Here is a 123,624-nt window from a genome sequence, read left to right on the forward strand (position 1 = left end):
CAAGGCAGAAAATCTTCCATATTCAAACAATTACAAGCTGCTCAGGACAAATTGTTTAGCAGTCTTGAGCCTTGGTTGCCTCAAAAATGCAATGGGAATATTCATACCTACTCACAGAGTGGAGAGAACCTTATCAGGTAATGGATGTGAAATGGCTCTCTAAGTATAAAGAACATTCACGAACATTAGTTAATGCTATCGTATGACCACCTATCAGTTCCTCACCAATGGCTGCAGATTCACCCGCACCTTTACCGCCTTCTTCCCCATTCTGGTTAGTCCGCTAGGTAGAGTATGGAAGAATTTGATCTTTTCTGTTAACTTTGTCAAATTGAAACTATTGGCTGTCTCATATTTACCATTTAAAATGTACCTAAAGTCAGGCTTACCATTGTTGAAGATACTTGTTGATAAATTAATCAGGGAAAAGAATAGATGAAAGTCAGGAATGTAGATTAAAATGCTGCAGATTTTTGGTTCTTTCTATTTAGGAAGAAATATGACATAGCAAAAAAAAAAGTACATTAATCAAAGAAGGAAGGAGCTATGTTCACAACAATATTCATTGCAATATTATTTATAATGGTGGAAATGATGACTTTCCTATTCAGCAGTAGAGGCACTCCTAAAGCCACTCCTATCCTTGAATCTCAGGCCTTCCCTTTGGTAAAACAGAAGAATTTATTTAATGAAAGTTCTCGAACCAAATCTATTGGTTCAAAAATACTGAAAGTAGACTCAAGGCCTAGAAATTTGCATTGAACACTAATGGCTAAAGCAATGACTGTGGTATAATCATTTAATGGACATTTTTAAAAGATAATGTCGAAACATGGAAAAATATTATAATTATTAAGTTTATAAAAACAGAAACAAAATTGCAAAACCATGGAAAAGATCTATATTCAAGTAGACAAGAAATGTATGGGATGTATGTTTTAAAACAGTTTGAGTTATTAATCTAGAATACTGAGAGTCAATTACCTTCCTTTATTTTTTGGACTAAATGTTATAATGTTGCTTAGATGATTTTGAAATCTGTATTCATTCAGACCAATCAATAGGTGAATTTGGGATTTTATGCATACTTTAGAAAAAAGGAACAGCCAATGGTTGTAGTTTCTGTCCCTCCTATAATTTATTTAATGTTAGTAAATATTAATACTTGGCTTTACAGAAATACCTTATATTGTTCAATAGACACGGAGGTGAGACACAATTCAGAATCATAATTTACCTCTGTCAGATAAAAACAAACCAACAACTATAGCAACTGCTACCACAAATTTAGAACCCAGAAATGTTCACACCATGGCAATTTAGGGTGCAGACATTATAGCCAAATACATAAAATACCACTGTGGCTCGCTTAGAACCATCCAAAAGATTAAAGAGCATTGACACCTATTGAAAGTAGGTATTTCTAGATTAAAGGTTTAGGTATCTGTTAATCCCTTAATACCTTTAGCTGAAATGCATTCTCTGGCATCACATAGGAAAAAAATGAGTCAAGAAGCTTGCTAACCTATAAAATAGTGACTAGTAATGGTCTGCTGGCAGGCAAATTTTTTTTTTTTTTTTTTTTTTTTTAGACAAAATCTCACTACATTGCCCAGACTGGCCTCAAATTCCTGGGTTCAAGGGATGCGCCAGCCTCAGCCTCTCAAGTAGCTGGGATTACAGGTGAACGCCACCATGGCCAGCAAAAGCCACATAGTAATAGTTATTTTCAGGCAATTAAAGCATTTAAGGAGTGAGCACCTCTTCCCCATGCCTCATTCTTTTCCCTGAGAAACTCTGTAATGCTCATATTTCTCACTAAAGTGGATGGCAGATGCTAGAATCACTACCAGGTTAAGTTAAAACAATTGTTACTTAAGAGATTCAGGTCAAAATGAATCTTCTTCTTTTTTGTAGATAACTGTCTCTAATTCCTGCTTTGTCTAAAACAAACATAGCCATAGAATGCCTTAGATATAGTGGAGCACAGAAATAGAAATAGCTTTCTTCTCAGTGTAATATAAAGTAATACTGTAGTAACTCCATTACCTTTGGTATCTAGGAACATAATGCAAAGTCCTGGCCATGATCAGCCATCACAGTAGAGGCTACAGAGAAAGTCTCATCAAAGACACTACTTAACCAGGGTAGGATGTAGGAATTTAGATGGTTTTAAAAGTATACATACCTCATCCCAGACCAGCAGCAATGCTATAGAGGTGTGAGTGCAGGAACAGACTTTTGAAAATTACTAGAGTGGTGAGGCCAAGACACAATCTTGGGCCTTAAAGGGCTCTTTAAAAAGAACTAAGCTACACTAAATTAATCAAAACCTGTAAGAAATGTAAATATCTAAATAGATAAATGATAGATCAATCAAGATAACTAAAACTTATTTGATGCAAACTTTTCAGCACTTCCTGTGCTCCTGATTTCATTTGCGCAGAGAACACCCCAGCACTATTTTGTAGAGTATTAAACTCATATTTTCATTTTTCTCCAGTGAACATTTTCCCCCTGATATTCCCCGAGTAAGAGCTGGTTTCAGCCCACTCAAGTGAAATTTTAATTCTGAAGAGGCATAAGTCATTCTGACCATAAGCCATCCTTATTCTGGGTAGGCCTGAAGAGCTGGAGTGTTTCCTAAACTGTAGGAGGATTGTACAGATGTTTAGAAGCCAGGATCAAGGGTCCAATGTGGCTCAAACCTCTGAGAACTCACAAGACAAACCCTGTAACAGTTCTGGGTCATGTGTCACATTGGCTTCCCTGAGCATCAGACTAAGTTGAACAATCAAATTTTTCTCCAATTATTGTCCATTTATCTTCTCCCACAGCCTTTTGGTCCCTGGACACGGAGCACATTTCTGAGTTTGGGTCAGTACTTGCCTTGCTGCCGAGTGGTTGAAAATCTCACAAATAGCAGGACAATGTTGAACACACAGATAATCATTCTCCAAGGGCAACATTCTTAAGATAGTTAACGGTGCAGTTTTGGAGGAGTTGAGGTAACAGGCAGTCATAATGGATAATCCTTCAAACAGTTTTATGTGAAATAGAAAATATGTCACTGGCAGAAAATCTCCCAAAAGCTAGGGTTTCTCTGCAAGATCTAGAACAGACAGGACACATCACCATGAAAATGCTGAAGAAATCTTGTGCTTGTGATTAACCGTAACTGACAACTTATCTGTACCTCTCAGCTCAGATTAAAGGGCCCTTTCTCACATGCTAATGCATTTGATCCCACAACAAATAAGGGACATCGCACTGGGCTTATTGCCAAGTTATCCCATTACAGCAGAGAAAACATTATCTCTAGAAGGTTTTTATTGCAGCCACAAGGAAAGCCCTTCCCAGATTAAATTCCTTCCCACCAGGTCTTTCCACATCTGCCTTTTTATACATGACATATTTTACCAAATCCTCCATTCGTGGGTTTATCATTATCTTCTGCTTTCTTGCTCTCCTACATGCAGCCTTCCTGGTGCCACAGACATTAGCAAAAAACTTCATCACAGAAATTCACTCACCCTCTCCCAGAGTTCCCCATTGTCTAACCCAGTAATGCCAATAGATACACAATGAGAAGGCCAGGCGCGGTGGCTCACTCCTGTAATTCCAGCACTTTGGGAGACTGAGGCAGGCCGATCAGTTGAGCTCAAGAGTTTGAGACCACCCTGAACAACATGACAAAAGCCTGTCTCTACCAAAAATACAAAAATTAGCCAGACATGGTGGCATAGCCCTGTAGTACCAACTACTTGGGAGGCTGAGGCAAGAAAATTGCTTGAACCTGGGAGGTAGAGGTTGCAGTGAGCCAAGATCATGCCATTGCACTCTAGCCTGGGTGACAGAGTGAGACTCCATCAAGAGAGAAAGAAAATAAAGAGAGAGAGGGAGGGAGGGAGGGAGAGAAAGAGAGAGGGAAGGAAGGAAAGAAGGGAGGAAGGGAGGGAGAGGGGGAGTGGGAGAGAGGGAGGGAGAGTGAAAGAAGGAAGGAAGGAAGGGAGAGAAAAAGTGAGAAAATACAATGAGAGGACCATATTATGTATCTGTTTATTCATTTTTGCAGTGGTACTGTATTTGACAATCAGCAGTTAGTTCTCATCCATATTGACTGTCTACAGATTTTATAAAGATGGTGACAGGTACATACCTACCAACATACAGAGCTTATGTGGTGATTCTTCATCCTCATTACCTTTTTGCAGACAACTGCACATGGATGTGGTATGGACATTCCGTAGTCTTCTGGCCCAGACAGCTTTGTGGAGCCTGGTATGTACATCTGGAGTTCTCACCTCCTTCACGGCAAATTTCGAGATTTATCTGAGTTGCTGGAGGTGCATGCTTTTTGAAGGTGCCCTTGTGAATGTTGATGATGTATTCTTGGGTCACCACCTCATTGATGGTAGAATAACGCTGCTTCTTCTTGCTACCTATCAGGCCCAAGGTGGAAAGTCACATATGTAATTTAAATTTTGCACCATCTGAAGCAATGGCCCAAGCTGTACCTTGACAGTGGCTGTAGTTTTCAAAAATAAAAAGAAATAACTAATTTAAAAATTTGTTCATTGTGGTAAAATGTATATAACATAACATTTACCATTTTAACCATTTAAAAATGTATGATTCAGTGGACAAAGTACATTCACAATGTTATGCAATTATCACTACAATTCATTTCCAGAACTTTATCATCATCCAAACAGAAATTCTATACTCATTAAACAATAACTACCCATTCCCTCCCACCTCCAGCCCCTGGTAACCACTATGCTTTCTGGCTCTACAAATTTGCTTATCTAGGTACTTCATATAAGTGGAATCACAATACCTGATCTTTTGTATCTGGCTTATTTAACTTAACAATGTTTTCAAGTTTCATCCATGTTGTAGCATGTGGCAGAATTTCATTTCTTTTTAAAGCTGAATAATATTCCATTGTATATTTATCCACTGCTATGGTTTGGCTCTGTGATTCCACCCAAATCTCATCTCGAATCCCCATGTGTCAGGGTAGGGACCTGGTGGGAGGTGACTGGATCATGAGGGTTGTTCCCTCTGTGCTGTTCTTGTGATAGTGAGTGAGTTCTCATGAGAGCTGATAGGTTAAAAGTGTGGCAGTTCCCCCTTTACTCTCTCTCTTTCTCTTGCTCCTGATGCCATGTAAGATGTGCCTTGCTTTCTATTCATCTTTTGCCATGATTTTAAGTTTCCTGAGGCCTCCCCCTCCATGTGGAACTATGAGTCAGTTAAGCCTCTTGCTTTATAAATTACCCAGTCTCGGGCAGTTCTTTATAGCAGTATGAGAATGGACTAATACAGAAAAATTGTGTGTGGAGTCAGGTGCTACTATAAAGGTATCTCAAAATGATGTGGGAGTGACTTTGGAGCTGGGTAATGGTCAGAGGTTGGGAAAGTTTGGAGGGCTTAGAAGAAAACAGGAAGATGAAGGAAAGTTTGAAACTTTCTAGAGACTTGTTCAATGGCTTTTGACCAAAATGCCGATAGTGATATGAACAATGAAGTCCAGGCTAAGGTGGTCTCAGATGGAGATGAGGAAGTTATTGGGAACTGGATTAAAGATCTCTCTTGCTAGGCTTTAGCAAAGAGACTGGTAGCATTTTACCCCTGTCCTAGAGATCTGTGAAACTTTGAACTTGAGAGAGATGATTTAGAATATCCGGTAGAAGAAATTTTTAAGCAACAAAGCATTCAAGAGGTGAACTAGCTGATTCTGAAAGCATCCCGTCATACACATTTACAGAAAGACTGTTTGAAACCGAAACTTATGTTTAAAAGGGAAGCAGAGCGGCCAGGCGCAGTGGCTCATGCCTGTAATCCCAGCACTTTGGGAGGCTGAGGTGGGTGGATCAGGAGGTCAAAAGATCGAGACCATCCTGGCCAACATGGTGAAACCCTGTCTCTACTAAAAATACAAAAATTAGCTGGGCATGGTGGTGTGCACCTGTAGTCCCAGCTACTTGGGAGGCTGAGGCAGGAGAATTGCTTGAACCTGGGAGGCAGAGGTTGCAGTGAGCTGAGATTGTGCTGCTGCACTCCAGCCTGGTGCCTGGTGACAGAGTGAAACTCTGTCTCAAAAAAACAAAAGGGAAGCAGAGCATAAAAGTTTGAAAATTTGCAGCCTGACAATGAGGTAGAAAAGAAAAACCCATTTTCTGGGGAGAAATTCAAATGAGCTACATAAATTTACATAAGTAACAAGGAGCTGAATGTGAATAGCCAAGACAATGGGGAAAATGTTTCCAAGGTATGTCAGAAATCTTTGCAGCAGCCTCTCCCATCACAGGCCCAGAGGCCTAGGAGGGGAAAATGGTTTCATGGACCAAGTCCAGGGCCCTGTTGCTCTGTACAGCCTCAGGACTTGGTGCCCTGCATCCCAGCCACTCCAGCTCTAGCAGTGGCTAAAAGAGGCCTGTGTACAGCTTGGGCCATTGCTTCAGAGGCTGCAAACCCCAAGACTTGGTAGTTGGGCCTGCTGGTGTGCAGAAGATAAGAATTGAGCTTTAAGGGCCTCCACTTAGATTTCAGAGGATGTATGAAAATGCCTGGATGTCTAGGCAGAAGTCTGTTGCAGGGGCAGAGCCCTCATGCAGAACCTCTATTAGGGTCATGCAGAAAGGAAGTGTGGGGTTGGAGACCCCACGCAGAGTTCTTACTGGTGCACGGCCTAGTGGAGCTGTGAGAAGAGGGCCACTGCCTCCAGACCCCAGAACAGTAGATCCACCAGCAGCCTGCACCGTGTGCTTGTAAAAGCCACAGGCACTCAATGCCGGCTGGTGAGAGCGGCCAAAAGAGGGGCTGTACCCTGCAGAGCCACAGAAGTGGAGTTGCCCAAGGCCTTGGGAGCCCACGCCTTGCATCAGCATGCCCTGGATGTAAGACATGGAGTCAAAATAGATTATTTTGGAGCTTTAAGATTTAATGGATGCTCTGCTTGGTTTCAGACTTGTATGGGGCCCATGGCCCATTTGTTTTTGCCAATTTTTCCAATTTGGAGTGGGAACATTTACCCAATGCCTGTATGCCCATTCTATATTGGAAGTAACTAACTTGCTTTTAATTTTACAGGCTTATAAGCAGAAGCGACTTGTCTTGTCTCAGGTGAGACTTTGGACTTGGACTTTTGAGTTAATGCTGGAATTAGTTAAGACTTTGGGGGGCTGTTGAGAAGGTATAACTGGTTTTGAAATGTAAAAGTACATGAGATTTGGGAGGGACCAGGGGTAGAATAATATGGTTTGGCTCTGTGTCTCCACTCAAATCTCATCTCAAATTGCAATCCCCACATGTCAAGGGAGGGACCTGATGGAAAGTGATTATATCATGGGGGCAGTTTCTCCCATGCTGTTCTCATGATATTGAGTTTTCATGAGATCTGATGGTTTAAAAGTGTGGCACTTCCCCTCTTTTGCTCTCTCTCTCTCCTGCTGCCATGTGAGACGTGCCTTGCTTCTCCTTTGCCTTCTGTGAGGCAATTAAACCTGCTTCCTTTATAAGTTACTCTGTCTCAGGCAGTTCTTTACAGCAGTGTGAAAATGGACTAATACATCTATTCAGCTGTTAATGGTCATTTGAGTATTACCACCTTTGGGCTATTATGAAAAATGCTGCTATGTATATTGCTGTACCAGTATTTGTTTGAGTTCCTGCTTTTAATTCTTTTGGGCATATACCTAGAATAAGTAAAATAATCTAAAAACATTGTACTTAACCCAATATAGCCAAACTATTATCATGTCAACATATAATTAATAGAAACAATTACAGGATGTTTTACATTTTTTTGTCTAAGGTCTCAAATTCCAATGCATTTATAGTACTTCTCAATTCAGACACTAAATTTTCACCAGAAACACTTGATCTGTATATAGATTTCATAAAATTATACTTGAAAAAGTAGATTGACATACCTGTTAGAACATGTAAATTAATTAAAATTAAATAAAATGTAAAATTCCATTCATCAGTCCTTAGCTACATTTCATGTGCTCAGTAGCTGCATGCGGGGCTAGTGGCTTCTGTGTGAACAGCACAGGTCTAACCAATTGGGTAGAAAATCCTGTCTGAGCCGGGTATGGTGGCTTACACCTGTAATCCCAGCCCTTTGACAGGCTGAGGCAGGAGGACATTTTGAGCCCAAACATTTGAGATTAGCCTATGCAACATGATGAGACCCCGTACCCATTAAAAAAAAAAAAAAAAAGGGAATAGAAAAAGAAAAGCTTCTGCCTGGCCCCTCGCAATCTGCCTCCATCCTACTTTACCCAGCCTGTTCCCCACTATTCTAAAACATGTGTCCTAGACCAAATGCTCTGGAACATTAATTTGACAAATATTTATTAAGCATTGACCATATGTCAAGCATTGTGCTAAACACTGGATATCATGAGAAATGAAACAATGTCTGCACAGAGCCTAAAAACAGGTTAGGCCAGCAGACAGATACATGATAACTGCACAAATAAATATATATTATAAATTGTTATATGATCTATGGGGAAAGAGTGTCATTATGGAACAGGCAGATTTAAAGAGGTAATCAGTAATCACACACATAACAGTATCTTACAAATTTCGATTAGTACATGGGAAAAAAAGTACAGGATATGATGACAGTGGACCTTATTTTGAAGGGAAGCTTCTCAGAAGAAGTAGTTTGAAACCAAGACACAAAGACAGATGAGCTAGATGAAGGGGTACAAAAGTGGGGCAGGGTGGTAAAGTGACTGGGCAGTGTAAACGACCCAGATGAAAAACTCACAAGGAGAGGAATAGTATGGCACACGTGTACAGAGTGGTGCCAGGGAGGCTGGGCAGGTAAGCAAGGACCCAGCTCAGGCCAGTCTTTAGGTCACAGTAATGATTTGGGATTTTGTACCAAATGCAATGGAAAAGCTATTAAAGGTTGTTTCAGGATATTGCATTGGCATTTCTTTTTAAAGACCACTCTGGCAGCTTAATGCAGAGAAGCTCTCACTCCTCAACTTGCAGCCTCAAGGGGTCTCCTTTCTTTGCTCTGGATTTTGACTTCAATTGCTCTGTCGAAACTCATTGCATCCACTATAATTCTTGCTTTGTACTTCCCTATTGTTACTTTATGTGCTGCTTTCCTTTCCTAGTTATTCATAGACTTGACTCACTGATGCACCCTACCCCAACTGTAACCTTTTCCTGCGGGCAGAAAAGATTTCTGTCATCATTGTATGCCCACAGCACGGAGCATGGAGCAGATACAGTTGGCCAATCTGTTAAACCAGATTGAGCTAAAAGTCCCATCATAGTTTACTGCTTTACCCCCATAAAAAAAAAAGCATTCTGTGACCTAATTAACTCTGTCTTTAATCCAACTGCTCTATACTCTACTTGCCACAAAGACTGAAGTCCCTGAACAAGACCTGGGCAGCCCTCCAGCATCCTAGCAGGCAATACCTAGCAACCAAAAGAGGTCTTGTTTTGTTTCAGGTCAGCCTCGTGTTATAAAAGTCATCAACTTGTGTGATCTGGCACTTCAGAATCTCAAGGACTCTCCTTCTACCTTTCATAATATCAGCATGAAAACTATGTACTTTAACAGAATTCCCAAAAAGCACAACTTATCTCCAAGAGGTGCTTGTACTTGGCTAGCTGCACAGTCCTTAGCTAAGGACTCCAGAATTATTAGATTCCTTTTCACCTTCCATTTATTGTGGGTTGAAATTTCATGATATACGGGAAAGAAGTATGGAAAGGGCCTGAGGCAGGAGACAGGGAACCTAAAGCTGTTTCACACAGAATTCCTAGAACTAAATTGAAAGGAAAACCCTAACTTTCCACTCTTAAGTGACAAAGGAAGAGACTACTTTCTTTGACCTTAGGGCAGATGGAAAATTGGGGCAACAAATCAGACAGATTTCTGGTCTAGTCTTCCTCTGCAACTTTGTAACTTCACTCCAGCCTCTGGAATGGTTATTGTCACAGCCAATCAGACTGATTGCCGGCCATCCCTTCATTTACATAAGGTGAGCATGAAGTGGTCAATGGGAAAACTCTAGGGAGTACTTGAACCCAAGAAGATCTGTATCCAGGCCCTTGAGCCGCTGCCCGGGTAGCTCCCACGCTGTGGATTGTACTTTCGTTTTCAATAAATCCCTGCTTTCGTTCTTTCGTTGATTCCTTTGCTTTGCTGGGCGTCTTGTCCAGTTCTTTGTTCAAAACGTCAAGAACCTGGACAACTTGCAGTCATGACCTCTACCGGTGACAGGCCCATATTTTGTTACTTACAAACTATGACCTTGGCCAGATGAATGTCAGCCTGTTTCAACATCTGCAACTGGTGGTAATACCCATCTATTCCTACAGACTGGCTAAAAGGATTATGAGAAGCAAAAATATCTAGCTAGCCTTTACGATCAAACCAAACTGCTTTCTGTACCTTTAAGGTTTTTTCTTTTTCCTTTTTTTTGATGAGGAAGAGGGAGAGGGAGTAACCTTTGGCATCAACAGAAAAGCCACTAGGTTTCCTCTTGTTACCTTCCCTGGTGGGTAAGTGATACTTTTTGGCAAATATCTCAGAATTTTTTTAAAAGCTCATTTATTAAAAATAGCAAACATTTTCAATATCATGAAACTTATGAGGATACAAAAAGCAGATATAATTTAAATCACAACAGCAGCAGTCTTTGTTTTACCCTCACTCTCGGGCATCCTGGACACGCATTAACCGTCTACAACGGAGGGCTCATTCACGATTATAAACGACTATGAAAGATGAGTAACGCTTTAAGGCTTCTCTCCAGAGGCCCTTCCCCAGCTCCAGGCTTAGACTGAACTGCCCACGGAGACCGTTTTCTTGCAGCCCATCTCCGTCTCGTCTCTCGCCCCGCGCAAATCCACCCACCCGCGCGTCTCGGGACTTGGAACGTCCTGGACTCCAGCCTGGACGCTCTGGGCTCTGGATCTTAAGGGCGTGGGAGCGCCAGAAGTCAAGGCCGCCTTCCATTCTTCCCTCAAGGCCTCGACCACCCTCCGACGCCAGGGCTGCACGGTCCGGGCCGCACAACTCTCCTCTCCCTGGCTCAGCGCCTCCTCCGACCCCACCCGATGTCCCCAGGCTGGGTCAGCGCGGGGACAAGGTCCGGTCATTGCCCAGGAATGACCCGGCCCGGGCGCGAGCTCAAGGCGGGGAGGGGGCGAGCGCGCGCCTCGCGAGGCCCCGCCCCATCGCCAGATGCGGCGCTGTTGGTGCGCGGTGATTGGTGGGTGCGGCCGCGGGATGAATGGGGTGACCGCCGCGGGGGAGCGGGGCGGGGCCGCCGAGGGCGCGCCGGGCGGGAGGGAGGAGCCGAGTGCCGCGGGGATGGCGGCGGCACCGCCCTGAGCCTCGGGCAGTTAACGGTCCCCACGCCTCGCGAGTGGAGGAGGGGCCCCCAGGCCTGGCGCAAGTGTGCCCGCCGCGTTCTGGGACCCAGACGTTGATGGTGGCCCCCAACGGCCTACGGTCCAGATTGGGGGGGCGGGAGGGTGCAAGGGAAAGCCACGCCGGCCCCTCCAGCGGCGACAAAGGGCGTCCCCGCCCCTGTGGATCCCTCTCGGGTTCTCGGAGCGCGACTTGCCAAGAAGGCCCGGCTCTTTTGATTGGAATTCGTGTCTGGACCCCCAGTTTTTTCCTGTTCCTACACCAGTACCCCTTTGTGACTCCGGATTTTAGATTCAGTCACTCACGTCCCTGATCCCAGCGCTTTAGGAGACCAAGGAAGAGGATCGCTTGAGCCCAGGACTTCGAGGCTGCAGTAAGTGGCGATCGTGCCACTGCGCTCCAGCCTTGGCGACCCAGCGACCTGTCTCTAAAAACGGGGGGGGGGGGGGAATGTGTGCACACTTTATGCCTGGCACACCCCAGTGAACAAGGCAAACTTATTTCTGCCATCCTGAAGGGTAATAGGGAAAGTAAGAGGAAAAAATAAGTAAGCAAACCCCGTCTCTACTAAAAATACAAAAATTAGCTGGGCATGGTGGCGCACGCCTGTAATCCCAGCTACTCAGGAGGCTGAGGCAGGAGAATTGCCCGAACCCAGGAGGCGGAGGTTGCGGTGAGCCGAGATCGCGCCATTGCACTCCAGCCTGGGTAACAAGAGCGAAACTCCATCTCAAAAAAAAAAAAAAAAAAAAAAGTAAGCAAAACAATTACAGACTGTGCTAAGTACTGTGAACAAAGTACAGTCGTGGTCAAGGAAGAGGAAATAGAAAGAGGAGAAAGTGATTTTAGACAGGTATGGGAAAGACCTATCTAAAAAGATGACATCTAAATTGAGGCCTGGGAAGGGGAGAGGTGAGCAGTTTTAAAGAGAGGGTAGACAGTCTTTGCAAAGGCCCCACTGTCACAGTGCTTTTTCCTCATCCTCTTTGACATCGGGATTCCCATAGCACTTTTTTTGGACTTCCTAAGGCACATCACCTTTTACCACATATTGGTAAAAAGTTTTATCCCCTCAATTCCTGGCACGTACTGTGTCCCCAAAGAGCAGTCAATACATGTACTTAACATCCACTGATTTCCAGATTTCTTGCTGTGTGCAAAGGATAATTTAACAAGTGAATCCATTCATGAATGAATGCTTTCTGAAAAGTAATTCTGTCCTTTTATGCCTGTTCCGTACTGTGCCCCGCTTTATCTTTATCCCTACTTTTTGGGAATTTTTCTTAACCACAGCACAACTTTCCAGGCTTTCAGACTTTCAGAGTCTAGTTGCTCCTTGCTAGGCCGATCTGATAAACTAATTGGGTCTACCCATTAGTGAATGAAAGTTCAATGCATTATCCTCCCCATATAATGTCTGTGTTTTGGTTTGCGTTATAGTAAGCTGCAATGCCTTAATTCAAAATAATAGATGAAGTGAGAAATTGAGGCACTTGACTGTCCCCGAGTTGAGAAAATGTTTACTGATATTTGGGGGACATGGGTTGAGGAATGAGGATTCCTTACCAATAAGTTCCCTAACCAATGAAAAAGCAGCTTAATTTGTTTACAAAGTGGCCTGCCTTGACCTCTGCTTTTTAAAATTGAGTAAACTATACCCATATGTGTATGTGCTTTTCATGATATGAGGAAACCATTTTGGGAAAAGTAAATTCTTGTGACTGGTATATTGACATAGTTATCAAATACTAGGCATAACTTGATTGTTTTGATAAGTAAAGTAAATAAACTTTATTTCAATTCTTCTGTGTCTGATTCTGTTTTAAAAAGTATTATCGCCGGGCGCGGTGGCTCAAGCCTGTAATCCCAGCACTTTGGGAGGCCGAGGTGGGTGGATCACGAGGTCAAGAGATCAAGACCATCCTGGTCAACATGGTGAAACCCTGTCTCTGCTAAAAATACAAAACATTAGCTGGGCATGGTGGCGCGTGTCTGTAATCCCAGCTACTCAGGAGGTTGAGGCAGGAGAATTGCCTGAACCCAGGAGGCTGAGGTTGCGTGAGCTGAGATCGCGCCATTGCACTCCAGCCTGGGTAACAAGAGCGAAACTCCGTCTCAAAAAAAAAAAAAAAAAAGTATTGTCTATTTCTACATTACAGATTATCTCAAAATCTAGTGGTTTGGAACAACATTTTTTTGCCTCAAAATTTCTGCAGATGAGGAATTGGGGCATTGTTTACCTTAGCAGCTTTCTCTACCTCAGAGTTTCTCACAGACTGCAGTCAAGATATCCACTGAGCCCAGAGTAATCTCCTCTTTTCCGGGGAAGGATCCACTTCCAAGTTCACTCATGTGGTGATTGGCAGTATTTAGTTTCTGAAGGGTTGTTAGTTTTAGAACCTCAGTTCCCAGCTCCCTGTGGACTAGAGACCAACCTTAATTCCTTGACATATAGTACCTCCATAGTACCTTCCTTCATCAAAGTACGCAAAGCCAAGAAGTTACAGAGGGAGCGCCAATAAGATACAGGTTACACCTTCTTTTCTAACAATCTAGGAGGTGACATTCCATCATTTTTGCCATATTCTATCTCTTAGGAACAAGTTACTAGGTCCAACCCACCAGCATAAATATCAGGTGGCAAAGATCATTGGGAGTCATGTCAGAAGCTGCCTACCTTGTCATAAAGTACAATATGATATGAAGTGGGTGCTTCAACATTTTTTTATTACACGTTCTGAAACAGCCTGTGTCTTACTTGGCTATCTTTATCATGAGGAAAATAAATTGTCTTCTGAGAGTCTAGCTCAATAAACATTTATTGAATGCCTGCTATGTAATGGGAACAGCACGTTAGAGGCAAGATGAATGACACATATTCGTCACTTGACTTGGGGAAGAGAGGTATAAGCAAACAATTGCAACATTAATATTATAAATGATAAAAGCCTGCATGGAGTGCATTGGTCATGGGGAAAGAAGGAAGGAACATTTTGTTCTAGGTCACGTTCAGGGAAGTAAAAGGGGTTCAGGGAAGTGAAGAGAAAAATGAAAAGATTATGGTTAGATTAAGACTCAGTAAACGCTGGGCCGGGGTGGCTTATGCCTGTAATACCAGCACTTTTAGAGGCTGAGATGGGTAGATTACCTGAGGTCAGGAGTTCGAGACCAGCCTGGCCAACATGGTGAAACCCCATCTCTACTAAAAATACAAAAATTAGGAAGGCACGGTGGGTCACACCTGTAGTCCCAGCTAGTCGGAAGGGTGAGGCATGAGAATCACTCAAACCTGGGAGGTGGATGTTCCAGTGAACTGAGATCACGCCATGGAACTCCAGCCTGGGCAACAAAGTGAGACTCAGTCTCAAAAAAAAAAAAAAAAAAAAAAAGACTCAGTAGAAGTTGACCAGGCATCATAGCTTAGGCCTGTAATTCCAGCACTTAGAAGGGCAAGGTGGATGGATTCCTTGACTTTAGGAGTTTGAGACCAGCCTCACCAACAGTTTCTACTGAAAATAAAAAAAAAAAAAAAAAAAAAAAAAACACACACACACACAACACACACACACACAAATAGTTGGGCTTAGTGGAGTACACCTGTGGTCCCAGCTATTTAGGAGGCTGAGGTAGGAGAATCCCTGGAGGGCAGAGGCTACAGTGAACCAAGATGGTGCCACTGCACCATAGTCTGGGTAACAGAGAGATACCATGCCTCAAAAAAAGTATGAACAAATAGGATTCTATATTTTCTAGACTGTAAACCATCTAAAATTGTCCCAGTATTATGCTGCTAGGGTATTTGAAAACTTTTACATTTTATACCTTGTAACAGTCTTCTCTATCAGATGTATTTCAATAGAATGCTATTTAACCCAACAGAGAATGGACTAAGGGATATATGAATTTGGGAAGAAAAAAGTGCTTTACAATCAAAGGCCAAGAAATAGTTTTCAAAAAGAATTAAACTGCAACACAAACTTGTAGAATTTCACTTGAGTCTTAACATGCCACATTCACTCTTTGCAAAAGTGAACTTGCGACTGTGAAAAATCAGTTGCACTACCAGTTTTTGACATGCAAGATCACGTCTAATATTGCAGGTGCACAAAAGCAAGGCCTTTAATGACACATTATACTAATAACTAAAACATCCCATAACTTAGAATAACTAATTCACTTATGGATAAGTTTTTAGAGATGTGTTTTTCAAATGACAGAATTAGCACAAAGCATAGTCTGTACTGTATCACCAGCTCCAAAAAATCTCATAAAGCACTTTCAAAACTTACTACTTAACCAGAACATACTCCTTAAGAATAGGAACCACATTGCTGTTCTTTGTCAGTTGTGCACAGCTAGTTATTTGGCTAAAAGTTTATCTTATGCTTTTGTCTACTTTTATTAAAGAGCTAAAAGATTTCCAGCTAAAAGATTTCCTTTATATTTGTGTATTATCCCCCTAACTCCATAAGCTCATTGAGGACAGAGACTTTGGTCTGTTCACCACTGTTTCGCCAGCACTTAGAACACTGCCTGGCACTTTTAACTCTTTATTAAAGAGCTAAAAGACCTGGAAATCTTCTAGCTCTTTAATATGTTTCAGAATGAAATAAATCAATTATGAAATGTATCTTTGAATAACCAGCAAAGTAAAGACACCTTGACCATCTGTCTTAAAATCTTATCTTCAGCATATCTTAGCATATGAAGAAGGTGAGAACTGCAATTTTAAATTTTAATTCTGCATTAACTGGCTTTGTATACTTGGTCATGTCACTTAACTCTTCTGTGGCTCAATTTGCTTGTCTTATTATAATCTTGAAAGCATAAAATGAGTTGGTTGAGAAAGGCCATAGAAATGCATAAGCAATAAAAAGGGAAAGAATTGTTACCAAATTGGATTCATCATTGAAATAAATATAACAGTTTCTATTTCAAGAGAAAGTGCTTGATATTCAAGATAACTGACGCATGCATAGAAAGGGTAAGATATCCCAAATTCATAGCAATTTAAGACAAATAATGTTTCTTTTTCATTAAAAACTATAGTTGCAGTCTTCTTTCTGTATAGCACTTTAAAATGTTAAATATTCCTTCAGAGCATATTAATTTTTCAGATTTTAAAATTTCAGAAAGGCAAAAGGAGAAATTTATTATCTCTACTGTAACAGGGAACAGAAAAATTATACTCACGTATAGTATTTTAAAACGATTGCAGATAGTATTTTCTTTCTCTTTGACTTAATTTTTGACCAAATGATACCTAGTAAAAACATATATTATTGACTTGCATTTCAATTTTACATCAATTCATTTGTTCCTTTATCAATTCAATAAATATTTATTGAGCTTCTACCAAAGTGCCAGGCAGTGTTCTAAGTCTGGGGAAACAGTGGTGAACAGAACAAAGTCTCTGTCCTCAATGAGCTTATGGAGTTGGGGGGATAATACACAAATATTAAAAAGTAAATCTACAGTTTGTTAGAATGTTAAGTGTTAAGGAGAAACATAAAGCAGAATCAAAGTGTTCCAGAGTGTCGGAGGCAGGGAGGGAGGTGTTGCAGATTTAAAGAGAACGATCCAGGGGAACTTCCTGAGAAAATGACAGTGATATAGCAACCAGCATGAAGCAAGGATGTTTAAGTCTTGGAAATTTCTGGATTAGATCATTCTAGGCATGAGGGAAAGAGTAAATGCAAAGGCCCTGAGGCAGTCTAGTGCTTGGTGTGTTCAAGAAATAAGTAGGCCATTGTGGGTGGAAGACAGAGTAGCTATTGAAGGTCAGAGAAATGGCAAGGTGCAAAATCGTGAAGGATCCTATAGGCCATTGTAAAGATTTTGACTATCACTCTCAAAAAGATGAGAAGTTGCTAGATGACACTGAGCAGACATGTGACATGATTTGGCTTTTGTTTTAAAAGAGTAACTCTGGCACCTGGTTTGGGAATAGACTGTAGGTGGCAAAGGCATAAATAGAGGTCTGGTTATGAGGCCATTAAAACATTAGGCAATTGTTAATGTAACTTAAACCAGGTGGTCATGATAGGGATGGCGAAAAGCAAATAGATTCTGCATATGTTTCAAAGGTCAAGTAGTAGAGTGTTGCTGATGCACTGGATGCAGTAGGCTAGAAAAAGGAGGAGCTAAAGGTAATTCTAAGGTGTCTGATCTGAGAAACTGGGTCCACAGAATTGTCCTTTACAAATCTAGGGACTATTGTGGGAAGATAAGGTTTGAGGGCCAATTAAGAGTTCATTTTTGGTTATGCTTTGTTGGATGTCTTTTGGATATCTCATTTATGAATGTATCTCATTTAGAGAAGTCATAGCAATTTAAGACAAATAATGTTTCTTTTTCATTAAAACTACAGTTGCAGTCTTCTTTCTGTATAGCACTTTAAAATGTTAAATATTCCTTCAGAGCATATTAATTTTTCAGATTTTAAAATTTCAGAAAGGCAAAAGGAGAAATTTATTATCTCTACTGTAACAGGGAACAGAAAAATTATACTCACATATAGTATTTTAAAATGATTGCAGATAGCATTTTCTTTCTCTTTGACTTAATTTTTGACCAAATGATACCTAGTAAAAACATATATTATTGACTTGCATTTCAATTTTACATCAATTCATTTGTTCCTTTATCAATTCAACAAATATTTATTGAGCTTCTACCAAAGTGCCAGGCAGTGTTCTAAGTCTGGGGAAACAGTGGTGAACAGAACAAAGTCTCTGTCCTCAATGAGCTTATGGAGTTGGGGGGATAATACACAAATATTAAAAAGTAAATCTACAGTGTGTTAGAATGTTAAGTGTTAAGGAGAAACATAAAGCAGAATCAAAGTGTTCCAGAGTGTCGGAGGCAGGGAGGGAGGTGTTGCAAATTTAAAGAGAACGATCCAGGGGAACTTCCTGAGAAAATGACAGTGATATAGCAACCAGCATGAAGCAAGGATGTTTAAGTCTTGGAAATTTCTGGATTAGATCATTCTAGGCATGAGGGAAAGAGTAAATGCAAAGGCCCTGAGGCAGTCTAGTGCTTGGTGCGTTCAAGAAATAAGTAGGCCATTGTGGGTGGAAGACAGAGTAGCTATTGAAGGTCAGAGAAATGGCAAGGTGCAAAATCGTGAAGGATCCTATAGGCCATTGTAAAGATTTTGACTTTCACTCAAAAAGATGAGAAGTTGCTAGATGACATTGAGCAGACATGTGACATGATTTGGCTTTTGTTTTAAAAGAGTAACTCTGGCACCTGGTTTGGGAATAGACTGTAGGTGGCAAAGGCATAAGTAGAGGTCTGGTTATGAGGCCATTAAAACATTAGGCAATTGTTAATGTACCTTAAACCGGGTGGTCATGATAGGGATGGCGAAAAGCAAATAGATTCTGCATATGTTTTAAAGGTCAAGTAGTAGAGTGTTGCTGATGCACTGGATGCAGTAGGTTAGAAAAAAGAGGAGCTAAAGGTAATTCTAAGGTGTCTGATCTGAGAAACTGGGTCCACAGAATTGTCCTTTACAAATCTAGGGACTATTGTGGGAAGATAAGGTTTGAGGGCCAATTAAGAGTTCATTTTTGGTTATGCTTTGTTGGAGATGTCTTTTGGATATCTCATTTATGAATGTATCTCATTTAGAGAAGTCATTAATAGTCAAATAATGTAAGTCTGGAATTCAGGGAAAACATATGGGCTGGAGAAATACATTTGGGAGTCATCAGACTAAAGATGAAATCCAAACTCATGAAAGGGGATGATATGACCTACAAAGCAAATGTGGATAGAGAAGCCTGAGGATGCAGACTTCTTTCCTTGCCCAGACACTCCTTGGAGAGAGTACTAAAGAGTACAAAAGGAAGTAGAAAGGAAAAAGCTACAGAATCCAGAAATTGTACAAATTGTTGATTCACTAATAAAATATGAACATTTGCGATTTGCCAGAAATTCTGCTAGCCATTAAGAAAATAACATGGCAGGCCAGGCATAGGCAGGGTCTTCAAGTAGTTGATGTTAATCAAGATGAACACTCAAGGACAAGGATAGAGATAAACTACAGTGCCTATTGTTGAACAGCAGTGAAGAGAAGGAGTAGCAAAGTTAACAATGGAAGTATGGAACTGACTCCAAGGTCTGAGGAGAACAAGAAACTGCCTTTAATCTGTGTCTGCCTCCGACAAAGACAAGCCAGGCCTGTGGGAATTCTGGGCAGCAAGATAATAGAAAACACAAATCAGAACAGAAGAAAAAAAGATGACAGGGGAAAATAGAAAGGTAGGAACCAACAGAGACTGCAGTGCCATCTTTAGCATAAAATAGCTGCTACTTGGCCTATATTTTAGTCAACTTTGACACGTCCAGAGGCAAACACTGGCTTATATCTTTTCTGAAAAGATGTGTTTCATGATGTCGTGCAAATACTTCCCAATGAAACAACAGTTTCACTAATCAGAATTGTATTCTAATGAAACTTCCAATTGTATTTTTTAATTCAACTGCAGCTGCTATAACAATAAAACAAATTGCCCAGGATATTAAATACTTTCCTTTTCAAAGCAATACTGAAGCAACCTTCTAACCTTCTAATACACTTAGAAGTGTGTGGTTGGAGGAGATTTGGGCTGAAAGATGACAACTAAGAGCAAAAGGAAAAATGTTACCAGAGTTTAAAAATAAATAGAAGGCTGGGCGCAGTGGCTCACGCCTGTAATCCCACAACTTTGGGAGGCCAAGGTGGGTGGATCACCTGAGGTCAGGAGTTCAAGACCAGCCTGGCCAATATGGTAAAACTCCATCTCTACTAAAAAAAAGCAAAAATATTAGCTGGGTGTGGTGGTGGGCACTTGTACTTTCAGCTACTTGGGAGGCTAAGGCAAGAGAATGGGTTGAACCTGGGAGGCGGAGGCTGCAGTGAGTTGAGATCGTGCCATTACACTCCAGTCTGGGCAACAAGAGAGAAAATCAGTCTCAAAGATAAATAAATAAATTAAATTAAATTAAAATAAATAGAAGGAGAAGGAAGAAAATATTAATAGTTAGCTATTGAATGAAGATAATTCAACAATCATTTCTTGGGAGACTACCATGTGGATGCTATAAATAATCAGGTAATAGTTACAAGATTTTGTACCTTATCTGGGTTCATATTGTGGATAGGTGGGTTCAAAGGGCAAGGATGGTTTCAGCACAGTCTCCAGAACCCAGCTGGCCAGGAATCTGATTCTGATGCTGCCTAAAACAGGTTTCCTTGAACCCTGTTATTTAGTAAGCCTGGCATTGAATCCTAGGTATTCTTTTGATTTATTTGGAAAAAAATTCTATAGTTAAGTTGGGGAGTCGTTTCGGCTCCACCGTTTTTCTTTTCTTGCAGCTTTATTCATGAGTGCAATGATGCAGAAATATGAAGTAATTGTTAGGGTGGGCGGAAGCTTCTCCCAGAGATATATGACACACGATAAGCATTACATTGTGATATGTAAAATAATACATTTGCGTGTGTGTGCGTGTGTGTGTGTGTGTGTGTGTGTGTGTGTGTGTGTACTGGGAACTCTAAGTCTCTGGCTGGAGAAATAATGAGAACATGACCTTTCTAACATGTTTGAGAGGAGTTAATAATCCTGGGATATGACTACCTGACAGAGGATTGGAACTCTGGAGCTGAAAAGTGATGGTGATCGTGAGGGGGAATAAGAGTTCACACATTCACTTATCTAAAATATATTTATTGAGCTCTTACTATACACCAGGGATTGTACTAAGATCTACAGCTCAATAAAGAGCAAAATTCAACGTGTTTTCCCCTTCAACAGAGTTTACGACCTAAAGCAGTAGTCTTTAAAGTGGGATCTATATACCCCAGGGATTGAGTGAGATGATGCCATCAGAAAGTAACTACAATACAGGGTGGTGATGCTATAATAAAAACCAAAATACACACAATCAACGAAGAACTGTATAAAAAGGCAGCTTTTGGGAAATGGGAAGAAAATATTAAAACTTCATATTTAATCATACAATAAGAAAAAATCACTTGATGTTTAATGCAGAGCTTGACAGTTATGTAAGTCTGAATTTAAAATCAACATATTTGGTTGAATGGGCTTAAAACATTTTATTGACAGGTAAGCATAATACAAACAAGTGTGGCGGAAATCTTAAGATTTTTGGAATCTCAAGTTAAATTAGAAACTTTTAACACCTGGAAAAGCAAAACTTAGATGAGATGACAGAGATGAGCCCTGGCCTTGGGCTACTGGCAGAAGAGTGAAGAATCAAGGAGATACCTCACCCAAATTGTCTGTGCCACCAGCATATGCTTTTCATATGACCTTCCATGTTGATAGCAACATTTACCACTTGGCATTGTGGTTGCTTAATGACTGCATGATTTTACTGCCCCAGGAAGTCTTTGAAGGTTTTAAATTTCGAATGCCTAACATAGTATCCAGCAAATTGAAGTCATTCAGTGTTTGTGGAGCTGAATAATTGACTGCCAGAATCTCGATTATTAGTATATGTTTAATTTGCTTAATTTGTACATCATTTGTATACTTGCATACAATGTAAATATGTAACTATAAATTTGGTGGCTGGGCTCCGTGGCTCATGCCTGTAATCCCAGCACTTTGGGAATCCGAGGTGGGTGGATTACCTGAGGTCAGGAGTTCGAGACCAGATTGGCCAACATGGTGAAATCTCATCTTTACTAAAAATACAAAAAATAGCCAAGTGGTGGCTATAATCCCAGCTGCTTGGGAGGCTGAGACAGGAGAATAGCTTGAATCCAGGAGGCAGAAGGTTGCAGTGAGATCGTGCCACTGGCATTCCAGCCTGGGAAACAGAGCAAGACTCCGTCTCAAAAAAAAAAAAAAAAAAAAAAAAAAAAAAACAAAAAAAAAACTACATTAAATAGTCGACTGTTAGGTGAACGGACATGAAGAGTAAGCATACAACAAGAGGAGAACAAATGAAGGCTAAATCTCTGGGGTTTGAATGAAGGAACAGTAGGATACAAGGCTAATGAAGGTCTTTAATTATCCAAATATCAGTGAAAAACAGCAAGGATCTTCCGTCTATGCTATGAATCCCTTTTATCTTCAGTGCTTAAATTTGCTTAGCTTAAAAGACACTTATTCCATCTTTCCTCATTTAACAATCCTTTAAAATAATTTCTAGAGGAGGAATGGAGTTGATAGTGACCTCCAAAGAAAAACCAGAATCCCTAAGAAAAATACACGGTAAATTCTTTGCAAGGGAGTTAAGGTTACAACAGTTTTGAGTGGTTTTGTTCTCTCGTTGCTTCATCTCGTTCAACTGCAGACCTTCCATCCGGCGGTCTCCGTAGGCATTTAACCCTTTCAGCTTAAACCAAGGAGCAGATCCCCTTCAGACGGTAGAAGTCACAGAGGACCCCGTAGCGATGGTGGGCTTCGGTCACCCAAACGCGGCCACAGACTGACTCCTGCCATGCCTGGCAGTAAAAGAACCCGAGTTCAGGGCATCGGGAACTTCACCGAGGCTATTGCGCAGGCTCTGCGATCCACGCAGGCTTATTAGGCAGAAAGGGGAAAACAGTGCCCAGAGACACGTGAACTCGAGGGGGGCCAGCCCCGGCGTAGGCTCCCGGCCGCCTCGGATTCTGGAATTTACAATCACGAAAGTTCTATTGTCCCGCGATTGGCTCCGGGGCCCCATGACATCATAGCGCTTGATTCCTGTCTCGAGTCCCGATTGGCTGGCCGCGCCATTGTGACGTCACGGTCAGCCCACGTTCTGATTGTAGACAGCCGGCGCCTTCCTCTTCCCACCGCGGCGGGTCCTCGCGCCGGTGCCTCCTCCGACATCCTCCTCGGCTCCGGCCGCCAGCCGCGCTCTCGCCGCCGCCGCCGCCGCGCTGCTCCGAGCTGCTGCCGCCCCTCGGGCCAAGAGGTAAAGCCGTCAGCTCCGAGAAACTTCGCCGGGGGCCGCCGCTCGGCCATGACACCCGCGCGAGCGCGCGGCCGGGACGCGGGCAGGGAGCTGCCGTTAGGTCTCGGACTGGTGCCGGGGAAGAGCTGCCGGGGCGGCCCGCGCTCCACCCGCGGCCGCCAGCCTCGTCGGCCCCGGGGGACAGCGTGGCTACTGGGGCGCGGGGAGAGGGGTGCGGGCGCGGGCGGGCGCCCCTCGCCGGGGCAGAGGCGGGGCGATCGGGAGCGGCCTCGGGGCTGCGGTCGCACCTGTGCGCGCTGACAGGCGCCGCGGGGCACTACCCTGTGCCCGGACCGGACGCGGGAGGGATGGGTCTGTGCGCTGGGGTCCTCCAGCCCTGCCGGCCGGAGCGCGCGGCGGGAGATCCGGGGGAGCGCTCTTGGAGGGAGCGCGCTTTCTTTGGAGGCGACGAAACCCGGGTGAGTTCGAAGAGCCTGAGCGGGTCCGCGGGCACCGGGCGCCGCTGTGGGGACCCTCCGGCCTTTTCTTTTTCTCCCCTTCTCACCGCCTCCGTTAGCTTTTCGGACCTTCCCTCCGCCCCTCAATGGGAAGCCTGTTAGCTCGCGACCACTTCAGTTTTTATTAAAACCAGACAACGGCAGCCCTCGGTACTCAGGGAGGGATGAGGCTGGTGGTAAAGCGAGAGGGCGGGGACTCAGGGGCCACCGGGGCGGCCCTTGGAGGGAGCCTGATCGCTGGAGAGGCGGGAGCGGTCGGTGGCGGGGGGAGGCGCGCAGCGCGCGGGCGGCCCTGCCCTGGGCCAGGGGAACTGGAGTGTGTGTTGTGTTGCCAGTTGTAAGGAAGAGTGCCTTTGTACTGTTTCCACGCCACTCTCCCACACCGCCACCTCGGGTGGAGGGAGTAATGCCTAGGACAAGAGTAGTTCTTGCTGAACTGCGTCTTGCTCTTGCACTTAGCAGCCCCCCCCCCCGCCCCCGCCCAACCTACCTCCTGCCCCATCCACAATTGTGAATTAAGCTCCTTGATTGCAACATTTGGCCAAGTTAGGCAAAGTCAGGGTTGGTGGGGGGTTGGTGGGGGTGGGGGGGGCGGGGATCTCTTTCGGAAGAATCCGGTGCATGGTTTATTAGTTGGACTGAGGAACCGAGAGGTGCTGGAGGGGATTTGTGGGGAGCGAGCAGCCTTATTTGTTTTAAATAGCGGACCCATGGCAGGAAGTGCTTTACAGAATTGTACGGAATAGCTGATGTTGCTTGTCAGATTTTGTAACTCGTTCTCCTAACCACTTGGCAGATAACCTGTTGGTCTGCACTTGTTTTGCTTGCACGTCTCAGTCAACAGCATTTGGTGCAGAATCTACAGAGACAGGCGGTTTTGCATTAGATGGCCGTGGACAGACGTTTTAGCCTTCCATTTGTGGTTGGGGACAAGTGAGATTACTTTTCTAGTAGCTCAGACACTGCCTGGGATTCTCCAGGAAAGCTCTGCACTTGAAAGGGACGTGTTACTCCTTTTCCTTTTAGATTTTTACCTAGATTCTATCTTCTTATTGCCAGAAACTTTTTCTGTAACTGTTTCTCTTTTTGCATTTTCGTTTCTAACAGAAGACAAAGGGGACATTTTTATCGATGGTTACAGATAGGTAATGTTACAGAATGTAGTAAAGAACTTTGCTAAAAAGTGACAGTAGAAAGTCTAATAAAATTTGATACTTTTTCAAGAAAAATATCTTGTAACTTCAAACATTGACCTTACCTTTTTGACTCAGTTTCCTTGGCTATATATGGGGGTTTTATGTGGCAGAATTTTTTTTTTTTTTTTTTTTTTTTTTTTGAGGCGGAGTTTCGCTCTCGTTACCCAGGCTGGAGTGCAATGGCGCGATCTCGGCTCACCGCAACCTCCGCCTCCTGGGTTCAGGCAATTCTCCTGCCTCAGCCTCCTGAGTAGCTGGGATTACAGGCACACGCCACCATGCCCAGCTGATTTTTTGTATTTTTAGTAGAGACGGGGTTTCACCATGTCGACCAGGATGGTCTCGAACTCTCGACCTCGTGATCCACCCGCCTCGGCCTCCCAAAGTGCTGGGATTACAGGCTTGAGCCACCGCGCCCGGCTATGTGGCAGAATTATTACGAATTTCAAGAGATAATACAAGCGAGAGCCCAGCATTGGGTCTGCCAAATGGTGATTTGAAAATGTTTCCTTCTCAGTCCCTCAGATCGGAGTTTCTTCTTGGTTACAGACCTTAATTTTTGGATGTTCAGTGTTTGCAAGAATCTTTTTTACACCATCTCCTGTTTTGCTCCCTGCATAATTGTTGCTTGTCTTTCCGCTTCTAGAGGTGAGCATCCATCCTTGGGTGTCTTATTTCCAGCTTGAATTATACAAATCAAAGCCAAACTGTTTACTTTTCTTTAGGGTAACTTTGGTGCCTAGGTAGGTAGTAGAAAGTGTGAAGAGAGAGTTTCACCTCTTTTTTTTCCGGTCCACGTTCCTCTCTTAAAACATTTTGTAATTTTTTTTTTTTTTTTTTAATGATTCTTCCTCATTGTCTGCCAACTCTTCTGTAGTCAAAAGGATAATCCTCTCATTAGTTACCCATAAATAAATCTTTTCTTTGAATGCTTTCTGTCTCAGGTACTTATGATATCCACATATATCGAAACGGTTGTTTTCCACATGTAATTCTTATAACATTCCTGTGAGGGTTTTTTCCCCCCCATTTTTTTTTTTTTTTTTAAGAATTGAGGACTACTATAAAGACACATGCACGTGTATGTTTATTGCAGCACTATTTACAATAGCAAGGATTTGTAACCAACCCAAATGCCCGTCAGTGGTAGACTGGATAAAGAAAATGTGGCACATATGCACCATGGAATAAATGGAGCCATAAAAAACGTGAGTTCATGTCCTTTGCAGGGACATGAATGAAGCTGGAAACCATCATCCTCAGCAAACTAACACAGGAACAGAAAACCAAAGACTGCATGTTCTCACTCGTAAGTGGGTGTTGAACAATGAGAACATGTGGACACAGGGAGGGGAACGTCACACTCCTGTTGGGGGTGGGGTGGTGGGAGGCAAGGGGAAGGAGAACATTAGGACAAATATCTAATACGTGCAGGGCTTAAAACCTAGATGATGGCTTGACAGGCAGAGGAAACCACTGTGGCACGTGTATACTATGTGACAACCCTGCACATTCAGCACATGTATCCCAGAACTTAAAAAAAATAAAAATAAAAATAAGACTTGAGGAAATAAGGCCTAAGGTCTAGAGATGACAAGTGACTTGTCCAAATTTCCTGTAGCTCTGTCTCCTGCAGCATCACTGCTCCTTCATATATCACTGTGCTGCCAGGATCATTTGTCCAGTGAGCTCTGTGCCATTATGTAACATTGTTACTCTGTAACTTTAAAATGTAACCTTTGAACGTTCCTCTTAATTTATCCAAGTCTAACAGTTTATTGTCTCTTAAATCTGCCTGAAATCTGTTCCCTTCCTTGTATCCCACACTTGATTCATTTTTAAAATTAATCAACTGACTTCTCAGTTACTGACTATAGGTGCAAGGGGCTGGATACAAAGATGAAGGACAGCAGTTCCTGATTCCAGAGAGTTTCCTGATTTGGTATATACTTTAAGCCCTGTATACACATACTTAATCTATACCTTGGAGCAAAAGAGAGTCAGAAGCAGATTTCTGGGAAATTGTATTTTTATAGCTAAGAAAGCTTTATGGCAGAGATATCCATGTTAGATGTATCAGGGCCTAGCACTGCTGAATTGGTCAGGATGCTTTTGGTGCCAGAAACAGAACACCCAACTCAGACTTAACTGTGCATCTGACCTGAAAAGTCCTTAGGGCAGGACTTCTCCATTTTGCTGAAGTCCCCTCAGATGTCTGTTATATCCCAGGCTGATTTTCCAAGATGACTGACAGCAACTGCCACCATAGTCTCACAAGGGGACTTCCCAACTTCCACCCTCCAAAGAGTCGTTTACCTTAAGGTGATTGACTTAGGCCTTGGTTACTTGAAGCAATAACTGGAACAGTGGACGTTTGATAAGCTGGGGGCCCATCCCAGAACCAGGGAAGTGGAGTTACATTTCCTCAAGAAGGGCCTGCAGATCACAGGAAGTCAGCTACAGTGTCTGTTATAAGGACTGAAAGAACTGAACAGATGATTGGGTTAAACTAAATGGACTAGAATTAGAATTTAGCCTTACAATTCATAAAGGACTTTTAGGCAGGAATAGGAGGACATGCGTTCTAGGCAAGAAGGAGTTTGGAGAGTAAGTAAGTGTGGAATCATTGGGCAAAAAGCAAATAGCACGATTGGCAGAAGCTGGTTGAGAAGGCAGGTGTGGAAGAAAAGGTGAGAAAGGCAAGTTATTGATGTAGTAATAATGGCTTTTACTGAGCTGTTGTATGTCAGACCCTGCATTGAGCCCCTCCCGATAACTTGTTTCTATTATTAATGGGTGCTAGAGCATTCCCATTTTACGGGTGGAGAAATAGAGGCCCAGAGTTTAGACACTTGATTGAGGTCACAAAGCATTCCAGCTGAGATCATCTTGACTCCCTGGCCTGCTCCCTCTCCTGAGGTGTTTGGTAGAATACCACCAGTAAGCTTTTGAATGAGAACATTATGAGTTCTGTGCTCCAGAAAGACAGTCTTGTCAGAGTGTAGGGTGGATTGGTGTGGGACTGTTAAGAGATAGCCAGGGCAGTGCAATTGAGCACAGACTACAGAGAGGTAATTGTGGGAGACTGTGTCCAGGACAGGACCTGAAGACCAACTGGATTTGAGGGCCAACAAGAGGAAGGTTACTCTTCTAAAGAGGAGAGGGAGCTTTGTGATCCGATAGAAATAGCCCCACAGCCTACATAGATATCTAGACCAGCCATTTCTTCCAATTCCTCCTCTTCACGGCCAACCTTTGATCCATTTTTTTGGTTGCCTTTCTGCAAGTACATGTTTCTACCACAGTTCATCCATTGTCAGCTTTTCACATTTCACATCTGGGTAGAGATGCAGCTTATAATCAGTGGCATCTTAAAATCGCTGCAGGTAACTTTCCACATTTTAATATTACAGAATTGGGATGCTTCCTACACTTGTCCCTGGTGAGAAAAGGAAAGCTCCAATATTACCAAAGGTCACGCAGCCAGATGCTGGCAGAGCCAGGCTTTTGGGCTTCTTTTACCTAGCCAGGTTACCTCCACTCACATAATAGATCTTAAAACACATGTAACTTCATGTTATAGGTTTATAGTAAAGGACATACGTTTTTGTCTGTTTATTAAAACTGAAGTAATTTGAGAAGATTGGAAGGCATGATTGTTTAAGTAGAGTGTCTCATTCTTGTACAGAACCTGGTTGCGTTGGTTTCTTGTCCTAACTTGCCACCAGCCATAAGAAAATCAGCTCTGAGCATTGGTCTCTTTTCATTTAAAATGAAATACTAAATTTTGTTTTCATTTTTGCCTAGAGAAAATTTTTGTTTGTTGTTGTTGTTGTTGTTTGGCCAGGGATAGAGAATAAAAGTGAGATCATTTCGATCTTAGAAAGATAGATGTCAGCTGGGCACAGTGGCTCACACCTGTAATCCCAGCCCTTTGGGAAGCCACGGTGGGCAGATCACTTGAGGTCAGGAGCTTGCGACCACCCTGGGCAACATGGTGAGACCCCATTTATACAAAAATTAGCTGGGTGTGGTGCATGTGCCTGTAGTCCTAGCTCCTTGGGAAGCTCAGGTGGGAGGATGACTTGAGCCCAGGAGGTGGAGGTTACAGTGAGCCATGATTGCATGTACCACTGCACTCCAGCCTGGGTGACAGAGCCAGACCCTGTCCCAAAATAAGAAAGAAAAGAAGGTAAATGTCAGAATTGGTGATGGAGATTGCAACAGCAACAGCAGCAGCAGCAGCAGCAGCAGCAGCAGCAGCCTGCCGCTGACTTTCTCTTTATGAGATTAAAACATAACTGCTGGAAATGTTCTGGCCTAGCAAAGTGAATTGTTCAGGAAACTAACGTGACCTGATTTTGAGTTTCGGCAATAGGAATCCTCACCCCGACCCCAATTTCAGCCCATAAATGTTATTACCGGCCTTTTTGGTTCCCACTGGCTTGTTTCCTCCATGGTAACATTTTTAGTTGACTTGAAGGCATTCACTTCAGAATTGTGTGGTCCCCAAATTTAAAATATTCATACTTGGTGACCTTTTCAAAAGACTAAATTCCCACTTTGCTCCTCTATCCAGTTCTGCCTGTTCTGTGTCAAGTACAATTGTAATTGCATTCAAGCAAGAGTATGTCTTAGTATTCCTTGATACTAAGTTGGACTTTATACCTTTTATTTGATGTCTATTTGCTGACTTGAATTTAGGGAAAAGTTTCTTACTTTAAGATTTTATTGCTGATACTGGCATGATTTCTGTAATTGGGAGAGTAACGATTTTATTGAAATAGACCTGTGATTTTAAACTATAATCTTTTATATTAGGTAGGTACCCTCTTGCTAGCACATGTTGATTATAGGTTCCATCTCTGTTAAGTTCCACATTTACCCATCCTTTTCCTCATGTCAACAGTTTCATCCTGTGAGAATTAATTTCTTATAAGCCCATGCTGAACAGAGCTATTTAAAGCCATGCTGGCAAATTGGTCACTCTGGTGTGTGCTTTATGAGTTTCTGAACCCCAGAGTTCTTGTTTCTTTATGATCTTGGCGTAGCAAATGCTACAACAAAGTGAATGTTATGAATTTCTGCTTCCCCAAAGAATAGTTCTCATGATACCAAATTCAGTAATTATTCATTTGCTTTCCTGAGAGTTTGAAAATGCGATGTATCTCCCTAGGGGTGGTATTCAGGGTACTTCTGCTTCAGTCTTTGGGAGAAGAAATAATACTTCAGTATTTACAGAAGTCCTTGACACCTCCATCAGCCTATGTTATTTGATAAGTATCTCTGTGAAAATTTGAGTTGGTTCTGCCTGAGCTTCTGCATATTTATCTCTGTTATGGATCTGGGGTGCACTGAGAAGAGTACCTCCTATATTTCTTTTAAGTAAGGAAAGCTGTAGAAAGCAGATTGACTTGGCAGCGATGCACCTTTGTGGGATTCCACCTTTGCCACTTAACGGCTGTGAGGGATTCAGCAGGTAAGTCAGTCTACCTCCTTGAGACTCTAGGATCTATCTCGAACTTGGAAGGTGATAGTCCTGTATCTACTTTGGAGGGTGTTAAAACCATCAGTACTCTCCTTGAAAGTTAGGTGGGGCACTGACTTGATTTGATTAGCACAGTAAAAACATCTCTCTTTTGTATAGGATGTTTATTAAAGCATTGTTTGTAATAGCTAAAGTTTGGAAGACTTAGTAGAAGGAAATGTCCTTGAGAAGAATAAATTGTGCTACAGCTGGGCAACGGAATACTCTGGAAATTTTAAAGAGAATGAAGCTGTTTTTTGGGTGCTCAATACCACATACTAGGCACTTTACTGAAGTGCTCAACGTATATTAATTAATTGTGGCTTCACAAAAGCCCATGAGGTAGAGACCGCAATTTTACAGATGAGGAAACTAAGATAAAGGTTAAGTCAGTTGTCCAAATATCCACAGCTAGTAGGTGGCAGAGCCAGGATTCAAACTCAGGCAGACTGGCTTAAAGACTCTGATCTTGGCCACCCTGCTATGCTGTACACTTGTCAGACCTAAGTAGTGATCTTTGCATTTGCAGCTGTAGACGCATGAGAGGAAACAAGGTTGAGTTTCTTATTTGTTGTTACATTGTGGAACGTTGACGGTATGATCAACATATGACTTCTGTTGATAGTAACTAAAGGTTTAGACAAAGCTAATAGGTATTTATGATCACTACTTGAAAGGGTGACCTTTTGTTTCTTTTATTACTCCTTATTTTAGATATTTTGAACTTAAACCTCTTTTGGAGAGATAATCAGAAGTGTAAACAGAATAGCTTTATAATTGTTGGTGTGAGAAATCAGTGTTCAAAAGCCCAGTTGAATCAATGTTCACTAGCCTGACTGGTCTAGTGTGACTGGTCAAGGGCATCCAGCATTGGTTTCTTTACCTGGTCCTAGCCCCATCAGGGTTTGATTTACAAGGTATACAAACCTGGAGAAATGTGGACTAGGAGGGAAGGACACCCATATTCCCTATGGAGCCTCCATCTCTAGATCATCTGATTTCCCTTGGGTAAAAATGTAAATCAGGTATATAAGTCATACAAGTTATGCATAGCTTGACAATGGGAATACTTTTTGAGAAATGTATCCTTAGGCAATTTTGTTGTGTGGTCATCATAGAGTGTTCTTACACAAACCTAGATGGTATAGCCTACCACATACATAGGGCATATGATAATACCATGTTGTTCCTAGGCTACAAACCTGTACAGCAAGTTCCTGTACTGAATACTGTAGTCATCTGTAACACAATGGCGAGTATCTCTATATCTAAACAAAGAAAAGATTCAGTAAAAGTACAATATAAAAGATAAAAGATGGTACAACTATACAGGGCACTTACCATGAACGAATGGAGCTTGTAGGACTGGAAGTTGCTCTGGGTAAGTCAGTGAGTGGTAAGTGAATGTGAAGGCCTAGGACTTTACTGTACACTCTAGACTTTATAAATACTGTACACGTAGGCAACATTAGGTTTATAAAAAAAACATTTTTCAATTAGGCGTGGTGGTTTATGTCTGTAATCTTAGCACTTTGTGAGGCTAAGGTGGGACCAGGCAATTAAGACCAGCCTGGGCAACAGCACAAGACCCCATCTCTACTTATTTATAATAAAAGTTAAAAAAATATATATATATATGCATAGATACAATTTTAATATATGTTTCTTAATACATAAACTGTAGCTTGTAACATTTTTATTTTATAAACTTAAAATTTTTAAAACTTTTTGACTCTTTTGTAATACTTAAAACATAGGCTATATAGCTGCATAAAAAATATTTTCTTTCTTTGTATCCTTATTCTTCAACCTTTTTTCTCCTTTCAAAGTTTTAAAAACTTTTTTGTTAAAAACTAAAATAAACATACACATTAGCCTAGGCCTATACAGGACAGGATCATCAAGGTCACCATCTTCCACCTCCACATCTTGTCCCACTGGAAGGTCTGTAGGGACAGTAACATGCATGGAGCTGTCATCTCCTATGGCAACAATGCCTTCTTCTGGATGACCTCCTGAAGAACCTATCTGAAGCTGTTTCATAGTTAACTTTTAAAAATACATAATTAGAAGGCATACACTCTAAGTTAATGATAAAAAGTATTGTATAGTAAATATGTAAACTGATAACATAGCTGCTTATCATCAGCATCAAGTATTATGTACTGTACATAATTTTATGTATGATACTATTACAAGTCTAGCTATGTGGTGGGTTTATTTACACCAGCATCACCACAAATGTCAGTTATTGTGCTATGATGTCACTAGGCAATAGGAATTTTTCAGCTCTGTTATAATCTTAAATGGGACTATCATTTTATATGTGATCCATTGTTGATTTAAAGGTCATTATGCGATGATGACTGTATTTTGAAAACATACTGATACAGGCCCCATTAAGGGTCGCTGTGCTGGGCCACGGTGTTCAGGCTAAAAAGACAAGTTTTCCGCCACCTTCAGTTCTCTTAGGATTCTTAGACCCTTTGAGTACTGAGTTTTCTTTCTGGGTGTGGGACACTAGGTTTGACAACATTATAATGACTATGAGTATCAGCATTCCTACAATAAGAGAATCACAAAATTCATGGGGTAGCTTATATTTCACATGGAATCTGAACAAGTAATAAAACAACTGTTAGTTTCAGAGACACTCTATAGAGGAGATGAATACACAATTACTAGACTGTGTCCCTTTTAAAAATGCTGTATTGTAGTAGGCTTCTTTTTTTCTCCTATTTTTTACACATTTAACTCTGCTTCTGCCTCTCCTCACTCACCCGCACACTCAAAGTACAGTTATAAAATGTGGGCGTGTAGATTGAGTTTTAAAAAAGAAATGTGTTTTTGTGTTACTTGCCTTATTTATGTTACACAGGCTTGAATTAAAATCTTTTAAGACATTTTCTTTTGAGGGGTTGCATAGCTAATCTTTATTATGTTTCTCCACCATCTTTTAATTTCAGCTGAGGGCATCACTGCCTTTGTATATTTTGCGCACATTAGTTTGGAGAACTCAAGTGATAATTTCCTCAAATGATAATTTATTTTGAATATTTCAAGCAATCACATCAGTTAAGAGACTGCAATCAGATAAGAATCATCAGCAGTTGCCTGTAGCAGAAAATGTTGCTGAAACGCCTTTGAATGTTTGTCTCCCAGTTACTGCAATTTCAGTCCTTTGGTTTAGATGTTCAGAATATGATTGAAGTAGAGCCCAGACTGCTTAAGCCCAGGCCTTAAGGGAACCCCTGGAGGCATGTATCTGTTAATCTCCCTTGGCCGTTGATTGTCTTCTCAAGCATCCTTCAAGGATGCTTCATCCAAGAAGGAAGTCGCCCTTTGAAACAGTGGGAGTTTGTCCAGAGAGCCCCATAGAGACATTATCCCAGGACCTCATGTTCCTAGGAGAATCCTATAAACACTGGAGTGGTTTCATTTTCAGAGCAGCTCCTTTTTGTTCCCTTTGCAAGGAGTAGTAGGGCTTGGAATGTGCTCAGTGTGACCCAAAGAGAAGTGATAGTGACAGTAAGGTAAGTACTTTTCGCTGACCCCCTGGTACAGAGTTCAGGCTTGGACTTAACCATCTTTTTAAGAAATCAGACTGACATATTTTTAAATACCTCCTAACATTCAAAATGTAGGTGGACGGTTGCAAAGTACTGTCAGAAGACCAAATCTCACTGCATGATCTACTTGCCCCATGGGTTCAAGTACTCATCCACCCACCCACTATCTACCCTTAGATATTTATTTCTAGCCCATCTTTTTCTTCTGAGCTCCAGACTCAACTTTTCATCATTGGATGGTCCACATACCTCTCCTTTTGGCCAATGTAATCTCCACCAATTTGCCCAAGTCATTCAGCTGGAAGCAATGCTTATGTTCTTCTCTCTCATCAACCATGCTCTTAACCAACTTTGCTCAACTATCAGTCACCATGTATTACCCATTCAGGCTCCTCTCTGTCCTTCTAAGCTTATTCCCCTTCCCCACATTGCCCCAGCCTTCCATAACACATCAGATCCTTCCTGGAAGACTACATTTCTCCTTGGCTCCTTGGCTCCCTTTTCTTGATTCCTAAAAATTAGATGAGGCAGTACCTGTGTAGTGCTTTGCATGGTGTCTGGCATGTTTATCTGGCATGTAGTGTCAGTATCTAGCAATTATTTGCCTGAATGTTTCTCTAAATACATATGTACCTTTCAAATATTACCAGGCCTATAATCTGTGTCAATGGCTGTGTGGAAGCTGAGTATGCCTTGATAGCCTGAGACTATATAACGCTTCACAAATGAAGACCCTACCTGGGCAGGAGACTTTGGAAGGCCAGTTGCCTTGCTTCCAGCCTGAAGGAATAGAATACCAACAGTTCACAGACCATACAAATTGCTAGACACCTTTTCTGGTTGTGGCGTGGTGCAATGAGGAGCTCTTACCTATGCCTGGAGACATGCCGTCTAAGGGCTCGCTGGCTGCAGTCTTGTGTAGATCTTCAGATACAAGGAGATGGTCACACCTGCGGTGCTCTGCAGATGTGGCAGTGGCTTCATCAAGGTGAACGAGGGGCCCCTGGAGATGATCAAGCTGCTCACACTCCAAGCTGCTGGAATTAGGTCTGCTTCTGGATAAGGAACAGTTTGCTGGAATGGACATCCCATGTTCGTGTGATCGGTAGTGGTCATATGGTCCAGATTTTCGCTCTCCTTCAGTACATCTCCAAAGTCCTGGTGCCTTGTTACCCAAAATATGTAGATAAGGCTTCCAAGGAGATCAAAGATACCCTTACTGGACATTGCTGGAAGTTGACCCCTGTTGCTATGAATCCAAGAAATTTGGAGGCCCTGGTGCCCATGTTCTCTACCAGAAATCCTACCAGTAAGCCCATCACAAACATGAGAGTTTACTTTTATAGTAAAAATAGTTGAAGGTCTTTAAGGTTAAAAAAAAAAATGCTAGCCATCCCACCTGCCCGAGAAGCAGAGGTGACACGTGCTATTATTTTAAAGGCCTTGCTTACCTGCATATTACCTGTTAGGGCTTTCAGGGGGAATATGCCAATGATAGACCAGTCTGGTGGCACTGTTCCCAAGGACAGTTTAGAGTGAACTTTGCTGTCTAGGCACTCAGATACTCCATAATAAAATGATAATGGAAACCGGCACTCTTTTTTGTTGTTGTTGTGGAGACAGGGTCTCACTTCCATTGCTCAGCCTGGGGTGCAGTGGCACTGTCTCAGCTCATTGCAGCCTCAAATTCCCAGGCTCAGGTGGTCTGCCTACCTCAGCCTCCCAAATAGCTGGGACTGCAGGCATGCATCACCATGCCCAGCTAATTTCTTATATTTTTAGTAGAGACAGGGTTTCACCATATTGCCCAGGTTGGTCTTGAATTCCTGGCCTCAGGCAGTCTGCCTGCCTTAGCCTCCCAAAATGCAGGGATTACAGGTGTGGGCCATTGTTCCTGGCCTGGCGCTGTGATTTAACCTTGTTTTGGTTGGCAGCAACATGGAGCCCAAGCTAAAGTAGACCATACATGTCGGACGGTGCTTATCTGCTTCAGTAGCTAGTTGATCAGTATTTGTTGGTTACTCAGACCCACTCACTGTTGATCATTTGTCTGTGTTAGCCTCTGCTAAGGGATGTGGACGCTGCAGAGACACATGCCAATACAGTTTCCAGTAAAAAGACCCAATGGGAATTATGAGGTATATACTAGGATGAACAGGTGATTTAATGTTATGCTGTGAATGTGGCTATGTATGTTGCAGTTAGGTTCAGCTGCAGTGATGGGCATGACAAAATAATAGTGGTTCCAATAACAGGATCCCAAAACAAAGTAGAAGTATGTATCTACTATGAAAGGCTGCACAGATTGTTCAGGCTAGTATGACCCTCCATAAATTCCTTGCTCATCATATGTCTGTCAGATTTAGTGTGGTCTCCATCTTCCAAGCAGCAGGATAGAAGAAGAAACACAAAGTAGAAGCACGGATGGTGCTTTCTTTTAGGGGAAGTTCCCAGAAACAGCTTCCAGGCAACTATGCTTATGTCTCATTGGCTAGAACATCAACCCGTGGCTGCAAGTGTCTGGAAAATCTCGTCTTGATTCTGGTTGGCCATGGGCAGCTAAAAGTACCGCTACTGTGTATAGAATTTGGGGAAGAACTGGTTGTCTGTGCCGTAAGTGGTGGACGAGACCAGCAGCCCCCACTCACTTGGAACTGGGAGAGTCCGGGGGAGGATACTGACAAAATGAACAGATATTTACAGTGACAAGGCCTCTGAAATGTCTGCGAAGGTGTGCTATGGGAGTAAACAGGATGGACACCTAAATCAGACTGATGCTGGGGGGCGGGGATCAGGAAAGGTTGCCTGGAGACTTAAGCAAGACTCTCTGAACTGAGGAAATGGGCAGAGTATTGAAACTAAGGCTCAGAGGCAAAAGAGGGCAGGTAGTTGGGGGATGGAGGAGCATGTGAGGAACAGAAAGTAGCCAAGGAAAGCCAGAGGGAAATAGGGTTCTGATCACACAGGGAGGGTTTTGGTCATTTTCCCAGGAGTCTTTAACTGATTTCTGCAGGCGAGTAACCTGGACAGATACTTTCAGCAGATGAGGGACAACACAAGACTGAAGGCAAGAAAGATCCACTGGGAGAGAGTATACTAATCTGACTGGGAGATGATGGTGGTCTCAACTACATAGTGGCTTTGGGGATCAAGAGAAGTGGATGCAAATCATGTAAATCTCATAGAGCTTGGGAATTTAGAAATAATTTGACCTTTTCATGTTACAAGTGATGAAACTAAGAATGAGAGTTTACATGGCTTGCCCAGAGTCACACAGCTAGCTGTGGAACAGCACCAGAAATTGTTTCTCTATCTAAACTTTCCTTTATGTCACTGTTGAATGTGCTAATTTGAGTGAATAGGGCATTGTGGGCATTTTCGAGCCAGCAACAGGATCTGAATCCTGGTGCCCAGTGCCCAGTGCAGAGGGAGGAGTCCACCCTGCTTTGGGGCTGGATTCCTGGGAAAGTTATAGGGCAGGTAACAGAAATGAGGAAGTTGTGAGAGGATGATGAATTCAGTTTTTAGTTTGTTGATTTTGAGATTCAGGACTGCCATGTGTAGGTGGAGAGAGATCAGATGGAAACTGGTCCTTGAGATTGGAATTGGAGATGCAGGATTGGGTGAAATTAGTCAAAACTTTTCTATACCCTTTCTTGAAATTTCTCCAGTGAAAGGGACTCAGCAGCTGTTTTTGAGTCCAATGTGTCATGTACCTTAAAAGTAAGGGATTTTTCCAGTGTTAGCCCTGAATGATTTTTGTTGCAATTTGAATTCTATGTACCCTCAAACAATTTAATAAAAATAAAATAGGTTAATACTTAAAAATTAGTAAATTAAAATAAGTAAAGATAAAAGTTATGTGGCCCTCCCTTGCCTATTTTACCCTATGCTGCAGGTCTTCCCAGGATCCTCTCTGGCTCTGGTTGGTCTCTTGGTCCAGGCTGTGACCTCTCTCGCCTATGTTTTCATACTGTAAGATTTCTCCAACTGAGTTTGGGAGGGTGGAGCCCCAAACAAAACTTGATGGCTTGTGCTGGAAAAGGGGAAATGGATGCTATTGCTATAACATGTTAACGTCTATTTTTGAAATGTCAGTTTGGCATCAGACACTTTTTTGGACGTGTTTACATGCTAAGAGTTTTTGGTTTCAGAAGTCCTTTGTCCTTCACAATTAACTTGTTGGCAGTGATTAAAGTATAGCCTATTTCCTGGGAAATGAGAGAGAAACAGTTTTAGAGCAACTATAGAACATATTGACATTTGAGATTGGTTTCTATGATACCACAGACAGAGAGGTCAGTAGACAGGCAATGTGGTATCAGTTTTATCTCTTCCTGGTCACTGTCCTTGTACCTAATGTTTCACTATGTACTTTGAGCTTACAGGTGAAAAAGACTTTTTCTTTTTTTTTTTTTTTTTTTTTTTTGAGACGGAGTTTCGCTCTTGTTACCCAGGCTGGAGTGCAATGGCATGATCTCGGCTCACCGCAACCTCCGCCTCCTGGGTTCAGGCAATTCTCCTGCCTCAGCCTCCCGAGTAGCTGGGATTACAGGCACACGCCACCATGCCCAGCTAATTTTTTGTATTTTTAGTAGAGACGGGGTTTCACCATGTTGAACAGGATGGTCTTGATCTCCTGACCTCGTGATCCACCCGCCTCGGCCTCCCAAAGTGCTGGGATTACAGGCGTGAGCCACCGTGCCCAGCGAAAAAGACTTTTTCAATGAATACTGTACCAAATATAATTCAAAAATTTAAATCCTATAATGATACGGGGTGTGACTAATAGAGTAATGGCTTCCATAAACCACACATGAAAACTGCTTTAATTATAATTGTCGTTAATCTTATTTCCAGAAAAGAAATAAGGCTGTGAACTAATGATGATCTCTCAGAGGTCTGGTTTAAAAGCACTGAGTTTCTTCATGACACATGAGGATATGTAATGCACCTTTATAGCAGTTAAGTAGTGAGGTTCACACAGGATTTGTTCTGTCCTTAACACTGTCCTCTTGCAGAGGAATACTCTTCCCAAACCTGAAAGGTGCGCTTGGGGAGGCACTCCCAGATTCTTATTTTAGAGAAGGGAGTGTCATGTAATTTTCTCCCTACCTTATTTATTCATTCTCCCCCTCTCTCCCTTACTGACCTGCTTTTTTTCCTTCAGCCGGGTCGTTGCTTTAAGGAGTCGGCTGAGCTTCAACCACTGATGCTGGGGCCACATAGTGGCCCAAGCTGCCCTGTACTTGTACCTTTTTGGGGAGGGCAGATTTCGTGTTTTGTAACATTTTGAAGAACCTCTTACGTGAAGCAATTTGAATTGATTAGCAAACTGAGCCAAAGAAACTAGTACCTGCTGAAAACTGACTGACGTGGTAGGCAAATGGAAAGTCTGGTTTCTAAGAAGTGTGTGTTGTGCCAAGTTGAAGTCAGAAGAATGCATTTTTGACTTTTATTCTGAGTGGTCACTCCTCTTCCCACTCCCTTTTCTCTTCCTCTTGTTGTCCTCTCCATTTTACTCCCTCTCCCTTCTCTCCCCACCTCTTTTTCCTCCTCCCCCTCCTTTCTATGTGTATGTTTGTATGTATAGCAACACTTCAGCACTTACATAGTGTTTGATGATTGAATGCATTCTATTTGCAGTACTATTTATGTTATTTAACCACAGGAAACTTGCTTCTCGTTATTTATGATTTTAAATTTTAGTTTTTGGTGATTAAGTCACCATGAGGAGTGTCCTCATTTGGAAGGAGAGTTAGTGTCGTGCTGTGGCTAAAGAAACTCAGTTTTATGCCTACCAATAATGTGAAAATCACCTCACTCCTGTTTGGCTGATTGGGTCGAATTTCTCTTAATACCATACTAAATGTAACCTGACGAGTTAGTAGGGAATGAGTAAAAACTTACTTCACAGAGTACTTTCAGTTACTGATGTAGTTTGGGTGTTTGTCCCCTCCAAATCTCATGTTGAAATTTCATCCCCAACGTTTTGAGGTGGGACCTACTGGGAGGTGTTCAGGTCGTGGAGACGGATCCCTCCCGAGTGACTTGGTGCCCTCCCATGGTGAAGAGTTCATGTGAGATCTGGTTGTGTAAAAGAGCCTCCATCTCTGTCTTGCTCTTCTCTCTCCTGCTTCCTTCTTGCTCCTCCTTCACCTTTCACAGTGGGTAAAAGCTTCCTGAGACCCCATCGGAAGCAAATGCTGGCACTGTGCTGCTTATACAGTTTACAAAACTGTGAGCCACAATAAACCTCTTTATAAATTACCCTGTCTCAGATATTTCTTTATAGCAACACTAAACAGACTAATACAGTTACAGTATATTTAGTGTAAGATGTATTCATGATTATTAGCTTATTTCCAAAATGACTATTTTAACAAACTTCAAACTCTGTGTACTCCAAGTTTCATTTAACTGCTAAAGGACAAGTTTAGTCAGGCACTGCATAACCATATTTTGGTCAGTGATGAACTGCATGTGTAACGGTGGTCCCATAAAATTATAATGGAACTGAAAAATTCCTTTTGCCTAGTGAAGTAGGGGTCATCTTAATGCCCCAGGGTAGTGTATTACTCGTGTTTGTGGAGATAGTTGGTGTAAACCTACTGCACTACTAGTTCTATAAAAATATCACATGTACAATTACGTACCGTATACAATGCTTGATACTGATAATAAACAACTATGTTACTGGTTTATGCATTTACTTTTTATCCTTTTAAAAATTTTGTTTATTTATTTAGGAGGTGGGGGTCTTGCTTTGTCATTCATGCTGGAGTGCAGTGGTGTAATCACAGCTCACTGCAGGCTTGATCTCCCAGGCTCATGCAGTCCTTCCTCCTCAGCCTCCGAGTATCTGGGACCACCATGCCTGGCTTTTAAAATTTTTTGTAGAGGTGGAGTCCCACTGTGTTGCCCAGGCAAATCTTTAACTCCTGGGCTCAAGCAATCCTTCCGCCTCGATCTCCCAAAGTGTTGGTATTACAGGCATGAGCCACTGCCTGTCATTATTTTTAAAAGTACTCCATTTACTTACCAAAAAATAAAGTTAATTGTGAAACAGCTTCAGGCAGGTCTTTCAGGAGGTATTCCTGAAGAAAGCATTGTTATCACATGTTATTGCCCCTAAAAGCCTTCCAGTGGTATTGATGACCCTGCATAGGCCTACGCTAATGTGTGTGTTTCTGTCTTAGTTTTTAAGGAAAAAAAGTTTTAAAAGAAAAATTAACAGAAAAAAGCTTACAGAATGAATATAAAGAAAATAATTTTTGTGCAGCTGTACAGTGTGTTTGTGTTGTATTATAACAAAAGAGTCAGAAGTTAAAATGTGAAAGTCTGTAAAAGCCATGAGTGGTGGTATGCACCTGTAGTCTCAGCTACTCAGGAGGCTGAATAGGCAGGATCACTTGAGGTCAGGAGTTCGAGGCTGCAGTGAGCTATGATTACACCTGTGGATAGCCCCACCAAGCAGCATAGACCTTGTCCCTAAAAAAAAAAAAAAAAAAGTTTATATAGAAGAAAAATGTTACCATAAGCTAAGGTTAATTTATTATTGAAGAAAAAATTTTAAAATAAATTTAGCATAGCCTCAGTGTAGTGTTTAGCCTCAGTGTAGTACTTACAATGTCTACAGTGTGCAATAATGTCCTAGGCCACCAGAGTCATTCACCCCTCACTCACTGACTCACCTAGAGCAGCTTCCATTCATGGTAAGTGCTCTGTACAGGTGTTTTGGTTTTTATCTTTTATATTCTATTTTATTATACCTTTTCTTTGATGAGCTATGCAAATACTTGCTGCTATGTTGTGGTTGTCTGCAGTGTTCAGTATAGCAACATGCCCAACCGGGTTGTAGCCTAAGAGCAATAGGTTATGCTGTATAGCCTGCATGTGTGGTAGGCCATACATCTAGGTTTGTGTAAATATACTCTATGATGTTCTCCTGATGAAATCACCCAGTGACACATTTCTAAGAATGTATTGCCATTGTTAAGTGACATGTCTCTAAGAGGCTTATTATTTTTAAAGTGTATTTTGGATATTTGCCATTAGATTTTGGATATTTGCCGTAAGAAGCTAAATATGTAATGTCTTTTTAGAAATAAAACCTGAGAGAAGAGGAAAATTCTATGAGCAATTTTTAATACAATAACTCTCAAACTTTTTGGTCTGAAGACATACTATTCTTAGACAAAGTGGCCTGAGGGAGAAACATTTAAAAAAAAAAAAAAAAGCAAAAGGAAAAACAGATAAGATTTGCACTATTAAAGATTACCGAGAAACTCAGAGCTTTTGTTTATGTGGATTATTTCTATTGGTATTTACCTTATTAGAAATCAGTTTTAAATTGTTTTAAAATATGAGTTTAAAACAATTATGAAAACATTAAAAATAACCTGTTGTATGATAATAAAGTATATATTTTTCAAAATATATTTCAAAATATAAAAACATTTTTCAAAGCAAGAAAAAAATTGATGGAAACATATCACTTGACATTTTTTCAGTCTCTTAAATATTTGGCTTAATGGGAGACAGCTGCATCCTCTTAGCTGCTTCTGATTCAATCCTTTGAGATAGCATACATCATGCAGCGTCTGGAAAACTGGTGACAGTGAAAAAGTAATCTCTTAGTGGTGGTATTATGAAAATAGTTTCCATCTTACGGAGCAACTGAAAAAGGGCTGGGTACTTTCAGGGATGTCTGGACTACTCTTTGGGAATTCCTGTAATAGGTCCTATTTGTTGCATTTTTAAAGAAGGACCACCCTTCTGCTTAGTTATAAAAACATTTTTCCTTCTTTAACAACCATTGCCTCCTGTTTCCTTCTGCTTGAGTTTTCTTGATTTATGCCACAGGCTCTATGCGTGTCACCTTCACATGTGAACTTTACCAGGTAGAAAAAAGCTTACAGAATGAGTATAAAGAAAATATTTTGGTCTTTTTATCAAATGCATGTATCTGTAGGGTACTCTGTGTAGATAGGACAGTATTTAATAGCAAGCTCATCTCCTCTTAACAGCACTGGTTGCTTGCTTTGGTGCTCTATAAGAAGGCTGTAGTGGTCAGTTTTTAAAATAAAAATCCAAAACAGCAAGGAGTAAATGAAGAGATTAAGGTCTGAGTGTAGCATTAATAGCTTTGTAGAGGTTCATTTTATTTTTTTTAATTTATCCCTTTCTCATATATATATATATATATATATATATATATATATATGTATGTATGTATGTATTTTACAGTATTTAGGCTTCCAGATCAACAACCTTTTGAAATAGTTTTAAAATAGCTGATTTCTTTTTTTGTTCCTGTCAGTTGGATAGATACCACTTGACCTTTTCTAAACTGTTGATTTTGGATAATGCCTTTGTTTTAATAAAAATTTGCTGCATCATGTCCCACATCTCCATCTTGTTATGTAACCATTTAACCTTTAATTCTATGTGTTACAAAAATTTCTTTGGGTCTTTTTTGTATAATGTCAGATCAGGTAGAGCTCTACTTTGGGGACTGTAAATAGAACATTAGCCTCCTCTTGATTTTACTCTAAGGAATTCTTTTAATATTTTTATAACCTTGGATTCCTTGATACCTTAATCAGGTACCAGTACAGTTGAGCTGCTGTATTTCCAGATGTTCAGTTTTTTTAATGGTATATATTTTTCACTATCCAGTATAGTAGTCACTGTTACTAGTTTTTGAGTATTTGAAATGTGGTTAATGCAGCAAAGAAACAAATTTTAGTTTTAATTTCATTTCATTTCACTTAAATTTAAATAGCTACTTGTGCTCCATCTGTCTCATTGGGCAGTGCAATGCCAAGGGTATCTGGAAGTTTCTTTTTAAATTTGTAGGTTCATTCATTCATTTTTTTTTTATGTGTGTGGTAGCAGGTAGGTTTTTTTTACTATCTACAGCCACCTTTTTGCTGGAAACGGAACTAAAGGGTTATAGAAGGTAGAAAAGTGGAGGCTATTAATATTGGCTGATTTTTATGAGTTCTTCGGATTGTTGTAGATGAGATTTGAGGGGAAAATAAAGTTCAGGGAAGGATTTTTAGGTTGGACACTGGAGCTGATTCGTCAGCAGAAAAAAAGGATCAGTAGAGAGAAGAAATGGAAGGTAAAAGGCAAATGGGAGATGAATAAATTCTTGAAAGAAATGGGAAAAGATCCAGAGTACAAGCAGAGGGATGGAAAGATACTCTGTGAATTGGGAGGGGAAAGAGGGACTCTTAAAATAAAAGTTATATGAAATTTTTTTATTGAAGTGTGATTCACGTAATATAAAATTAGCCATTTTTAAAATGATCAATTCAGTGGCATTTAGCACATCCACAGTGTTGTTTGCCACAGTCACCTCTAATTCCAAAACATTTTCACATCCCCAGAGGAGACCACTGACAGTTATCAGCCACTTGCCATTCTTCCCTCTCCTGAGGCCCTGGCAACGACTCGTCTGCTTTCTGTCTCTGTAGATTTGCCCTGTTCTGAATATTTTCTATAAATGGAATCATACAATACGTGGCCTCTTGTTTCTTGCTTCTGTCACAGCATAATGTTTTCAAGTTTCATCCACCCCTGTTGTAGCATGTGAAGAGTGGCCATTGAAGGAGCAAGACTTTAAGGGATTTATAGGGACTGTCCAGATGTCAGCAAAACCATCAGTTCTGCTAGGTGGATTTATCTAGCTGTGAGGCACCCTGGCGATAGGTGGGGCATCAAGAGTATTTGTGACTGTAAGGTCCAGCCTGAGCAAGGAGGGTAGGGACAAAGATCTGCTTTGGTGATGGCAGATTGACTGCTAGTGAAGGCAGGCAGGAGGAGTGACTGGATAGAAACTTGTCTTAAGAGGGAGCAGAATGTCCTATTTAGAAGGATTTGGGCCCATTTAGGATCCTAAGTTAGAGAATGCATGTGGAAGCATGAGCTCATCTAAAGTAGGGTCATCTCGTCTTTTTGTAGATCAGCGTCACCCATGACTGCCTGTTGCAGTAGTAGTGGACAGACAGTTTCTAAAGTTGCAAGTGAGGTGGAAAGCTCCGTAATCTTGCCCTGCTGGGTAATGGTGCTGCATGCCTGTTGTGAGTGCCTCCTGCTCTGCTGGAAGCAGTGTGGGGGAAGCAGACCTTGGGTTCTTTCTCCTTTCTCGGGAAGGCCAGTATGGCTGAGTCACCGTACTTGCTGGTGCTTAGGGCAAGGCTGCTTTCCAGGCTGCTTTCCAGCCTCACCGTTATCCCACAGATATATAATGCCTCAAGGACTTAAATGTTAACCATAGGTTAAATAATTTGTATTTGGGGTATGATGAGAATGTACACAGAGGGAGCTGACCTAGTCCGGGGCTCTGTGGGAGGAATTAGGGAAGATTTCTCTGGTGTACACAGATAGGGGGGAAGTGGGACAGGAGGGTAAGGGAGTTTTCCCCACGTGGGAGCTGCCTGAGTCAAGGACGTGCTAGAGAAAGTGAAAGAGAAATGGGTGGGGTTGTGGGGCAGTGAGCAGGAGGGAGGGGGGCAGAAGTTGGGCTAGGGAAAGCAGGTGTGGGCCTGGGCGTGAAGGGGCCTCTAAGCCAAGCGAGGGATTGTAGGCTGTATCCAGAGAGCAAGGGGTCAAAAGGCTTCAGGCAAGAGTGGCCCCATCGATTTTGGTGGTTAAAAAGAACTCAGGTGCAACATGGAGGTGGATAGAAGGGAGCAAGAATGAGTGCCTGAAAGCCAGCTGGGAGTCCACAGGAAAGAAAATGGGCCTTGATGGTACAGCTAGGAAGAAGTGAATATTTATAAGATGCTCAAGGGGATAGCTTCAGCAGGTTGAGAGATGACTGAGTTAATTCTGATACCCTGTCCCTTCTGTCTACTGTGTCCTTTTACACCTTCATATCTCTTCATGCTGTGCCTTCTGCTTGAAATATCCATCAACCATTCTGCCTCCTAGGCCTTCCACCCTGTGAAGTCCTTAATAACCTGGCCAAATGCCACTTGCATGAAGTCTTCCCTGATGCTGTGTTCAGAGTTAATTCATTTAACAAGTATTTATGGAGCACCCACATTTTAATGTGCTTTAAGTCATTGCTGACTTGGTTTTCTGGTCGAATGGAATGTTAAACACATGCCAGCCAATTAACGTGGCTGCTTAATAAAGTTGAGGTAAAATTTAAGACACTTTTAAGGCCTACCTAGTGTCATAATTCTTCCCAGATTGTGGCAGCCCACTCCAGCCTCCTCTTCTTTAGTAGCAGTTTCCTTATTTCCTTTCCCTGTTCCTTGGTCTACCCAAACCTGCCAGTCTCTTTTGTGACAGTTGAAGCCCCCTTCCTCTGGTGAAGCCTCTCCCTGGCCTGGATCTCCCTCCTGAGCATAGCCCGTGGCTCTGTGGCTTTCCATCTCTGGCTGGGTGCTAGTGGGATATTAACTTTTCATGTGAGCCTAGTTGTATTGGACAATTAGAGACTCTGTCAGGCTCACTGCATACAGAAGAGAGCTTATGAATACATAAATATCCACAGGGTGGGGCATCACATCACCTTCATGGTTTTCCATAAATGATTGATAAGATATGAGCACTTTTTAAAAAAACGACATTTGGACATAAGTATCAGATGGTTGGCTTATGACTCAGTAATGGGTATCTTAAGCCTGGAAGGTGTGTTTTAGGTTGAAGAAGCATTTTGGAGAATAAATTGTGGAGGAACTTCCGTGAAACCTTACTAGCAGGGTAGGACATTCATGTTAGAGTGTAGGTCTAGGGTGTTAGACAGTAAGGGAGACCAGGTGACTTTGAGCACAGTGCTAAAAGTCTAGTCTACCTTGTTTCAGTCTAGATGGAAGAGGGTTATCAGTGTCCCCAAAAAAAGTCCTTGGCCTTGGGTTAATCTGTAGGCCCCAGTTAAAGAAAGGTGGATACTCATGCAGTATTACCCTAGGCCTTTTCTAGTATTTCGGTAAGTGTCTTCTGTCAAACCTCAAGCGAATTCTTTTCCTTTTTGATACTCTTTAGAGATGAAGACATTCTGATTTTTTTTTTTTTTATGATAGCCCGTTCCTCTGGTTTCTTTCTCAATCCAAGACTAACTAGTTATTCCAGACTCATTGCTGTAGACCAGTATTCTGCCCTCTTTCCTGATTCTTTTTTTTTTTTTTTTTGAGACACGATCTCTGTCTTGTCCTCAGGCTGGAGTGCAGTGGTACCATCTTGTCTCACTGCAGCCTCACCTTGTGGACTCAAGCCGTCTTCCTGTCTCAGCCTCCTGAGTAGCTGGAACCACAGGCACACACCACCACACCTAGCTGACTTTTCTATTTTTTTGTAGCGATGGGGTTTCTGCATGTTGCTCAGGCTGGTCTCAAACTCCTGGGCTCAAGCAGTCTGCCTGCCTCAGCCTCCCAAAGTGTTGAGATTACAGGTGTGAGCTACCATGCCCAGTCCCCATTCTTTTAACTCTACTTAATCTATGTTTTTAAATGTTATTTTTAGTTATATAAGCTTATGTAATCAATATCCATGGAGATCTGTAGCTGATTTTCTTTTTCTTTTTTTTTTTTTTTTTGAGACTCATTCTGTGGCCCAGGCTGTAGTGCAATAGCACAATCTCAGCTCACTGCAACGTCTGCCTCCCAAGTTAAAGCAATTCTCCTGCTTTAGCCTCCCGAGTAGCTGGGATTATAAGCATATGCCACCATGCCAGGCCAATTTTTATATTTTTAGTCAAGACAAGGTTTCACTATGTTGACCAGGCTGATCTCGAACTCCTGACCTTAAATGATCAGCCTGCCTTGGTCTCCCAAAGTGCTAGGATTACAGGCGTGAGCCACTGTGCCCGACTCATTACTGATTTTCTTAAATGCTGCATATCTGTATTTTAAAAGGGATATGGGAAAAGCTTGTTACTTGTTCTGACTCTAGAAACTAATACTGGACACGGTAGAGCCATTTCTCTTTCCATGAAGTTTCTATTTATAGAGACTTTTTTAGTCATAGCTTCACTAAAATCATATTATCATTATTTTTGCTTTTATGTCATTTCTGAGCAGGCCTACTACCCGAGAATTAACAAGACCTTGTTTATCCTGTTTCTAGGACGCCAAAATCTGATGATTCATTTGAATGGGGAAGAAAAACCAAATTAAGTGTCACATAAACTTTGTAATTAATATAACCATTGACTCACTGACATTCTATTTTGTACACCATTTTCTTCGCTTTAGGTTGTCTTGGGCATAAAGTATTCCTTGCCTAAATCTTAAGATGACTACTTGGGACCCAGTAGTATGTTACAGGTATCTGTAGGTTGCCAGTTTGATGCATTTTTGTATTTTCCTAGCAAAGTTAAATTTAGTCTAATCTCAATACGAGTGACAGTTGAAAGTGCAGCTTGTGGAGCCAGCATCCAGGGTTTGAATCCCATTTTCCACCAAATGCCGGCTCGGTAACTGAGCTTATTGATAAGATGAAATTAAATGGTGCATGTGAAGTGCATGGTATGATGCTTAGCTCACATTGAGTGTTCAGTGTTAGCTACTGTGATTATTATCCTTGATGTATTTCCTATTTTTAATGATGTTACGGTCCTGAAGCAAGAGACTCAATAAAGGAAGAATATTATGGTTTCATAATGAAATCCTCTTAACTCATTAGTGAAGCATTACAATTTATAATGGTGTAAGCTTTGTTTAATGCTGTAACAAATTAGGCCAGAGTTAATGCCATTTCATCCTATTAACCTTGGATAGCTTATCTCAGTGCTTGCCCAACATTTTGCTGGTGGAGTCTTCTTTTTCAGTGTGATGTTATTCCCAGATAGTGGGCCGGTTGTGAGAATTTAATGCCCAGGGAGTTGGTTGATTCTTTTTTTTTTTTTTTTTTTTTGAGACAGAGTTCTGCTCTTGTTACCCAGGCTGGAGTGCAATGGCACGGTCTCGGCTCACCGCAACCTCTGCCTCCTGGGTTCAGGCAATTCTCCTGCCTCAGCCTCCTGAGTAGCTGGGATTACAGGCACACGCCACCATGCCCAGCTAATTTTTTGTATCTTTAGTAGAGACGGGGTTTCACCATGTTGACCAGGATGGTCTCGATCTCTTGACCTTGTGATCCACCCGCCTCGGCCTCCCAAAGTGCTGGGATTACAGGCGTGAGCCACCGCGCCCGGCCCGGTTGATTCTAAATGGAAGCTGTTGTGTCCTATGCTGTTTGTTTATTCTGGGTGTGGTGATTGAGCCAAAAAGTGCAGGCAAGAAGACCCTTTGGGGTTTCTCATTTGTGTCCTGTGACGTGTGTATGAAATCTCTCTGTGAGCAAGTATAAATATTTTTCCAACTGCTCACTTAGTGCCTCCACATGGGATTGGAAAGATCAAGCTGTTTTATGCTGCTTTATTGACAATAATACTAATAATATAAACCGAATTTGGCTGACTCAGCTACTGATTAGCAAAAATAGCCTGTCTTCTGCAAAATTATATATATATATATATATATATATATATATATATATATATATATATATATGATTAAGAAAACAACTAGAGGAGTCTTCTTCAAGGTTTTTTTTTTTTTTTTTTTGAAGATGGAGTCTTGCTCTGTTGCCCAGGCTGGACTGCAATGGCATGGTCTCGGCTCACTGAAACCTCTGCCTCCCAGGTTCAAGTGATTCTCCTGCCTCAGCCTCCTGAGTAGCTGGGATTACAGGTGTGTGCTACCACACCCAGCTAATTTTTATATTTTTAGTAGAGATGGGGTTTCATTATGTTGGCCAGGCTGGTCTTCAACTCCTGACCTCGTGATCTGCCTGCCTCAGCCTCCCAAAGTGCTAGGATTACAGGTGTGATCTACCACACCCAGCCTTCAAATTTGGCCTTTTTAAAGGTATTTTTGTGCCCCTCTCACCAGAAGTGGATTTTCCATTGTTTTACAGGGTTTCTATAAAGCTGTGGATGGCTTTGTAGATTCAGTTTTTTAAAAGACAGTCCACATCCCCAGACAAAATAGGTATTTAGCAAATGAGCTTGAACTGTGCTTTTTTAAAATCCATACTTGTTCTCAAGGATTGCTATTGTTTATGTGAAGCATAATACTTCTTAAAGGTTTTAAAAATTGGTAACTAGACTGAGCTCCTTGGTTTGAGGGGAAGTTTTTGTGAAATGCAGACAGTTCTATTTACTATATACTAATAACCTGAGAGAAAGAAAGGCTCCTAACATAGGTGCATAGGTGACCTGTTAACAAATACCAGCTTATGTTCACAGATTAATCCTTATTCAAGCAGACCACACACAAAATTTGCCTTTCACTTTTCTCTTACCAGTGTTAGTTGAAATGGCTATTTACACAAATTTTCAGTATATATATTTAGTGTTTATTTGTATTTGGCTGTTGGGATTTCTGTATGATTTATATTTCTGACTTGTATAGTGTTTTATATTAGACTAAATTAATGAAGAATTTTTTTCTTTATGAGATTGTCCAATTACGGCAATGGTGCAGTTATATAGGCTGTTTACATAGACCTTGCAAGTGGGAACATTAATAGATGATAATGTTTTGAAAACGAATTTTGCAGTGCATCCTAAAAGACTGGCCAATTTCTGGGAGTCTCACCCATGGAAATACTTTAATATATAGCTGAAGTTTTATGTATAAAGATGTTTTTTGCAGCATTATCTAAAAATAGTGAAACCTTGGAAACCTTAAGTGTCTAATATTGGAGGAATAAATAAAAGCATTTATATAAATATTGCTCCAAAAGTCAAATTACGTTTGTGAAAATGATTGCTGGCAGCCTTTGTTCAGGTAAATGATCCAAATGCAGAACTATGGGTGGTGATGCGCATGACACCTGCAGGACTGACCCTGCTTGTGGGATTTAACCCTCTTGTCACAGATAACGTTACTGGAAATAACTCAGCCTCCTGAGTAGCTGGGGTCACAGGTGTGTACCACTACTCCCAGCTAATTTTTTGTAATTTTTGTAGAGATGGGGCATGGTCTCGCCATTTTGCCCGGGCAGTGGAAGTATGTGCTTTTTTAAAGCATAGAAAAAGGTAGAAGAAATAAAATTATATTTGTTTACGTAAATATATTTATGTAAATTTATATATGGTAATAGCAAAGCTCCATGCTAAATGCTGTACACGAACCATCTCATCTAGTTAGATATTCTTGTTATTCCCATTTGAGGAGAATATTCCAGGTGAGGAGATTGAGGTTTACAGATACGTACTTGCCCAAGATCACTCCACTTAATTAGAGATGGTAAGAAGGGATGACATGGATTCAGCAACACTCTTGGTACTTTTTTGTTTTTACTTCAAAATGAAATAAGTAATTTTTCTCTGCTTTCCATATTTCCTATAGTAGAAATCATTTTACTATAGAAAAAATGTTATTGTAACACGGGCAGGCAGTAGAGTATAGTGGGTCAAGGGGTAGGCTCTGGAATCAGTAGGCCTCCTCTCATTGTAACCTTGGACAAGTGACAGTTATCTCTGTGAGTGTACTCATCTGTGAGGGGGCTGGCATGAGGACTGAGATTATCCTTGAAGATACGTGGCAGAAAGACTGGCACGTAGTAAGGACGGACTGAGTGTTAGTTGCCATTATCATTATCATGATCTGAAAAGAAAAGAACTTGAAAATAAGGTGGCGAGGTTAGGGGGGACCCATCATTTGAAGCAGTGTGCTGGATTAGTTTTTAAATGGTTATCTGGTTCTCCTGGACAGACGTTACTGTGATGAGAGAAGTCACTTTGAAAAGCTTCCTTAGAAGCATTCAGTCATTAGCAGACCATTTAGTGAAGGAAATAGCAATTTGCTAAATAATTCAACCTCCTGAAGTGTGTTACGTAGCTGGCTTAATGTTTTCTTAGGACAGCAGGAATACATAAGTCCCTAAACAAATGTGTGGCGTAGGTCCTAGCTTAAGGATGAACTTCTTACATTTAACACTATGAACTTAATGTACAATTCATCTTTCTTATTTTTCCCTATAAGAGAACATGTCAATACAGTGAATTTTCACTAATTTGCACTGCACTAATTTAAAATCTATGACATGCCTCCTATTCTAACAGGCTATGAAACATACACATGAGACTATATAAATCAATTTGTTAATAAAATTAGTAAAGTGGTGAAATTCTAGGTGAATAGAACTTTCCATATTCTCTTCTTCCAGTCTGTTTGCCACCCCTCCACGTGCCCACAGCCTCCATGCTTCCTCACTCACCACATGACACACCCCTCCAGGGTGCAGAACGAGAAGCCAGGAGCTTGGACTCCCTCCTCTCCCTCATCTTGCCCACCCTGGACATCTCTCCTGTGTGGCTCCTGCATTCCCTCTCCTGCTGCGCCTTTGGAGGGCCCCCATCTCTCATCTGGGCTCTTGCAGTCCTTTTTTAACCAACTTGATGCTGATCTCATCCCCTTTTTAGCCTCTTGCCCCCACTCTCATCTCTTCTTTACCAACCCTCCCAACCCCCCAGTTTAAAAACAAACTCTGGAGCTTTTACCTCCTTCTTCAACATCATTTTTTACTTTTTCACCTCTGCCTTCTGTCTGATCCCCACTAGCAAGCCTTAAACATTACTCTTCACAGAGCTTCATCTGACCCACTGGTCCCCATGCAGAATTGACTGCTCTCTGTTCATGCCCTAACCCCACCCATCCTTTTCTCCTGTACATACTTTGTCATAGCATGTCAATCACTTTTTACAGTTATTTATTGTTTCTCCTTCCCTTGCTAGAGACCTTTGACCTCTCTGAAGGCAAATTTGTGGTCTTGTGGATTTCTGTTTCCAGTGCCTGTGACAAATACATGTTTGATGAATGTTTGCTGCTGATATGATAAAAATAGCTGCCACAAATTGAGATGTTTATACATTGTGCCAAGCACTTCATATAATTTTATGATCTCATTTAATCCTTGCAGCAACCCCATGAGGTATAAGCATTATTGTCCTCATGTTTATGAGTTGGGAAACTGAGGTCTTTGTAGGTTTAGCAGCTTGCCCAAGGTAATATTGCAGTGTATGCTGTTGCAGTGTAGTTTCAGAGCCTAGAGGACTCTAACTCAAATTACATGTTACAGATTATGTATTTCTCAGAGAAATGGTGAGAATCTATAGTCCTACTGGTGCCACTTCATTATGAGTTAAGTAGTTTAGGGCTGGTCTGGAGATCTGTCCGCCACTGACAGCCAGGGTTTTTAACTTGAGGACTACTGGTATTTGCGGGACCCAGTAAATGTCAGTCAGTTTAATCCAAACTCTGTCATTTTGAGATAGAGAGAGTTTCCCTTTTGCTTTAATCAGGTTTTCACAATTAATGTAGAACCCCCAGAAGTTTAAGAACAACTAATGTAACATTTCTCCAGAAAATTATTTTTCAAAGGCCAGATGACTAATTTCATAAAATGAAGATTATGTGTTTCGATAACTTGACTAAATGAATGAAAACGATTCATCTCAGAGACTAGATTTCTTAGAAGTGAGAATTTTCTTTAGACCCTGTAAATAGTTGTTCCTTTATCTCTTAAATGGAAAGCTACCTCTCTGTTATGGACTGAAGGTTTGTGTCCCCCTACTCCCTATTCATATTTTGAAACTCGATAACTCCCAAAGTGATGCTATAAGAAGGGTGGGGCCTTTGGGAGTTAATTAAGTTTAAATGAGATCATAAGGGTGGAGTCCCTATGATGGGATTAGTATTTTTATAGGAGCAAGAGGGACCAGTACTCTCTCCATCTGTCCCCATGTCCCCAAATCCCCAGGAGGATATAGCCTTCTGAAGCCAGGAAGAGGACCCTTACCAGGAGCCTAATTTGCTGGCACCTTGATTGTAGACTTCCTAGCCTCCAGAACCCTGAGAAGTAAATGTTGTTTAATCTAGCAGCATATGGTATTTTCCTTATAGCAGCACAAGCTGGCTAAGACCCTCTCCTTTTCTTCTCTAACCCAGGTGCAATTTATTAAATTGTTCATGTATATGAAAAAAATCATTGGAGAAGAACATAATACATTTTAAACATGTCACTGCTTCTATAGTTACATTAATTTTCTTCAAATAATTGTTTTCATTGAATTCTGCATAGGAATTATGTGGTAACTTTTCCAAATCTAAATAGGATATTATATACTATTTTATAATCCATCCTCCAGCTTCCAACCAGTAAAATGTTCTTGCCTTTCAAGGGTGTGTGTGTGTTAAGCTGTTAATTTGTGCTGATTTTTTTTCTTTTTAATTTTGTTTCTTTTTTTCACTCAAATTATGACACAGGATATCAATGTCTGTGTTTTGAAATGAACTGAAAATATGAGTCCTGACTGGAGGAATAGCTAGATTTCTGAGCTGAAGGGAAAGGACCAGCTTCTCTGTCCCTACCACTTGCCGTAGTATCTTAAACACATTTGGTGCTCAGTAAAGGCATATTGTTAAAGGATTATATATGCCATTTTACAATCTCAGTTCTTTTCCTAAAATTTTCATGTTTGACTTCTCCAGGAATGCATTTCTATAATTTCTGTACAGGAATAGGTATTTGTTTCTCCTTCACTATGTCCGTAATTTTTATTTTGGGACCTGTTGGTATCTCTCCCTTGGTGTTCTGGCTGTAGGTGGACACCTAATTGACTTCATGTTAATTTGATCACTGGCTTTCCTTTGTTTTGTTATAGCTAAATGCCTCTGTGACAGCTTAGAGTTGAATATTGGAATGTGGAGAGAATTGAAATGAGGGAAAAATCATATCAGCCAGTTAAAATACTCAATTACATTAACTTGACTTGCTAAAATCCTTGCATTTCCACTAAAATGTAATCACCTTAGGACCTAATTCCCAGTACTTCACCTTTAGTGATTGTCAAGGACGTTTTAAACACAGTGGCACATTTGTTGAAAGTAGCCCTAGGTAAAAAGAGGAAAAGCATTGCCAAGAAGAGATCTAATCTTGCTGGAGAATTTCCAAGGAGTGTTACAGAAGTCGTCACCTCAGCCTTTTCTGGGAGACATCCACTGTGCTCTGAAGAGCTGTGGGGATTGAACTCTTTGCCAGGCAGCAAAAAGCCCAGAGCAGAGCACAAGTGTGGCATCACTCTCCAGTAAACTACAGTCACATGGTGACTGCACATTGTAAAAGTGCTGCTTTAACCCTTTTTTGTTTCTCAGTGCATTGACAAGAAAATGATCCAAAAGATGGAAGAAAGCAGTTACTTGTTTTTATAATACGGCAAACTTCTAGTTTTCATTTTCAAAAACATCTGGAATCTGACAATCTAAAACTAAGTTTTCAGCTGGGCGTGGGTACTTATGTCTGTAAACCCAGCACTTTGGGAAGCTGAGTCAAGAGGGCTGCTTGAGCCCAGGAGTTCAAAACCAGCCTGGGCAACATAGCGAGACCCCTTTTCTACAATTTTTTTTTTTTTTTAAATTAGCTACGAGTGGTGGCACATGCTTGTAGTTCCAAGCTACTCAGGAGGCTGAGGTAGGAGGCTTGTGAGAGCTCAGGAGGTCAAGGCTGCAGTGAGCTGTCATTGTGCTGCTGCACTCTAGCCTGGGTGACAGAGTGACATCGTATCTCAAAAATGAAATAAAACTAAGTTTTCTATGTTCCATGTATTAGAAAGGAAAATAGCAAGAAAACTAGTTGCAGGAACTTATATAAAGCAGTGCAGTCATAATAGATTTATAGACTTTTATTCTAATTATCTGTGCCTACTCATCTACAGCACTGTGAGATTTGGCATTTATAATTCTCACTCTGAAATACCTCAGAATCACAAAATGCCTCTGAATCATCAAAGATTACATTTTATTCAGGAGGATTTTGTTTGGTGTCTTTCATGATTTTCTTGCTGTTTGACAGCAGGCCTCTTTGTGAGATGTATGATTCTTTGAAGTGAATTAGATCATTGGGTTGATCAAAATAATATGCCCATCACCTGAGTAGTCTGGGTAAATAAATGTTTACTGGGAAACTTCATCAGACTACTGTGAAAATAGTAGTTGAAACACCAGCATTTAGGTAAAGCCTTATTTAGTGAATGGAGTCATAGTTCAGACTATTCCTTTCCAACAGTTACTATTTCCTTTCTTTTACAGTTACAGGTGCCAAAAGTCACCACCACACGTGATTGTGTTGGGGAAGTTGATTCAATTTTTAAAACATCACATAGTCTAGTTGGTTTATTTTGCTCATGGTTGTGGATTTTTTAAAAATTGAACATTTTGAGAGAATTGTAGATTCATAAGCTGCAGTTGTAGGAATAATACAGAGATCCCAAGTACCCTTTACCCAGTTTCCCCCAGTGGCGACATTGTACAGAACTGCAGCACGTCATCACAGGCAGCATACTGACATTAGTGCAGTCCAGATACAGAACACTGCTATCTGCACGTGACCTTTATAACCACATCCTCTTCCATCCTGCCTTCACACCCTCTGTAACCCCAGACAACTTGTTAATATCTTTTCCATCTTCACAGTTTTGTCATTTTGGAAGTGTTTATAAATGGATGGCTCTTTTCTCTTAGCTTAATTCTGATGATTCAGGTTGCTGTGTGTATCAAGTTTTTTCTTGTGTGGGGTCACGTTCCATGGTGTGGATGTACTATGGCTTGTTTTAACAGTTCACCTGTTGGAGAGTATCTCAGTTGTTTCTAGCTTTTAGTTATTATGAATAAACCTGTGAACATTCATGTGCAGGTTTTTGTGTGAACATAAAGTTTTCATTTCTCTAAAATAAATGCCCAATAATTTCATTTGAATTATGGCATGATATTTAATTATATTCCTTACTATAATTTCTGTAGCAGGTTACTTCTACGTGGATATTTAAAGGATAACCACTCTTCAGTTTTTGTTACAAATATCACTGATAACAATCATAAGGCAATCTTAGTGCACATCTGCTTTTATTTCCTTAGTATAGAGCGCTAGAAGTGGGCTTGAGTGTATAACATTTTAAACTGTTTTTTGAAGTTCCTCTCCTTTTCTTAAAATTTATTTTTAATTTTTTAAGTATATCTAATTCTAGAGCATTGTCATTACCTTAGAAAGAAACATCATAAATACTTGTCAGTGACTTCCCATTCCTTTGTTTCCCCAGCCTCTGGCAACCACTGATCTGCCTATTCTGGACATTTTATGTGAATTGAATCATCTATGGCCTTTCATGTCTGGCATCTTCCACTTTGCATAATGTTTTCCAGATTCATTCATGATATAGCAAATGTCAGTACTTTATTCCTTTTAATGACCGAATAGCATTCCATTGTATGGATGTACCACATTTTTATTCATTCATCAGTTGATCGACTTTTGGGTTGCTTTTACTTTGTGATTATTATAAATAATGTTACTGTGAATATTTGTATACAGGTTTTGGAGTGAATATATGTTTTCATTTCTTTGTGTATATACCTAGGGATGGAATTGCTGGGTCATATGGTAATTCTGTGTTTCGCTTTCTGAAGACTTGCCAAACCATTTTCCACAGCAGACGTACCATTTGACAGTCCCGCTAGCAGCGAGTGCCTGAGTATTTCAGTTTCTCCATATCTTTACCAGTATTTGTTACTGTCAGTTTCTACAGTTTTAGCCACCCCAGTGGTTATTACGTGGGTCTTTTTTAAAAACAGCTTTTTTAGCAACACTGCCTCGCTTACCTACCAGGTATGACAGCCCTAGGAGCACTGTTTATGTTGAAATTTACAGTGGTGTCAGTTGGCCATCTCTGAGCTTCTGTGGAAGAGAAAATTGTGTAACTGCCTACCTATCCTGCCAGAGCACCGGACTTGATGTGAAGTTCTGTGAAGAGCCCACCCAGTCACCTGTCATCTCATTTAGCCACACTTAAGAGTCTGCTGAGGTACAGTGGGAGTTACCAGTGTCCTTTGTGGACTCAATTGCTATTTGGAACAGAAGTTTGCAGAATCCTTTAAGCTGAAAATTTTCCATGCTAGTATGTATCATATGAACAGCAATTGTTTTACCCTTTCACAGAAAAAAAAAAACCCAACAGTCTTTTCTGTGTATAATGTGAGATAAAGCCTGGGGACGTTTGTGGTTTTCTTCTTAATGGGTGGCAATTCGGAATTCTTTGCCAATCATAAGCTGCCAAATAATAGCTTTAAGATGTACTTTTAAAAATTAACTGTGCGATTGGCTGAGCATTGGCTTATGCCTGTAATCCTAATACTTGGGAAGGCCGAAGCAGGCAGATTGCTTGAGCCCAGGAGTTCAAGACCAGACCAGCCTGGGCAACAGAGCGAGACCCTGTCTCCAAATTTAAAAAAAAAAAAAAAAAAAAAAAATCAACTTGTGATCATCGTAAAGGCACAAACTTTGGACCAACTACAAATTTAAGTAACTTACCTTTGTGAGCTACTTAATAGTAAGTAATGTGATTAAGTCTTCTTGTTATGCCCCCAAATTTTTTGATTTTAGCACTGAAAGCCTTACATCCCAGGAAAACCTCCCAAAAAAAACAGGACAGTTGGCTACCCTAAGCCATATAAACCTAGAGTTAACTAACTAGCTCTGTTTGTTGTTTGAGCAAGTTACTAAAAATCTCTGAACTTTAGTTTCCTCGTCTAGAAAATAGGGATAATTCCTTACCGAGTCTTTGAAAAGCCGGGTACACCGTAGGCTCTTAGTAAATGCTAGATACCTTGTCTCAGGCTAGTAACAAAAGTGTTATATTGTTTTCATAACCAAATTCTATGCTTTAGATAATAAGCCTTTTCACTTCTCTTCCCAGTTTCAGTTAAATCAAGGGGGAACATTTGTATTTTATTAGGCCATGCTTATAATTGATGCCTTGATTACATGTAGTAACCAGAAGGAAGGCTAGCAAGGGGAAGGAGAGTTGACTTGTAAGAACCTCTTCTTCCAACTTCACTGACTTTGTTAATTTCTAAGCCTTTTATCTATTGTTAACAAATTAGCCCTGCATTTGCCAACTTAAAAGGCAAAAACATTTACTATTTTACATATTTTCTGAGGGTCAGGAATCCCAGCAAGGCCTAGTTGGGTGGTTTTGGCTCAGGGTGTTTCATGAGGCTGCAGTCATCTGAAGCTGACCAGGCCAGAGGATCTGCTTCTGAGCTCATTCAGGTGGCTCTTGGTGGAAGGCCTGTTTCTTGCCGTATTTTCCTCTCCCTAGGACTCTTCATAACATAGAGATGGCTTCCCCCAGAGATAAGGGTTCTAGAAACAGAGACAGAAACATGCCAGCTGACCAAGATGGAAGCCACAATATCTGTTATCACCTAATCCCAGAAGTGACATACCATCCCTTTTGCCGTATTCTGTTAGTTGCACATACAGCCCTGGTTCATTGGGGAAGGGCACTACATAAGGGTGTATCAGATGTACCAGGATCTTTGGGGGCATCTGAGACTCTGCCTCCCATAGATACCATATTTACTTGAAGAAAGCTTGAGGTGATATAGTCTAGGTAATGAAACTAATATAGTAGGAAGCAGCTCAGCTTAGAATTGATTAAAATAGAGCCAAAGCCCACATTTCTTAACCGGTGTTCAGGTTCTTCCTATCACCCACTTTGCCTCCTAAGAAATCTGTGATGAAATTGCCCTTGGCCAAGCATGTGCCATGATTTTGCAGCAGCAGCCTCTCAGCAATGATCCACACTGCCCAAGATCAATATGATGAAACAGGGAGTTACTAAATTCCTTCTGTGTTCCAAGAACAGCTGCTAGGGATTACAGGGAATGAAACAGATATGTCCCTTGTCCTCACTGAGCTTCATAGACTTGGCCACTGTTGACTCCTGGTAGTAATGGTGTTAGGGATCTCCTCTACTGACAGTAGTTTTTCTATAACAGCATCATCCAAAAAAGAGCTTACCATCCACTTCCCCCAGCTGGTGGAATTAGAGGAAACAGGAAATTGCACCAGAATTTGTTGGAATAAAAAATAACTTATCCTCGAGACCGTCATCCTAGTCTAGGCTCTGTCTCTGTAATACAGTATATGGATACTGTCTGGGTGATAAAAATTAAAGGGCGGCAGGGGATTTTATAAAGAGTTCAAAAGCTCAATTTATATATATAGCAGTGGTTCCCAAAGCAGGCTGTTTCCCAGAATTACCTAAGGAGCTTTTCAAAAAGATGTTTCTCAGCATCTATTGAATTAGAATTTCTAGGAGTGGATTCCAGAAACCTGTTTTTAAAGCTGTTAGGTGATTTTAAGATGCAGCAAGATTTGAGAGCTCATTGATATGAAACTCTAGAAAGTCATTCATTCATTGATTTACTGATTCATAGATTCATTCACTCATAGTTTCAATGAGCAGTCAACAGTTGGTCAGGCACAGATCCCGGCACTCTAGAGATAAAATAGAAGCACCAGAGGTTCTGCCCTTGAAGAACTTAGGGCCTAATGGGATGTGGACAGATAAATAGATAATTACAGTATAACATAATCAGAGCACTTAAAAAATAAGCCTGTAATTTTATCACTGATTGAGATACAGTAGAAGTGATGATGAGAGTATGAAAATGAGGTCGGGGGGATTGCCTCCCCTTTACTTCCCATCTAGGTCTTAATTACAGAGATTTTTAAGGACTGTACTACCAAACATCTTGGGTGAACAAAATTTTTTTAACTTGATAATCTTATTTTAAAACTACATTAGTTCTGTATCTTTTTCTCATAAAACTATATGAATTCAGGCAATACTAACACATGTTGTCACCATCTTTTACGTAAATACATGAAGATGTCCTCTTGAGAGACTGCATGGGTTATTTTAAGAGTGGTAGGCAATAGTGTTTGAGACCTAGTTCAAATTCTGGCTCCACCCAAGCTCTGTGATCTTTGGCAACTCAGCCCCCTCTTCAGTTATGGTAAATGCCTAAATTTATTGGCCATCTACTGTATGCTAGTTGCCAGGAGTACAAAAAAAGGCTTATCAGATACAGATTCATTTCTGCTCTGTACTAAGGTTGGGACAGGGTCTACTCTTCCGCTTACAGAGAAGTTAATTACCAGCATCTTCTTGACATTCCAGAGGAATTTAGGGTCTTTTACAAATCCCCGGATTCACAAGAATCATTATGGCATGTGAATCCATGCCAAAGAGAATAACAGAGCTGTGAGGTAGAGATGTGAGCATGTTTCACTGCCTGTGGACCTTGCAGGGAACTCCAGTTTATGCCTTAGCAGAACTCTTCCATGAACAATGAATATGAAATTGATCACTGTCAAAGGTCTGATGATGATAATGTAATGATGATAATAATAGAAACATTTTTACAGCACTTGCTGTGCCACACACTAGGCTAAGCATTTCACATATCTTAACTCATTTAATGACATGAGGAAGTTAATGTAATTACTCTCATTTTACAGTCTAATAAACTAAGGCACAAAATGTTAAGTAACTTGTCCAAGGTTACACAGCTAGTAAATGGTGAAGCAGGGATTTGAACCTAGGCTTTCTGGCTCCAGAGTGTGTGTTGCTAACCACTACCACCCAGAAATGGTTGAACCACAGATCTCTTTGTGCACAGCTTACTAATTTGTACCATGGCAGAAGTCTTGTCTGTCTCTGTCACTGTTCTGTTCTCACAAGCAATACTGCTTGACTGTAGTAGATGCTCATTAAATATTTCTTAACTCAGTGAGTCAACTGCTTTTCAAATGTCTGGTAGCACGAAGAGCAGTCATTCTGAGAATCATTGGATGCACAGAAATAAAACCAGTCACGAGGATGACTGACTCCTGCACTTGATGGATTTTTTACCTTGCTTCACTGCAGCCTTGTGGGCATTAATAGTTACTGTCAGCAAAGGTCTATGTGAAGGTAGAGTTCTAAGTCCACCTGCAGCACTCTGGCCTTCACCCATCAGCAAGGAGCATTCTTTTCTTTTCTGTGTGTCCTTTTCCAAATAATAGTGCTTCACCCAATTAAAAGTTTATCACCATTTCTTCTTCTATTTTCGAAAGAAAACTAAGTTGGCAGCTTTAAGACGGTAAAACTCTACAAGAGTAATTTTCTACCATTGTGAACCCTTTTCTGAATGCTCATTTGTTGTGTGAATTGTTGTAAGTGGTCTTCGTCTTGACTCTGCGAAGAACTAGGGGAAGAACTTTGAACTTGACTGTACATTCCATTCTTTAGCTGGAATAAGAATTCCCATAGAATAAAGTTCTAAAATCATGTTACTCTCCCCCTACCAACTGCTGAAAACATTTTCTATGTCTGAGTTTTTTTAAATCAAGTGTATTTATGTATTGCCTTTCAACGCTAGAATACATGTTTGTCTCCCCGGGGTAAAGAAATTCCCTTGAATATTTAAGGTGTGTTTGTGTGTGTGTGTGTTTTTTTGTTTTTTATGGGCTCACACCTTATAAGTGTCTTCACTGATCGTGTAGTAGATGCGAAGAGAGCATCTCCGTTAGAGTTCCAGATCACTAGCACTGAGAAAGTTTTCCCTGAGGAAATGCCATCTGTGTCTAGGATTTATTCCGTGTTTTAGGATGCTGCCATTGTGGGCTCAGGTGTGCCATTTTCTTTTGAAATAACAGGTGTATCTCCTCATTTATAGTATCACCAGTAGAACATTATTATACTCACAGAACAAATCAGAGTACTTGCTCTTAAAGAGTTTGGACTCTAAAGAGTTGCAGAGTTTGTTCCCATAATACCTGAACACAGAAGTATCTCAGTTATAGAAAAGTTGAAATTCCTGTATGCTAAATGAGGCATCAGGACAGCAACAAGAGGGGCAGCGGAGTGGAGGTAGGCTTTGTAACACCTAATCTGGGCCTGGGAGAAAAGGTTGGAAATGAAGGCAAGAGAGAACAGGGAGGAAGGACCACAGATAACAGCCACTGCAGTGACTCTCCACTGCGTTTAGGAGAATGTCCTCCAGCAGTGGTTAAAAAGTGCTTTTTAATTAACTAGTGGCAGCCAAGGAGCAGGAAGTGGAGGCTTCTCTTTTGACTGTAAACTCACTTTTGTACAGCAGATTGATTGTTGGCAACATTTAAAATATTCCCTTCCAGTTATCCATTATACCAGAATAAAGTTCTTCTGCCGTCTTCAACTGTGGAGCTAACCTGTGGCCGTGCTTTGTAGAACATATCAGTGCCCCAGTTTAGCAGTTACTCATCTAAAACCCCAAATAGGGCTGTGATTTTTTCCTCTATATATAATATATGGCAGGAAAAAGTGACTTTATCAGAGAATTACAAGAGTTTGTTTTTTCCTTGGGATGGAGGTCAGAAAGTATAGGAATCCTCCGGTGGGGGGAAAAGAGAATGGCATAGATTCAGAGTGTTAGGAAGACAGTACACAGTCAGATGTATCATTGTTGGTGTGGTGGATATTTTTGAGCCAAGATTTAATCCAGAGTTACCATTTATTTAAATGCCAACACTTTAACGGGGATTCTGTTGTCAAGTTACTCTCATTTCTAAAGCTGGATAGTATTTGGATGTTTTTCCTTGATGGTCTTCATGACATTTTGTATTTTAACATTCCTGAGCAAGATGTGGTTTTATTTGGGAGCTGATTTTCCCAACCTAGAAAAATCCTTTTAAATTCAAGAATCAAGGTTGTGACTACCAAATTAAAGCACCGTTTAATTTTTCATTTTGTGTAATTGGCCGCCAACTTGAAGAATGTTCCCATGCCTGCCTAACAGAAGTTGACTGATAAAAGTAATGGATAGGGGCTGAGCACTGTGGCTGACACCTGTAATCCCAGCACTTTGGGAGCTGAGGCAGGTGGATCACCTGAGATTAGGAATTCGAGACCAGCCTGGCCAACGTGGTGAAGCCCCGTCTCTACTAAAAATACAAAAATTAGCTGGGCATAGTGACAGGCGCCTGTAATCCCAGCTACTTCGGAGGCTGAGGCAGGAGAATTGCTTGAACCTGGGAGGCAGAGGTTGCAGTGAGCTGAGATCATGCCACTGCACTCCAGCCTGGGTGACAAGAGTGAAACTCTGTCTCAAAAAAAAAAAAAAAAAAAAAAAGTAATGGGAATGAGAGAAGAGAAAATGCAAGGAAATCTCAGTCAGACACCTTGCAGCACAGGGGTTTGTGAACTCAGCTGACTCATTTTTAGGTGAACAATAACCATTAAAAATATAAAGCAGGATATGATGAAGTTAACCTAGACAATAGCTAAATTTCTTCAATAAACACATTTTTAAACCAAAAGGAATGTGACTTGACTGATTTCACAGGAAAGGGAGCTTTCAAAGTAAGCTGACTGCTGCCTTAGAAGCCAGACAAACCAAGACTTGGCCCTAAAAAGATCTTTACTGCATTAGCGTCAGCAAACAGCCTGGTTGTGGGTTTAGGAAATAAACTTTTCTTTGATATAATTCTTTTAACAGCTCTTTACTACAATAAATATTTTTTAAAAATCTTGATACCTTTTAAAGTAGATTTGCCTTAAGATCCTAGTAGTTCTCCCTTACTGGGCAGCTTTCTCACTCTCACCTGCTCCAGGTAGAAATGGCCAAGATGCTTAATATTTGCACTGTCCATGAGACTACTTGTGACTGTGCCTTCTCCTCATTAACCCCAGCCACCTGCTTCCGTTGTTGCCACCTACCCCTGTTCTCTCATGTTCTGTTTTCCTTGGGAGCCAAGTGGAAAGGAGGAGGAGGGGGACTAATTTGCTGTAAAGCTTACTGTATTGTCTTTTTTCAAACATGCTTCTAGCAACTAGTTTGATTATTCATTCAAAGTGAGTGCTAGTGTTGACCTAACCTCCCACACATGATTCACCAAGGCATCTACTGCTCCTGGAGGGAGTTCAGCAGTGGACAGACAAATTTTCCACATGAGTAGGACTCTCTTTAGGGCTTTGGTTTTTGCACTTTGTTCTGCTCATGTTAGCATTTCCAGGTTTTTCTATTCCAGGCTGTAGTAGCTTCAGTCTTTCTCTCGATTTCAGGCCCAAGGATCCTAAAATTCTGAAACACTTAGTGTAGTACATGGGGAAGGAACTAGCCAGGAGCACAGAACTGATCTGAGGTGGTGAGGGAGATTCAGATGAAGGTGTGCTCAACTCCCTCACACTCTCATGCTCCTTTGAGCTCTGTCTTTAAATACAGGGTAGTTTATAAAGAGAATGATCAGCTCCAATCAGTGTTTTGTATTGAGATACTTAAAATGAGACACCATTATAATATAGTTGCATGGTTAACAAAAACACTCCAGAATTTTATAATGGGAAGTTGCTTTTTAAACTAGGAGTATCTTTTGGAAAATGTGCATTAAAAAAAATTCTTTAAAATTAGTTCTAATTTACCTGCCCACAATCCATTTTTACTGTCACTATTTTCTGTATGGGGCTCATGAACTAGTAAATAGCTTTGGGAGACTGTTTCATTGGGATTTTTTTTTCACTGGGCCCTATTACTACTCCCTGTTGTGACCTGTAATTCTCAGAAGCCCCCTAGGTTGAACGCGGATCGGAGACTCCTGGTTAAAGAGGATGGGAATCAATGCTTTGGCTTGGTATCAGTGTGATCTGGTTCCTGGGACCTGCTGACCACTCCCAGCCCTGTCCATTTTCCTGTCAGTATGTGGGAGACCAGCCAGATCAAAGAATAGCTTATTCTTTTGCTGCATGTAGGACCAAAGCTCCTTTTCCATGGGGCCTAGTGCCTGGGCTTGGTCCCTGCTAGTACAATTGTACAGAGCAGCTGTGTTCCCACGTGGCCCGGCTCACCCAGGCTGCCTGTAGTGTGATTTGGGTTATTGAGAAGTTATGTCATTGGCCCACGTAGCTCAGAAGATGGGAAACTGCACCACTCAGGCCGACTGCAGACCTGGCAGTGTGATTGGGCATCTTGTGCAAAGTGGGTCATGCCGTTCCCATAAATCTGGATTACTAGGCAAAGTGTCAAAGAGTTTTGCATAGCCCTGTGCCTCCCATTCCGTTAGTACAAAAGAGTATAGCTCAGCCCACAGGCCACTCAGCAAGTGCCCAATTTACTTAACAGGGCAGGCCAGCCCAGCCTGGTGATGAAGAATTCATTTGCAGAGACCTTTGTACTGTTCATGTGGCATAGCAGATGAGGCTCAGCAAGGAAGATGAGACTGAAAAGGGCACGTTGCTGGCAGTAGGGCTGCAGGCAGGAGGGTTAGGGGATGGTGGCAGTGTGTGCAGATAGGATTGGCACCTTCTGTTCCCAGCCCGTTGACCACATGCTCTTTGCAAGGTGTATCTTGTGATTGACCTCTGTCTATTGCCGAGCAAGGCCTGGGCACCAGGTAGGGCGGAGAGGACAGAAGGCCTCCCATATTGCAGCTCACTCCTATCCTGGCCTCTGATCCTTGTGCATGCCAGGCTAGCCCTGGCCCCAGGGCCATGTGCTCATTTGTTCCTCTAAATAGAACACCCTTTGCCTTGGTAGGCATGTGGCTCGCTGTCACCATTCAGGCTCTGCTCTGTTGCCACCTTCTTGGGCAGCCTTCTCTGTGTTTTCAAAAATAAATTCCCACTCCATTATTGCACCCCTTTATTCTGCTTTATTTTTTCTTGCTAAGTTATTTCACATATCATATTGTATGTGTGTTTCTTTCTGCAATTAATATATGTTTATGGTCTTTCTCACCAGCCTGCAATCCCAGGGCTTTCAGGCCTCCATGCCTGGCTTGTGGTAGGCATTTGTAAGTGTGTGATATGAATGAAAAGGGAGTATATGATTTTGAGGGACACTGGTTATGTGGCTGCCTTGACAAACATGACATTGGATTGAGTAAATGATGAAGCTTTTGGTGAAGATGTCTCGTAGTAACCTGTGCAGAAACAAACAGCCTTGTCTGAGATTACAATGTATGTCCAGTTGTGGATGTGGTAAGGGAGAGTTTGGGGGAAATATTTCACGTGTCAGAGTCAGGCCCAGAATCAGGCTTGGGATTCACAGATTAGGACTCTCCTGATTGGGGCCTGTTGTCCCGGGGCTACCTTTACCTGCCCTTCTCCCTTTTCATTGTAGTCATTTCAGAAACAATAAGCAGGAGCAATAATTTGAAAACTATATAATTTCCCCCCAAATATCTGTTCTTTTAGAGAATGTTTTGCTGGCTATTTCAGTATATTCCTAAGTTTGATTGTGCAAAGTTCTGCAAACCTAAGAGAAAAATTCTCAAGCTGAGAAGAAATGCAGCCTAAGAACAGATGTACCGTTTTTGACAAAAATCATTTCTCGCATGTGCTTTTGTAGAGAACACATTTCATTTTACAAAGACGAAAGAGTGCTCCTGTGCCTGCCAGCTTCCTCAGGGCCTCTGTTCAAGATGGTTTAGACTCAGATTATTCGGGACAGATGGCTTGTAACAGGATTCTTCAATATCTCCAAATACTAAATTCCACAGTCTCTTTTGGTAGCCTGCTGCTGGTTCAGTACTCTTGGACTGAAATTTTACCTTATGTTTAATCAAGCTGCTTTTCTGTTTCCATGATGTTAGCCTAGATTCTCAAATTGGACTATGTCCTAGGCATTTGTCCTTATGATAATAGGTCATTTATTGCAGTTCCTGGGCCTCATATTTTTCCAGGGCCACTATATCCCTCTCCACTCTCGCCCCACCAATCTGTATTGTCATTTTGAAACATTTCTTCACTGTCATTTCCAGCTTCTCTATTTTCTTCTTAACGTAGAAACTGACCCTGGCCACAGCCCTCTAAAAGATCTCTTAATTAAAAAGTAGAATGATCGATTCCCTTATTTTTGTTAGACATACTCCTCCTGTTTGATCTCAGAATAATGTTGTTTGAATTTTATTGTTACAGCATGGTTTTTAACATATATTCAGCTGGTATTCATATACATCATTCTACTGTCTGCTCGTTTGCAAATTGGATTTTGTTTTTGCTTTACTGTACCTGGCTTCTTTTCCCCATTATGAATGTCTCATTTTTTTCTAGGTCACCAGGTGTGCACCTTTATCTTTATCCCTATTTTGACAGTCCTTTGTATTAATATACAGTAGGTGCTGGATATTCGTGTCTTTAATTAGTACATTCATTTTAGTTTTGTCTTTCATGTAATGTCTCTTTCTGATAAGTTCCTCTCCTCTCCTGATACATTATTAACTTCCTCCACCCCACCACCTTTTGTTGCTGCCCCTCTAGGGGTGTGTTAGGGCTTAGAAGTGGACATTGTGGGTTGTCAGAATGATTGGGGCTCACTGATGGCATTTAGTGGACAGGGACCAAAGACAATTAATGGTCCACAGTACACAGGACATTGATTGTTTCCACTGGAATGCAGCAGTGCCCCTGCTGAGAAGCAAAGACAGCCATGGGTGGTTGAGAGTATTCATCATGGAGCCAGTCCTGTGGCAGACATACATTCAGAAACTTCTATTGAGGGCTTCCTACATGCCAGACACTGCTCTAAGGGCCTTATTTATATTAAATTGCTTAATCTTCTTAAAGGCAGTTAGTTTGGTCTTTTCCCCATTTTTCAGAAAGATTAAATAACTTGTCCATGGTCACACTGCTAATAAGTGAAAAAAATGGCAAGTTTCAAACCCTAGTTTTGTATAAAGAGCCTAGCATTGAACCTGCTTCAAGTCCTTTCATGCTTAATACCCGATTATTGTACATTTAATGTGACCCATTAGTAAGTAACTTAATATTGCCCGTTTGCTAATAGGATCTAGGTTTTTTTTGTTTTTGTTTTTGTGTTTTGAGACAAAGTGTTCCTTTGTCGCCAGGCACTGGGCTGGAGTGCAGTGGAACGATCTCGGCTCACTGCAACCTCCACCTCCCGGGTTCAAACAATTCTCCTGCCTCAGCCTCCTGAGTAGCTGGGACTACAGTCACGCACCACCACGCCCAGCTAATTGTTGTATTTTTTAGTAGAGAAGGGGTTTCACCATGTCGGCCAGGATGGTTTCGATCTCCTGACCTCATGATCCGCCTGCCTCAGCCTCCCAAAGTGCTAGGATTACAGGGGTGAGCCACTGTGCCCGGCCAGGATCTAGGTTGTAAAATGCCTTGGAGGAAGGTGTCTGTCCCCAGCAAGCAGCTTTTCCATCAGTTATTCAGTCCATTAGTCATAGCCTTTATGACCTTGTTCCTCTTTATTTCCTTGTATTGGGCTGTTTGGGATGCAGCCAGTGGGGAGCAGGGAACCCTGCCACCTCCATATATATGACCCACCATACATCACAGATGAAGTTAAATTGTGTTGGTGTAATTTTGATGTCACAAAATCATGATGGTTGTCTTCCAAAACTTGGGTTTTCTAGATGATTTTCAATAGATGTTGAAAAAAATAGACACAGCCAAATTATCTTTTAGCCAGTGCACTTCCTGAACCCCCCTCGGGCAGAACTTATAATAACCCTTAATAGATGAGACATGTTTTATTTAGCTGTGTTTTAAAAAGGATTTCTCTTTAGGAAATGTAAAGCTAAACCTATTGTCTTTAGCACCAGGATTTTCTAGAATTTCTTGTCTCTCCTGAAGTGGTTCGATCTAGGAGAGGAAAATGGCTTAGGACCAAAATGGCCTTTCTTAGGAATACAGTGCATTAGTACTCTCTCACCATGAGGGAGTGCATTCTAAGACACCCAGAATGGACTTCAGAATCTGCAGATAGTATTAAACACTATATTATATATACTGTGTTTTTTTTTCCTATGTATATGTACCTGTAATGAAGTTTAATTTATAAATTAGGCAAAGTAAGAGATTAACAACAATAACTAATAATAACATAGAACGATTAAGTAAAATAAAATAAAAGTTATTTGAATATGAGCACTGCGATCCTGAGGCAGTCGACCTATAACCCAGAAGGCTACTAAGTGACTCAAAGGTGAAGAAATGTCTACAGTGAGGATCCAGCGACAAAGGGATGATTCATATCTCAGGCAGGATGGAGTGGGACTATCATGCTACTCAGAACGGTGTGCAATCTACAGCTTATGAATTGTTTATTTCTGGAATTTCCCACCTAGTACTTTCAGACTGTGGTTGATTGCAGGTAATTGAAACCTCAGAAAGCAAAACTGTGGATAAGAGGGGACTACTGTGTGTTAAAATTCTGTTGGACTGCAGAAATAAACTTGTGCTAAGGTTGTATAACTATTGAGGGACAAAGGTGGCTGACCTGGTTGCTGGCAGTTGTGTAGGGGTGGGGGGCTGGTGCCTTCCTTTGAGTTGGTGTTAGCATCCTCCCCAATCCCTCTTGGGCAGGAAAGCTGTCAGGACAGAACCCTGTTACCTACTTTGAAAGTGTCGTTTATGGCTCCTCCAATCTCTACCTCCCATCTCATCTGTATTGACTTAATTGTAACTACTACAACCATGAGATAATTTTGTGGATAAAGTAGTTTATCTTAAAATTAGCCAGAAAATACATATGCTTCAGTGTGGTAAGCCAAGAAGAGAAGTATTGCCAAATGATTAACAGCTTAGTTAATCAAATCAGTTTTGCCTTTGCCCTGGGAAGTTATAATATTGATGATTGTTCCTGTAAGAAGAATGGCCAGGAAAGTTGGAAATATATGTCTCCTAACTTTAATGTAGAAAATCTAGTCAATATGCATATGAAAAGTTGCTTAGCTACCCTCTACATGTAAACCTTAAATGGGGAGAAGGTAGGGAGCTGTAGAATCTTAGAAGATGGAGGTAAATTTTTAACTGGTATCTCCAAGATGTTTTATTACATGAAATTAAGCAAGTAATATATACATACTTCCATATATAATAGTATTTTTCTTAGTTTTTTTTTTTTTTACTGTGATCTCCACAGTAAGAATATATTTTACATCACAGCAGAGTACATCATTATAATAAAATGAAAGTTTTATGAAACTATATTCATTCTCACTAGGAACAAAGCATTCTGATTCTCTATTATGATCAGTTATTATTTTTAATGCTAAGTTGGCATGATCATCTACTAATGGGTTGCAACCCACAATGTGAAAACATCCATTTGGCATGACCTCTTGGTGCTCAAAAGAGGAGAAATCTCTGGAAGTATACTGCAGAAATGTTACCATTAGGTTCTTTGTGATGCATGGCTTGGGGATTGCAGTTGAGGGAACTTATGAGATTTTTGCCCCTTTTTTTTCATTTCTAATATTTGAATTTTTAAAAATTATAGACATGATGCACTGTAAAATAATAATTGATAAAAGTAAGATGCGGAGAAAGCTGTCTTTTCGCTGGTATTCCATTCCCTCATACGGCTCTTCCTTGTCTTACCTCAAGTCCTCAGTTGCTGCCCAGACAGGATCTTTTCCTGTCTGCCACCTCTCATTCCAGTTAGTTCCACTTTTCTCCCCACTGAGATTTCAGCTTCACAGAAAGAGTTTTTATGGAACTGAGAAAAGAAGTTCAGAAAACTGGCACTTCATTTATAAAGTGAATTCACAGAATTGTGTCTTTCCTTTTGATGTTCAAGTTGGAGCTAGCACAGAAGTTACTTTAGTGAATTAAAACAAAATTCTTTTAACCTAAGGAACTTAATCTTGTCTGTAACATATTCTTTGAAAAGAATGTATTCTTTTATGAAAAAAAGACTGTATAAAAACATTTTGAGTAGAGATTAATCAGTATCTTTTTTTCCTTAATAGGTTTTAAAATGGAACATTTTGATGCATCGCTTAGTACCTATTTCAAGGCATTGCTAGGCCCCCGAGGTAAGGTGGTTTTGGTTTTGCTTACCTTCTGCGGCATTACTCCCTGCCTGTAGTCACTTGTAAATATTGCATGAGGAGATTCTAGAAAACATTAGCATTTTCTATGATAAGTCCAAAACTTTATCCTGGATAAGAAGGAGTTTGGAGAAGTCTCTGACAGAGGCACCTGCTGTGGGTGGTCCTCGTTGACTTTAACTGGAGTTCAAAAATATGCTGTAAAGCTTACAGCCTGAGAGTACGGTAGATTTCACCATTATCGGTGACATGTTTTTCTCAATTCTTGGCAGTCTCTAAAAGAAACTAGTTTCCAAACTACAGTGTTGCAGTAGGAGTTTAAAACTCTTCCCCTTTTACAATTTTAAGAGCTTTTTAAGTTCCTCTTATTTTATATCATGGCAACTCACTGGTAAATATGCACCTGGACCTTACTTGCTGTATCTTTTAGAAAGTAAATCAGCTCCATATTGCCTTCTTTTGATCTCATCTGTAAATGTCTTTTAAAGTCTTTTCTATAAAGAAAGAACTTCTTAGGCTAACCGAAAGATTCACAGAAAAACTGGAAATGACTTTCAAACAGACAAAAAGAGTCTCCGTTTCTCATGATTTTTAAAATATAAAAGAAATAACAAAAGGACTTAGTCTGTTAACATGGCAGAGATGAAATAATAGGTTTCATGTCACCTGCCATAATAGTGAAGGTGTGGAGAAAGTCAAAATTGATGCAACCTCTCTGAAAGGCTGCTTGCCTTCTGATGGAAGTAAAATGCACATCTAGCTATTCTACTCCTAAACTTTACCCTTGATCAGTTAAGAAACGATACAGGTCAGGATGCTCATTACAGCATTATTTGTCAAGGAATCATCTGGATGCCTGTCAGTAGAGGACAAGTTAAGTAAACTAATGTATGGCCAGTTGAAAAGAACAAAAAAAGAGTAAGGTAGATCCATCTGTATGTGCTTAGGTTGAGATAATGCCTTACTTTAGCTGTAAAGGACAAAAAAATTCAACTCTAAATGGCTAAAACAATAATGAAAATTACTAGCTTTCATTACCAGGCAGGGCAATTCCATACTTGTTTCAGGGACTATATGATACAACCAAGGATCCTTGTTCTTGTCATTTGCTACTTAGCCACTCCCAGGTATCAGCAGCTCTGTCCTCCGAATGGGTCCCCCACCTCATATAGTTGTAGGATGGCTGTAGTAGCTCCAAGCAGCACATCCAGAGGAAGAAAAAAATGTTTCATTTGTATGATTTTAAACATAAGGAAGCCATTTCCCAGAGCCCTTTGCCAGCTGTCATCCCTCAAAACTCATGGCCACAGTTGCTTCACATGCTCCTGCCTGAACCAGTCGCCAGAGACAGGGTTAGGACTGCCACAGATTGGCTAGATCCTGAGGATTCTCCACCTGGGGCTGGAATTCGGGTCAGCTGCCCTGGAAGCACTCTGCAGTATGGGAGGATGAATAGCTGCCAATTTGAAAAGATGAAGATCTGTGACAAAATGAATAAGGCAAAGTGTAAATCAGAGCTTTAAGGTAAAAAAAAAAAAAAAAAGAAGGAGATTTGTGTGTATTTATTGTTTTTGATATATGTGTTCACACAAAACATGTAACAGTCTAATGTTAGTTGCTCAGTGGGAACTGGTTTTCTTAAAATTGACAGCCAGGGCCCAAAGCTGAGAACAAAAGGTGTTAAGCATCTCCTTAAAAAGTCAGTCCCTGGGGCCAGCCACTTCCCTGATACTTCTAAGAACAACCAGTTCTGCAGGACTGACAGTAACACGTGACCCTAGCATAATGGGGAGGGTGTAGAGGGCAAGTTCCTCTGAAGCCAAAGAAAGCAAGCCATGAGAGAAATGCTGGGCAAGTTTAGTGTGTACAGTGCAAGAAAGGAGGACTGACAGTCAGTTCCTCACGTGGACATATGCTTTATTGAGCCTTGTTCTGTGAAACCAAGGAGAAAACTAGCGGAGAGAGTAGCAAGATGGTCCAGCCTGGGAGGGGTCAAAGTCCTCCCAACTGCTGCTTCTCCGTAAACCCCGGAGGTGAATGCCGCATGTGCCTCAAGCTCTGGAGTTGTGAGCCTTGGCGGGTAGTTGAGATTGAGGAGCCACAGGTTTTGGGGGATGATTGTAGCAGCGTGTAAAGGGAAGCATGCTTCAGAGGAAGCTCGCTGGGGTCAGCCAGAGGATGAAGTTTAATTTTTCAGGGGACAGATAACACCTAGGGTGGCTGGCTGCCAAGGAGTTTCCCGCCATCCAAGAAGAGGTTATCAGTTTGCTGCTGGCAGCTACTTGATCTGTTTTCCTTTCCCTGCTCCTCCCTGCCTAAGAAAAGGAACGGGGCAGGGGAGGCCCTTCCTATACCAATAGCTCCCTTGGATCCACCTAGGTCTTCTCTCTCAAGCTACTGCTCCTCAGTTCCTTAAATACTGCACTTGAAGTAGGCACTTATCTGATCATTGCTGCTTCACCTCCATGTTTTGTTTTTGTTTTTGTTTTTATTTATTTATTTATTTATTTTTTGAGATGGAGTCTTGCTCTGTTGCCCAGGCTGGAGTGCAGTGGCATGATCTCAGCTCACTGCAACATCCACCTCCCAAGTTCAAGCGATTCTCCCACCCAGGCCTCCCGAGTAGCGGGGATTACAGTTGCATGCCACCATGCCCAGCTAATCTTTGTATTTTTAGTAGAGACAGGGTTTCACCATGTTGGCCAGGCTGGTCTCGAACTCCTGACCTCAGGTGATCCGGCCACCTCGGCCTCCCAAAGTGCTGGGATTACAGGTGCGAGCCACTGCCTCTGGCCTTTGTTTTGTTTGTAAATCACTGTCCCCTCTGCTGTTGACCATTACACTCATGGCAGATACTGCCTTTCTCATCAGTGCCAGTGTCACTAACCTGGCTAAGCGGCACATTTTCTGAGTCTGCACATGCTGGCCACACTTGCTGACACTCGACTGAGATGATGGAGGACTTCAGAGTTCAGTGACTGCCATTTCTTGGGTTTCATCACCCTATGTGTAGTCCAGTAAACCTGGTTAATAAATCCAGTTAATGGGAAATGTAGCCTTCTCTTTGTTTTCTTCTTAAATTATTTGGAAAGAATATTTTTATTATGATTTTAGTTAGCAAAAACCATGAATAATATGTTGTTATTCAGAGCTGTAATAAGGAGCTGCACCTTGTTTGATATGTGTTGAAAATTCATGCCTCCTCTCCTGATTGTTTTATTGGAATTAGGAACATTAACACCAGGTGACTTTTATATCATCGAGGTTAGAGAAATATTTTTAATGTTTGAAAAGTTGTGATTATTTTTATATATAATTAATTTTTTTTTTCAGATACCAGAGTAAAAGGATGGTTTCTACTGGACAATTATATACCTACGTTTATCTGCTCTGTCATATATTTACTAATTGTATGGCTGGGACCAAAATACATGAGGAATAAGCAGCCATTCTCTTGCCGGGGGATTTTAGTGATGTATAACCTTGGACTCACGCTGCTGTCTCTGTATATGTTCTGTGAGGTAAGTCAAAGGTTAATATAGTCTTCCTCTCACTTAAATCACTCATATTGCTGTCCTGAATTGTATTCCTAAATGAGGAAAGGTGGCCACTTGGGGTGTAGAGACAACTGAGTGAGCAAGTATCTTAATGCATTTTGAGTGTGTTTTAAAATTGATTTTTCAAAATGTCAGAGATGTTTATATAAGTATGCCTTCTAGAACAGCTAAAATAGAAGCCTTTGTTATTGATTCTTTTGTTACGTTTCATATGATATTCAAAATTAAAATATTTTTAGAAATACTTTCATGCAAGCAAAATAGAGAGTGGAAAATGAACAAAATGTGAAAAGCACATGTGAGAGCATTTTATTATTAAGCATTAGTAAGTGCTTGCTTCTTGTTTGAAGGTGGAGGAAGGAAGTGGGTGGTACTTGTGTTTGGTATGTTTTGTGGCATATCACCCTCTGTTTGATCTGATAACTTGTCAGATCTCACAGTTGTTTTTTAAAAGCTAAGAGTGACTGGTGATATCTACATTTAGGTTTTGAATTTTCTGTGTGAGTTCAGGCCCAGTTATTTCTTTTATATAACTGGAATGTTGAAAATCACATTTAATGATCTCAAAGGCAAATATTACAGCTTAAAAATGGAAGAGAAATCACAATAAACCCTTCTCCCTGTTCTGAAGGGATAGCACTATGGCCTTTACAGCTAAAAGGAGGAGGAAAGCTGCTCTCCCGTGATAAGCAGTTTGTATACATTTTTCTGGGAAAGCCTACTCACTTTTCATGCTTAAATCACAAACCTATTTCCAAGTCTTATGGAGAATTAAGCTGTGGATAAAACAAATGTTCAAGCACTTCTGTGTAGGTTTTCAGTGTTTTATTTTGGTTGTAGTTCTTCAAGGAGTAGTAAAGAAGAAGGTAGAGGTGGGAGGGAAAGAGTAAATACAAACATGAATCTTAAAATTAGTGTTCAGAGGAAGAAATGAATTCTCCATCAGCCTCAGGGTGATGGTGTCTCCCTGGCTGCATGTGGTAGAGTGCAGGAATGTGGGCGTGTGCAAGCCTGTTTGATTATCAGAGGTGTTGCAGCTGTGGGATATTTGTGTCTTGTTCCCCCATGTATGTTTCATAGGCCAAGGTACATTCTGACTGTAATGGTAGACGCTACTAGCATTGCTTTTATGCTTGACACTCCAAGAAATGCTTACAACTGCTTTTTTTTTTTTTTTACTTTTTTTCTGTCCTATTCTAGAATGAAGGCAGTTTAATTAGCCTCCAAGATGGAGATTGCAGGACTGGAGGCAGGGGAAGTGCACAGGAGTGACTCCTGGCCCCAGCACTGTGCACATCTCTGTGTTCAAGAGACAAACCACAGCAAGCTGGCAGGTTCCTCAGAGTGAACTGTTTACTTTTCCATAATTGATAGATAATAGAGCCATTTCTTTAAGAGAACTCTTATATAAGACTTTATTATTATTACTGCACATAGCAACATTATAGAGAAAAATATTTCATGTGATTAATTCTTAGAGAACTTAAGGCATTTGCCTTATATATTTCTTAAGTCCTGGATATAGCTATAATTCCATCATTATCCTCTCTTAAGCAGATGATTTCCTGGTAAAGAGAAGAAGGAAAATGCTGTATAAATTGCAGCTGTGTGTATCTGAGCTGATGTAGGGGGTTCTGAACACATTGTAATAGAAAGTTGAGATTTTCCTCTCATAGCTTGGTGAGAACAGAAGACTTTGAGCAGTGACTAAGCACTAAATACAGAAATTTAAGAAATATACAGAATAGGGAAACTACATTTTTAACTCACAGTTCAGAGTCCATAAGAGGGAATAGACAAGAAGGCAATGTTTCCTTAAATCGACTTTACAAAAAGCTATCCAGATCAGATATGCCCACGATGAAAATAAGCCCTCGTGCTCCAAGTTGGTGGTATTTACATTTGATTTTTCTCTGATTTTTCTCCTATACATATGTAAAACCCAGTGAATCCATTATCATGTGTCCTTTTTCAAGCTTTGAATTTCATTTTAGCTATACCTTTCTCTTTTTCTGTTTTTTTTTTTTTTTTTTTTTTTTTGAGATGGAGTTTCACTTTTGTTACCCAGGCTGGAGTGCAGTGCCACTATCTCAGCTCACTGCAACCTCTGCCTCCTAGCTTTAAGCGATTCTCTTGCCTCAGCCTCCCAAGTAGCTAGAACAGGCACGCGCCACCACTCCCAGCTAATAATTTGTATTTTTAGTAGAGGCGGGGTTTCACCAAGTTGGCCAGGCTGGTCTCAAACACCTGACCTCTGGTGATCCACCCACCTTGGCCTCCCAAGTGCAGGGGTTACAGGGGTGAGCCACCGTGCCCGACCATTTTTCTTTTTTTGCTTAGCATTTCTACTCCATTGAATGCTTAAGACACAGAAGGGCAGTCAGTCATGGAGTTTTACCATGGAACTCATTTTAGAGAAATGTCCCAAGAGTTAGAGCCATTCTTCTGTGGGCACACGTCTGTAATGGTCATTATTTTAGTTTTTATTTACCTTCCTGCTTATCTGCATATTTGGGGCTGTAAAGAAATTTTTTAATAAGTAGTCTTAGGTATTTTTGTTATTTAATTCAGTGGCATAAATTCACAGCTGCTTTAGTGAGTTCTAGATTAGTACAAACAAAATTAACTGTCACTTAAAGGAGACAGGAAGAAGTGTGGTTTTTTTTTTTAATTTGTTTGTTTGAGACAGGGTCTCACTCTGTTGCTCAGGCTGGAGTACAGTGGTGCTCACTGCATTCTCGCCTCTTAAGCTTAAGTGATCCTCCCACCTCAGTCTTCGTAGTGGCTGGGACTACAGGAACATGTCACCACGCCTAGCTGATTTTTTGTATTTTTCATAGAGGCAAGGTTTCATCATGTTGCTCAGGCTGGTCTTGAACTCCTAGGCTCAAGTGATCCACCCACCTCTGGCTCCTAAACTGCTGGGATTACAGACGTGAACCACCACATCTGACCAATAGGAAGAAGTCTTTAAAGAAGGGAGATGATCAGAAGGAAATGAACGGGAGTCATTGAAACTTTAAATTTACTAGAAGGAAAATAACCAAATCCACATTTTAAAACTTTGAGTTTAAAATGTAGAAGGAGTACAGACTTGTTCATAGTTTGTGTATTTGGTAGAAACAAAATTAAAAGGAGAGAAGAGGTGTTACTTCTAATTATCTCATTAACTTTAGTGTTTCTTTCCAGGAAAAAGGTCATAGATCCCTGATTTGGAACATACTTGAATTAGTAGTGTGTTTTAATTTGAAAGTATTGGATTTATAGCAGTCCTTTTCGCTTTTGCTTATTAGGGGTTGTCTAACATCACCGTCCATGGCGAAGGCTCAGAAATGAAATTTCAAGTTAGAGAAACAACTTAGTTTGTATTAGTTACTTAAGTTTGTGAAAGTGTGCCTTTACAGCAAATATAAAAAAACTTGTGTGCCTTTGAACCCCCTGAGATTCAGGGCATATGTCTTCTGAAGAGAAGCCTGATTTTTCAGACTATCCATCTGTCTTTTCTCTTGTCTCCATTCCCAAAATTGAGAAGCTCTGCCTATATGGTGTCAAACGGTGGTTTTCCCTTACTCTGCCTTATCTACTGGACCAGGTTTCCCCTGACCGGCCCAGTGAGCTATCAAAGCCACTTTGAACTCCTTTGTTAGAATGTTACAGGTGGTTTCCCTCTTAGGTAGCTGCTCTGTCCTCATGTGAAACCATTTAATGTGCCTACCTTTCTCCTGCTGTGCCTCTGACCTCTTAGATCTTAAGCAGAGAGGATCTAATTGTGTTTGTTACAGTCCAAAAGGGAGCAACCCCATCGATCCACCTGTGCCTCATGCACTGATCCTTGGACTCAGCAGCAGCTGCCAGGAAACAGGGTCAGTGTTTTGCAGTGCACATGGCTTTGAATCCCCCAGGAACACTGTTGAAAGGATGGCTGGCTTCTTTCCTCAGAAGGAGGCACTCTGGCCTTGCTTCGTCTGTCCATTATGCTCAGCTCTACTCGAACCCCAGCAACACCAGGCTCTTTCATTCTTCTGGGCTCTACCCTTTAAAACTCCCTCTTTTGCCTGGCAGTCTCCCTCTCACTTTGGAGGACTGTGCTGAAGGATCCAATTCCTCTGTGAAGCCATGAGTGTACTGAGGGGAGAGGACTCAACTCTAGAGAGAGATTTTCCCCCAGCCTTTTTGGCATCCCCTTGTTCCCAAGGACTAGGATGCATTCCTTTCAAAGTCCTTTCATGATATGCCCCTTAGCATCCCATCCTTGCCCCACCGACACTCACTAGCTTAGGCTAGAATGAAAAGGTGTTTTCCCCATCTGTTTTATCCCATTGTCACTATAGCTGATTACTCCATCAAATGTATCCTGAGTATTAGGATACAAAAAAAAAAAAAGAGTAAACATAAGAACAACATTTTCAAGTTATTTAGCAGTCAAAGATAAATCATGGGTTACAGACAAGATTATTTTTTGAGTATCTGTGTATGTTTCCTCCCTTGCAGTTAGAACTGTTACGTTGTGAATAATGTGAGAGAATGAGTTTTAAAATGTTCAGCACACTTAAAATGTAATTTTGAAAAAAAAAATTGATAGTTGGATGGATACATCTGGCTTGGCATAAATCCAAACTTATTATTTCTTCTCCTTTAAAATTTTATTTTAAATTGTAATTTTGGAACTATTTGAAAATAATTAAAATTATATAGATAATATCTGTGCACCTGATAAATGCTTGATTTTTGTTTGTTTGTTTAAATAAGAAGACATTACAAAAATGCATCTAAAGTACAGTTCCTTTCCAGACCTCTTCTAAAGTTTGTACAGTTTTCCTCTGGATATATTTTTACTGCCTATATCTGTATACATGACAATACATAGTATATTCTAAGATAGTTTTTAAAAACTATATATGAATGGTATATAATTAAACTAAAGTAGATTTTTTCAGTCATTTTTGTTGAATTTATCTTTGAGTCATATAAATTAATTTATTAATTATTATATAATTATATTAATTATAGTTAATTATAAATTAATTTAATCATTTTAACCGCTTTGTAGTATTTCGGTGTTGGAATTTATTACACCATTTTATAAGTGTTTCTTTGGATGGGTATGTAGGTTGTTAAGATTGTTTTTCGTTGTTGTTGTTTGAGACAGAGTCTAGCTCTGTCACCCCGGCTGGATTACAGTGGCACAATCATAGCTCACCCACTGTAGCCTAGAACTCGTGGGCTCAAGTCATTCTCCCACCTCAGCCTCCTGAGTAGCTGGGACTACAAGGAATGTGCCATTATGCCTGGCTAATTTTTTTTGTTTTTGGTAGAAACACTGTCTCACTGTGTTGCCTGGGCTGGTCTCAAACTCCTGGACTCAAGCAATTCTTCCACTTTGGCCTCCCAAAGTGTGGGATTACAGGCGTGAGCCACTGTGCCCAGCTGTGTAGGTTTATACAGGTTGTGTAATTAATAGCGTGCGTAAAATCTTCTTAGACGTGTCTCCTTATGCAAATACGGTAAGGTTTTTGACCAGATAAATGCGTAGGGAATACAGTCATTCATTCAGTCTAATCCAGAGCAAGCCGCTAGCTCACTTCAATTCTGTGAAGCCTGGGAGAGGTGGTGAAGCTGCAGAAGGAAGCTGGAAAGTAGCAGAGGAATGGCTCGTAGGTTTAAGGGAAAAAATCGTCTCCATAACACAAAAGAGCAAGGTGCAAGCAGCAAGAGCAAGGTGCAACAGCGAGTGCTGCTGTAGAAGCTGCAGTCAGACATCTGGAAGATTTAACTAAGTTCATTGATGAACATGGCTACACTAAACTTGTAGCACATACCACTGTGTCTGGCAGCATTTTTATTTTTAATTTATCTTTTTTTTTTTTTCTTACAAACAGGGTCCCACTCTGTCACCCAGGCTGGAGTGCAGTGATGTGATCATAGCTCACTGTAACCTTGAACTCCTGGGCACAAGCCATCCTCCCACCTCGGCCTCCCAAGTAGCTAGGACTACAAGTTCAAGCCATGCCTGGCCAATTTTAAAATTTTTTTGTAGAGATGGGGTCTTGCTATGTTGCCCAGGCTGGTCTGAAACTCCTGGCCTCAAACAATTCTCTCACCTCAGCCTCCCAAAGTGCTGGGATTACAGGTATGTACCACTGTGCCTGGCCAGCATTTTAAAATTAAGGTATGTGTATTTATTTTTAAGATATAATGCAATTGCATATTTAATAGACTATAATGGAAACATAACTTTTATATGCACTGGGAAAGCAAAAAAATAATAGTGTGACTTACTTTATAGCAATACTCATTTTATTGCAGTGATCTGCAACTAAACTGAGGTATAAAATATTAACATGCTAAATGAAAATGAAATGAAATTTTTCCATTAAAAGGCAAGAGACTGTCAGATTCAGTCATTCTGGCTGCAGCTTCTGTAGCAGCACTTGCTGCTGGACCTTGCCCTTTTGTGTTAAGCAGATGACTTTTTCCCCGAAATCTTATGAGCCATCCTTTGCTAGTTTCCCTCTCACTTTGGAGGACTATGCAGAAGGATCTAATTCCTCTGTGAAGCCATGAGTGTTCCTTTTCCTTCTGCAGCTTCACTACCTCTCCCGGGCTTCACAGAATTAAAGTGAGTTATCGGCTTGCTCTGGATTAGATTTTGGCTTAAGGAAATGTTATGGTTGGTTTATCGTCTCCCTAGACCACTCAGACTTTCAGCAGTAAGGCTATTAATGCTTTCTGATCATTTTTGTGTTCATTGGAACAGCACTTTAATGTCCTTCAATAACTTTTCCTTTGCATTCACAACGTGGCTAACCTGATACAAAGAGGCCCAGCTTTCATCCTAGCTCAGCTTTCCACCTGCCTTCCTCACTAAGTGTAATTATTTCTAGCTTTTGATATAAAGTGAGACACATTCTACTTTCCCTTTCACTTCAACACTTAGAGGCCATTGTAGGATTATTAACCCAATTTCAATATTGTTGTATCGCAGGGAATAAGGAGGCCAAGAGAAGAAGGAGATAGTTGCGGGGAACAGCGAGTCTATGGAGCAGCTAAAACACACACAAATTACTGAGTTTGCTGTCTTGTATAGGTGCGGTTCATGGCACTTCAAAACAATTACAATAGTAACATCAAAGTTCAACAATCACAGATCACCATAACAGGTATAATAATAGTGAAAAATGTTGAAATATTTTGAAAAATATTTTGTAATTGTGAGAATTACAAACGTGTGACACAGTAACACAAAGTGAACATATGCTGTTAGAAAAGTACCAATGGAGTGATTTTTTTTTCCCAGCCTTTTTGGCCATCCCATTGTTCCCAAGGACTAAGATGCATTCCTTTCAAAGTACTTTGATGATACACGCCCCTTAGCAACCAACCAACCCCTGCCCCACCAACACTCATTGGCTTAGGCTAGAATGAAAAGGTTTGTTCTTTTTTGGTTCAATTTTTTTTTTTTTAAGTAGTTCTTCTTCTTTCTTCTTCTTCTTCCTCTTCTTCTTTTTCTTCTTCTTCTTCTTCTTCTTCTTCCTCCTGCCTGTGAGGTGTGTGTGTATGTGTACACAATCTTGTACATGCATGCCTGAAAAGATTTTACTTTTTTTTGAGTTGGAGTTCTTGCTCTGTCACCCAGGCTGGAGTGCAGTGGTGTGATCTCGGCTCACTGCAGCCTACACCTCCTGAATTCAGGCGATTCTCGTGCCTCAGCCTCCCAAGTAGCTGGGACTACAGGCACCTGCCACCACGCCCAGCTAATTTTTTTATATTTTTAGTAGAGATGGGTTTTCAGCATTGTAGCCAGGCTGGTCTTGATCTCCTGACCTTGTGATTCACCCGACTCAGTCTCCCAAAGTGCTGGGATTGCAGGTGTGCGCCATGCACCCAGCCTCCTAAGTAGTTCTTTCTATGAAGGGCAGTCTCTTAGTCTGAGTGTCATGCTATTTGACTTTACATTTAAATAATATTTATCAAGGCATAGAATTCTAGATTAATAGTTATTTTCCTCAGCACTTTGAAGATTTATTCCAGAGAAGTCTGCTATGGTCCCACTTTTGTTCATTTGTAGGTAATCTTTTTTCTTTTTAGGTACTTTGAAAATTTGCAGTCATTCCTACTTCCTTCATTTGTTTCTAATCTGTTTCATCCATCTATTTTGTTTTTAGTTTAAATGGCTGTGTATCTTTTACTTTTGAAAGTTCACTGCTTGCTCTTTTTTTATTCCATAACATGGAAGTATTGCCCCCTCCCCCATGATGCAGATTAGGTGACAGTGATCTCCAAATTTGACCATTTGCTGTGTTGCTGTTTAAGTATTCTATTGAAAGTTTGCTTACAGATGTCATCTGTGAGGTCATGCCTCTGGGATAATTGTTGTCTGCGTTAAATCTCTTTACCTCCTGAAACGGAAGTAAAGATTTGCTTAGTGTTCTGTGTAAGCATCCCAAACTAGTATTGTTGGAGTCATCTCAGGTACACATGCCTTCTCCACATAAAGAAAAATTTTGGTAGAAGTTGAAGTTAAGCTGACATCCTCTTTTCTAAAGAAGAGTTTGTTGGGGGGACCTCATGTTATAGGTAGTATTGGGGTTTCTGCTGCGTTTTATACTACATTTCTATCTGTGTTTATAGTGACAAAGTTGGTTCTGCTTTTGTTCAGTTTGCTGCATTGCTAGAACCAGAAGTCATTTTGTTTCCTTTGAATTTCTTTTGGACATTTGTGATGGTTTTTTATTGGAAAGATGAAAGAGGTTGAGCATTTAGTGACTGGATGCTTGTTGGTACTTTCTAACCTCTATAATTGTGGGCTGTGAAAGCATCTTCCCAGGGCTCTGGCTTTGAAGGCCATCTGATGGAACCACAGAGCAGTTGCTTTGGAAACATAATATTCTAAACTGTCTCATTGTTTTTCTTTCCCTTCAGGCTTTCCTAAAATAGATAATGTTATTGTGGGAAAATAGATTTTGGAAAAACACTTAAGCAACCTGACAGTTGATTATTGAATTTTATTTGAAAAATTATTTTGTTTACCAAAATACTTTGAAAAAGCTTTTTGCTGTTCTTTTTCCCATGTAGCAGAGGCATAGAGTAGTTGAAACATCTGGTGAAACTAGTACTTACAAGAAACGTCTGATCATTGCCTAAAATACTTTTCACTCTTAGTTTCCTTACAACTAAAATTTGTTGCTGAGAAAGTAACTTTTCTCAGGACCCAAAAGTAAACAGTTAGTTGTCCCTAGTATATCTGACACTGTCCTGAGAGAATGCCTCATGGTAGGGAGAATGGAGAGAAGGATGCAGCCCACACCTCCTTCATTCCTCACCCACACTCAGGGGAGGGGAAGGGAATGCTTTCTACAGAGAGGAAGCCTTGGGGCTGGTCCAGAGCCAGGCTTCACTCCTCTAAACTGGACTTGCAACCCCTGGAGAGATTGGCTCTGCAGCTGGTATAGCTAAGAGCACATCTACAGATCCTCAACTCAAGGGGTTAACTTTGCAAAGCAGGAGTCAGTGGGTAGGCTGGAGACCTTCCTTTAAATGATACAAAGTGTACTTTGGCTGGGACATCGAGCGCCACCTTAGCCCTAGTTGGAAGCAGAAATACTTAACATTTGCCTAAGATCATAGCAAAGACAGATGGTGCCTACTGTATGCCACGTATTGGGCTAATTCATCTAATGCTTATTGCACTCTTTCCTTCCCCTTTCTACAGAAGGCAAGTTCTGGGAGGCCTGAACAGGGAGAAGAACTGCCAGCATAAGAGGGCAGGGCTTCAGTGTTCAGGGGAAATGCCAGACATCCCTGTTTCAGGTTGGGCTGAGGACAGGCTGTTTCTTTGTGCTTTGTTCTAAAGACTTCTAAAGGGTACAGAACCTGTCCTTTTGACTTAGCCAAGAGTATTACATTCAGCTGAAACCCAAGGGTGTTTCTGGTCACAAAGAGAAGAAAAAAACCTTTGGAGATCATGGGTGTGAAATTATCTTAATGGGCATCCTTATGCTCTCGACAGGAAAGCTTTGAAATTTAAAAACCACATGCTTTGACCTGGCACTCCCTAATGGCACTGCCAAGATTGACCAACCAGACCCTAGAGGAAGTAGATACTTTCAGTTTTGAGTAGCTCATGGTTAATTTTAAACAAAACATCTGTGGAAGAAAAACATGCAGCTAAAGGTCTACTTATCCACAGAATTCTTCATGGACAGAGTATCCCTACTGTGCTCTTACTAAGGATTCAGAAACAGATGAAGAAGGGCAAAGCTTGAGGTGCGTTTGGACTGAGAGTCAGGATTCCTTTGTGCTAATTCCAATGGTACCAAGAAGCTGTGTGACCTGGGCTGTACTTCTCAGTCTCTGTTTTTTCATTAAAAATATAAGCTTGTATCAGATCTAAGACATACACACTTGAGGACTCACACAGAAACAATCAAAGCTATGAAAAAGGTTAACCCTATGTATTCTTGGAGATGCTGCCTAGAAAAGCACCTTAGGTCCTGTGATGTAGTTGAACTTGAGTATGGATGGTCTATTTTCCATAACCTTTTCTGCTTAGGGGGTAGTATGCATACAGCTCATCAAGCTTTTTTTTTTTTTCCAATTTTTTTTATTGCATTTTAGGTTTTGGGGTACATGTGAAGAACATGCAAGATTATTGCATAGGTACACACATGGCAGTGTGACGTGCTCCCTTCCTCCCCATCACCTGTATCTGGCATTTTTCCCCCTGCTATCTCTCCCCAACTCCCTACCCCCTGCTGTCCCTCCCTTATTCCCCACTACAGACTCCAGTGTGTGATGCTCCCCTCCCTGTGTCCACGTTTTCTCATTGTTCAACACCCACTGATGAGTGAGAACATGCGGTGTTTGATTTTCTGTTCTTGTGTCAGTTTGCTGAGAATGATGGTTTCCAGGTTCATCCATGTCCCTACAAAGGACACAAACTCATCGTTTTTTATGGCTGCATAGTTATTCCATGGTGTATATGTGCCACATTTTCCCTGTCCAGTCTATCATCAGTGGGCATTTGGGTTGGTTCCTAGTCTTTGCTATTGTAAACAGTGCTGCAGTGAACATTTGTGTGCATGTGTCCTTAACAGTAGAACGATTTATAATCCTTTGGATATATACCCAGTAATGGGATTGCTGGGTCAAATGGAATTTCTGTTTCTAGGTCCTTGAGGAATAGCCACACTATCTTCCACAATGGTTGAACTCATTTACACTCCCACCAACAGTGTAAAAGTGTTCCTATTGCTCCACATCCTCTCCAGCATCTGTTGTCTCCAGATTTTTTTAATGATCACCATTCTAACTGGCGTGAGGTGGTATCTCAATGTAGGTTTGATTTGCATTTCTCTAATGACCAGTGATTCCACAGAAATATAAACCATCATCAGAGATTATTGCAAACATCTCTATGCACATAAACTAGTAAACCTGGAAGATATGAATAAATTCCTGGACACTTGCAACCTCCCAAGCCTAAACCAGGAAGAAGCCAAAACCCTGAATAGACCAATAACAATGTCTGAAGTTGAGGCAGCAATTAAGAGCCTACCACCCAAAAAAAGCCCAGGTCCAGACAGGTTCACCTCCGAATTCTACCAGATGTACAAAGAGGAGCTGGTACCATTCCTCTGAAACTGTTCCAAACAATTCAAAAAGAGGGAATCCTCCCCAAATCATTTGATGAGACCAACATCATCCTGATACCAAAACCCGGCAGAGACTCAACAAGAAAAGAAAACTTCAGGCCAGTATCCATGAACCTAGATACAAAAATCTTCAGTAAAATACTGGCAAGCCAATTGCAACAGCACATCAAAAAGCTTATCCACCATGATCAAGTAGGCTTCATCCCAGGGATGCAAGGCTGGTTCAGCATACGCAAGTTTATAAATGTAATCCACCACACAAACAGAACCAAAGACAAAAACCACATGATTATCTCAATTGATGCAGAGAAGACCTTTGACAGAATTCAACAGCCCTTTATGCTAGAAACCCTTAATAAACTAGGCATTGATGGAACGTATCTCAAAATAATAAAAGCTATTTACGACAAACCAACAGCCAATATCATACTGAATGGGCAAAAACTGGAAGCATTCCCTTTGAAATCTGGCACTAGACAATGATGCCCTCTCTCACCACTCCTATTCAATATAGTATTGGAAGTTCTAGCCAGAGCAATCAGGCAAGAAAAGGAAATAAGGGGTATTCAAATAGGAAAGAAGGAAGGCAAATTGTCTCTGTTTGCAGCTCTTATCACTCAAAGCAGCCAGCCTTCTTTGAAAAGGGGTTATCTTGTTGCTCTGAGATCTTGGGATGCTGATGTTAATCGCTGATAAGGGCCACCCAAGGTGATGTTTCCCTATTTTTTCTTTAAGTGTTTCAAGTGACCTTGTTTCCTGTTTCAGTAGCATTCCAGAAAGTGCCATGGAAATGGTTATCATGTTAAAGGTTACAAATCGTTTGTGGTTAAATGTGTTATTAGATGGGAAAAGTCAACTCCGCATTAAAAATGATTCACTGCCGGCTGGGTGCAGGGGCTCACGCCTGAAATCCCAGCACTTTGGGTGGCCAAGGCGAGCAGATCCCTTCAGCTCAGGGGTTTAAGACCAGCCTGCATAACATGCTGAAACCCCATCTCTACAAAAAAATACAAAAATTAGCTGGGGGTGACAGCGTACACCTGTAGTCCCAGCTACTTAGGTGGAAGGATGGCTTGAGCCCAGGAGGTAGAGGTTGCAGTGAGCTGAGATTGTGCCACTGCATACCAGCCCGGCAACACAGCCAGACACCGTCTCAAAGAAAAAAGACTGACTCCGTGAATTACATCATCCAGAACCAGGTGTGGTACTCACCTAATTTTTTTGCTTTCATTGAAAAGGTGCGTGTAACCATTAGGGGTTATTAACTTTATATCATATGGAGGAAAGAAAGCTTGTAGCTAGCTTTTAATTATAGCTCTTCACATGCTCTTGGCCTAATTAAGGTTTGCTTTACTCCAAGGGTGGAGGAAGCACATAAAGCTTTGCAGTGGTACCGCTTGTATCTCAATTCCTTGAAAAAGCCATGGAAATAATGCCCCTGGGTATTTCTCGGAGTTGGCAATGGTATGGAAAATTGCACAGGTGTTTGTGATGGCCTGCTTTCTCGTTGTAGTATAATCCTGCCCTCCTTCGAGCTGATTGTCAGAAGTCCAAGGTAGACAGACACCTGCCCTTATTTTCAGTACTTCACTTTCTTCAGCCTGCTGAGTCCTGTCACCCTGTATGTCTACTTACATGCAACTTGAAGAATTTCTGGGAAATAGACCAAAACAGCTCTTGGAAAGAAGTCAGGCCTGAGCCCCTAAGGGAAAGCTGGCTAACATGACTTTGACTAGAGGATTGTCCTCTGTGATGTGCTCCTAGTGGGGCTAGAGGAGGGGTCAGTCCTTTGCTTTGAGTGCCTTTGGAGTTCACTACCCATGGACACATTGCTATCTGAGGGGGAGTGGAGGGAGCAGAGCCCTCTACTGCTAACCCATTCTATGGAGGTTTGATGAGGATCTAAGGTGGACCTTCAACTCAGGTCCTTGGTCTTGATTTGTTAAATTATTCTATCCTCTCTGAAGCCAGGGAGATTTGAGAATTTCCATGTTCCCATTATGAAATTGATGATGAAGAGTTTTCATCTTGTGAACAGGGTTCAGATGAATATCATCACAAAGTCAAGCCTAATTTAAAATACTTTCTGGTATTTTAATTTTTCCATTTGCAAAGCAGAAATGAAATGAAGCTCTCTTTTGTTGCTGTACATGAAACATTAGGCCTAGATTTAGGGGAAAGAAATGGCAGTCTTGAACTCTTTGTCATTAGTTAGCAAGTATTTGACATCTCTGGTGCATTAATCTCTGTGCTGGAATATGTTGATGCGGATGCATGAGCTACAGTCACCACCTTTCGAAATCTTACAGAAGGGCACAAGACAGGCCCGTTAACAAAGGAAGCATGTGAGCAAACAGCTACAGGTCCCAGAGAGGTGAGGGTAGAGGAAGGGGAATAGACCTCAGGCTCTATTGCTCAAGGGAGTAATCATGAAGAAAATAGAATTTTAACTGAACTTTGAAGAATAGATAGGATTTTGAGTGCTGGAGATGGGGTACATGGGTGCAGAGAGCATTCTAGTTGAAAAGTTGGTCACTACCAACACTTATGTTTAATCCTATGTACCACATTGGGTGAGACAGGCATTATGTACTTCACTGGGTGAGCCTATGTTTATCCCATTTGAGGACTGAGGAAACTGAAGTTTAAAATTTCGGAATGTTACCCAAGGTCACCTAGCAAAACGTGAGAAAGCTAGGGTTTAATGGGGGGGTTTAATACTCAAACCCATGCTCTTTCCCCTTGGCCACTGTGTAGTGGTTAAGGAAGGGCACGTTTGGAGAATAGGAAGAGGTCCAGTTTGCCTGTAGGTAGGGGAGGAGTGGAAGATAAACTTGGGAGAACATTATGGAAGACTAAATACCTGGACACTGCACCTAGGATTCAGGGTTTTATTCCAACGGCAATGATGAATCACTAGAGGATTTTAAATATGGAAACATGTAATTCAGTGATTTGAGGGGCACAGCGGCCCCAGTAGAAGTGTTAGGTGGCAGTAGCAATGGAGGGAGTGTTGCATTGAAGCATGACGAGGGGAGCTCCTACGGAACCTCAACAGGTGGCAGAGGAATGGTAGGCTTAGGTCAAGTGGAGTGGCACCGAGTGAGCAGCTTCTTGTGTGTGTATCTGGTTTATGCTTCAGGAGTGAAAAAAGCTCACCACCCAACAACCGGGTTTGAGTTCCTTAGCCTCTAAAGACAGCAGGTGTTTTATACATGGTTTCCCCTTCCCCATTTATGGAGTGGAGAGGCAAATGGAATTTTAGATTAACTGGTTTAAAGAGTCAAGGCAATCCCACCTGGATTCCTTCTTAAAAAGAAAGGAAGCATGTGTCCAAGAGTCCCTTCTGCTGAGTTAACAAGACCCTTTCAGTTCGTACTCATCCTTGAGATTGAGGCACCTGTACAGTTACAAGAGAGGATTTGCCCTCTTCTTCTCCAGAGAGCTCCCTTGATTTTCCCCACCCCTGCCAAGGTAAACATTCATGAATGCAGTCATCCACACCTCCACGCGTGCGCACACACCATCCTATTTTAAAACTGACAAAAGCAAAACCAACTCAGGATGTCTCAGGACACCATCAACCAAAATAGTCGCTGGAAAAAACAGCGATGGTAGGTTCCAGATTTAAGATTCATAAAATGGTAAAATTTCCAAAAATACCTCTGATGAAGACAGTCATATGTTAGTAGATTTTTAATTTTGCTAAGAAAAGCTGCTGTTTTAAAAAAGAGTATCTTTTACATTGCACGAATTTATCTTCATGCAAACCTTACTGCATTGTCCTTATTTTTCTCATTCACGGCCGTCCTGTGAATATTTCATCAAGAAGCACCAGTTCCCTTTCTATACCCTCAAGCCACAGGAGGTAGTTCCTTAGTTTCCTCCTGGGGTGGAAAGAAGGACAGCGAAGAGTGCCTTGCGCTAAGCTGACCCTTTCCTCGTGACCCCAGGTGTCAAGAGCACCTGCCAGCTTCCTCCCCTCCACCTCCACTCCACTTTGGATTCAGGCTTTGTGTGTTGCTTCTTAGAACTTCTCATCAGCCTGCATGGATCCTGCTCGACTGACCGTGACTTTAGAGAGTGGCATAAGACTAAAAAGTTAATATATCTTCTAACCAATTACCACCTGGGTACTGATCTCTTTAAAATGTTAACATGAAGTTACAGAAGATTGGAACAAACCCTTTAGAGATAATTTAGTTCAACCTCATCCTTTTACAGTAAACACGACAGCCCACGGGAATTAGCCGACTGGCCCCAGGTGTTGGGCCGGCACTCAAGCCTTCCTCCTAATCCATGGCTCTTCGTCATGAACTGAGCTTCCCCCATGCTAAATCCTTGTGCTCTTCTTTAGCCATGAAAAACCTGTTAACTCTCAGTGCTTTTTTATGTGTAGAGGTGACAGAGCAGAAGCAAAATGACAAGAAGAAAGATAACCAAAGAAAAATCAGATAGAAAGCAGGATACCCAGTGTGAGTGCAGCGGCTGCACCCATTTTGGGCATTTATTTCTGGGGTCATACTGGGTGGAAATCTTACATGGTGTCTTCAGATCCTCGTAATCGCCTCTTGTTCCCTGGGAAGAATCTCTGTTGCTCGCCAAGCTAAACTCTTGTGTTTAAGGACAGGGAACACAAGAATTGGGGTGCAGGCTCTACATCACAGCCCTGCAGTTATCTCTGGCCCATTGACGGGGGTGGGCCAGTGGTAACTGCCAGGCTGTAGTGTAGAGCCTGCACCCCAATTCTGGGATCCTCTCTGTGATAGCACAGTGCCTACTGTGCTGCAAGTGATTCTGAGGCATGGACACAATTTGTTCAGTCTGTGAAGCCTAATTCATGGATCCAGATGATTGTACCACAACAGAAAATGATGAACTCACCCTCAGGTAATTCTGATGCTGCACACTCAAGTTTGAGGAACAGTGGCTTAGGGAAAGCGGCCAGAGGCCTCTGCGAGGCAGAGCAAGTCGCCTGTAATTGGATTGGTCTGAGCACATGTACTAGGACCAAGGAGGTGAAAGGCTGAGGGTTCTTGCAGAGAGGCAGCATGGTAAAGGAGGGTCTCTGAGGGCAGCAGCCGTGGAGTGCCTTTCAAGCCCACCCCTTAGGAAATTGAGGCTAAAGTCCTTAAAGCATTCCTTTTGTTTATACTTCCCTACAGTTGTTTTCTCTCAGAGCAAACTTGGCTCAGCACAGCCCAAGGTAAATTTTCACAGATTCTGCAACTAATAAAGTTCAATCAGGACTTTACATGGCTCTGACGCTGTTGGTGACTGGCTTTTTCTTCTTTTTTAGTTAGTAACAGGCGTATGGGAAGGCAAATACAACTTCTTCTGTCAGGGCACACGCACCGCAGGAGAATCAGATATGAAGGTACTGTCTCTTTTTCAGAAACTTTATGTGTTGGGTTTTTTAAATAAAGGAATTGTATAAAATACAAAATGGCCCATAACCTCACTGCCCAGGCAGTCCCTGTTGACTTTTTTAAAAGAATAAAAAAAGCAGTATATACACATGGTATGAATATTTGAACATGAAAGGTATAAAATAAAAACTAAAGCATCCCTCTCTGTAAAAATAACTCATGTTAACTGTTGGCAGGAAAAATCACATGCATTTGTCAGTATATTTAAACAAACAGAATCATAAGAGCAGTGTCTTAAATTTTTTAAATGGTTCATCTAAGTACTTTTTTTTCCGAGTAGTGGTGTTAAAAATAAAACCTGACTTCCACTCATGAGGTTTCTTTTAAATCAGAGGCTGATAGTCGCAGCTCAGCATGGGCAGTCATCTCTTTAGAGCACCTGTTTGACATGTTTAATTGGGCAGAGACCTGACCCTGAAGGTTCTGATTCCTTTTCTTCTGTGTCTCATATCAGATCAGCTGCCCCACGCCAGCCCCTGAAATCAAAAGCGTTTTTCGGATGTTTTTTCTCTGCTAATGGCTCTGCAGGCTGCTTCCAGAGGGAATAGACAGACTTCAAGGTTTTGAACCTTGAGCCTCCTGTTTTTGTTAGTCTTGAAGTGTGTCAGGGACCTTTTTAAAATATTCCCTGAAGTCATTTCAAACCCCTCCTGCTGTCCCAACCCAATCATGTTCTTTGATTAAAGATACTTGGAGACTGACCAGAGGTCCAGCCACTCAAGGACATTAAGAGCCGTTGGGCCACTCGGGTTTCTCCGAGGTGACATCAGATTTTTGGATGTTAGTGAAACATGTCAGCGGCAATATTCCACAGAAGCCATGAGGATAAGCCTTAAATCTTTGACCCTTTCCTCTTAGATTATCCGTGTCCTCTGGTGGTACTACTTCTCCAAACTCATAGAGTTTATGGACACCTTCTTCTTCATCCTGCGCAAGAACAACCACCAGATCACAGTCCTGCATGTCTACCACCATGCCTCGATGCTGAACATCTGGTGGTTTGTGATGAACTGGGTCCCCTGTGGCCACTGTAAGTATGAGACACAGGGACTTGGGGAATAGGTGTGAGCAGGAAAGAGTTGAAATGAAGGCTTTCAGAAAAGGTGCTGTTTCTCTAAATATCTAGGTCAGGCTTTCAGCTTTGTGTTCAAGTTGCTTTTAATGATGGTTTATGTGCCTACGCACACAAAACTGTTTTTTTTTGGTTAAGTAAACTTTTCTGTGCTGATTGGGCAAGATGAGGTAGATGCCACTGGGGACATAGTAGTAGATACAGGCTGCACGTGGTGGCTCACACCTGTAATCCCAGCACCTTGGGAGGCCGAGGCAGGTGGATCACGAGGTCAGGAGTTCCAAGACTAGCCTGGCCAATATGGTGGAACCCCATCTCTACCAAAAATACAAAAAAATTAGCCCTGCGTGGCATCAGGCTCCTGTGATCACAGCTATTCAGGAGGCTGTGGCAAGAGAATCACTTGAACCTGGGAGGCAGAGGTTGCAGTGAGCTGAGACCACGCCCATAACCTCATATGGGCGTGGTCTCCAGCCTGGGTGACAGAGTGAGACTGTCTCAAAAAAAAAGAATAGGCACAATGTTCTCTGTCTTGGAGGACAACTGTTCCATATTCTTTCTGATCCTTCTCTACAGTGTGGAAGTGTTTGACAGGGGCAGGCAAGGAAAATAGGATCACACTGTTGCTTGAGTACCAGGGAGCAAGGCTCATTTTGAAATACAGCTTTAGCTGTCATGCGTTAAGAAGTCTCCACATGTTCTCACAACCCTCATATTCCTGAAGCATGGTGATCTGGGTGTCTTCTGTAACAAGCACCAAAACTTGATATAAATTCTCTAAGGCTGTACCTGGTTTTTGGAAAGCTTGTAGTCTAAAGTTTCTTAAAATTTTCAGAGATCGCCACCTTCAGATTTAGTCTGGGAATTTTAGCAAATGTCTCAATCAAAAATCCTGTCATCTCAACACTGAAGAATTTAACTGAGAACCTATGAGCCTATTTGTGGATATTTTTTCTCTAGGATAGCACTGCCCTTGATTACCTGCGCTGACCAAGATTCACAACGTCATGGAATTCTAGAACTAGGAAAAAAAAAAACTTTCTAAATACAGATCCTTTGGGCTTGGGAGGAAACTGAAACCACAGAAAGGTGGGAAGAGCTGGGTCTTTATGCTTCCTCTTCCTCCCACTGTCACAGCGGATGATGGTGGATCAACTGACATAACTTTCTAATAGAAACAGCCCCTCCCTGCATTTGAAGAGTGCGTTAAATTTTTAGAGAACTTTTAGGAGGACAGATTTAATTAGCTCCACTTGGCCCATGAGAAACTGAACCAGGGAGTGGATGTGATGTGTCCAAAATCACACAGCCAGCTCCTGTCATAGCCAGGAGTAGAAACTTCCCTAACACCAGGCTTGTACACTTCCAGCTGCACAGGGAAAAGCAAGGTAGCTTTGATTGGTTGTTGACTGTCGAGGAGGACAGGGTCTGAAAAAAGAATTAGTGGTCCTACTAGATATTGAAAATGATGTGATAAGATGGCTCTTTTATCTCTAAGGAGCTAGACTCTTGACTTTGTTTTTAATAAAAATGTATGACCTCAGCACTGCAGTCCTGGGGAATAATTAGAAGGTGGCTTCAAAGACCTCTCTAAACGCCAGCAAATGTATAGAAACAGCCATTTTTGAGCATGTTGCCCATCAGCTGTCTTCCTCCAGCCTTCAGAGAGCATGTCTGAGGCAGTTGTGCACATAAAGAAAAGCAGCTGCCTCTGGGAGTTGGGGAGATCTGGCCACAAAGCCTGTAGGTGCCGGAGTGGTGCAGGTGGTGTCGTGGCTTCGTGTCAGATGCCCCACTGGCAGCTACAGCTGACCCCTGGGCTCCGAGCCTCCTGGTGGCTGCCTGCCCAAGTGGAAATTGAATTCTCATTACACATCCATGCAGTGCTTGCTGCTGCAGTGTTTTTCAGCCCTGTTGGAAATCATCTCTTTTTCTGATTCAAAAAGAATCTTGGATTTCCACCCACCTCTCGTTCTGTTTAAAACACTGATAACATTCTCCTTTCCAAATCCCTCTGTCCCTGCAGCTTATTTTGGTGCCACACTTAATAGCTTCATCCACGTCCTCATGTACTCGTACTATGGTTTGTCGTCCGTCCCTTCCATGCGCCCATACCTCTGGTGGAAGAAGTACATCACTCAGGGGCAGTTGGTGAGTGACTTGGCCTCTTTCCCCCAGGAATTGCTTCCTGGTGGATCCAGACCTCTTCCTGGCTTTATTGTTATGTAATAATATCTAAGAATCTGCCTCTTCTCCACCCTTTCTCATTCGATATAATTAAATTCCTTGAAGTGGGTAGATAGGGAATTTTCTTATTTTGACTTGATAGTGAAACTGTGACCATGGATGTACAGCTAGTTGAATTGTAGAAAGAGGGCTAGAATCTAATTTGCCAACTTCAGGTTCAGCTCTTCTGAGTTTGTGCACATAAGCACATAAGCATGTCTCTGTGTGTGTGTGTGTGTGTGTGTGTGCGTGTGTGTGTGTGTGTTTTCTAATTATAGTCCAAAATCCAAAATGAAAATTATGTGTTCTCTGGGGGGTTTAGAAGGAGCTGTAGAGTAGTATTGAGTCCAGGGTCTCTGTAGCCTATTACTGGACAGCAAGGATACTTGTCTGGCAGGTATGGGTGACCCCCCAGCCCCCGTGCAGTGGAGCACCTGTTCGTGAGGATGGCATGTTTGCTCCAGTTAACAGCTCCCTGCCTTGGTTTACTGCCAGGGCCAGGCCACTTCACCTGATACTTCCCACCATCCTTTATTAAGCCTTCTCCATTTATCAGTGTATTAGAGGTAACCTCTTTCTCTCATGAATTCTTTTATGAACTAATTAATACTACTACTGCTCAGGTTAAACACTCACATGTTTAGCACATGTTGGGCACTCATACTAAGTAAATGATTTTACATAGATTGTTCCAGTAGCCTGATTTTATATTATTGTCCCCAGGTCAGGCACAGTGGTTCACGCCTGCAATTGCAGCATTTTGGGAGGTTGAGACAGGAGAAGGATCGCTTGAGGCCAGGAGTTTAAGACCAGCCCAGGGAACATAGAGACCCTGTCTCTACCAAAAATACCCTATATTATTGTTCCTATTTTATAGATGACACTGAGACAATAGGCCAAAGCTAGCTGTCTGAGGGGTGTGGACCTTAAACCCTTTGCCCTTGCCTTGCCTTATGTACACATTTTTCTAAAAAGACCGAGCTGATTCAGATCCCTTCAAGTCAATTATGATTTTCCAATATTTAAAAATAACAATCTGAAAAAAAGGTCTGAGAAAATCTTCCGAGCAACTTAAGTGTTTGACATTTCATTATCACCTCTCTGCCAGCTGCTGTACAGTCCTTGTTAATTTTTTCTCACCCACCTGTGAAAAAGGAAAAATGTTGATTAACCTCCTTGTTATACTTACGGAGAAACGATGCAGAAATTGATTTATACCACACAGTTTTGGGTCTGGTGGAAGCCGAATTTAAAAAAACAAACTGGCAAAGTTTGTTTTTTTGGTCTCCTGTTAGGCTCTGTACTTTTAGATGGAAGATTAAACTTACCCAGGTCGTCAGGATTTATTTTAAACAGCACTCCCAGTTACTCCTCAGCCTGCAGTGCTAACCTTAAAAAAGAGAAGGCAGACACCCAGGCACAGTGGTTATGGCTTGGAGTCCCAGTTACTCAAGAGGCTGAGTTAGAAGGATATCTCGAACCTAGGAGTTCGAGGCCACCCTGGGCAACATAGCAAGACCCTGTCTCAAAAATTAAAAAAAAAAAAATAAAACTCTACATAGAAACATTGGAGCTGCCAGAAATACAGTGCACAGAGTCCAGACCTTTTAAAACATTTTTTTCCACCCTTTCCCTAAGCAGTTCACATGCATTTCAAGCTTTACTCATCAAAAATAATCAATGCACTTAACATTGTTTGCCAGTAAGGGTTTAAATCTACTCATCAGCCTTCACCAAACCAGAAGGGTACATGAATAAGAAGTTGAAAGAATGTCCAGCCAGATGGCACGTCCTGCAGTGATGTTATCAGTGCCCTTTAAACATACGCGCTCACTCTTCCTTCTTCTCCAAAAATAAAAACAAAACAAAAAGTTTCATCTCTCTACATTGTGTCCTTGAATTTTGGAGAAGGTAGTTTAAGTAACTTGGAGGACAGAGGAAGAATATACACAAGACAAACACACCTAGAGTTTAGGAGAAGTGTATGTGTTGTGTTCATCAAGTGACTGACTGCTGCACCTGCAGAAAGGGTACTAAGTGTTGATTCAGAAACTGAGATGATGCTGGTAAAAAGTCTGCCTTGTGTGGCGCCGCCTGCATGCACTGTCCCTACTCAGCTGTGTCCCCTCTGTTCCCCTAGCTTCAGTTTGTGCTGACAATCATCCAGACCAGCTGCGGGGTCATCTGGCCATGCACGTTCCCTCTTGGTTGGTTGTATTTCCAGATTGGATACATGATTTCCCTGATTGCTCTCTTCACAAACTTCTACATTCAGGTAAATCTCACTCTTCTCTGGCACTCGGTATCTGGGGCCTTTACCAACAAAGGCCCTCATCTGTTCACTTAATGGGCATGTGGAGCCCTTGCTGGGTGACAGGCTCTGGCCTCTCATGGAGTCACTATGACAAGGCAACCCCTGCCTCTAGGGGCTCACAGCTCACTGGAAGACACTCTCGAGCCCTGTTGTAGAGCCTGGGTGGGGAAGTCCTGGGATTCCCCTGGGAAATGGAAAACTGTGCAGCAGAACCCTGTGCAGCTTCCCTCTGACCTGCAGCAGAGACATGAGAGGTGATTTCAGTCCGAAATCTCTCAGTTCACTACCGTGAACGTCATGGCTAAATGAAATTTCGGAGGAGATTTTTATCATAGTCATCAGATACTGAGACCTGCTTTTTCGTCCCAGCTTTCTTAAACACTCAGTCCTCAGGTGTAAGGATTCAGTTCATTCCTAAGCATATGATCTGGTAACGTAGGTCTTGCTCACAGAAAGGCCCATTTAGGGCAGATCATCTCCAGTGGAGCCTGACCACATTGCAACCACTGCTGATTGTCCTGCCATGCGTCACGCTCGGGTGACATGGGTCCTGCCATGGTTGCCAGTGCCTTGTAGCCATAAGGCCTGCTCATCTGGGCAAAACACGGAGGTCAGGAGCAAGGGCAGAGGTTGCGAGTCCTGAGGCTCAGACATCTGTCCTTTCCTCCTGTGTGCCCACAGGCACCTGTGTGTGGCTTGAGTTCAAGTTGAGGTCATACACTTCTGGGCTTCGTAGTTCATGGCTGCGCTGTGGGACATACACCAGGTACAAGGAAGGTGAAAGGATAGGACCCAATGAAGCTGAAATCACATTTATTCTAACTGCTTACGGCAGCACAGTACTTTGTTCATGAAGGCTGAGATAGTCACTGAGGCAGTGAGGAAATTTTGAAGATGAACAAGGGATGTGGGTGTTGAGAGAGCTACTGCCAGGTGAGAAAGACCAATTTGGCCACATAACCCCTGTCGTCGGTCATCCAAATACTAAAAGGCAAAGCAGAATAAGTGTAAATTGAATTTTCTACGTGACATTTTAAATGGCATTTCTTTTGCAGCCTATGATTCAGTTAACTTACCTCAGGCTAAGCCTCAAAAAAAAAAAAAGGAATGAAACCAGTGACAAAAAATTTAATCATGGATACTTGACTACAGAACTTTCTCCTTGATAAGATTTGATCTTAAAAGGAAACTAGGCCTAGTATTAGGGTTGCAGTTCCCAGTAAAGTTCCCTGTAAAGAAAACCGTCCTTGGCCGTTTGGCTCTCATCTGTCCTTACACATTTTAGACCTACAACAAGAAGGAGGCCTCCCGAAGGAAAGACCACCTGAAGGACCACCAGAATGGGTCTGTGGCTGCCGTGAACGGACACACCAACAGCTTTTCACCCCTGGAAAACAATGTGAAGCCAAGGAAGCTGCGGAAGGATTGAAGACAAAGGATGAAACCCTCCAGACCACGTCATCTGATTGTAAGCACAATATGAGTTGTGCCCCAATGCTCGTTAACAGCTGCTGTAACTAGTCTGGCCTACAATAGTGTGATTCATGTAGGACCTTTTTCATCAATTCAAAACCCCTAGAAAACGTATACAGATTATATAAGTAGGGATAAGATTTCTAACATTTCTGGGCTCTCATTGACCCCTGCGCTAGACTGTGGAAAGGGAGTATTATTGTAGTATACAACACTGCTGTTGCCTTATTAGTTATAACATGATAGGTGCTGAATTGTGATTCACAATTTAAAAACACTGTAATCCAAACTTTTTTTTTTATCTGTAGGTCATGCATGTGATTGTAAATGTAAATTTGTACAATGTTGTTATGGTAGAGAAACACACATGCCTTAAAGTTTAAAAAGCAGGGCCCAAAGCTTATTGGTTTAAATTAGGGTATGTTTCAAGTTTGTATTAATTTGTAATAGCTCTGTTTAGAAAAAAATCAAAGACCATGATTTATGAAACTAATGTGACATATAATTTCCAGTGACTTCTAGATGTGAAACCAGACACGGCACCTTCAGTTTTATACTATTGGCTTTGAATCAAGCAGGCTCAAATCTAGTGGAACAGTCAGTTTAACTTTTTAACAGATCTTATTTTTTTATTTTGATTGCCACTATTAATAATGTAAAAAGGGGGGGGGGGCTCTAAAGCAGTCTTGATGAAACTTAAATATATATTCTTTGTCCTCAAGATTTTAGGAAGGGTGTAGGGCGAGTAGGCCATTTTTAATTTCTGAAGTGCTAAGTGTTTTTATACCGCAAACACAAAGTCCATTTTGCTTTCCCACCAGTGCGAGAGAGGATATATACTTTTCAAGAGAGATGATTGCGTCTTTACCGTTTGACAGAGTCCCATAGATGACCAATGGGGAACTGGTTGCCAGGGTCTAAATTTGGATTGATTTCTGTACTGTTAATCTGTTTTGACACAGACTTCCTTGTAAAATGTGCCTAGTTTACCAAAATTAACAAAGTGGGGGGAAAAGGACTTTAAAAATTTTTAAGGTAAAATCAAGCGTAGCTACAGCATAAGAGAATTGAGAAATTTGATAGGGGTAACTTGTTTAATGTATATCTAATAGTACTTGTAATTTCTTTCTGCTTAGAATCTAAAGATTTGTTTAGAACCTATTGTTTAAAATTATAGACTGCTTATCATAGAATCATGTCTCACACATTTGAGGCAGTGGTCAAACAGATAAGGCCTATGATGTGTGTCATTTTAAAGTGTTGGAATTTAGCCTCTGAATACCTTCTCCACTGGGAGAAAGATATTCGTGGAACCACTCATGACATATCTTAGAAGGTCATTGACAATGTATAAACTAATTGTTGGTTTGATATTTATGTAAATATCAGTTTACCATGCTTTAATTTTGCACATTCATATTATAGGGAATCTACTGGTTCTCTTAGTCTTGTGGGTTTTCTGTTTGAAAAGGAGTCATGGCATCTGTTTACATTTACCTTATCAAACCTAGAATGTGTATATTTATAAATGTATGTCTTCATTCCTAGGTACTAATTTGCAGGTGTCTTTACATATTTCAATACAGAAATTATAACATTCAATAGTGTGCTGTCAAAAGTGTGCTTAGCTCACCTGGATATACCCACATTGTTAAATGTCTAAACAGTAATCATTAAAACATTTTTGATTACCTGTGCCTGCGTTTTACATTTTTTGTGCTGCCAATTCTGAAGAACCGGAGAAAAATCAACTTAATTCACCCTCTAGGAACTTAACAAAAATGGATGTAAATAATTCAGTTTGAAAGGTCATATTATTGCTTAGTTCTCATGAGGAGGGACCCTGCATAATAGGACGGAGTGGTGGTTTCCACTCTAATGCTGTCCTCTCTACCTCCTCCAGGTAATCCCACTAAAGGTTCCAACACTAAACGTGCTCCTTTATCCTTCCTTCCATTGGCCCCAGTCTCTCCATTTACCCCAAGAATGTTAGAATTACTTTCCTATGTCTAGATCATAGGTCTGCAAAATTTTTTTTCTGGAAAGAACCAGTTGGAAAATGTTTCAGGCTTTGCAGGACATACAGTCTCTGTTGCAGCCACTTAACTGTGTCATCGTGGAGCGCAAAAACAGCCAGAGATAATATGTAAATGAATGGGCATGTCTGTGTTCTAATCAGACTGTATATACAAGCTTGGACAACACAGCAAGACCCCATCTCTACAAAAATTTTTTTTAAATTAGCTGGGCATAGTGGTATACACCAGCAGTCCCAGCTGCTCAGGAGGATGAAGCCACAGATCGCTTGAACCCATGAGTTCGAGGTTATGGTGAGTTAGGATCATGTGACTGCACTCCAGCCTGGGCAACACAGTGAGACCCCATCTATTTAAAAAAAAAAAAAAAAAAAAAAAAAACACTTTATTTACAAAAGAGAAGGCCTGTGCCCATAGTTTGCTGACCTCTACTGTTGAGTAATAAGGTTCCCTCCTCTTTGACCTAAAGCTCAATCATTTTCTTTGCCAAATACCATTTTATGTCCCAGGTTGTGGCCCTTCCCAGCCTATCCCACTCTGTTTCACTAAACAGGTACACTCATTTCTACAACAGGAAGGAGGAAATGGATGGTCCATCTTCCTTCCCTCTATTTCATACCATATGGTCCCCAGTACAAGCTCAGTCTTGGCTTTAAGGTGCTTTCTAGTTTGTCAATATCACTTTAAAATTGTCATTATCACCTTAAAATGGTGGTACTGATGAACTAGAAAGCACCCAAGAGCCAAGACTGAGCCTATACTGTTTTAAATGAGTTCACATGAAAGACATGTCAGTTACTGAAACTACCTGTGGATATGACTGCAGAATTGTGAGAACTCTAGAGAAATGTCACCTAAAACTGCCTTTAGTACTTGGGATATTATCCAGAAGCTTCAAGAGGATTGTTGGGGAGTTGATGATAATAAATTATATCCCTGTCTTTCCCTCTAAGTTCAGAACAAATTTAAAAAAATAAGACATGGAAATCGGACCAGTAGGAATCAAAACAGCATGTCTTTTACTAAGGATGCTAGATTGGTGAAACACCACAGTGTGGCTCTCTAATTAACCCTTCCTGATAACTCTGTTAACCTAACTTACCAGGGCTCAGTAGCACACCAGTGGTTGCTCTGATGGTTGGTCTGGTGATAAAGTGGTTATTAAAATATATTAAATATCAGTCCTGAAATTTACCTACCTTAAATTGTAAACTCCCCTAGTAGTGGCAGATTCTACCCTGATGACCTTACCATGCCAAGAAAGTGTGCTGAGTGCATCTCCCCAGCAGCAATCAGTCTTCCCTCCTGCCTTCAGAGAAGCAAGTGGATAAGAGGCCAGAGAGAGGCCAGATGTGTTCTGCTCTCCTCTTTCCTATATGGAAAAGGGAGCATTCCTATTTACCCCTCTATTTTTAGCAGCCTTGCTATTGTGTAGCCTAATATGAGAAGTACAACTTGGAGACCACATTGCCTGGATTGAAACCCTACCTGTATGTCCTTTTGGCAAGAAAACTTTGCCTCAGTTTTCTCATCTGCCGAATGGTAATATTGTCAGTCCCTATGTTATAGGGTCCTTGTAAGGATTGAATAAATGGCTCATGATACTGTATATAGAAAGCCTTTGGAGCCACGTCTAGCTCAGAGTCAAGTACAAGTGATAACCTTCAGGATTGTGATCTCAACTCACCCGACTGGTCTCTCAGCTGTAAGCTGTTGTTTCACTGTTATTTCTCTGGTTGGCTGCTCTAGTAATCCTATGAAAAAAAGACAAGGAAGTTATTTTGTATGACATTTTCTTTGCTGAATCAGCATTGAAATCAGCAATTCTTGGGAGTCAAATGTTCATCTATATTATTCCTGATTTTGCCAGAGTTTTACATTAAATTCACCATTCTGGAGTTTTTAAAATCTACTTTGGAAAATAGAGCAGGTATTATCAGTATTGGAACTTTGATTATTTCTCTGGAGTTGTGACAATTCTGCAGTCATATCCACAGGTTGTTTCAGCAACTGACATGTCTCGTGAGAACTCATTTGAAACAAGTGTCTCCTGCTATCACCTAATCACTCTTGGTCTTCAACTCCTAAGCAAGTTTGTCTCTACACTTAACTTGGAGATGATTGTCCTCAATGGAGCAGATGGAGCAAAATAGCAGTTGCTGTCAGGTTTTTGCTCTGCTCTTTAGCATTGCATCGTTGGCCATTAGTTCTTATTCCAGGCCTAGACTTAAAACCCATTTTTGTTATCCTTGACTTTTTTTTTTTTTTTTTTTTTTGAGACAGAATCTCACTCTGTCACCCAGGCTGGAGTGCAGTGATGCAACCTCAGCTCACTGCAACTTCTGCCTCCTGGGTTCAATGAGTTCTCCTGCCTCGGCCTCTGAGTAGCTGGGAATACAGGCACATGCCACCACACCCAGCTAGTTTTTGTATTTTTAGTAGAGACAAGGCTTTACCATATTGGCCAGGCTGGTCTTGAACTCTTGACCTTGTGGTCCACCCACCTCGACCCCTTAAAGTGCTGAGATTATAGGTGTGAGCCACTGCGCCCGGCCTATCCTTGACATTTTTGTAATCTTCATCTTCTCTTTCTTTGATATGTTTATAGCTTACTGAAAAGAAAGTTCCTGGGCCAGTGTTTGCCATAGTTTGCAGAGGATGTCTGGATTCAATTCTTGATCTAAGTTGAAGGAAGACTTCTGGGGTAGAAATTGTAGGAAGAAGCAGTGCAGGATCCAGTGAATGGATAATGTGGTGAGAGATTCAATTGTAATGCTTCCCTTTCTCACATAATCAGGACCATCCTGAACAGCACCTACCGCCCTGTCTGTTGCTCCATTTATGTTACTCTGTTGGCCAGGCCTTTGCAAAATATGACTTAGTTCACTGAGCTAGGTGTATTGAGCAAATGAGGATCTATGAGAAACAACTAGCCCTCTACTGAATTGGGATCAAACATACGCATGCCTTCTGTGTAAAATGGTTTGTGGTGAGTGCCGTAAGATCGGTATAAACCAGCTACCATGAGAGTCCAGGGAAGGAGAACCCTTTTAGGAAGGGTGGGTAAGAAAAGCACTGTAAAGGAGTTGGCTTTTAATCTGAGCCTTCAAAGACCATCTGGTTTTCATTTGATGGAGCCTGAAGGTGCTGGGAGACAGCCTTCCACATACAGGAACCAGCGTGAGCAAATGTCTAGAAGGCCCAGAGAGAGATGACACATTGCACTCAATGAATGGATCTGTGAGTGAAACTGCTTGTTTTAAAAATGAGGTAAAGTAGGAAGAGAGTGGAATTTGTCTGGGTGTTCTCATTGATGAAATGTGTAGACCCTTGTTTAGAGTTCCCAGGGGAAGCAGTGATTATGTATAAAGGAACCATTCTGAGCAGAGCCTCCTCCTGCTGCTGACCTGTGCCCCAGCCCTCCTGCTCCCCTCACCAGCAATGCCAGGGAGGAGTCAGAACATGATGGTACCAAGAACCAGGACTCACATCAGTCTCCATTATAAGCTGATGGAGTCTTCTGTCAGGACACATTCAAGGGGGACCTTAGACCTTTGCCAGAAAATTTCTCGTTACCAAAGAGATGGCATTTGAAATCTGAAAATGGGGCCCCTGATGGGGTGAGTCTAGAGTGAAATCCCATATTGGCTCTTAAACAAAAATTTCTTAAATGATTATGTCAACACATTCCTACTGGTATTCTTTGTTCAAATAATGGGCCTAGATGCAGGTTTCCCTTGGATGAATTTCACAATGTTTTAACCAAGCTACCACTTTTCAGCAAGTTGTGCGCTTTCCGCTGACAGTGTTCCCAATGAAACAACTGCCTGTTCGTAGGAAAGCGTCAGCACCAGGTTCCAACAACCTTGTGCCCTCCCCTGCCCCCTTATGGATTGTTTTGGCTCTCAGGCCTCCAGGAAGGCTACGTGGTTAGGGGTTGACTGAGTCCCACCTACCTGCTGCCTGTGCCGTTCCAGCAGAGCTCCAGCCCTCTAGGAGTACTGGGTTAAGTCTATTTTAAAACCAAGGCCAGGACTGGGTGCAGTTGCTCCCACCTGTAATCCCAACACTTTGGGAAGCTGAGACAGGTGGATCACTTGAGGTCAGAAGTTCAAAACCAGCCTGGCCAAATGGTGAAATGCCATCTCTACAAAAATTAGCTGGGCATGGTGGCACGTGCCTATAATCCCAGAGCACTTGGGAGGCTGAGGCAGCATTGCTTGAATCCAGGAGGAAGAGGTTGCAGTGAGCCGAGATTGCACCACTGTACTCCAGACTGCCTGGGTGACAGAGCAGACTGTTGTCTCAGAAAAACAAAACAAAAACCAAGTCCAAAAGTCACCCCGTGCTCTTACAAGGGAACAGTCAGAATCCAAATCCTAAGCACACAAAGTTACTTTCTTAAGGGCAATAGAAGAGGGAAATTGTGATGGCCCCAGGCTAGAACCTAGATTACACCTTCACTTTAGAACTGGGTACGGAAGGATACATAGCCTAGGGCACAGACAGGGCACCTCTGTTCATGCTAGAAGAGGTCTCTGTGTGTTTGGAGGGGGCATAGCACACCTGTTAAAAAGGCTTTGCTATTTACTACTGTGGGACCACAAGCAAGTTACCTCTTTTCTGAACCTGTTTCCTCAACTATAAAAAAGAGATACGATGCTTAGCTGTTATGGCTGCAATTAAGTGTAGAAATGGAACAGAAAGGATTTAGCACAGGGCTTTACCCTAACAGTTACTTATCATCAAGAGTGGCTTATTACCAAGTAGGTAAGCAAGGAAGATGTGCGTTAATCACTTTGGGAGCAGATTTAAAATTTTATTACTGAACACGTTATTTTCACTGAAGTATCCTTGGTTAAAGCTGTTAATACTAGCATTTAGTAAGATAACTCATCTCAAAAAAAAAAAAGGGATGAATTGGGTGTCTTAAATTCTATTGACGTACAAAATGATTTTAATATGAGAATTATCTAGTTGTAAGTGGTCACTCAAGAACAAAAATCATCTGTTTTGGCACTAACTGGCATGTGATTCTGATGAGGCACATCGTGACTCTGGGTCTCCTCTAGGAACAAGGGGTTGTGGGAGTGCCCCGTTCCTTCTGTCTTGAACATTCTGTGATTCCAAAGTAGCACTCCAGCATAGCCCTGATTTGCTTCTACCTCCTTTCCTTTTCAGGACATTGACATAAAGTAGAACATGTAGGCTGGGCATGGTGGCTCATGCCTATAATCCCAGCACTTGGGAGGCCGAGGCAGGTGGATCACGAGGTCAGGAGTTTGAGACCAGCCTGGCCAACGTGGTGAAACCCCGTCTCTACTAAAGATACAAAAATTAGCCAGGTGTGGTGGTGTGTGCCTGTAATCCCAGCTACTTGGGAGGCTGAGGTAGGAGAATCACTTGAAACCAGAAGGTGGAGGTTGCAGCGAGCAGAGATCACACCACTGCACTCCAGCCTGGGCGAAAGAGTGAAACTCTATCTCAAAAAAAAAAAAAAAAAAAAAAAAAAGTAGAACATGCTTTTTTTTTTTTTTGGTAGTCCTGCAGAGTTTAATGCAAGCCATGTATATAATTTTACATTTTCTTATTTATTTATTTATTATTGCATTTTAGGTTTGGGGGTACATATGAAGAACATGCAAGATTGTTGCATAGGTACACACATGGCAGTGTGATTTGCTGCCTTTCTCCCCTTCACCTACATCTGGCATTTCTCCCCATGCTCTCTCTCCCCATCTCCCTAGCCCCCGTCCCTCCCCCACTTGCCCCCAACAGACCCCAGTGTGTAGTGCTACCCTCCCTGTGTCCATGTGTTCTCATTGTTCAACACCCGCCTATGAGTGAGAACATGTGGTGTTTGATTTTCTATTCTTGTCTCAGTTTGCTGAGAATGATGGTTTCAAGGTTCATCCATGTCTCTACAAAGGACACGAACTCATCATTTTTGATGGCTGCATAATATTCCATGGTGTATATGTATCACATTTTCCCTGTCCAGTCTATCATCGATGGGTATTTGGGTTGGTTCCAGGTCTTTGCTATTGTAAACAGTGCTGCAATGAACATTCATGTGCATGTGTCCTTATAGTAGAACGATTTATAATCCTCTGGATATATACCCAGTAATGGGATTGCTGGGTCAAATGGAATTTCTATTTCTAGCTCCTTAAGGAATCGCCACACTGTCTTCCACAATGGTTGAACTAATTTACACTCCCACCAACAGTATAAAAGTGTTCCTATTTCTCCACATTCTCTCCAGCATCTGTTGTCTCCAGATTTTTTAATGATCGCCATTCGAACTGGCATGAGATGGTATCTCAATGTAGTTTTGATTTGCATTTCTCTAATGACCAGTGATGATGAGCATTTTTCATATGTTTGTTGGCCTCGTTGAAGTCTTCTTTTGTAAAGTGTCTGTTCATATCCTTTGCCCACTTTTGAATGGGCTTGTTTGTTTTTTTCTTGTAGATCTGTTTTAGTTCTTTGTAAATTCTGGATATCAGCCCCTTTGTCAGATGGGTAGACTGCAAAAATTTTTTTTCCATTCTGTTGGTTGCCGATTCACTCTAATGACTGTTTCTTTTGCCGTGCAGAAGCTGTGGAGTTTGATTAGGTCCCATTTGTCTATTTTGGCTTTTGTTGCCAATGCTTTTGGTGTTTAGAACATGCTTCTTATACATCTTGAAGGTTAAACATTACACACAGGGCGCAATGCAAGGAGTCCTGCACACATGAACCTCTGCAGCTCTGGGACCATGTGAACCACAGCACTCCTCGGGAAAGCTGCCTGCAGGCAAGTAAGTGAATGTGAAATTAAGACTCTCTGCCACTGTATTTACTATATCACACTTACATGTGGCCTCTTTTAAATTAGTTCCTAATGTTTGGAGAATACATTTGAGAAAGAATGTTATATAATTTTTTACAACTCATTTTAAATTTACCTCAATTTGGGAAAAAAATTGATGGGAGGTTATTTAAATGTGTTTCTTTATAGAATAAGATCAAGGAATTAAACAGCCTCCCAAGTGTCCACACTGGCCCAAGATCCAAGTGAGAACAGACTGTGTCCCAGGACCTGCGTTGGGACTTGAAGTTTCTGAGGAAGTACAGGTAGGAATAGAATAGATGGAAGTACAACATTCGAATAGAAGGAAAAAAAATGAAATGTTGATGAAATAACTACCAGAGAAGGAGTGCTTTTCCAGAGACAGCAGTTTTTCTCATGATCTAAATTAAACAGCAGTGGTGTTCTCAGTGGCCTTCCAAATCATTGACAACTACTAGCAGGCTCACCAGGGATTCACTGCTGGCTCAGAAGGTGTTCTATCTAGAACGCAGTTTCCAGAAGCTATTGTGGAAAGAAGTCAGATGCAGAGCACCTCTCCAGTGTGAGACACCAAGGTGCCTTCCTCACCGTATCTAGGAAGGAGCTCTCTTGACAGCTGTCTTCCCCATTTTGCAGATGTGTAAGCTGAAATCCAGAGACGATAAATGACCTGCCCAAGGTAAGTGTGATGCTGGTGGTCAAATGGACTTTACTGGCACAAAGCTGATGTTAGGCATTGGAGCTCACTAGGCAGGGAGACAGCACAGAAAGCAGCCCCTCAGACCTGCCCTTCTTGATACAATTACAGCTACAGGGACCCACATCATCCTGACAACTTCATTTTTTTTTTTTAATACTCTAAGTTCTGTGGTACATGTGCAGAACATGCAGGTTTGTTACGTAGGTATACACGTGGCATGGTAGTTTGCTATATCCATCACCCTGTCATCTACATTACATATTTCTCCTAATATTATCCCTCCGCTATACCCCACCCCCTGCTCCCTAGGCCCCCACTCCCCAACAGGCCCCAGTGAGTGATGTTCTTTTCCCTGTGTCCATGTGCTCATTGTTCAACACCCACTTAGAAGTGAGAACATGCAGTGTTTGGTTTTCTGTTCTTGCATCATTTTGCTGAGAATGATGGTTTCCAGCTTCATCCATGTCCCTGCAAAGGACATTAACTCATCCTTTTTATGGCTACATAGTATTCTATGGTGTATATGTGCCACATTTCCTTTATCCAATCTATCATTGATGGACATTTGGGTTGGTTCCAAGTCTTTGCTATTGTGAAGAGTGATGCAATAAACGTATGTGTGCATGTGTCTTATAACAGAACAATTTATGATCCTTTGGTACATACCCAGTAATGGGATTGCTGGGTCAGATAGTATTTCTAATTCTAGATCCTTGAGAAATCACCACACTGTCTTCCACAATGGTTGAACTAATTTACACTTTCACCAACAGTATAAAAGTGTTCCTATTTCTCCACATCCTCTCCAGCATCTGTTGTCTCCAGATTTTTTAATGATCGCCATTCTAACTGGCCTGAGATGGTATCTCAGTGTGGTCTTGATTTGCATTTCTGTAATGACCAGTGATGATTAACTTTTTAAAATATGTTTGTTGGCTGCATAAACGTCTTCTTTTGAGAAGTGTCTGTTCATATCCTTTTCTCACTTTTTGATGGGGTTGTTGGTTTTTTTCTTGTAAATTTGTTTAAGTTCTTTGTAGATTCTGGGGATTAGCCCTTTGTCAGATGGGTAGATTGCAAAAATTTTTTGCCCATTCTGTTGGTTGCCAGTTCACTCTAATGATAGTTTCTTTGGCTATGCAGAAGCTCTTAAGTTTAATTAGATCCCATTTGTCTATTTGGGCTTTTGTTACCATTGCTTTTGGTGTTTTAGTCATGAAGTCTTTGCCTATGCCTAGGTCCTGAGTGGTATTGCCTAGGTTTTCTTCTAGGGTTTTTTATGGTTTTAGGTCTTATGTTTAAATCTTTAATCAATCTAGAGTTAATTTTTGTATAAGGTATAAGGAAAGGATCCAGTTTCTGCTTTCTGCATATGGCTAGCCAGTTTTTCCAGCACCATTTATTAAATAGCGAATCCTTTCCCCATTGCTTGTTTTTGTCAGGGTTGTCACAGCTCAGATGGTTGTAGATGTGTGGTGTTATTTCTGAAGCATCTGTTCTGTTCCATTGTTCTATACATCTGTTTTGATATGAGTACTGTGCTGTTTTGATTATTGTAGCCTTATAGGATAGTTTGAAGTCAGTGTAATGCCTCCAGCTTTGTTTTTTTTGTTTTGTTTTTGTTTTTGCCTAGATTGTCTTGGCTATGTGGGCTCTTTTTTGTTTCAATATGAAATGTAAGGTGGTTTTTTCCAATTCTGTGAAGAAAGTCAATGGTAGCTTGATGGGGATGGCATTGTATCTATAAATTACTTTGGGCAGTATGGTCATTTTCACGATATTGATTCTTCCTAACCAGGAGCGTGGAATGTTTTTCCATCTATTTGTGTCCTCTCTTATTTCTTTGAGCAGTGATTTGTAGTTCACCTTGAAGAGGTCCTTCACATCCCTTGTTAGGTATATTCCTAGGTATTTTATTCTCTTTGTAGTAATTGTGAATGGGAGTTCGCTCATGATTTGGCTCTCTGTCTGTTACTGGTGTATAGGAATGCTTGTGATTTTTGCACCATTGATTTTGTATCATAAGACTTTGCTGAAGTTGCTTATCAGCTTAAGAGATTTTGGGCTGAGACAATGGGGTCTTCTAAATATACAATCATGTCATCTACAAACAGAGACAATTTGTCTTCCTCTTTTCCTAATTGAATACCCTTCATTTCTTTTGCTTGCCTGATTGCCCTAGCCAGAATTTCCAATACTATGTTGAATAGTTTTCAAAGGGAATGCTGTCAGTTTTTGCCCATTTAGGATGATATTGGCAATGGGTTTGTCATAAATAGCTATTGACAATGGGTTTGTCATAAATAGCTCTTAGAATTTTGCGATACGTTCCATCGATACCTAGTTTATTGAGAGTTTTTAGCATGAAGGGCTGTTGAATTTTGTCAAAGGCCTTCTCTGCATCTATTGAGATAATCATCTGGTTTTTGTCTTTGGTTCTGAATTACGTTTATTGATTTGCATATGTTGAAGCAGCCTTGCGTCTCAGAGATGAAACTGACTTGATTGTGATGGATAAGCTTCTTGATGTGCTGTTGGATTTGGTTTGCCATTATTTTATTGAGGCTTTTTGCATCGATGTTCATCAGGGATATTGGCCTAAAATTTTTTTAGTTTTATCTCTGCCAGGTTTTGGTATCAGGGTGACGCTGGCCTCATAAAATGAGTTAGGGAGGATCCCCTGTTTTTGTATTGTTTGGAATCATTTCAGAAGCAATGGTACCAGCTCCTCTTTGTACGTCTGGTAGAATTTGACTGTGAACTTGTCTGGTCCTGGACTTTTTTTGGTTGGTAGGCTATTAATTGGTACCTCAATTTCAGACCTTGTTATTGGTCTATTCAGGGATTCTACTTCTTCCTGGTTTAGTCTTGGAAGAGTGTAATTTATCCATTTCTTCTAGATTTACTGGTTTATTTGCATAGAGGTGTTTGTAGTACTCTCTGATGGTAGTTTGTATTTCTGTGGAATCGGTGGTAATATTCCCTTTATCATTTTTTACTTAATCTATTTGATTCTTCTCTCTTTTCTTCTTTATTATTCTGGCTAGTGGTCTGTCTATTTTGTTGATCTTTAAAAAAAAAACCAGCTCCTGAATTTATTGATTTTTTTGAAGGGTTTTTTTGGGTCTCTATGTCCTTCGTTTCTGCTTTGATCTTAGTTATTTCTTATCTTCTGCTAGCTTTTGAATTTGTTTGATCTTCTCCTCTAGTTCTTTTAATCATGATGTTAGGGTGTCGATTTTAGGTCTTTCCTCCTTTCTCTTGTGGGCATATAAATTTCCCTCTAGACACTGCTTTAAATGTGTCTCAGAGATTCTGGTACATTGTGTCTTTGTTCTCATTGGTTTCAAAGAACATCTTTATTTCTGCCTTTATTTCATTATTTATCCAGAAGTCATTCAAGAACAGGTTGTTCAGTTTTCATGTAGTTGTGCGGTTTTGAGTTTCTTAATCCTGAGTTCTAATTTCACTGCACTGTAATCTGATAAATTGTTATGATTTCCATTCTTTTGCATTTGCTGAGGAGTGTTTTACTTCCAATTATGCGGTCAATTTTAGAATAAGTGTGATGTGGTGCCGAGAAGAATGTATTTTCTGTGGATTTGGGGTGTAGAGTTCTATATGTGTCTATTAGGTCTGCTTGATCCAGATCTGAGTTCAAGACCTGGATATCCTTGTTTATTTTCTGTCTCATTGATCTATCCAATATTGACAGTGGAGTGTTAAAGTCTCACACTATTACTGTGTGGGAGTCTAAGTCTCTTTGTAGGTCATTAAGAACTTGCTTTATGTATCTGGGTGCTCCTGTATTGGGTGTGTATATATTTAGGATAGTTAGCTCTTCTTGTTGGCAATTTCGTGTTTAACCAGGACAGTAGTCTGTCTACAGTAACATTAATGTGATTTTAAATTATTTGTGAAGTCCACATTGTAAAGATAATTTTGAGGCACATCAAAAGATATTAGAATTTTACCTATGTGGTTAAATGGGTAGTTCCTATTGTCTCTACCAATATTCACATCTCTAAAAAATTATCTGGAAGCTTCTCATTATCTGAAGCTTCTGTTCTCCACCTGAATGATAGTGCATCATGCACAAATCAGGCCTATACTTGGCCCCAACAATTCTGTGAGCACTCAGAGACTTAGCAATTTCCACTGCCTGCAGCTGCATTGTCCCTTTGTGATGGAACTTCTACACTGATGACTTTTCAGTTTAGTCCTGATCTCTTGAAGATTTTTTTTAAATGACAAGGATCCAAATGTAAGTGAAATGCAACTGAATAGTAGTACGTACCAATGGTAACTAAGGACAGATGGGTGAATGGGTGATTTTCATGTGTGGCAGCGGCAGATGTACTGACAATGACAGCTGTGGACAGGTATGTGATGTCCTGCCTAGCAACTGGCAAAGTTCTTTAATGAGGATAAGATAAATCTCCATTCAGAAAGTCTAAAATCAGGGTGTGGAGTTCATGTGTTATGGAAGATAAGACTGTAGATTCTACACCACCCACTTGATTCCAAGACCCTTGAGGGCATGAATTCTCTCATTTTCCTCTGTACCCCTGGTGTGTGCCCAGCACAGCACTGGATACATAGGAGATGTTCAATAAATGTTTTGATGAATGAATGGAAGTATTTGGAAAATATCAGTATGGCGCATAATGGGAAAAACAAGCTTTCCAGCTGTGTCAGCTCACTTTCACACTGCTGTAAAGATGCTACCCAAGACTAAGTAATTTGTAAACCAAAGACGTTTAATTGACTCACAGTTCTGCATGACTGTGGAGGCCTCAGGAAACTTACAATCATGGCAGAAGGGGAAGTAGAGTAGACATGTCTTACATGGCAGCAGGCAAAAGAAGTGAACGGGGAAGAGCCTCTTATGAGACCACCAGATCTCATGAGAAGTCACTGGCTATCAAGCAAACAGCATGGGGGAAACTGCTCCCGTGATCCAATTGCCTCCTAACAGGACCTACCCTCAACACATGGGGGATCATGGGGATTACAATTCAAGATGAGATTTTGGTGGGGACACAGAGCCAAAACATATCACCAGCCAATTAGATCAGAGTTGAAATCCTGCCATCATTCAATAACTGTGTGCCCTTCTTAGGTCACCTAACCTCCTAAACCTCAGCATGGCTCTAGGATTCAAGAAAACAGATACAGATCATGTGGTCTCCGGGGGGCAGGGTGTCTCTTAGAAAGAACTACAATCCCCACGCAACAGTTAATGGTCACGTGAGGCCATAAAAATCTGCTGATAGCACAGTGGGAATAAAATCTGTTTCTGTTAAAAATTCTATCAGCTGGTAGTGGACCCAGAGTGCCAGAGCAGCTCATCTGAATCATAAACCTCCTGAAGGGTCAGTCTGACAGCTGCAGGGACCTTATTACAGGATCCACAGGTTCTCCCCAGAATCCCTAACTAAATGCTTCCAGTTTCCTGGGAATCCAAGGTTGTAGCTGCTGGGATCAGGGACTGCAAAAGTCTAGTGAATCAGCTCTTGGGATGGAGCAGGACCAAAACCCCCTTGAGGTCGCTAGTTTCCCTCCATCTCGGGGCCACCTTTAGGCAGTTGCTTCGCAGAGAATAAAAATCCTATGCCTCTCCATAGCCTACAGGCTCCTGGAGCTGGCCCTGGCCCCTCTCATGTCTCCCACCCTCTTCCTTGCTCACCCATTCAGCTGCTCTCACCTCTTGCCTGGTTCTCTAGAGGAACCACTTCCATCTCAAGGCCTTTGTCCTCACCCCTAGATATTTATTTGCATGGTTTGTCCCTGCACTTAAATGCCACTTCCCCAGAGAGGCCTTCCCAACTACCAGATCTGAAATATCACCCCTTACATTTCTCACCCGACACACCTTTCTTTGACTTGGCTTTATTTTTCTCTGTAATATTTTTCATTGTGTTGTAGCCATATTTATTTGTCTCCCTTGAAATCAAGGGCTTTTTCTTTTGCCTGCCACATAGGAGAGTCTCAAATATTGTAATAAATGAATTTGTGAATGAATGAACATGCGACGATTAATGCTGATGTTGCCCAAACCCTCCCTTGTGGGAGCTGTATAACCTTATCTCTCATGTGAAGGGCGCTGTATTTTTAAAAACCCTGAGGTTGTCAATAGGGCATCTTAATCATCTCAGAAAAGTGGACCCAGACATATTTCGGAACAGAGTATATGATGGTGAACCATCAAATCCCACCGATGTTAAGAATTAATGAGCTTTCTGTTCTCCTGTGAAGTTAATGTATAAATTCTGCTGCTCTGTACCTTTCAGATTTAGAACTGAAGACAAAAATAATTGTGAAGGTGAAGGATGGCATTGGAAACTATTTTTAGAACCCTGCAACAAATGAGATGTTTTTTTAAAGGCACTTGGTCTAGCCTTATCTGATTTTATGACCTCTCTTAACTGTTCCTCAAATTATAGCTTGGGAATAATGATCTCCACAATTTTTCTAGTTGTTATTGGAATTAACAAACAGCTCCTATTAAGAAGGGAATGGAGAGGTAGTAGCTCAGTCCAGTGAAGAAATGAAAGAAATCCGTAAGTCACATTATTGGGAATAATCCCTTTGCACTTACTGTTAACTCCTGGAATTACCACTCCCCACAAGGTCAGTGATAGCTGGGTTGTGGGGATGTGCCCACAGGTAAAACAGTACAATTATTTGCCGAAGAGCTTTATTGGCATGATTCCAGATATTGTGATAAGGATCCTTCATCAGCTGCCCTGAGAAATAAGTTTTCAGGCACTGAGACAGAAAACATCCATCAGCAGCTGGTGAGACCTAGGAGGTAGGCTCCAAGGTGATGAGTAGGGCAAAAGCAGAGAATTGCAGCTGAAGGCAGTGGCAGGATGGAAAGCTGGGGAATGAACTGAAGAGGCAACAGGGATGATAGTGCAAGAGCCAAGTTAGCGGAAATAGAACTAAGAGTACGGGGGAGGAAATGACCTTTACAGAGGAGACACTTAAAATCAGTGGCCTCGTTCTTTTCCTTTCTCCAACAGACAAAAATCAAACTAATGTCCATTGTTCTGTTTCTTCACCCATTTATTTTTCTCCAAGCAAGATATAGACAAATCACTAAGTGGAAACACCATAAAGTTTTTGTAAGAGCAAGGATGTTCATTGCAGTGTTGTTCTTTGGTTGTTTTTCCCTTGGGTTTGTTGTTGTTGTTGTTTGGTTTTGGTTTTTTTTTTTTTTTTTGAGACAGAGTCTTGCTCTGTGGCCCAAGCTGGAGTGCAGTGGTGCAATCTCAGCTCATTGCAAACTCCACCTCCCAAGTTCAAGCAATTCTCCTGCCTCAGCCTCCTGAGTAGCTGGGACTACAGTCACCCACCACCGTGTCCAGCTAATTTTTGTATTTTTAGTAGAGATAGGGTTTCACCATGTTGGCCAGGCTGGTCTCAAACTCCTGACTTCAAGTGATCTGCCCACCTTGGCCTCCCATAGTGCTGGATTACAGGCGTGAGCCGCCATACCCAGCCTGTAGTGTTGTTTATAATAATAATTTTTAAAAAAGGGTAATAATCTCGAAGTACCAATAGATTATGTGCAGTAGATGTATCATTCGTAGGTTAAACAGTATGCAAACGTATTTTGGAAAAAAATTAACAACATGAGAAAGTGGTCATGGAAATATCATTAAATAAAAAAGTAAGTTATCAACCATTTTATAGCACATTTCTTCCAATTTGTTAAACTGCATTTACATGTGTATGAAAAAGATAGTAAGAATACCTATCAAAATGTCAACAGCAATTATATCTGGGTGGGAGGATTATAGGTGATTTTTATTTTTCCCTTTGTGGCATTCTAACTTTTCCAAAGTTACAGCAATAAACATTTATTGTTTGAGTAATAGGGGGGAATCATTAAATTTTTTTGAAAGAATCAATCATCCCATCACCTAGGGATTCAATCCATTTGAAATAAACACCTTTTTTAAAAAATGAGAGCAAAGCTCTTTCCACTGTAGCTACTGCTCTTGGTTTCTATAGAGAAAGAACATTTTGATTTTAGAGGGAGGCATGAAGCCATGCAATTTTGCTCAAGTCATTAAATATTTTTCAAACAAATTGATAACCCCTTGTGTGTTAGAAAAGACAAATAAGAGGTCCAAATTTGCCTCTTACTACTCTTGAAACCTGAGGCAAGTCAGTTCTCTCAGTCATTTCCCCTATCTGTAAGACGGAGAACATGGTCACTCTTCCATTTAGCTAACAAGATTATTATTAGGACTGGCCACAGCAGCTCATGCCTGTAATCCCAGCACTTTGGGAGGCTGAAGTCGGTGGGTTACTCGAGGTCCAGAGTTCAAGACCAGCCTGAGCAACATGGCGAAACCCTGTCTCTACCAAAAAAAACCCCACAAAAATTAGCCAGGTGTGATAGCATGTGCCTGTGGTCCCAAGTACTTGGGAGGCTGAAGTGGGAGGATCACTTGAGTCTGGGAGGCAGAGGTTGCAGTGAGCCGAGATCGTACCACTGCACTTCCAGCAGCCTGGACTACAGAGTGAGACCCTGTCTCAAAAAAAAAAAAAAAAAAAAAAAAAAAGACTGTTATTAGGTCTGAAAAACCCCACATTGCATGAAAGGTAAGGTAGAGCAACTCTCACAGAAATACATTCAATATTCTTCTTTTGACATAGAGTAGCAGGCGTCCCCGAACTTTTTACACAGGGGGCCAGTTCACTGTCCCTCAGACTGTCGGAGGGCCGCCACATACTGTGCTCCTCTCACCACCAATGAAAGAGGTGCCCCTTCCTGAAGTGCGGTGGGGGGCCGGATAAATGGCCTCAGGGGGCCGCATGTGGCCCGCGGGGCCATAGTTTGGGGACACCTGGAGTAGAGTATCTTTCAATAGAAGGCCATAGAGGAGGCTGGTTCAGAAAGATAAATCCCTGCAAGGAGCAAACTGCCAGAGATGAGCAGTGAGTCGCCCACAATCAACTGAGGCAAAAGGCAGAGGAGGCAGGAAACATTATCAGATGGGAGAGAGGTCTGTGGCACGAATGCAAGTTCAGCCTTTTCCAAAACAGTGTGGGCTTCACAGTTAAATGTTTTGAATACTCTGCCATCTGGCAGTATGAGTTCCAAGCCAGCCTGGTTCCCAATGAATCCCCCTTCCGTGAGAGCATTTTAGCCATCTCACCACAGAGAATGGAAGAACTGGATTTCATTTCTACTCAGCAAACATTCTCACTCTCAGGGTCACAGCTAGGCAAACTGGCCAAGCTGCCAGCACCTGACTAGCACTGTCAAATTTCCCTTTTTCATTCTTTCCTCATCTTCCCTTAATCTGTGCTATGTGCTCTCCCCTTACTCACTTGTGAAACATTGTCTAGTAGTCATTTGCCTTCTAGTAAGAATTTGAACCCCTAAGTCTTTTATCCCAGTAACATTTTAAGCTCATTTATTAAGGTTTTGCGAAATGGTGTTAAGAAAAGTGAAGAAATTGTGAATGGGGTGGAGTGGGAGGAGGGAGGTCAGGTGGAGTTAGAGGAGATGTCACTCTTTCTGTCAGGGCCAAGGCACCTACTCTCTCCCATTGTAAAGTCTGTTCTTAAAATGATGTCAGTGGAGACTGCTTTGTGAAATACAATACTATATTGGAATACTCAGGAAAATGAATACTTTGCAGTACTGCGAGCTTTCTTTAAAACTCCAAAGATAGCCGGGCATGGTGGCTCATGCCTGTAATCCCAGCACTTTAGGAGGCTGAGGCGGGTGGATCAAAAGATCGAGGTCAAAAGATCGAGACCATCCTGGTCAATATGGTGAAACCCCGTCTCTACTAAAAATACAACAAATTAGCTGGACATGATGGCTCGTGCCTGTAATCCTAGCTACTCAGGAGGCTGAGGCAGGAGAATTGCCTGAACCCAGGAGGCGGAGGTTGCGGTGAGCCGAGATCACGCCATTGCACTCCAGCCTGGGTAACAAGAGCGAAACTCCGTCTCAAAAAAAAAAAAAAAAAAAAAAACTCCAAAGATCAAAATAAAATGCAAACTCTTCTTGCCTGGAGCCGCACAAGATCTGGCCCCTGCCCACCTCCACTGGGTCATCTTTACCACCCCCATTCCCTCTATTCTAGCCACACAGGGTTTCTTCCTGAGCAAACTAGGTTCACTTCTGCTTGGAAGATTTTGCACTTACTGTTATCTCCTGGAACACAACCTCACCTCATTCATGGGGGCCTCATGGGAATAGAGTTATGTGATAAAATTCAAGACATCTAGTAAAATTTGAATTTCAGATAAATGAGTAATTTTTTAACACATGTATGTCCCAAATATTGCATGGGACATATTGATACTAAGAAAAAAAAAAATTGTCATGGCCAATAGACATATGACAAATGCTCAACATCACTAATTATCAGGGAAATGCAAATCAAAACCACAGTGTGATACCACCTTACAAGAATGGCCATAATAAAATAAAAATTAAAAAATAATAGATGTTGGCAAGGATGTGGTGTAAAGGGAACACTTTTATACTGCTGGTGGGAATGTAAATTAGTACAACCACTAAAACTGGAGATTCCTTAAAGAACCAAAAGTAGAACTACCATTTGATCCAGCAATCCCACTACTGGGTATCTACCCAGGGGAAAGGAAGTCATTATATGAAAAAGACACTTGCACTTGCATGCTTATAGCAGCACAATTCACAATTGCAAAAATATGGAACCAGCCCAAATGCCCATCATTCTTTATCTAACTAGTGGATAAAGAAAATGTGGTATACAGGGGCTGGGTGCAGTGGTTCAATCTGTAATCCAGCACTTTAGAAGGCCATGGCAGGTGGATCACTTGAGTCAGGAGTTGGAGACCAGCCTGGCCAACATGGTGGAACCCCATCTCTACTAAAAATACAAAAATTAGCTGGGCGCAGTGGTCTGTGCCTGTAATCCCAGCTACTCAGGAGGCTCAGGCAGGAGAATGGCTTGAACCTGGGAGGCGGAGGTTGCGGTGAGCCAAGATGGCACCACTGTGCATACTTTAACCTGGGCAACAAAGCAATACTTCATCTCAAAAAAAAAAAAAAAAAAAAAAGAAAGAAAGAAAGAAAGAAAAGAAAATGTGGTATATATACCATGGAATCTTATCCAGCAATAAAAAGAATGAAATGTCATTCATAGCAATCTGGATGGAATTGGGGACCATTATTCTAAGTGAGGTAACTCAGGAATGGAAAACCAAACATTATGTGTTCTCACTCATAAGTGGGAGCTAAGCTACCAGGATGCAAAGGCAGAAGGATGATGCAATCGTCTTTGGGACCCTGGGGGAAGGGTGGGAGGGGATGAGTGATAAAATACTACACATTTGTACAGTGCTTGGGTGATGGTGCACCAGAATCTCAGAAATCACCACTAAAGAACTTATCCATGTAACCAAACATCTCCTGTTCCCCAAAAACCTATTGTAATTAAAAAAAAAGAAAAAGCAAGAAAACACCGTTTGTCATCTATCTAAAACTCAGATTTACCTAGGGATCCTGTAACTGTATTTGCTAACTCGGGTAGCCATACCTAAGAATCCTTTTCCAACCCCTCCTCCAGCTCCCTCACTCTCTCATCCTGCTTTACTTTCTTTCAGAACATAACCACCTGAAATTATTCGGTTGTTGTTAGCCTCACCTACTAGCCTGAGAGAAAGTTCCATGCAGACAGAAGTTTTATCTTTTTCCTGGCTATCTCTTTGACACCTGGAACATAGTGAATACAATTTTATATGAATGAATGCATGAATGAGCTTTATATATATACATTAGCTTTTCTTGCATCTTTTGCTCAAGGGAAAAAGCAAATCACTTCCCATATGAGCTTTTGTTCAAGGTTTTCTGCTCTTCTTCTCTTTAGCTTCCACGGTCTACTTCATCAGGCACTGGATGCCTTGCTAATGACTTCCACCTGCTTTTCTGGCAATGCCTGTCCTGCTGGGACCCTAAATTCCCCGATCACCTCCAACACTCCCCACCCCGGCACAGGTTTCACCTCTCTTCTCTGTTGCCGGGAATTACACACTGAACACTACTTTTGCTTAAGATTTTCAATGTAAGGGCTTGCAGAAGATAACTGTCCATTCTCCACACAATAATTTTATCAGATTATTTAGACGCAAATAAATTTATCGGACTGTTTCCTGGGAGTAGGTTTTGGTTTGGAGGAAGAAGAGTTGAGGAAAGCTCCCTAGCCCAGTGACTGCATTAAAACAGCTTTGGACAGAAAGAAAGGGTTCAGACAAATAAAATTAGGGATGAACTTCCACTTTGTCTGCACTGGCACCTTGTGTCTGCACCAACCCTCTTCAGCCCTGGCCGAATTAAGCATTATCTGCAGCCCTATCTCTATCCTTTCCCTTTACCATCGGCCCTCAAGAGGATGCTCCTGATCACGGCTTCAAACCTCTATTAGCAGCGGTTGGTTAGCGCAGTACAAAGGCATCTTTGCAAGAGACATTAGATTAGCATCTCTTTACTACTCTGAAAACCCAGGTGCAGAGAGAACCAGTGACCCAAGCTCAGCCCCAGGTTCCAGCTTGGGACTCAGGGTTCCTTCCCAGCAGTCTCCCAGACACTAACTGGAACACTAAATAAATCCCAAGTGATAAAGCATTGCAGTGGCTGAAAAATGAAGCTTGTATTCCTGTAACCCACTCAATTGTTCGTCTAGAACCTCCTGATTGATTTTGGTTTTCTTTGTGTGCAGCTTTGAATCCCTGTCTCATATTTGGGTCAGAGAATGGGAGGGCCACATGACTTGCTTTAAAATTAGCTTCGAAACTCATTGTATAACAGCTCTCGTTTTCACTAAATGGAATGATTTCTTGAGAGGACAAGCACAGCATTTGTAATAAGTCTACATAGTTGAGACACCATGGAGAAAAACCCTCTAGAGTCACTGAAACACTCAATGTTTCTACCTGTAAAATGGGGTGTAGATTTGGTTTGAAAGAAAATAAAGAATAACAAAATAAAAGTAACCACCTCATCCAGACCCCCCGCCTCCAACACACACACACACACACACACACACACACACACACACAGTCTTTGGGCTGGCCAGCAGATAGAGAACAATCTCTTCTAGTCCCCAAAAGGCAGGACAGAAATAGACAAGGAAAGAAACCCTTTCTGACTCATACTATTACCAGAGTCTAGACTTTGTGTTCTGATAGTTTAACGAGCTCAGAGAACATGTTTTAAGTCTTAAGAAAACACACTTATTTCTGAATAAAATTTCTCCTGGGAGAAAAAACTAACAAAAAATCATTCTGATCTCTGTCCTTCTCCAAAGACCGTTTCCCAAGATTTCTGATTTATTTGGCAATATCTGCAAATAAACCCGAATGACCCAGAGGTGAAACAGCCGCAAAGAACTGTATGTGACTAAGAATGGCTAAAATGTTTCTTTATAGCAAGGAAAATTTTCCCTTGGTCTCCTGAGTTAGAAAAATTGTTGATTATAATTTATGTATCACTTTTGAGGGGTGGTACAGAGCCGAGGGTTGAGGGAGCGAGTGAGTACTAAAAGATTTGAACCACCCTTTAAGGGGGAGGCCAAAGAACACAGAACTATCAGCCCGGAACTACCAAGAATAGGGCTTGTCTATAACAGCTGCAAATGTGACCAGGCAGCCAGGCTTCTGTGTGTGTTTCAAGGAGGTCTTGCCATCAGATAGATCTAGGTTCAGATCCCAGCGCAGCCACTCACTAGCCATGTGGCCTTGGGCAAGCTGCTTGCCCCATTTGGACCTCAATTTCCTCATCTGTAAATTGGGGTAAATAATCGTGCCAATCTTATGAGGCTGTTATGAGATTCAAATAGGATAATGCTTGTTAAAGGGCTTGGCAGAGGGCCTGGCACATCATCAGGCCCAGTAAATGCTCATGGTTATTAGTCATTATCATCAGCCCTGGTTTCCTGTAGCTGCAGTAACTAATTGCCACAAAATTGGTGCTTAAAACGACAGACATCTGTGATCTCACAGTGCCAGAGGCCAGAAATCCAACATCAAGCTCTTGGCAGGGTCTGTTCGCTCTGAAGGCTATGAATGCCTTCTTGCCTCCTCTAGCTTCTGATGATGTCATAACTTGACTGTCATTCTTGGCCTGTGCCTGCATCGCTCCCCTCTCTGCCCCTACCCTTCTCCTCCTGTCTGTCTCTTATAAAAGCACTTGCCATTGAAGTCAGGGCCCACGCAGATAATCCAGCATGAGCTTATTTTAAGATTCCTAATTTAACACATCTGCAAAGGCTCTTTTTCCAAAAAAGGTTGTATTTGTAAGTTCCAGGGATTCAAGTGTGGACATTCTAATAGAAGACACCATCCAACCCACGACAGTAATATTTGTATGGTGATTTAGCAAGAAGTGCAGCATTGGCCTTAAAGGACCGGGGTAGAGGGGTCCTGGGCCCACATTTTAGAAGGTCCTCGGTCACTTCACATCCACCATTGGCTCAGTGCAACTTGTAACCCTGAA

General features: G+C 41.4%; 1 protein-coding gene across 4 annotated transcripts; it reads left to right on the forward strand.

Moving 5' to 3' along the window:
- Positions 1–23,202: 23,202 nt before the first annotated feature.
- On the forward strand, positions 23,203–101,229 carry LOC101047560 (very long chain fatty acid elongase 5). Of its 4 annotated transcripts, XM_074398200.1 has the most exons (9): positions 23,270–23,350; positions 71,733–71,798; positions 75,147–75,334; positions 79,153–79,233; positions 92,324–92,401; positions 93,312–93,483; positions 95,552–95,676; positions 97,892–98,026; positions 99,351–99,504. In XM_074398200.1, the coding sequence occupies exons 2-9, from the start codon at positions 71,741–71,743 to the stop codon at positions 99,492–99,494; spliced, it is 981 nt and encodes a 326-aa protein (XP_074254301.1). In that variant the 5' UTR covers positions 23,270–23,350; positions 71,733–71,740; the 3' UTR covers positions 99,495–99,504. The 4 variants fall into 4 exon arrangements, with proteins under 4 accessions (XP_039322464.1, XP_074254300.1, XP_074254301.1 ...); XM_039466530.2 differs by lacking the exon at positions 79,153–79,233 and having other exon boundaries at positions 23,203–23,350; XM_074398199.1 differs by lacking the exon at positions 79,153–79,233 and having other exon boundaries at positions 23,214–23,808; positions 99,351–101,229.
- Positions 101,230–123,624: the final 22,395 nt, after the last annotated feature.

The sequence above is a fragment of the Saimiri boliviensis genome, chromosome 4 (genome assembly GCF_048565385.1).
Source record: "Saimiri boliviensis isolate mSaiBol1 chromosome 4, mSaiBol1.pri, whole genome shotgun sequence".
NCBI classification, from domain to species: Eukaryota; Metazoa; Chordata; class Mammalia; order Primates; family Cebidae; genus Saimiri; species Saimiri boliviensis.

What these genes read in the sequence shown, in the direction of transcription:
- LOC101047560 (XM_074398200.1), top strand. Translation starts at nt 71,741, where the DNA reads ATGGAACATTTTGATGCATCGCTTAGTACCTATTTCAAGGCATTGCTA. An exon ending in AGCAGCTGCCAGGAAACAGG is followed by an intron (nt 79,234 to 92,323) that starts GTCAGTGTTTTG and finishes CTTCTTTTTTAG; the next exon opens with TTAGTAACAGGCGTATGGGA. An exon ending in ACATCACTCAGGGGCAGTTG is followed by an intron (nt 95,677 to 97,891) that starts GTGAGTGACTTG and finishes CTGTTCCCCTAG; the next exon opens with CTTCAGTTTGTGCTGACAAT.